The following is a 144,179-nucleotide window of genomic DNA, read 5'->3' as shown; positions in this document are numbered from 1 at the left end:
GCATGTGTGTGGGCACCAGAATGAGAAGCTGAATGCAGCCAGAGGTAATTGTTTGAAATGTAAGGGCTTGAGTGCTCAGAAATCTTTTTGGTGACATTAGTGAACTGCACACAGCTCACTGCTTTTTTCTAACCAGCCAATCTGATGTTCTGTGAGGCCAAAAAGAAGACAGAGATCCTCAACGTGGCAAATCTACAGCATCTCTGTTTTGCAGCCCTTGTTTGTAGTTTAGGCTGACGAGCTGCGTGTCACTGTGTGCAGCTTTGATGTTGATGTTGTTTCAGCCAAGTAATGTGTTTCCATAAAGGAGCTCCCCAACTGCAGTGATGATTCCCATGAAGCACATCGCAGCGTTAATCAAAAATGGAAATTGTTGCAGTCACAAATTTTGTGCTAATCAGGGAGCTGCTTTGAAAACTTCATTATTTCCATTTTTTTTTGCATGTAACGTCTTGATGAAAAACCTTTGTCAAAAATCACACACAACATAATGAATAAGCACAGCAGTTACAGCTTTGATATTGATGAAGGCACATCAGGGGAAATGTTCTCTTTGGCATCCCAATAAAACAATAATGGAATTCAAAATGTTATTATTACATAAACACATATAACAATATACAAAACAACTTATTTTACCTTACCGTGCTGTCCGACCACCAAAGCCACCGACTTTAACCACCACTGTCGAAAAATGGCTCAGCAGACGTGTTCGGATGATGGGATTAAAACCTGCAACATGGCTGCCTTAACAGCATTGTAAAGAAAAAACTTTAAAAAGAACTGAACATTATGCAGATGTTAATAGTTTTTTAGCTAGATAGTTAGCTATCTGTTAGCTAACAATCACTGTCTGAACATTACCTCTCTGGCTGTTGTGTATTTTAGACCTTTTGTTGTACAATTTACTTTTCCTTTACTTGAGAGGAATTGAATGTTTTGCAGGAGACGTCCTTGCTTTGCTCCTGATGGAGCGGGCTGGTAAACACAACAGTCGTCACACAGAAAGGTTAAGACAGTCTGACGAGCTTAACTGTACAGACACTTAATGCCACTCTCAACACAGAGTCAGGTGTAACCGGGTCAGAGCAGGGAACGCTGCTAATGAGTGTCACATTCACTTTGCTGGTGTCTCATTCTCTCTCTTACATCGTGAAACCACATCAGCTCTCTTCACAGCAGCGCTGACGTAACCTCGCCTCATTAAAACAGGGAATCTGTAAAACACACTGCACAATCACACAGAAAATGGCATTTTGTATTATTATTATGGCTCCTATTTTCTTCCAAGCATTATGGCTGGTTCAGTATCCATTCGTTCCACCCTGATTGTTCATGTAAAATACTTACTGGTTGTTATGGCTGCAGTTTTGGTAACCAGGTGGCTGATAATTAGCATTTGAATAAGCAGCTTTGATAAAGGAATTTCTTTTTGTATGTTGGTGAATCAAAACTGTCTTTACAGCAAACATGTGAAATAAGGAATCTACGGTCCAGTTTGAGTGCCTTTTCAGTTTGGCAGGAAAAGTGAAGGTAAAAGGAAATTATTTGACCCTTGTTCACATAGTGTGTTGCACTGTGTGCCCTTATAAACTGACAGCAATTAAATTACAGTTGATGCATTTAACACTGAAACACAACAGCCTCAAAAACGTTTTAGCTCCTGCTGCTTTGCTGTCATCTGTGTTTTCAGAAGAAAAAGCTCTGATACGCCCCTCACACGCTGCCTGCCCAGCACCAAACAGCAGACAAACATAGCGACTTGCTGGTGAATGCGTGCCAGATGATTTTCTCCGGAGTTGGTGGAGACCAAACCAGAGCAGAGAGGAGAGTTAATATTGGAATTGCTTTGTGTCGGCTGGATGTGTGATAATGTGTCATAATGTGTTCTACTGCCCGAAAGTGGCCAAACAAATCAATTAATGCAGATATCCAATAGTAAAAGGTAATATCTGCTCGACCACCCAACTACGCGCGGGTTAAATATTGGTTTTTAGTGTTTTTTGTTTTTGTAGTACTAGAACATAGAGTACTCAATGTTTTTTATTTCTTACTATATGTTGTATTTAATTTCCTTGTGTGTCTGTTTATAATGGCAACATTACGCGGCGCGTGGCCATGGCGTTCCTGGCTAACCAGTGGCCATCCGAGTCTGTGTCTGACTGAAACGCTGGCTGCGCTCTCCATCTTTAACAGATCAAAATAGTTCTCAAACCTTTATTGCTCAGCGGGAGAGTCTGTGCTCCTTCAGTCCATCAGTGTTGTTCTTCTGTTGAAAGACAGCCCAGTAAAAAGACTATTATCAGTTAATGAACACTCTACTGACAGTTTCTGACCCCCCTTCCCCCCCATTATTAAAATGAACTTTGGCCAAAACAATCCCACCTCTGGGCACTTCCATAACTTCCACAATATTCAGGTATTGTGGAAGTGCCCAGAGGTTGGAGCACTGCTGCCACAACCAGTCAGTGTAAGTGGAATAATGGAGTTAATGTTTTAAATTAACAAGCAAACTCCTTATTTAAAGAGTCCAGCTTCTTATTATCTGCTTACAGCATCACTTCAGTGTTTACAGGATGACCTCAGGACCGGAGATAGAGTGAGTGCATTAGCGTGAGGGGAGCCAGGGACCGACTCCGGACTCAGAGTCTGCAGCGGTGATTCTTCAGCAGGACCCAGAATGGCACTTAGAATGGGCATCAATGGGTCTTCTTATAACAAAAGTAGTTTTTGTAATGAGCTCCATTCCCAGGGACCCACCACGGGCTGAAAATCCCTGCTCTCCTGTGAGACTGGACTCAAAATGCAAAAGTTTCAGGAGCTAATTAGCAGCTCACAAAAAAACAGTTCAGGGAAGTCCAGGGGTCCGTAAGGGGTTTCCCCTGGTGCTTAGCTAATGGCGGGGTGGTTTAAAATCACTATTATTTTTTCTGCTTAAACAAAGAATGAAGGAAAGAGTTATTGTCCTGAGCGCTGGCAAGTCGTGTCCTGCTCAAGGGCAGTTAAACGAGACTGAAGCTTCCTGAGTCTCCAGGCCTTGTGGTTAAATCTACAGTAACACCATCTCTCAGCCATCTTTATCATTTCTGTAACTTCAGGGATGTTGAATCATAATCAAAAGATATGCATTTATATTAACAGTTTTTACATTTACAACATTTCGAGGGCTTTTTCCGTAAAGTGTAACTATAGAATCAACTTTGATTTGATTCATTTCTGTTCACACAGCTTTAGCACCGACAGTCTGACTGCATTGCAGACATGCATTGCATCTGCGATGGTAGTTCCCACGTCGGTCCATCCATTTACAAATAAATGTAAATAATTGATTGTACGAGTGGAGAAAATCCTTTTGTAGTTTTCAGTCTGCTCACTACAGCACATTGTGTAACTGGATCATGATCTCTTCAGGTTGGTATCCACTGACCCATTTTATTTGCCCGTGACTCATGCCTGGGTACCACAACAGTCACTGAGGCCCTCTGCTCCAGCCCCCTCCTCCCCCTCCTCTGATCCCACCCCCCTCTCATTTCCCACATTCCTCCGAGGTGACGTCTCCTGCTGTTGTGTAACATCCATCGGCCCGTGGAGAGGCCAGCGCACTGCGCGGTCCTGACAGGTAACTCCCTGGACAGCCATTTGCCTCCGCTGGCAAACATTAATCCCACGCTCTGCTCGTAAAAAAAAAAATAGCTCCTCGGTATGGAAGCCATTACACTTAGAGGGGCCTGGAAGAGAGAAGGAGTGAAAAACTATAATAGACGGAAATAAGAGACTTGCAGTGATACTCCACCAGAAATCTCTTTTTCGAGTGTCAAGAAGTCACCTCGTGTCGACATTAAAATGTCTTAAAAGGTGTGTAGTTTGCTCTTTTTGAGGATAATGGCAGCTATGGTCAGTCGGTGTGTTTCGAACCCACTGGGACAAAGCCATTATTTGAAGATGGAATGTATAACCTCAGCCTTGTTGTGGGAGAGTGATAGAGTGATAGAAATGATGTTTGTGCTACTACTGAGATGTCAAGTCAAGCCAAGCTTTATTTATAAAGCACACGTCATACACAAGCAACATGATGTGCTTTACATAAACTAACAAAACAAGTACAAGTACAGAATGCAAGAATATAAATATGCATATCAACAGAAGTAAGAATGCTCACCCACACAAGACCTTAGACATAGACTGTAGTGAAAAATAAGTGTTCAGTGCGGGAGCCTCTCTCAGGTTCTCAAGCAGGGTTATAGATGGACCATAGATCTAATGAGCATGTCTTTTATATACCAGGTATATAATACAACATAGTTATATAAGAGGTGCAAGGCCATTCAGAGCTATGAATACAAGTAGCAAAACCTTAAATTGGGTTCTAGCTTTAACGGGGAGCCAACGCAGAGATCTAAGAACACGTATAACGTGTTCAGGCTCTTTAGTTCTGGTGAGAACGTGTGCAGCCACATTTTGAATTAACCATTGTCGCTGGTGAATAGATCATTACAGTAGTGCTCTTGCGTCCCTGTGTGATACACAATGTGATACACGCTGCTGCTGCCGGTACACATGGTAATTAGAAACAGAAGCTATAGTCAATGAAACACAGTAATGAATCTTAGGACCCGACCTTACACCTGGTGCAAAGTGGCGCGCGGCTTCCAACAGACGCCATTGTTGTTTTCACGCCTGGCGCCCACATTGTGTAAGTAGCACATGTACTTGCGGACATCTGTGCGTCCATGGGCGTGTCGGTCTTCAGATGAGGTGTGTACAGGCACATTGCTATCTTGATGCAGCAGAAAGTGAGAGCGCTACAAACAAAACATGTTTTATTGTTTGAATTATTAATACAGAGAAAACCTGAGACCTGAGCCCCGGACAGCCTCGGTGCAGTTTAACCAACGCTTGTTACACGCAGCAGCTCTCCTCCTCCTCCTCCTCCTCCTCCTCAGTTAGCCCCTTTGCGCCTTACATTCCGCCCAGATTATGTGCCGTTTAACTAGCAAAAGGGGAGTAGGACACGCCCTAAATGCACATGCGCCATTGGTTAAATAGGACCCATAAGCTTTTAGATCAAATTTGAAATCAATCAAATCAAAGAACTGCTCAGACTTAAACTGTTTTCAGCTCAGATGTATAACACCTGAGGCACCCAGAGCGCAAAAGCAGTGCACAAAACCCTTAAACTCATTGGAATCAAATCGACAAATCGCTGCTAACGAGACGTCCTGGATGATTGCTGCCTATGTTCTGTAGGAGGGATGTAAACCACACTGCAAAAACACAACACGAAAGAAAGAAAAAAGAGACAACATTTCCTCGGCTCACAGTCCACAGCCTATTTTCAGAGCGCTCGTCATTGCCGTGTGCACTTGTGCTCCTGTTGCCTTAAGGCATGCTGAGTATCTGAATGTTTTTCTGAGCCACAAGGGCAGTCACAGTGGCGGTGTTAAGCCAGCTCGCACACACAACAGGGATGAGAGAGTCTTAAATTATTCAAGAGTAGATAAAACCCAGACCTGGTAACTTTTCAGTCTGAAAGAAGAGGCTTCTCAGTCGGCGGAGTCCCCTGGGCCCAACGACACGAACCTCTTCACATTCTGACCATCGAGGCCGAGTTTCCCGTCGGAGAGAACATCGCTGGTCCTGAGTGAGAAGACACGAGAACGCCTCCGAACAGGCAAGGACAGACACACCGAGAGGAAGGCAGGGGTTTTACTACAGCAGGTCTGCGATGGAAGCCAGCCTGCAGGATTTGACTGAGTTTAGCATCAAACCGAATTGTTCTACAATTTAAAAAATCGTTTGGTTCTGCTCTCTCAAAATCAGGAAGATTATGACAGTGTAGACTGATGCATCTGAATTTCATCTGTGTTTGTTTTTATTCTGTATGTTTATTTATTTGCAGAGGAAAACAAGCTGTCATTTATATATTTAGTCATGCATACATGCATATCAGAGAGGTCTGACATACAGAATCTTGTATCTCCTCCACTGCTGAGGAGCAGCAGACTATGTTGGGTCATTTTGCCTTAAAAAGCCCAAAAATAAACTCAGTGTCCCTTGATGCTATAAATGCTGCTCGTTGTCAGGAAAGATTTGCTTTGGGAGCATATTTCCCTGAAGGGCGGAGAAGTGGAGGTTCCTCGTGTGGTATTTTGGAACTGAAGAACAGCCAGTAGATGTATTCATATGATCCAGATTTGGCTACTCTGAGATAGATGTCCACTGCAGTGTGTGTGTGTATATATATATATATATATATATATATATATATATATATATATAGCCCTGATGGCCCTGATGTCCTCACTTGTGGTCGTGTGGAGAGCAAGATGTTTTTCAGATAAAGCGAGATAAGATAAGATCCCAGTGTGACAATGGGCCGAGAACTGATTGATTTTGGTGATTGAGTCCGAACTACAGTTCGAGAGTGATTCCAATGAATACTGTCATAATGACAGAGCACGTGGCTGTGGGGGCAAACCTACAGAGCACTGAAGGAAAACATTTAGAGGTATATTTGAGCGTGGCAGCAGAGTGTGGAGGTGTAATTGCTGCCCTTCATGCTACACACAGTCTTTACCGGGACATTTGATTGAAACAGATTGATGCCAGAGGTCAACGTCAGCACCTGCGGCGCCGCAGGGACACAGCAACTAATAAACATCACTCCAGCATTGTCTCTTTTCTCAGCACCTCCACTTGCAGGTTCTTCATTAGCTCTTGGCAGCGCTGTGGCAGTCTGAGCCTCACATGCACCACTTTTTTTTCTGCTAACATGCCAGTTTCAATGAATAGTAATGAGCATTGTTGTTGTCGCTCTGTTTGCTGATGACCTTCTCAGTCTCTCCTGGAAGAGTCAGCATAAATGAATTACGTCAGTACATGCGGGCCATCAGCGCTTTTAATGCATGCTTAATAGGCCTCTGTTCGACATCTCCCGCTGCCGTCTGTCATGCCCGTTACAACATGGCCGTGGTGGCTGATATACATTATACATACATTAAGGAGATAAGTGCCGTTTGCTGAATGCACACAGTGAGACACTCTAAACAAACGCTCAATGTGACCCTGTTCGTATGCTCGTCAGTAACAACACATCTCTGAACCATCCAACTGGGAGAAGGAGCTTGTGGTTTATGCAGGATCAGAACTTAAACTAAAAGTGGCCCTTTGTGCATCCCTGTTTGAGTTTCCAGCACATCTGAACGGTGGATCTCATCGCATTTTGTTTTGTTCTTTGTAACTTACAGCTCTGCGTTCTGTTCCATCTGATGTTTGAAAGGAGACTGAAAACTCCATGAAGGAGAAACACCTGTTTGCATAATAGCAACGGTCCACTGAGTGTTTTCAGTCTTTTGTTCAGCCTGAAAATCAGATGATGGAAATAACTTCCCCTGGAGCAGGATCGCTGACGCTTTGTATTAACTTCCTTGTCATATGAATTGTTTATGATGGTCTTACCTATTCTGTCATTGTTAAACATTAACTAAGCTTTTTTACTTTATTTTGCCACTTAATTGAGGTAAAAAAACATTATTATTAATGCATTAGCAGTTGACTTCTCCATCTAAAGCGATAACAATGTCTTATTAAGGTTAATAAGCTAACTGGAGGAAGTCCACACTAAATTACTATTATTTTGCTTGAGATTCATCCGCTGTTTGAACAGACAGCTGATCATCTGAAAACTGATCACTTAGGACACACACATTATTTTTAGCTGTAAAATTAAAGACGAGACACTGAAGCACAACAATGTCAACACTTCTCAGGGACAGGCCATCAAAATGATTAAAAGGGAAAATCACATGCAATCCAGTCAACGTGACAACGAGCACAGTCGCTGGCGGTGCCTGATAACAAGCACCAGAAGATGTGTCGCTGTTTTTATTTCATTATATCTCACTGTAAGAGATCACTAAATGTCGTGCTTACTTGGAGAGAATTTTCACTTTCAGAAGTGACAGCAAACAACCACCAGACGTTTCTCTTTTTCAACCCACAACTCAGAAATGAATAAAGGTGTTCGATCCAGTTTTGATGCTTTGACCCAGTGCTGCTGCTTCACAGGCCGCTTAACATAATTATGCCTGTAATCACACAGTACAATGTCAATTTGTTATTCTATACAAGGAAAATGAAAACACTATCCATATGACACATTTCAGTGGGCTGGCATGTTGTATCTTGTGGTCACTTATATCATTTACAGCCAATTTAATCTTCATAATGAAACATATTTGGGAGCATCAACTGGATTTGGAAATGTTAATGGAGGAAAACAGTCATGCCAAGACTGTATTAAAACCCAGAGTGTCAAAGGTGAACAGGGAAACTCTTACAAGCAAACAAACCCACAGAGAGCAGCTCTAAAGCTCGACTTTTAGTTCATTTTGGTTTATTTAATGTTCAGTTCAGTCCGAGCGCTCTCAAAAAGACCCCCAAAAACTCCCACTGTATGAACGGGCAAGTGTGTGCTAACACGCTAGGTAGCTTTCTAAGGCAGGGCTGTGCGTCTGCCAGCTTGTTGTGGAGGATTAATGCAGCCATTGTGAAAGTCTCAGACTGAAAATGACAATAGAACAGTGGTAAAACTCGCTCAATCCTCAGTGTTCTCTCCAATGTATTTACCTCCGTAGTGTTTCACCAGAGGTAGTGGTGGGGGTGAAGGTTGGGGGGGTCGTGTGTTGCACATTTATCATAGAAGAAAAAAACTTCAAGGCTCTGTGAAAGAGGAGCCGTCCTCTGGGAATTCAGGAGGAAATGGCAACATGCAGCAGGCAGAGAGCTGGTTTTCAGGGAAACTCTAGCGCGTCCCAGTTGTATTCTACTGTACTAATTCTAGCTGTGTTTTGTTTATGTACTATGTTCACATTTGTGACAAAGTTAGGTATGCTTAACTTAGACTAAAATCACTCAGAGTTTGGTGTTAAAGCCCTTTCCCTATCTGTCATGCTGTGTAATTGGGTTGTTTTCTGCCCAGTTTCGTGAGTCGCCTCCCACAAATCTATGGTGGCCTAAGTGGGACACTAGTTGAATTCACCTTGGAAAATTACACAGGTAACACACTTAGAGGTACACTGCACCATTTTCTGCCTGTCAGTTTACTTTCACTGGTGTTGTGGGAACTTTTACTGGCATTAAGGGCTCCATTCCTGTGACAGCGCTACCATAGTTTGGTACTGACTGACTGGGAATGCCTGCATGTTCCATAGGTGGGAGGAGAGGTGCAAACAGGTGGGGGTTTCAGTCATGTGAAGCAGTGCAAAGAAAGTTGTTTTGGTGGAAACTGGGTCAGACTTTGCACTGAGAATAATGTTTCTGTTTCTGGAACAAAGTGGCTCTGTGGCCTCTTTGGTGATTTAGCCAACAAGAGAAAACTAAATACTTGGACTAAATGTGCAGATATGGAATAATGAAATAAAGCTTCACACTGTCAATAAACTTAAATACAATTATTTTAATAAATCACTCTCCAAACAGTATATGCCTTTAAATCAGCATTATAATTGAGAGTTTAATGTGATTATAGCTGTGTATTTATAGCATCTGTTATCCACAGATATGAAATACTGTATCAGAAACCTTCAGTTCATTCAATATCTGCAGCCATCTGAAAGCAGCTGGACAGATTATGTCGATAGATCTGCAGTCTCGGCAGAGTGCAGTGCCATTACGTCCATGTTTAACACTGCTTGTAAATGACACCAGGAGGCTACGAGTAAAACACACACCTCAACACACATCAGACCAGAATAATAACTCCCTTTCTGCTTATTTACTTGTTTTCACTTTGCAGCGTTCATTTTAGATTTAGTTTTATGCTTTTTTCCACTTTGTAAATGTGTTTAGTAAAGTCTCACATAAGTACAGTATGTTTTTTGTGTAACATGCAGACATTAGTGTTGCATTGTGTGTGTGTTGTATGGCTGTATATGTGCATCAGTGTGTATGTATACGGGCTCGAACCTCTGTGAGTCACTAATGACTGGGTTTGTTTGTTGGCTTTCAGTGGCTTTGCATACGGACGCAGTCTGAACAGAGACATTTTACAGCTGACATGCTTTGTTTAGCATTCTCTTTGGACACCCGCAGCGCTGATGGATGCTTGTTTGACAAACAGCGCGTGCTAATTGCAACCTGACAAATACAAAAACAAACCACAGACAAAAAGTTCAAACAGTCTACGGAGAGTCGCATATATCATCGGCTGCGTGTAACAAACGGTGGGTGGTCGAGGAAGGAGCATCCTGAACAGATAGGTTGTGTTTTTACAGCAGTGATGGATGGAGCGCACACATCGCCAGAACAAAACTGAATCAATGAATAACAACTAAAACTGGTCCCTGTGCGTCCTGAAGGCTGCTCTTTAAACATTATTAGGTTGAATAAATAGCTGCTGAATTTGAACCAAAGCCTTTAGTTCAGTCAGACCCCGAACTGCAGTGCATAAACACTGAACTGTAAACAGCTTAAAACTTAAAACCACAACCAGACCTGGGTGAAATTCAAAGAATATTGACAAAGTTTCAAGGAGTGCACCTTCTGTTCCCAGAGGTATCATAAAGTCTCAAATAAAAGCTGGTATTCAAATAAAAAGGGGATGAAAAAACATCATTCTGACAGTATTAGTCAGTTCTCCAACATAGTCATATCATATGAGTTGCCAGTGTTTCTATAACGATTCTGACTCACTGATGAATTAATTCTGATCATGACTTCATGTGTTCTTGTTGCTGAGCTGCTGCTGCTGCTGCTGGAAGTCAACACTCCCTGAAGAGGTTTCACAATAAAAACCTTTTAATGGAAAACAGATGAGGGAAGCTTTCAGTTTTTGGCAATAATACCAAAAAGCAAATTAACATGATGCGTACGTGGAATAGAAAAGATCAGAAAGTAGCCCAGTTTGGCACCGTCTAATCCGCTGTGTGAGACGCCGGATGCTTCCCTTATTTTGTGCTGCTTGTCTAAAAATATGCTTTACAATGCCCGTCGTGTTACGTAGTGATTTTATCACTTTTAAAGCATTTAATGGCCTTGTTCCAAATTATATCAAGTACTTATTGACTCCCTATGTGTCTGTGCGTTTCCTTCGGTGGGATTCGGCTCTGTTTCTTTGACATTTGACACTTTTTATTGAACTTTATTGAATCCCCTGGTGTTTTATGATCCCTGTGTTGTTGTTTTTTTATCTGCCAGTTTTATTTTTTGTTCAAGCACTTTGTAACCTTGTTAAAAAACGTGCTATAAATAAATAATACGTTTATTAGTATATTATTAGTATGGAAAGTGGGCACCATGTTGTTCCAGCTCAGCTGGATCCGAATCACTGAGGCTTTGAAAATGTGAGTGTTGGTTCTTTTTCTAAATGAAATGCAGAGTTGTTTCTCACAAGTCATGAAAAACAGGAAATGAACACAAAACACGAGGGTTTAGGGGTGTAATGAGATGGACGTTTACATCTGATCACCAGACAAATCCATTAACGATCAGGTTTCTAAACAAACTGCTTGTGTTTACGCGCCCTGGTTCTCTGTGTGAATCTAAACAAAGCAAAAACTCCATTTCAGTTCAGGTTGAATTAAATAAACTGTGATCACATGTGTATTCTGTGAGCTGGAGATCATCCAAAGTGTTTGATAAACGGACTCATCTTCTTGCTCACATGTTTTCACACACCGTCGCGTGGTGGCTCTGGAGGAGCTCGCCTTTACATTTTTAGGGACTGAAATCAAAATGTGAAATTCACTGAAAGGGAACAGAACCGTCAACTTCTCCGGTCACAAAGTCACTGCTGTGAGCTTTAAGCTGCTGCTTCCTCACACTTTATTTGTTCAAAATGTTTCAAACTGGCATACAGCGCGCTGAAGGAAAAGATCAATGCAGCTTAATAACTCATGAAAACGCTGCAGCAGGAAATTGCTCTTCCTCTTGTGTCCTTGGCCGCCGGCTGTTCCTCGCTTTTTTAAGACAATGAGATTTCTCAATCAGGCCATCCAGAGCTGATTATTAATCCGGCTGCATGATGTGAGTCAGCAGAAGCTTATATGAACACGTTTCACCACTTATCTCCTCTCGTCACCTCTGCTTTCCTTCTCCCTCCCATCGTCCCTCTACTTTTTTATCTTTCTAACACTCTGTGTTTGTTAATCCTGTCCACTCCTCTGTCCTCCTGCTCTCGTCTCTCCAACCCTGGATAATTAAAGCCATGTCTGCATGGCTAGACACGACTGGACATAAGTATTAAAAGTATGTTTTTTTTAATAATTTGGGCAAACCAACTTTAATACAAACACATCGTGTATATGTCCGGTCCCTGGTGCCTCTCAGTCTTTGCTCGTGGCCTTCCGGTTCTCCCTCCAGAGCTTTTCCACTGTCTTCCAACTTTACAAAGAAGTTTAATGTCATCTGCTTTGATATGTCACATCCCAACAACTATGTTGGTGCTTCCTTTGAAGACCATCGTACTTAACTAAAACTTATCCAAACGTAAATATCGCATACAAAATTAAAGTTAGCTAACACGCCAACTAGCTAGCTTGCCGGATTCATGCAAGACTGAGAGACCCTCTCTCTTTTCAGTAGGGGTGTCAGTAAACTGTGGCAGTAAAGTCTTCACAGCAACTGTGTTAACAGAAACGTGGTCATTTTTTCATGACGTTGGAGGCTGGAGGAACAAGGTAACGCCAAGCTCCCTCTTCTCCAGAACGTTCTTCCTCGTTAAGAGAGTTATTTAGTTAGTTCAGTGAATATTTTCTGTGGCCAGTTTTGTGTTTACCTGAACAAAGAAAAGAAATATAAAGTTTTTTTGAAGTGAGAAATTGCTCGTGTGGTGTGTTAAACAATGGCGCCGCCCCAGTGGTAGAATCCAAAAGGACACTGTGGGTGACCACCCCCCTGTAAATGATCCCTTCAGTGACATTTTAACAAGGAGGACTGTAGATAATCACTTTCCTTGGGATGTATCAGATTCAGCACCTTGCTCAAGGACACTTCAGCAGCACTTTGACACTGGGATCTCGGTTTCCCTCACAGACAGTGGTGGTTTTAGAGAATCTCATTAGTGAAATGCATATGAATGGGGCAGAATCTGGCAGGCGAACAGGACGGTAGGTCCAGCAGAGCATCGATACGCACTCAGAGCTCATAATGTTGATTGGCTGACTTCTGCCATCCACACTGTTACTGTTACATTGTTAATGTGATAGGCTTCTCTGTAATTTGTTAGCACGTCTGAAACTGCCAATTAGTGGGAACCATGTTAATGCACCCCCCAACCCCGACCTTCATCCCCCTCCCCCATCAGTGGAGCTGCCCGCAGGACTGACTTCCTCTCGTTACATGAGCGACCGTCAGCTTCTCCAATATCCTCCGCTTGGTTGATTTATGGCTCTGCTTCTCTTAAAGTGACACTCAGCACAGAGATTTCACTCCCTCTCTCAGCTCAGGAAGTTCAGCCCCTCAAGCTCATTTACATCAAGCTGACAGCTCATTATTTTAGCTTTTGTTTTTCAAATTCGTCTGTATTTCATTTGAATATTTAAAAATGTCAGAATCAGACATGAAAAGAAACTTTTGCACGCTTCTCCCCGTATTTCTCCTCACTTTCAACGACTGTACGCATACATCCTCGCCACAAGAGGGCCCTGTTTACTGCGAACTGCACCACCATCGTCAGATAACATCTTTGTGGGCCGGTAGCCACCGCTGGACGGTACTGGCTGGAGAATCACTGGTCTGCAGTCTCACATGCCTTCTGGAGATCCAACATGACACAGAACCTGCTGCTTCAGCCTCATTCCTGATTCCCTCAGTGGAGTCGGTGCTTAGTGACACTTAAACAATTTACCGTGCACATATTTCAATTATCTCCTGCTTAATCTTCAACTTAATGTCAGCTGATTTCTTCATTTGTTCGTGTTAGTGAAGTCGCAGAAGGTTGAAACTGAATGACTTTATATTCACTGGTAACGTATGCCATTGGTTTTACAATCTCTGCTTGAACTACAGCATGATTCAACTTTTGTATGGTTATGTTTGGTAGTCACAGCGTTGGTTCAGATTAGCGAGAGATTGTGGTTTTGAAAAACTTTGGTCTTCTATTCTAAGTCTAAGCCCGACAGCACGAAGTCTGGTCTTCAGGGTCAAAGTCTCTACATTCACCATCCGCCCCAACGATGGCGTAAATAAACGAAGCATTTCCTTCAATCAAAAATGTAATCGTGGCAGAAATGACATTATTAATTATTTCTTCCAAAAAAAGTAGTATATTAATGTGTTGTCAACTGACAGTTCTGCTGCTTTCAGCGCTTATTCATCAACTCCCAAACAAGACATGAGAATTAACATTTTAAGACATTTAATCCGTTTACAGGCCACTAATATATATATATTTTGGCTGCAACATTTAATCCTGACACTTTGGAGGAAATCATAGGAAGGTCAACACCTGTGATCAACAGCTGCTGACCCACTGGATCCTCAACAACAGCCCTATTCTGTCTCATTTAAATTCCAAGTGACCAACCTGCAGTTGTAAGTAAGCTGCAAGTAATTTTCCCCCCGATAGCGGATTTAAGAACGTTTCATTTTGTTTAGTTGATTGCCTTAAAATATTGTAAATGATAAGTGAAATGACAAAAGAGACCGAAGTAAGACATGCCAAACAAACAACGAGACTCCACAAACAAAGACAAACTACAGAAAGAAGTAAAACAGAAGCAGCAGCAGCAACAAATCAAGATGATAAAAACTCCACTGAGTTTGACAATAGAACATAAATATGATGGGAGAAGCCATAAAGCAACAAGAAGATACAGTAAAAAGTGACAAGAGAAATAACAATGTTTTTCTCAGTGGCTGTTTGAGCTTGTTTTCCTTCAGCGCGCTCTTGTTGATTAGATTTATTGTGGTTACGGGCCGCTGACAGCAGAGTGGGACGGGACGAGCAGTAAAGGATTATTACCCTGTAATGAAATCACATCACAGGTTCTGGTGACTTATCCGCCCACCTCGGACTGAAGGAAACCACTCAGGTTCAGTGTGGAGGATCAAAGGAGGATGAAGCAAAATAGATTTGCTAAATGTTTCTTACTGTTCTACTTGGAAAATGAAAAGTTGTATGAGAAAGCAATTTTCAACAGCACAGTTGAAACTAAAGCCTAAGAGGACACAGTGGGTCCTTACAAACGTTTGAAAGGTGGTTCATGCTGTAAAAGCAATATTTCATTTATTATCTCACAGATTTCTGGAAGAACAAGTGGAGCAGGATAGAAATCAATATATTCTAATCAATATCAGGTAAGGTGAGGAGGTTAAAGGCGAAGTATACTTTGTAAATGCAGTGATGGCGGCTTTGCAGCCATGTCGCCAGCACTTTGTTGATACTTCTTCTTTCGCCGCTGTTTGAAACGTCCTCTCCGACTCTGGTGTGATCCTTCAAGCAGATCTTTGACCCTACAGCCAAAACTAGAAGTAGAAGTACTGCGTTAATGCTGTAATAATGTCATTAATCACAATATCACACACTCACACACATAACAAGGGTCACTTTCAGGGGAGTGATTACACTAAGATATACTGCTGGGGGGGGGGGGGGGGGGGGGGGGTAATCTAAAGCCCCAGAGTGGACACAGTAACCACAAAAGGTCCTCTCAGGTTGCTCATAACATACATTTGAACCTGTTTATTACTGCAGAGTAGGAGGCAGTTATAGTTGTTGACAAATACATTAATATATCTGCTTACAGCTGCACTTTATCGTGTTATAAAGCATTTATTAGATATTTATATACTGCTTATGATAAACAGGAAGTGCTACCTGGCTGTAATAGGAGTTAAAAAACAAAAGAAAGCAGGTGCATGTTGACGTCCTTGATCCCGGACACTTCATTGAAGAATAAAAAGCTTTACTTACATGCATGCCGTCATCAGTGGAAACAATATGGCCGCCCTGTCTCTCAACAGAGGACCCTGAGCTTCTTTATGGAAAATCATTTCATCATTTCCATTTTACAGAAGCCGTTAATTCTAACGGCAGATCTGGAGTCAGAGGTAGTTGGAAGGTCATCGATCCGAGTCCTTTAATATTTGGTGTCTCCTGATTGTTGATTGAATATGTATTACGAGTAAACATCTTGTGCTTATTTAGACCAAACTGGCTGTTTGTAGCATGTTCATTGAGGGTTTACAGTCTGACCACAGGGGAGATGTAGTGATAATCTCTCCATTCTCCCTCTACAAGCTTTAATAAATCTGACCACTTCCTTCACTGATGAGTTGAACGTTACTCTGTCCAGATTTCCATAACAAGTACTGCTGAGTACTCATTGGTCGTAACGTCAACATGTTGCTGTGATCCCATCACGAGATGGTCTCTAGTTTATTGATTCATTTATTTTAACTGCTCTTTCTCATCTTGTTGGAACCGACACCGGAGTTCACCCCTCCCGCCTTCACTCTGATACACAACAGGGTTCAGGTCTCTGTAAGCATCAGAACTGAAGACAGGAAATGTTTCCACGGCAGCAGCAGCAGCAGCAGCAGCATGTGAGCTGATGCAGTCGGGTTTGTTTGTGGCGCTGATTAATAATTACATGCATGAGTAGCTTTTCCCTGGTTTCTGTCATTACTGAAAACATGCAACTGCTTCATATTCTCAGTGTGTGTGTGTGTGTGTGTGTGTGTGAGGAAGAGAAAGACAGAGATCCATGCTATCTGTCTTTGAGCGAGAGTTTTAATTACAGCTGCTAATTGAGCTGTTAAGCCAACCTCTGTCTTGATTACACATCTTCTAACTGCTCTCTGGGCAGCAGCTCTCACGCTGCAGGTGTGTGTGTGTGTGTGTGTGTGTGTGTGTGTGTGCCAGCATGTGCTTTAAAGACTCAGGTAATACTTATTTGTCCAGGCCAGGACAAATGTTATTTAATATATCTATTCCTGACAGTGTCACTGACAGGCCGTGGCAGAGCCGGAGGACCGTCACGGCACAGAGTCAGTCCCTTGGCACAAGCATTATGTCTCATACATTTTACAAACAGACATTTGTATCTTTAGTTTATGCAGTTTTATTGATTTGTACTGAAATATGTGGTATTTTTCAGCTCTGAAGTTTATTTATTGATTATTATTACAGAGTGTCGTATTGGAGGCTCCATGACGCCTTTTTGTGGGTGTCTGCTAAGATAAAACAACAAAACACCCAATGCAGAACGGTCAGTGTTAGTGCCACCGTCACCACATCTGGAGCGGGCCGTGTGCAGCCTGGTGTCCATGGCTTTTAATGATATAAAATCATACAGATGGAGTGAAAGACACAAATTCAACGTTCTGCTTTCACCGAGTGCGGCTGATAAAGAAGCTGCTGCAGACGTTCTGCAGTCCGGGACAAGATGCAAATATTCAATGAGAGAAAATAATAGTTTAAGCACTTGTGTGTCCTGCTTTAGAATTTAATCTGGCGCTGTAAGGAGCGTTGGCTGCTGGGAGAAGATGATGTTATGTGTCTATTTGTAATTATTGTGAACAGCAGGGAAGGTGTAAGAGGAGAATAAATATGGAGGCTGGAGCGCGATCACCCTGCGAGCTGGAATAGAATTATGTTTGATTGTGTCTACGCGGTGATTTTTTTAAACAAACTCAGAGACACTTCAGCCGGTGTGTAACTCACAGTGTAATTGTAACCCCCCCCCCCCCCCCCCGGGCAGCTCCACCCTCCAGCAGCACTGCGCAGGGTCTTTGCCAGACAGAAGATCAGATCTGTGGATCTTCTGTGATCCAGGTGATCTGGTGTCTGAGAGGAAGCAGCAGTTCTCGTCATCAGTTGTGTGATCGCACACTCAGATTCATGAGGTTCACTCCCTCCCTCCCCTTCTCACCCCTCCTCACTCTCTCATTCTCTCTTCACTTAATCCACCCCTCACCCCTCCCTCCCTCTTCCATTCACTTATTCCCTCCATCACTCATTCATACATATTCCATCCCTCCTTTAGTCACTCACTCACTTTATGCCACCTTCCCCCCTCATCCCTTCGCTGTCCCTCCCTCACTAATGCATTTTTCACCCCCCTCCTTCCTACCTTCTCACCCTCACTCAGTCACACATACTCCATCCCTCTCCTCCCTCCCTCCCCCATCACCCCATAACCCCCACTCATTCATTCACTCACTAATTAATAATCTTGTCCCTGCTCCTCTCTGGTGCATCATCCATCCATCCACCTGATCTCAGCAGCAGATTGTCTACCCCCCCCCCCCCCCCCCCAGTCTCTGTCCACACTGTTCCAGAATATTCTAACACAAACATGGCCGTCTGTATCAGAGCCCCTCCGGAGCTCCACGACGGCGGCTGATAAACATTCAAACAGCTCGTCCTCGTCTGTCAGTCCGAGCGCTCGACATCGGCAAAACAACTTTTCTAAATTCGACATAATCTCTCCCTAATATTCTGCCTCAATCTTCAGGGTGTCAGGAGGCGACACAGGGAAACAAATCATGGCGTGAAGGGTGTTTTCTTTCTTTCGTTCTCTGTTATTTTTTTTCTCCCCCGAGCGATCTAATGTTTGTGTGAACTCAATTAATGCTGGGTGGATAGTTCAGCTGTCAGTTTGAGGCACTGACAACACACTCGGCGTTCACACACACGCAGACAGATGAAGACACACACACAGTGACGCGAGTGCACGCTCACGTGTTCACGCGTACGTGCACACCGTCAGGGACGAAGCAGCTGCGCTCAAAGACTCCAGGTGGGACAGCAAACACTGTCCGTTCATTTACAACTGAGACATTAATTAAAGGTAGCAACTGATTCAAAAAGGCAGTTGTATAGTTTTGTGCTGTTGTTAGCCAGCTAGCCATGTTAGCTTCCACAGCTATTTCCTGTCCCGCCTGCTTTTTGCCTCAGCATGGGAGTCAAATCGAAGGTGAAATCTGAGGCCTAAAGATGACTATGGCTTATATCTAACAAGTATGTTAAAGGAATCAATTGTACTGTGCAGAGTCGACCCGACTAATATTAGAATTTGGCCGAATTTCAGCCAAAACTTTCGTTTTACATGCAAGTTGAGGGAGGTGACAACACGTGATTAATCACCTGAACGCAGTTGAAGCAGTTTCAGTATGAATAATGAATAAATAATTAAATAAAAGTGAGTCAGAAGCCTTTTCTTCTACTGTGCAACAAGACGACGAGAGCTTTAACATGAAGAAGAAACGGCTATAAGATTTAAAGAGGCGGCACTTTGAACCAACATACAGTAGATTTCACATCAATAAACCAAGATGGAGACGTCACAGATCTGTCAGCTCTTCTTGAAAGAAAACAACTGCCATTCAGATAAGAAAAAAGGGTCTTTTAAGAGATGTCTAACAAAAGGTGGACGGAGAAATCTTCTCTTTTCAATGAAAATTGCTCCATTAAACTGGCTTCATGTTCTTGTTCTCGGCTGAAGCACTTTTGCCTTATTTTCAAAGAATCAGGTGTCCACATGTACTCTGGCCACTCGCTGTAAGTAAGAATCAATCTTCTGTGAATGGTTGTGTTAACTAAAACCCAACAATGCACAATGACTGAAAGAGAAACTGACGTTACGAGCAACACTTGATTGTTTGTCTTAGTTCATCATTTTCAGATAGTTGTGTGAAAAACATCTAAATATCAAGATATAATACCTATCAAACAATATTACAGGGCAGAAACATTTGGCAGAAACAAGTGTTTTTCTAAGTATCCTCTTCAATCTGAGCTGGCAGCATAATGAAATCTGCATCAAGTGAATAAAAGCGGAGAGATCCATTTGTATTGTTGCTGAGTGTTCAGAGGGAGCTTTGTTTCGACCTTGCAGAAAACCGATGATGAATGTTTCACTCTCCTGATGCTTTATTGTCTGACAGTCTAATAGCACAGTGTAAGGGTGTTTTATAAGCACATTAAATGTCTTTTTTTTCCTCCCACAACTCTCCGAACTGATACAGCTTGTGTTGGCAAAGCTCATTGATGATGAGTGTGATCTACAGACTTTACCTCTTTCTCTCTGTCCGTCACTGATGCTGGAAACACTTTCTTATTTTCCTGCATCAAATGATCAAGACAGTCCTGTCTGGAAAAATGAAGCAAAGCAGGAAGTAGCGTGACATTCTTAAACTCCTTTCACACATGCAGCGCATCCCTGGAAGTTTCAGGAACATTTCCTGCATGGGCTCATGTGTGAACTGGAGCGGGAGTCCATATTCAGGGAAATCTGTTCCGCTAATTTCCACCTCAAGACCTCGTAACATTTCAGGGAAAATGCCGGTACGGCTGTGTTGTGAATGAAAGCAGCAACATTGCAGGGAGCGAACCAACGGCAAGACTCCGCTGATGACGTTTGAATCCACGACTTTACAGCTCCTCACTCGCCATGTCCCGCCAAGAGACGTCCTCCGCCGCATACATGTACATCCAGCCTTGCCCCATCTTCTTCTTCCTCTGTTAAGTTTTACGGTTGGCAGGTTGGCAAACACAAGTGTAGCATTACCGCCTTCTGCTGGACCGTCCCTTGGCCCATCTATGCCATGGATGGACAACAGAACGAAATGAGGTCTCCCACAGCCGGCTTTGGTTGCAACAAGCTCCAGAAAATACTCAAACAAAGTCATTTAGCTTACTGATGGTTAGCAAGCTACGCCACAGAGGTAGTAAATCACTCGTGGCCAACATCACAGAGGCGTCTGCAGTCCTACCTGGAGGCCCACTTCAGCATTACAGACCGGCCTACTGCAGGACAGGATGCAGCAGACTGGTAACAGTTTGGGGCACACCATCATGATTGAAGGGGCCCCGCAGAGGGCGCTCATACTACACACAACACACCCGTCCTGATGGGAAAATAATATAATACATAATAAACAAGACTAAAGACAAGAATAAAATATACATAGTGGTCCTCACATATATTAGCTTAATGGTAAAATATAGCAGTGACTAATAAATTACATTTACAGTAATAATGGTAATAAATGGCAGAATCATTAACTACACTGAGTTCCAGATGACGAGGACTTCTGTCTGTCTGACAGCTGAAGCTTCTTCTCCTGTTGTGGATGAATGAAGTGCATCACTGTTTAGCACCAGCAGAATATGAACGCAGTTTCCTCTTCATAGTTTTTTATTTTATTTTATTCTTCCTTCATTCATTTGCTCTTTTGTTTCCTCTCCTTTCTCTTCTTTCCTTTTTTATTTTCTTAATTTCTCCATTTTTACTTTCTCATTCTGCAGCGACAGACGCCCGTTGACCAGCCTGTGAAAAGTCTCATGTGGGGCTTCTTTAAATGCTGATGGTATCTTGGAGGGTTTGTTCTTGACCTGTACTTCCCTACACGTGACACCTTTCTACCAATAACAGGTCTCCAAGACCAGTGTGTAGGATTCAGTGAGGTGACAGATTGCAACAACCCCCCCCCCTTTCCAACCTACGGTGGCCTTCAAGTGCATTCGCGGCACCAACCTTCGGCTACAGCCAGGCTAGCTGCTTCCCCCTCATTATGCTAAGCTAAGCTAACAAGCAGGCAGTTACTAGTGGGCCAGACTCTCATTTATTTGGTTTTATCTTTTTAATTGTAATTAATTACAAGTTTTAATTCAACTTGAGCACACACTGTTGTGTTCACTGTCAGTCTTCATGGACACATTTGTTATGAGGCAAAGCGATGTGTGTTACAAGCTGCATTTCATCATCTGATTTCATTTTGTTTCCTAGAGACACGTTTTAATGCCAGATATAAATGTATGCCCTCTGAGTCGCATCTGCACACAGTGTTGATATGAGACGCATGTTAATGTCAGTCGATATTAAAAGGCTCCTTTGTCTCCTTCTGTTTACATCCCAACAAGGCAGAAGGCCTTGGTGGATACCATCAGTCTCATGGCCCCCCGCGGTCTCACATTCTCACCCTCACACTCTCACCCACTCGTTTTCTCTCCCTTTATATCTTTTTTCCCTATTTACAGCCCAACAGAGCAGCGAAGCTTCCTGAATCTCAGCCTATAATTAAAAAGTTTACAGTCCTCATTCAGTCTGGACTCTTCCCTCTGAAGACTGGTCATGGTTACATTTAAAAAAAACAAATTAGTTTCATGTTGGCGTAAATATTTCCTGTTTAAGTTTTTGTGTTGGATTATACTCATGGTTGCATTGTGTAAGGACCCTGAGTCTGCTGTGTATTCATGGGAAAGAGGAGCGCTGAGTGACTCGGATAACAATTTCCAGATATAGTTCTCAGATATTATTTGGTATAACTGCAAAGAAGGATAACTCCAAGGATCTGAGAACGCTGAACTACAAACAAATGATAGCAAGCTACTATCAAAAAAAGTAATCTCAAAACAGTTTCAGGACATAATCATTCTGAATATATTAGTATGAAACGATAAGGTGATATTAATGAATGTATCTGTGTGTGTGTGTGTGCATCCTTATTCCTCTGTTGCACTGGGTGACATGTTCCTTCATTACCATGAACACACACACTGCGGTTTATTCACCATCCACTTTCAGAAATGTAATTATATATTTGCTGGCCGTTGTGAAGATTTAAGTCTTCAGCAGGAAGCAGTGGGCACAGATTGACTATCACACTGTTGGTTTTGCTCATTTCATGGGATTTGTTGACAGTAAGAAAAGTATAGAATCACCATCCATGAACTCATTTTTGTCATTTTGTAATGCATCAAATAATAAAAACAGTTTTAGTGAGTCCATTGATATTGTCTGGACAGTGAGGAAGAGCACAAGATGATCAAGAGGAACAATTCACAACAACCACATTTCTGTCATTATCTTCTCCCATGTGACCAACAGCTTTCATTACGTTCATACAGCCAAACTCAGAACACATTGCTAATTAGCCCTGCACAGCTCTATTGATCCTTTCTCCCAAAATATCACAGTCCGGCTGTTTAAAAGGCATAAAACGACCATTAAAATAGTTTGAACAGCTTGTGCAGCCTAATCCAACTGCAGTGTAATTCTAAAATTGCAGCTTTCTCTCTTGTAATGGACGTGGAGATGTGAGTTTTAAGAGGAGGACTCACTCCTGTACGCCAGCTTTCAATCACCGAACAGCTAATTAGTCCACAGCTTGAACAGCACACCTCCTGCTGTTTAGAGCCTCTTTTCATTAAAGGCTCTCTGTCATGTCAACAAAGTTTAGAGAGTCAAGGCCTGGAAGTGCTCAGGTGATGCCTCCAGCTGAAGGTGGAACAAAATGAACAGTTTGATTTGATACAGATGTTTAAATTGGATGCAACCAAAACTAGGAGCTGAAAGAGATGAAAAATCTCTTCTCAGTAATTCAACAACAACAATGTGTCGGGCCTATACTTCGGTTTGTCATCATCCTTGTCAAAGTACCCCCGAGCAAACTGCTCCAGAATCAGCAGGCTTTGACCTCTCTGAAAGAATGTATGCATGGAGGCACTGTAATCAGAAATTCACGGAGATTCAGGACAAAGACGTCCTTCACAGTTCATAAAGAGGCTGTGAATGAAACATTAGTTGCAACAAGGCCCTTTTAATAGACGTTCGCTCTCTTCACATGGCTTCGTTGTTATTTAGTCATGCATGAATGTGACTATTGTTCCCTTGTGACAATCCAGCTCCTGTGTTACCACTGAAGGTGATTCATGTGATTCCTCCCGCTGCACTCCGTGTGAGAGACAAAGGAAATAGTTTCTGATCAGAGCCGGCGAGTACACAGCCTGAAGCAGAAGAAAGAAAATGTAGAAAACACCGACATCACATAAAGCTCTGTGTCAGCACAAACTAAAATGACTGACCTCAATGGTTTAAAAAAACAGGGGGGGGGGACTTGTAGTTTTCTATTGGATCAATTAGGTTATTATTACTATTATTTTTTGCTAATTTGGCTCACGAAGTATGAATCTCTTACTGTGTGGTGAAATAGTACAACATGGATGAGTGCTTGCTTGGTGGAAGATAATGACAATAAAACGTTTGTGGAGACATTTCATCTACAACTTTTGGAAACACTAACCATGCTAGATCCTGGCTTTCAAAACACTGAAATAATAAATAATAAAATACTGGCCAACAGCACGAGCCAGCTGTCATCTGTGACTGTGTGTAATTACAGTTTTCTCTGGAAACAGTAAATGTAAGATGATCAAAGTTTGCTGTGTGTGTGTTTTCAGTAAAAGACAGGAAGGAACTACAAAGTGTAAAAACTTTGTCACTGTGTCAGATGGAAGATTATCTCTTTTTTAAATAAGTTTATTGATACAGTTTAGATTGCAACTCAGTTCATAAATACAAACTGTATACAGAAAGTATAATAAATTTAAGAGAGTTTACCGACATAGCGTTATCATCATCGCATTATTACAATGTGTTCCATATCCATTTGTTTGCATAGAATGTGTGAGGATCCCGTTTGCGTACATCATGGTACAAAGAAAAAAATATATATAACATCTTCACAAAAATGACAAATTAAATTCTCAATCTCACAAATCTCAAGCAAACACTGAGTTTTCCCACACTTTTAAAATCTGCAACCAGCGACGGTGTCAAGGATCCACAACTGGTACCTTTATGTTTAATAAGCGACAGAGTTCAGTAGAAAAACACGGCCCTCCTGCGACACAGCTCGCTGTATTTACACTTGGTTGGTTGATTCATGTGGAAAACATGACAGAGTGACATCAGAAGCGACAGATTCGTTTGTTTCAGAGTCCTTCTTCTGCTTTTTGTGCTCCACTGAAATGACACCATTCATTTTCAAAAGGTCACATGACATGTTTCTGTGAAGCCAAAAAAAAAAAGAAAAGAGGAAAGATTATCACACCTGAATCACACAACACTGCAAATATATTAGTTAGCATTTGTTTTAGCCGCCGCGGAGTACAGGATGTGCATGATTTACCATTGTTTGTCTTCACAGCTCTGTGTGCACATTCATGTGCAGGTAAACCCCGCCCACCTGGTACACCTGGCAGGTAAACACACGTCATTCAGAAGTATCTCTAACTACCATTGATCCAGTACGCACTGGGCAAAACACACACACACACACACACACGGTTCAATAACTCAAACACAAAATATATTTCTTTAGGTTTCACTGCAGAAGAAACTGAAATCCAAAATCTTACGAAAACATGGCACTCAACATCCTGTGATGCATCTCAGCAACCAGCAAGGAAAAGCAAAGCAAATGGGTAAATAAAACTTAAATGGACAACACGTCCGTCTACCCGACAAAAGCTGAAGCTCAGAGTGGAACCAGACCTCAGGACAGCGGCTGCAAGTTCTGCAACACCTGAACTCTAAATTAGCCTGCGTCTCTCTTTTCGGTTTAACGGTTGCTTGTAACATAAAACCAGAAAACTGAGAAAGGCCTGTTCCTGTTCGGCGTGGATAAAACATGCAACAGTTGAGCAGATTCAAGCAGAACCACCAGCTGACTTATAGTTGTGTTAGAGACCAGTAAAATATTTAAACCAGCTTCAAATAATTGGTGATATTAATATTTAATCACAGGTAAAATCACTTCTCTGTGGGAACTTCCACAACAAACAGCAAAGAAACCAGATCCAACAACAAGCCACATTCCTATAAACGCATGTTTAACATTTTCCATATTCATAGTTCAAGTAAAGCTTTTTGCATTACACAGACTTCACTTCAGACTTCATGCAGCCCTTTAGGTAACATTCTTTAACAAAACGATAAACCCTTTTTCTTCCTCTCTTTTCAACTGAGGCATGACACCCAGACCCAGTCAATAACTCACTCTCAGCTTTATGGGCTTCTTATTCCCATAATCCAACAGAAGACTCATCTCTAAGAAAGTGGCTCTTTGTATGAAGAAGCAGAAGAAGAAGAAGCTGAAACGTTAGCCATCAGTGTCATCAGTTTGAGCTGTTGAGTGATAAAAACTAGTGGAGACCCTGATAGCTGAGGGTCAAGTTGGCATATCGAATGCGTGACTGATGGGGAAGCCGCTAATCCTGCTAACTTTCATCCTTTGATAGTTATTGTTATGATAAAGAAATTGAAGGGAAAGGCTTTTAATGAGGAGCATTTAAACTTGTTTCGTCACACTGATGCAGATGATATCAGTTGTTTTAAAATATCTTCAGTCTTGACACACCGAGATGATATATTTTTTACAGCGTATCCGTAGCTTGAGGTTAGCCGGCTAATGAGCCAACCCATCGAGGCCCGTTTTGCAGACCTCCAGCGGCTCAGAAACACAGATCAAACACAGCCTGGCCTCGCCATCAGAGGCTGAAGAAAGCGAGGAGCACGGCTTAATCCGGGGTGGCACCGGTTCACTCGGCCGATAACACGGCAAACAAGAGAGGAGGCGTGACCCTCACTGAACTCTGCCAGGGCTCAGCGCGAGGGTCGGGTGAAAACCACCAAATTAAAGAACGCTGAAGGAAATGTTTACTGAGGGAATGTGGCCAGTGCTGCTCAACAGTAGCTTTAAACAGACTCTTCTGTTTAACAGATCGAATATTTGGCTTTTAGTAACAGGACGGTTTCTGGAACAGCTGTTCCAGAAAGGAGGCAAAAAGGCCTGGACTTAAACAACATTTTGTTATTCTTAAAGAAATCAAACAGACAGTTCGGACTATTTTCTCCGGAATAAAAAGCCTCATTAACGCCTGACATGAAGCTCCAGGGCGTGTTTTTTAAACCAGTCTCTTTTCATTCAGTGGTTTTTATTTCCACGTCAGCTGCTTTTACGCACAGGGACCTAGAAACTCTCTGGAAACCAATTTCACACATATGATTACTCATGTGCCATCAGAGCGATGACTGTGAAGATGAGGAAGGACGTCAGCGAGATGTGGAAACAGCGTGAGATAAAACACAGCGGACTGCTGTTTTATGACATTTTGGGAAGATTAAATCCAGTTAAAATATAACGGGATGCATTAATTTTTAATATTTTCGTCTTGTCTAACAGCTTTTTATCAAAAGTCACCAAACAACCAAACTGACCCAGAAATATAAGTCATCCAGTCTGGTTTGTAAACTGTCACATATTTATTTCACAATGTATAAAATGTTTTTGGATGATGTTTAATGAAGAAAAAGAAAATCTCTTACACAGTGCATCCATTTTGTATATCTTCAAGTTCAAGACACCAAAAATCAAATGTAACTTTGGAATTATTTAGACTTTTAAACTTTTTTTCCCCATTAACTTCACACGGACAAATACCAAATCATCTTTAGTTGTCTAAAGCTGTCAAATTTAAATATAGAGCCTTTAAAATACTGGAATCAGCCGAATGAAATATGTAAATCAAGTGGTGGTTTTCTATTGTAAAATAAAAAATATATATATGTTATTGTAAACTCACTTATAACTCTGCTAATAATCTGCTTCTAATTGCCAGAAACCAGCTTCTGAACCTCTGAGAACTTAAAAAACTATATTTAGGCTTTCTTATTGTTGGCATCCAGCACTGCAGAGCGACAGGAGAGAAACTAGAGAAGGGAAACGTAATAAACACTAACCATCGGCCTACTGTTCCACTTATCATTCACTGACATCCTAACTAGATCTGTTCCACTAGCTTATGTTGCTCATTTTGATTTTTCAGGGTTCAGGGTTAGGGGCTCAGCGTTTCTGAAAATCTGACAAGTTCCCGGACAGTGAAACTTGAGTACTGCATCATTTTAACAAACGTCACGAAAAAACGAGCAGCCGAGAGGGAAAAATACCGCCATCATCCTCATAGTTGTAATGAGAAGTCAGAGGAAATCTTGACAGCTACGATATATTCCAACTGGTGAGCCACCACCTGCAGTTCAATGTACAGAAAAATATAATGCTAGTTCATCCAATGAGTAAAAAGAAGCTGGGGAGTCTCACACATTTGGAGTGGAGTGAATGCAGAATTAGACTTTGGCACGTTGTCTGTTGACTGCTAACAACGTGTCAATAACATTCTCAGTGCTCATATGTCATGAAGAAGTCTGCAGTGGAAAGGTTTCTTGTTTAGATCCAAAGACTACTGCAATCAATTTGAACAACGCCTTTTATTTTGGCATCTTTGAAAACTACTCCATGAACGGCAGTTTCAGACTGAAGAATGAAGAAAAATGTAAATATTCAGGATGGACGTTAACTCCAGTGTGAAGCCAGAAAAGGAAGAACAGAGCACTCAGCGTGAACACACAGGGCTGCGTTACAGAACGTGATCCGCTCTGAATTATAAATCAGTCAGCAACATGATCCGCCGGCTGCTGCCTGATCAGTCGGATCACCTCTAGATTCCTTTGACTCCAAATTTAGTGCTTTATGCACTTTAAGAGATGAATGGATCTGATCGAATTTTGCATAATAGTGTTAATGCATTACATTGATGTCTAACTTGTTACTCTGGAATCAATGAAAATGTCCTTTATTTCTTTGTCAAAGCTTAGTCGGATTGATAATATTGTCTATGATCTAATGATATTGATGTAATAATTTGTTGCCTGTGTTATTGATCCACTCACTGCAGCTCCTGTTTAACCCTCTGTGTCATTTCCTTCTCTGCCTTTTTTTTCCTTTTCACTTTTGGTTTCTGTGTTTGTTTCTCTGAGAATCATTCAACACGTTCTGTGGAGCAGAAGAACAAAACAAAAGCTCACTCATAGTAGCACAAATTTTACACACAGCACACTTGGAGAGAATGCAAAGACCTCGGGCCCAACAGAACAACAACAACAACAACAACAAAAAAAAAAAAGAAAGCAGGTCTGTGTTTGTGTGAAACATCTGAGCTCAGCAGGAGAGACGAGAACAGGAGGGAGAAGGCGTAAAATCAAAACCAGCTTGTTCTCCACAGGCGAACATCGTATACATTGCTGTACAAGCTAAGTCAATGAATATCCTTTAACATTTTTTTTGCCCTTTTAGTATAAAAACACATATTGATGTACATTATAAAAAAGGTTTTCCTTTTTGCAAAAGAGCAGTGTATCTCTTCCGTCGGCGTGTAACGTCTGATGCGCACCGACGTGGTTATGTATACATTATTTACATATACAACCATATAAAAATCTGTATTTCTCTTGTGTACATGTATTCAAAAAACAAATACATCAGATAGGTTCAATTTTGTTGAGAAATATTTCTGAAAGTCCTTTAATATACAGCGACAGAGAAGCTGAGAGACAGCAAGACGGTTGGTACACCTGACTCTTGAAAAAGATGTGACACTTCAACAACATAGGATATAAATAAATTCTGCGCGTTATGAGTGTGTTCAGGAGTTATCACAAGCCACTACAGGCCAAAAGGTCTAGTTTCTTCTGGGTGTTACTATGCAAGATCTTTAGGTATTTACACACCAACTTATTACATCTTAAAAGGTCAGAATCTGGTGCCTGAAGACGTAAAAAAACAGGAAAAGAAAGGAGAGGACTTGCCAAACTACAAAGATGCTTTTAATACCTCAAGTCACCAGATTTGAACAAGTCATAAAGATCTCGTGTGGTAACATGTTGGAGAAACTAGATATTTTTGCTGAAGTAGTTATAAGCAGTGGAAATCAGACCCATCTGTGCCGTAATCTGTGTTAAACTCCACAGGATCGCATGTTTGTCTCTTCAGACACTAACGGAGACACATACACGTCTTCACACTGAATATTTGATCATGAAAAACAAAGAGCGTCATCCCTAACGAGGGAAGCTAAAGCGGTAAACAGAAGAAGAAAAACGGCCGATCCTTTTGCAGAGTCAGGTGTCGACAGCAGGGAGAGCGACAGTCAGATGTGGCTGAAGGTCTTTGCATTCACACACAGGGAGGGGGAGAGATTTGTGGGTGGGATGAAACTGAACTGAAATCAGAGATCATGTTACTCGTTGATGCCAAAGAAAGTCTGTGTGATGTGCTTCTTCTTGCCACAAGTGCATCGACATAAGGCACAGGCACAGTTCCCCTCTTTCAACAGAGTGGCTCGCATTAGTTTGTTTTTTAGTCCTTTTTTTAAAAATGTCCCAGTGCAAGAAACAAGTAGGGCGACCACCGCTGAGGTTCGAGCAGCTCACGTTGGACATTTATGACATATGTTCTGTTTTGTGTAATTAAAAAGTTATGAGTTATAACAGGATGTTGAGTTGTTTTGATCATTTTCCTCATTGTCAGGGCAGCAGGAGGGTGACGCTGTTTTGGCAGGAAGAGACATGGACGGAATTTAAGCAGGCGAAACACTGACAATTAAAACAGCTTTCCATTCAGTTTCAAATCAAAGGATTACATCAAATGAGAAAAAAAAATCTAATCAAGAAAACAGAAAGACCGTCTCACAGAGCAGTGGTGGAGGTTTGTGTCGCAGCACTTGTGCCATGTTCACATCATATCACAGGAAGCGTAAGACATGGGCGACATCTCCGTGGCAACATGGAGGAATCAGGTGCTTAACGTGTTCAAACATCAGCTCGTTGTTGTTAACACTACTTTTTCTCAGTTTCTTGAATGTGATGGGACGTGAACATGGCCTGACGCACTTTGGACAGATTGTAACAAAGATCAAATGTCCTGATTAGTTGTCGGCTGATAAACAACTTCAAGTGTTTTTCACAAACCCAAATGTGTTTGATGTCATAAAGGCACACTAACAGCACTTCACGCATATACACATATGTAGCTCATGCACATCTGGATCTGGTATGTGTTTTGACTGAAAAGGCTGTTCATTATATGTCATGGATGTATTAAGAGAGCTGGACTCGGTGCTGCAAGTCAGCCTCACTGCCAATTTGCCCCAGTGGCCACCCGTGGTACTGTAACCAATAAAATCCCCTTTGGCCCAGAAAGCACTTTCCCCATCGGCCACCAGTCTGTAAAACTTTTAACAGGACACCTCAGTCAGTTATTACTCTGTGTAATGACTTTCAATCCATGAATGTGTTAGAAAAGCTCTTTAAACGTGAGTGATGCGAACGCTAGAAAACTTTATTTTTGTGTGCTGGCCGAGCAATCTTCATTGAAGTGAATGGGTGCCATTTTGGAGTCCGGTATCCAGTTCTTATAATACATCCATGCCAAGTCCTCCTGTTCATTATATCATCTTATATCCTGATACAGTTCATATAAAGCCATGGTAGTCGTGATTAAGTGCTTATAGCATGCGTATGGGGCTTTAAAATAAAGTAGAAATCCTTTCATTATCTCAGCTGCATTGGAGAAGAAAAAAGAGGAGATGAAGGATAAAGAAGAACAGGTGAGGAGGTGAGGGGGGGTGGTGGTGGTGGGGGGGGGGGGCTGTTGCCGTGGGTGATCACCCTAGTGATTCTGGTACTGAAATGCTCTTGAGGGAGAAAGGGAACAGATCAGTGTCCCTTCTGGTAAATCTCTGGAGAGTTTCTACCAGGAGGCTCCTACGAGCACAGACTGTTTGTGTGTGCGCCGTGTTAAAATATGTGTATGTGTGAATGTCTGTGAGCTAGTGTGTGCGTCTGTATGTGTGTACGCTATCAATAAATAGCAGTGTCATGATGACTGTTAGGGTCAGAGTGATATATTACCAATACTGTCCAGTCAGTGTCCTATATTCCCAATATGATGGAGATGACGGTTCCTCTCTGACCTCAGTTGTATTAAAAATTGTTAAAACCTGCAATGCAACACATCTTTCTTTTTTCCTTTATTCATGTAATTCAGTTTAACTCCTGCTGTACTGTATGTATAAAGACAGAGATGTGTATTACATTTTAATGTCCCATGATGCTCTAAATGCTGTTTTCAGAGGCTTTTCCACTCTGAAACGTATAAAATTAAGGGAGAAAATATTTTTTTAGCATTGAAATATTGGCACAAAATATCAGCTGTCAGTTCAAAATTTTCGGTTGAGCCTAAATATCAGTCTGAGTGTTGAGTGTGATTGTAAAGTGGGTACATCAGCGTGTCTGTATAGGTACAGTATCTATGATTGTTTATATTTCCATCAGCTCTGACAGTCTCTGTATGTAGTTTCTGTGTTTGCTGTGAATCAGTCCTAGAGGCAGGCGATATGTGTACTGTCTTTCTTTCAGGATATCTGTGTATTTATATGTACGTGTGTGCATCAGTCCTAGAGGCAGACATTGTTGCTGATCTGGCAGGTGGATCCGGTGCCGGCCTGGGACAGGAAAAGCCTCCCGTTGGGGCAAACGCAAACCTCGTAGACAGTCTGCCTGGTCCCAGAGGACGAGGAGCTGGTGGAGGCCTTCCCTTCAGGCAGCCGCATCAGGCGAATCCTCCGGGCATCCAGAGAGATCTGGAGAGGAGGGAGAGAAAAGTGGTGAGATTGGAAAAAGGGGGAAAACATAATGAGCAGAGGACAAACAAAAAGAGGAGGGAGAAACAGATGGCGAAGAAGAAGTTGAACATGAGGAAAATCCAGTTTGAGGTTGTTAAAGTCCTGTCCTCATTGTCAGTTGTCAGTGTTTCTATTGGTGACGAGCAAGTAAGTTACAATATACAACTGCAGATCAAGGCGTCTGGACTGAGGCCAGCTGGACGGGCTCTTCATGTCGAGGGTCAGGACGCGTAACATCTGAAAACCAGCTACAGCTGAACTCATCTTCAATCTCCCCAAAATCACCCATGTCGCTCCTCAACAAACGTCTACATCTGCATGTCCTGCCTGTCTAACTGTTCACATCCCAACCCCACATGCTGTTCATGTTTGACCTGCATATAGTCATGATCCTCGCTCTTCATTCAGACCACTAGAGTCGCTCCTCTTCTCCCTTTATAGGCTAAAAACTTTCATCTTCACCTCAGCTAACCTCGCCTGAATCATGTGTCTCTTCTCATCTCTTCTCACTCTAATTGCTCTCAAAGCAAATCTCTTCACCCGCTCTCCTTAGCTTAGCTTTTATTTTTCTTCCAAGGACTTCTACCTCACAGGATTGGACTTGCACAAATAGTGTCTGTGGCTCTTAACACCTCGGCACTCCACATTGTCGGTTGCGTAGAATGTTAAGTGGTCTAGATATTGAAAGTCACACTCAACAGCAGCATCTATCCAATTTCTCTGACGTCAGATCTTGTGTATTTTCAATTTCCTCCCTCCATACATGCAGCTGTTTAGACATTCAGTGCACAGTGACAATAGAAATGTGAGTGAAGTGAATGGTAAAGGTCATGTGTCACAATGTAAACACTAATACATGGCAGAGTCATATCCATGGTAAAAAAAATCACCCAGAATGCATCTGGTAGCCTACAGGATAGTGAAGCAATTGTCACCTAAAGGTCATCAGTTTGAATCCCTGAAGAAGGAGACAGATACAGGTGAAAGGTCTCTCAAAGCCAGAATATATTGCACAAACATAGTTTTCACTAAGAGATTTCTGTTAGGACACTCACACAGCAGAAAGCAGCTGCGTGCGGTCAGATATGTTCCAGGCCAATCAGGAAATTACGCCTTCTCCATTTCCTCAAGAGCTCTACAAAGGCAATCTGCTGCCTCCGGCCTTTATCAGAAGTCTTGCTTGTTGCATAGCTGTGCACAAACACACATAGTGAGGGCAGAGGACTGGCCAATCAACAAATGACGCCTCCTGAATTTCATCCAGAACACTTACAAACAGTATAGGATTAAAAAAGTTAGAAAGGTTCAAAATAAAGCACAATACTGCAACTGCATGGCTAATTTCTCATTCCAAGTTGATTCAGGAACAGATTTTGTTGGATAAGTCCAACTTTCTCTACATTTCTCAACATTTTCATGAGCGTGCTTGAGAAGTGACCAAAGATTCTGTAATTCAATTCAATTCCTAATGTTTTACCTGCTGTTGGATCATCACATGGCTTGTCTACCCCTGTCCACACAGTTATGTGTAACCTGAAATGAGCTCTGCAGCGCCCCCACGTGTTTGATAATGTCATGGTGATGCTCTGTCATCAACAATAAGGCCAATCATTGTCCTATTTGTTAATCTGTTGATTTCTGCACAAAGTCTGACAGTGTTACTTCAATACGGTGAGAAGTTATACACCTTTTTGTGATTAGCCACGCCTCTTTCGGCCAGGTGATTTGTTATGTGCTGACCGAAATAGCTCCGAGTGACAGAAATGATATTGATACATGAAATCTTTTGTTGACAAAGTGGCAGAGCAGGTTAAAACTAAAAATCCTGTCCGGCTAAAAACTGAGCAAAACAACAAAGAACAAAAAAGTTAACTCTCAGCTGACTCCCGGGTCTTTCCTCTGGTCTCCTGAGGAATAAAAAGAGAGCAAAATTCCTTCTGCCTCGCCGCTACAAACACACCTATCTGCACACAGCCAGTCATCCACTCATTTTACTCCCTTCAACCCAACATCGATTGGAACAAACTGCCTTTCTCCCTCTGCACGGACACAAACCACTGCTGCATGAATTCCATCTCTCTGCCCTCTCCTCCCCTTGTCCCCTCCTCCCTCCCGGCCTCCTGGGGCTTGTGCAGGGCTGGTGTTTCACTGGCCGAGGGAAGGAGAAGCTCTCCAGCCATAGAAAGGTAAAGGAGCCATCACCAGGCGCCTCTGGGAGGCATCGCAATCAAATGACCCGGAACACTTTTAAAGCAGTCTCGGCTGACTTCCTCAGACAGCTGCTATTGTACAAATCGTTCACCACGAGGGGCAAGCGGTGTGAAACACTACGAGAACCCTGTGGCTGGATGATCTTCATGTGTGTGTAAAGCTGAGAGTGTGATTGTGCGTTAGCGAAGGACAAAAGTACATGTAGATTAAGCAAGTTGCTGCTGCTTCAAGAAGCTCAGAAAATGCTTTTGATGGTTGACTGTAAACTACAATGTTGGTGCTGCAAAGGGTAAAACAACAACAAAAATCACTGGGATTTTATGCCTCACTGCTGCACTAGAAATTCTGTTTCATTCTTTACCTCGTTAATTGATGACCTTTCAGTGCACAACCAATGACATGACAGCTGTCCATGATGTAACCCGAAAGCGTCCTGCGAAAAAATTCTAAATCTTCTTTGTTTAACTCGGAAGAGAACGAGGTTTTACGCTTTCTCTTGGTGTTTTTCTCCAAAGGAATATAATTGCTAGCGTTAAACTGAATACTGACAAAGTCTTTGCCAGGATGTGGTCACCACTAGCTGGCAGAGCAAGCCAGATTATTAGCCTGGGTGACGTTACTCTTTAGGAGGCCGTGCATGGGTAATGGAGTGTCAGTTATGTGACTGTGAGTGGCTTCAGGAATCCACAGTGTATCACTGTCCACACAAGTGTGTGAGTCTATTTCCGTGTCTGCCTGTGTGGTTTGTGGGTGTCTAATGGCCAAAGCCGCTCTGTAATTGCGGTGGTGGTGCCAAGGGGGTCCTGAGGAGAGGTGCGTATAAGACAAAGGTTTGACAAATGGACATTTGCAACACTAATGGAGTGTGAGAATGTGAGTCTAATTATATGAAATGACCATCATGACTTCCACAGCCTCATCTTCGACCCCACATCCATGAAAACTGCAAGATGTGTTGTGGGAGGGGCTTCCGAATGCTCCTGTGGTCACTCTTAACTGGGCCAAACTGAATCCAAGGGCACTTCCCTGAAACAGTCTCTCTCTCCTCATCCATCTCATATCGGCAGCCTGTCTTAATGTATGAAACTGTTTTTGTGGGAAACTTTTAAACACTTTCTTCTCACTAATCCTCCTTCGCTGATTTTAACAGATCTGACATGACATGACTGGTGCAACCTAAGGTGGGAAATCCTTTTATCAGCGCAGCCGACCGTGATGAATGCGAGGAATGATGTGCGTAACGAATCAGGGGATGGTTGGAGGAATATAGGAGCAGGGAGGAAAGGATGAAAGAAGGAAAGAAGCAGTATGAGGATGAGGAGTGAATGAGTGAACAGGGGAAAAAAAGGATGGTAAATAAGCAAAGACGGAAAGAGGACAGAGGAAGGAGGAGGAGGAAAGAAATGGACAGGAAACTGGAAAGGATGGAAAAGAGAAAGCATGTGAAAGACTCAAAGAGAATAACAATCTGTTCTCAATTTCCCTGCTTTTCTGTGAGACTCTAACAGATTAACTCTAACAGAACTGGTGGACGGCCAGTATGTGGGAAATTGCCACCAGCCAATAAGCTAAACGCTGGTCCATGTTGGCCGAGGGAGCTAACTATTGTTTGGATTCTTGTTTGCTAAAAATAAGTTTAGACGGGAGAAATATTGAATTGAGATGGAGCCCCATCAGCCAGTATGGCCGGAGGACAAGAAAAGTTATTTTCTCAACCTGCCAGTAGAGTGGGAGGGTTTCTCTTTGTGCAGAAAGTCCGTCTGAAGTAACAGGAGTGCCTCGAACAAAGATAATCCTTCTGAAAGTAAATCTTCTGCACAAATCAAGGTGTTTTTGCTTCACTGTGCATCACCACCAAGGCTTTGAAAACAATGTAGGCTATATTTTAATTTTAAAACCAGTGATGTTAACTACCCATTATTTATAAATGGCTGTGGCAAGACAGAGCTTTTACACAGCAGACATTTTGACTTGTCACAGCAGTAAAAGCACAGGTGATGTCGTCATGAAGTCATGGCAGTGTGGCAGCGAGCCAGCATGTACAATAACAAGAGCCTGAAACTGAAGCAGCTAAATGGAATAAAGCCATCATTAACTTTATCATTTTACACCTGCGCTTTTACTACATCTCAAAACGTCTTCCCCGAAAAAAGCCCATTAGTGATGAGCTTCAGTGACAGACTAAGTGTCACATTTTTTAAAGGATAAGTGACTTTTATTTTGGAGTGAACAAAATTTTGGAGTTTGTTACAAAATAAGATAAGCACAATTTCAAAAAAAGTCACATCTATCTTCACATAATTGTTGACGAGATGTAACTACAGATACCTTGAGTTCTTGTTTCACTTAATTTTTTATCATTTAGAGATTCTGACTGATTATATTTTTCTGGCAGTTTTGAAACCTTCTCTTTCAAGGCTAATTCTATTTATTCTGGACATCACTACAACAAGGTCCAATACTGCAAGAAACACAATCAGTCAGGCTGTAAGCAAGCCAGCAGTTTATCCAGATTATCTAAACCACTTTACTTGGATGTGAGTGCTCCCAAAAAGTCGCTTTGGATAATGCGTCAGCTAAATAAATGTAATTTAATGTCATTGATGATTTGGTGCAGCATTTATCCTTCAAACAGACAAAAAGTTCCTTTGTGCTGTTGGTTGACACACCTCTCCGTCTTTGGACTCCAGTCGCAGCTCGTTCCTGCAGATGGCCTGGATGTCTCCGGCCTCAGCCAGGATCTGGATGCCTTTAGGAGCCTCCATCAGTAGGGAGCGAGTGGGAGACTCCAGCCTGGGAACAGACAGAACAGCTCATAGAATTTGCTCTCTTACTCCCGCAAACATTATTTATACAGCAAATTCTAAAAAACAAAAGATAAGAAACAAGATAAGAAAGAAGTTTAAGCTGTGAATACACCCTCAGTTTGTTTTCTTTGTTATGATCCGCAGTTGACTTTGTCCCCTTTTTTTAAATTTGATTTGTGCCTAACAGCCTAATTAGAATCTAACAAGGTCTTGTAAACAAAAGTCACGATTCTGATGCAGCCTGTTTATTAGACTGTTTTAGCAATCTGTCATCCTGACACTGTGCAAAACATTTACTTTTATTTTCATCCCTTTCAACAATAACAAAATAAATTAGGAACTTCTATCTAAAATCTGTCCAGATGAAAAATAGTCCTTTGGTTAACTCTGGCACATTTACAACAATATTTTTTAATTTCATCTGTTCCATCACTGATGTGTTCAGGAGAGATGTCTTCAATTAATCACCTTGCTCGTGAAACCAGTGGTGACCAGGAGAAGGCTAGCTGACAACCAAGAATAATGTGGTGACAACCGAGAGACAGTGGACAGCTCGGAAAGATGGCAACCAGGGCGGGGAGGGTTGGCAGCCCAAACCGCAAGGAAGAGACCCAAAGCAAGCTGCAGAGATCCACGAGATCCAGGAACTAGTCCCTCAAGAAGCAGTACAGTCCCTCCTTGGCTGAGATGCGAACCATCCTGAGGAAGACATTAATGACCCTCTGCAGAACTGAATACGGCATAGAAGTCACCAAAAGGAAAGAGCCAGGGAGCGTTTATCATAGCCAACACCTTCGGCTTCACCAAACAACTGCTGGGGCAGAAGCGAAGCAGAAGCTTAGCTTGTTTGCCAACAGCAGCTCAGTTCAGGCAACCTGTCAGGAACTGGCTGGGACTGGTGGACCGCTCAGGGCTTCTTGGAAAGTTTAAGGTCTGGATCTACAAGTATGGTCTCCTGTCAAGGATACTCGGGCCGTAGCTTGTCTACGAAGTTCCCATCGCCATCATAAAGAGTTTGGAGAGGAAGTTCCCCCAGGAAGTGGCTGGGGTTATCCAGGAGCCTCAGCAGCATCACCTTCTACGGGAACAACACCAAGCTCCAGTTACCCCTGAAGTCCCTGGAAGAGGAGTTTAAGGTGACTTGGGCCAGAGAGTCACCCAGTGAAGAGCTAGTCTGGGAACGTTCTCTACTCCCTACTAAGATAAGGCAAAGGGGAAGGAGAGGCGCAGGCTGTTCCAGTAGGAAGTGAGGACAACGGTGGAGGATGAGAGGTCCAGAAGAGTGGTTGGCTTGAGACAGCAGGGGGCTTTGACAAGTTGGGAACAGGCCATGGTCCAGAAAGTCACATGGACCGATATTTAGCAAGAAGATCCGCAGCGCATCAAGTTCCTGGGCTGAGCAGTGTATGACGTCCTGCCTACCCCATCAAACATCTTCAGCTGGGGCAAAGTGGAGTCTCCAGACTGCCTGCAATACCCAGGCAGAGGGAAGTTGGAGCACATCCTGAGCTGCTGTCCAAAGGCTCTAGGGTGGGGCTGGTACACCTGGCACCAGCTGCTGAGTTGCCATTTACTTATGCGCTGGTTTCTCCTGTTTGGCTTTAACCCAGGGAGTGAGGTTTAGGAAATGTCTTTTTGCTTGTTTCATGCGGGTTAGTCAGAATTATTTCACTTTAATTCCAATTCAGTGTTCAGACTTTGGTTTCCAGACCAGGGGAGGGAATGACATTTCAACTTTTACGTTGCGCTCCTACCGGCCTAGATGGGGACATAACATCCAAAAAAGTCAAATTGGACCTCATAAAGACATACAAGCCCCCCCACACACACACGTCAAGGACCACCAACATGAATGGAGTAAATTGAGTGGATCTGGCATTTGAACACTACAGCCCACCTGCATACTGTGGCTGCCTACAAATTTCTGCATGAGGATTAAAAATCAGCCCACTCCTCTTCACATCTTGACAAAAGCAGTCAGAGCCACGAGCCGATCTTTACAGGAAGCAGCAAAGGTGTCAAAACGCTTCAGTAGATTCAGGCCTGCAGAGGAGGTCTCTGTAGACTTCCTGTCTTTCTGTCACCACGGCGGTTGTGGATAAAATACGTGATATTTTCTCCACAGGGAAGGTTTTCACTGTATTCAGGAGGAGCAGCCTTTAAAACGTCTGTTTATAAGCAAGCACACAAACATACATGGCATCCATCGTCACTAAGTATGTATATGTACTATATACGTGTCATATCTTCATTTGGAGTATTCTGCTGTTCTGTTTGGTTTATTTATTGCAACAGGGATTCTCAGTCACGAGCTAGAAAGTTGAAATAAGAAATGATCAGTGGAGGCATCTCGGTACAGTTGTCTGTTACTTCATGTTTGTTGGTGACATGGATTGGTTACTGAACAGGTCTACCGGTCGAGAGACCCCCATGTCAGAGCCTCTGTATGACATGACTGTTATTGGAAAGTCAAAGAGTTGAGTCACAGTTTGTTTTTGGAGTTGGTGGGGTTCTGGGAGTATTCACCATAAATTCAGGTAATCCTCATCAGTTTTAATCATTTCAGTTTAATGAGGTTATTTCACACTTATATTCACAATATTCAGTGATATATATTTGTGGTTTATTCTTATGGATGTGCTGCCTGGGTGGTACAAAGCACAGGAGGAAAGAAATGGCAGCTGAAAGCTGATGAACATGACAAAGACAAAAAAACCTCCAAGGATTAGAGTGAACAAAGTTTCCAAATTAAAACTTCAATTTCCTTTACATGACCCGCTGCTCTCTGCCCACAGAGGGTTAAGTCTTAACACATATTAATTACTTACAGTGTCTGTAATGTGGTGATTAATTAAATACATATAATCTAATGCCTCATCATTGTAGTTGTTTGATGTTCATGTTTCATAAGACAATTTAAGACAAGTGCTCAGTTAAATTGGATTAATTTGCAACAGTCGGGTTTTTTTAAGGATCTCGCCTTCTCGGCTCCAAACATATCAGACTCATCAATCACTGTATGAACGTATTTCTGTCTGTTTTTGTGTCTGTGGTGTTTCCTACATCAACAGTACTGACACAGTCTGTTAGTATTCCCGCTAACCGATGTCACCAGAGGGCAAACAAAAACAACCGAAACAATTTAAAACTGTTGTATCTGGACATTAAGTGAACATGGATGAGACTTTAATCTTGTGCTTTGTAAAACGAGAGAGTAAAAATTGATCCCATGGAGGACGTGGTGAGAATACTGAAAGGCTTCAGAGCTTAAAAAAAGCTCTGAATCTGATGGACATAAAACTCTCCAATTCTGGCTTTGAGTGGAAGTGGATGGTGGAGTGTGGTGGTGGTTCCAACATCAGAGAAGTTGGACTCTGCCCGACCCTCCTTATCAACTATGGTGTCAGTCTGGGGCCATGAAGGTCTCACAGGTAATCTTTGGAAATACTTGAAGGAGTGAGCAACGTGATCCAGATGCCCGCTTGGTCACACAGATTTAAATTAAAATTTTTGCTGCAAACTCTATTAATGTCAATAGAATTTGTATTGCCAAAAAAAAAAGCACAATTATGTATTTTAAGGGTGACTTTCTGGAGCCCAGAATCCTGTCGGAGTGGGACGGGACCGTGCAACACTGAGAGTCTCTTAGATCAGGAATCTACATTGAAATCTTGCTTTGCTGACGTATAATATAACCACATCCAGAGGCTCGATAGGTTGAAGTTCCTGACTCTGCACGCCTACAAAGACACACTGGATGAAGAGGAACAAGTTTCTCCAACACTGAAAATAACTCAGAGGTATTGAGTGTCTGTGGATGGGAAGTAAAAAAAAAAACAACTCCTCCATTACTCCTTACAAAGGCCTCCCTCCTCTCTCATCCTCCCTCTTTCTCCCAGGTTGCTCCTCAGGGAGTCAGGCAATGAAATATTTCTCTCCCAGGGTTATATTCTTATTCATTTCCTCTTCACCAACACTGTCAAGTGAAACTTTGTCTCATGTTATTTTTCCTTTTCCTTCACTCTTATTTCTGTCTCTTTCTAATACAAACAGTTTTTCATAAAAATCTACATTTAACTAAGAAATGTATATCGCGTATAAAGCTTTATTTGTACAAAACAAATGTTAAAGTCAAGAATGGTTGACAATAAAGCAATCTCACCCGTTACTGACAAGCTGATGTTGTCATATATTTACATATTTCAACTTCCTGTTTTAATATTACTTGTTCTACGGTCTATTTTCTCTCTTTATTTATTTCCCCACAGCAATCAATAGAGTTTCCTCTGGTTCTCTTTCTTGTTTTCTATTCCACTTTTGTACATCCTCTTATCCTTTCTCTCTCCTTTCAGATCTGCCACAGAGATCAAAGGTTAATAACTTTTCACGCTTCCTCCTCATATCGCCCGCCTTCAGATAACAACGGAAACGACTGGCGGTTTTTGACATGACAGAAATTATAAACTTGCACAGTCTGAAGGCTGTCGGCAGCTTTCCTACTCTCCCTTTGCTCTACATGTGACTTGTCCTTGGTGACGATGCCCTCTTCAAATGATCTGCCACTGTTTCTTGTACGGTGTGAACACAGTGATCAGAACAGTTTGGTGTGATAAATATATAAGCTATGGTGAGTTGAAATGGGCTGCGGTTGTGTCACGCAGCGAATCATAGGTTAAATGGCAATCTCGGCCAATACGAGTGCAGCTGATTGCTTCGCAGGGCTCTGTGGAACAGACCATCCTCTCCATTACTGAGATCAGTGCAAGCTGATGGTGTGGAGGACAACGAGGGTAGAGGGGAGGAAAAGGAAAGGCTGGACAATTAGAGAGGACAGAAAGGGAAAAGGAGAGTAAGAAGATGAAAAGAAGGGGCATGGATATAGTTTAATTTGTGACCTATTTACTCGGCTTTCTGTTTTATTTCTTGATGCTCAGAGGTGCTAATGGTGCAGGAGTCCTGATCTCCTTTGTGTTTCTCATTATGACTTGTTGGTTTTCTGGGCCTGAATTTCGGCTTTTGTTGTTGCAGTATTGTCTTTGGTTAACTGCTTATATGGGCCTCTGTACTTAAATGTTAAGATAAATCAAATAAAAAAGGTTGAACAGAGAGACTAAAGTGAAGCTTTAAGGTCAGGGATTAATATGGAAGAAGCAACGTGAGCGCAATAAAACCAAAAGAAGGGCACCACGTGAGGAGAATAAAAGAGGAACGAAGGGCAGAAGGAAGAAAGAAAGAAGATCAGAGGGTGGCTTGTAAAGGGTGGAGGAGAAGCAAGAGCAGAGGGAGGATGAAGAGGGAGGATGAGAGGAGAGCAGGTAAGGTGAGAGAGGAGAGGAGGAGGAAACAAGGGGAGTAAAGGATGAAGAGGATCTGACGTCTACACAGACCACAGTGTAATGCTCACACATCTTCTCTGCATCACGGTCCCGTGACGCTGAAGCGCTAAAGAAACAGCTGCTTCAAGTTTGCTCAATTGTCATTTGAACATCTACAGCTCGATGATCGGCTGATGAAGCTTGTGCGATTTGCTCAAAAGCTCCATTTTTGTGGTTGTGACTTTTTCTTGCCTTTGACATTTAAACATATCACTTGCCTGTTTTGCTTCATTTTTAGTTTACTTCTTGTTTTAAATCAAAAAGTAAAAGAGACTGTTTCACATTTATTCTCTCAGTCAAAGCAATGAACAGATAGAAAATGTATTAATCACTGTAACAAAACAACATTAGTCCACAACCTTTGAGTTCAGTTCAGTCGTTTTGGACTATTGTTCTGTTTAATTACCGGCTTGCTTCACAGGGAACATTCACATTGATAAACATCACTGTAGATGTGCCAGAGCTGGCCCAAAGTTTTATTGTTCTTCTTTAGTTAGAGAGAATATTAAACACTACTATTACTAATAATAGTAATAATAACAATATGTTATAAACATGTAGAGCAATTTAAAAAAAGAACTGCAGGATCAAAACAGTTTCTATCTAACTGTCTCAGTCTGATTCTGTATTCTGTACTGAACTTAGCAACCTGCTGTGCGTTTTCGTCTGTCAGCGCACTTTCAATGTTCCCATGTAGAGTGAAGATTACAGAGCACTAAAAAGTGTCCACACAGGAAGAGCCGTGGGACAAACTCCCCCAGATTGAGTTTCTGTGACTCTAATGTAAGTCTATCTAAGTTTTCCTGATGTGAAAACTTCCAGCTTCTCAGCTCTTGCAGGAAGTGAGCCACTCGGCATCTGCTTTCACCTTAAGAGAAACACATTCACTTTCCTTCTTATTGCTTCATATTTATTACTGTTATCTGTCCTCTGAATTGGTCAGGACATAAATGAAGGTGCACTATCAAATTCACCCACGCTGCCATTTTACTTTCACAAAGGCGTTCGTCTGATGCAAGGACACATCCTCTTGACAAGGCGTTACCACGCAGACGGATGTGACGGCTACGGTTTCGATAAAAAACTGACAGCTCTAGGTGGGATGTGTGTGTTTGTGTTGCGGGTTAATACGATATCCCGGAATAGGGTTTGAATCCTCGATTGCTACCTGCCAAGGGGTTGGGAGAGATTAGAGTAAGATTAGATTTTAGCCATGCTCCAGCGAGCTCGCTCCCCTTTTCTGACATAATTGGATAGTTTGTGCCATATTTCATTCTCAATTGGCTTGTTGTCACCAAAGATGCATAAACACGGGGGGGAAAGGAAAGGAAAAAACACATCGCCGTAGACTCTGGCTGTCAAATTATAAGGACAATCACATGATGGGGGGCTTTGGGAGCGTCGCTCAGAAACGATCTGTGCACCACTGACGGGACTTTCTTTCTCTTTTTTTTATTATTTGAAATGATGATTTTGAAAGGAAAGCAGCAGTGATTGATGGATCACAGTTCATCTCGGCGCACACACCACTGAAATACTGTTATTAGATATTTGTCATCAAAGTCCTTCTCTATCTGACCCCTAATTCCCGTCACGCTCGTCCCTGCAGCATTTTCTCTGTCACATAAAGCTCTTTTTCTTTCTTAGTATTGTCTCTCTTTCGTCTCTTTTTTTATACTCTTTCCTCTCTAACAACAATGAGCTTTTCTTTCATTTTTTGTCCTTTTTCTTATTTTCTTTAGATTTTCTTATTTTCACTTCACAGGCTTTCTACCACTTTGCCTTTCTGCTTCTCTTTCAATTCAGATCAAAGAATGTCAGCGTGCTCTGTAGATAAAAAGACCAGTCACAAAACAGTCACTGCAACAATCGAACACTTTTCTAAAAAAACATTTATGTCTGGTTTCTGCTTGAAATTCGACTGAAGGCGTTGCTGGTTTTTAGGACAAATCGTAATGACTGCTGGTGTTTCAGTGTTTTGGTAGGTTGCAACTTGAGTTGGTGGCTCCAGATCTATGTAATTAAGTTACCTATAGCTCAATATGTTTTGTAATGTTCCTTTTTTTAAAATCAATGTATAAAGAAGAACGTTGATATTGAATGGCACAATGAATATTTACATTAAAAATCATGAAAATCAGGACAGTAGTTGTTTTGATATGTATCTCAGTGTGACCCAAAGTGAACAAAAAGGTGTTTTCTTCTTCCCTTCTCCTTCACTGTCACACAGCGCTCTAACTCTCTCCTTCCCCCTTTTTTCTTGTTCTTTGTCTCATTTTTTGTCCTGTTATCAACCCCCCCCCCCCCCCCCACTCTCTCTCTCTCTCTCTGCTCTGATTGACGGTCATCACATCTGACAGCACAGGTGGGAGATGATAAACAAGACATTTACACCAAAGAGACATCCTCGGCTGTCCACACACACACACACACACACACACACACACACACACACACACACACAGTCAGCCAGAGTTAAATTTGACTGATGCCTGTCAGAGAGCTCATAACTTGTGACACCTGTCCGCCTTAAAGTGACAGTCCGCCCAAAACCTTTTGATTATCAAACTGTGATTTGTTCCCTCGTGGCAAACGGAGACTGTGGTCTGAATTATTTTGGCCAGTTTGGGGCAGAAGAACTGAACATTTAGCTGACAGACACACAGCCCTGATTTATTACCACCTTAGAAGTTGACATGTGACAGTTTTTACACATCTAGCAGATACAGAGCAACGTTATCATCACATCGGTGTTGTGTGTGTCCGCCTGATGAAGTCCAATATTCACCCTCCTTTCGGGGGTTTGGTCTCCACCAGCTCCTGACATAAATATCCGTCTATGTAGCTGCTAGATTTTCCCCTTTCTTCACCAGCTAGTCTCTAACTGGGCAGGTAGTGTATCGTGGGATTATCAGAGCTTGACTGCTAAAAACCTGAAAACAAGGTTCAACAAGGAGTCCTGAGAGTGAACCGTGCAGTAAATGTACCGTACAAACCAAAAGAATGAGCCGCAGGAGGCAAAGCTCTGTATAATCCTCTGTGGATTCATCACTGTGAGTAACCACTTTCACTCAACTTGTTGTTATGAAGAATATTACATAATGCAGCTTTGACCACTGTAATTAGGGTCAGTAGGGTCCAAACAGTCATTGCTTCACCAACATATGAACACATATGGATGAAAGATTCGGATTCTGGCTCGGACAGACAGGAGTACTGATTACTCATGGAAACCTACTCTTTCCACCTCTTTCTACATCTAAACACTGCCTCGCCTGCTTTTCATCTTCGTTTCTCCCCAGTTAATTGCAAAGAGGCAAGATCTTTTGTTGTGGAAGTATTGTGACCTCAGCTATTACAATTTGCACAATTTAAAAAAATACATAAAAAGTCAACGTTGAAATGAGCTCATAGTTGCTAAATCCACTAATGCTGGATTTTTGACTTTTCTTTGGGCAAAATTATAGTAAGAAAAAGAGCTAATAAATGCATATGAAGAATCAAACTGGGCCATTAGCGAAGCATTGATGATTCACCAATTAGCCATGCATCATAAACTAAAATATTGGCAGAAAAATCAAAATGTGGTGTTTCTGTGATGATTAGTCTGCACTGTGTATCATTTGGCAGGTTTGAGTGTGTGTGAATCCTATTTTAGAAATAGATTATTTCTATAAACAGATTAAAAAATGAACAGGCTAACAGAATGGGTATTTAATTGGCTGCTAACTGGGAATCAATCAAAGGAAAGGAAAAATATATTTTCCATTTTGCTGCAATATTCTTTGCTGCAGTCAATAACATGTTTTCATTGTCTGAACTGTGACATCTTCTTTCTCTCCTCCCTCACCATCCCAAACACACTATTTTCTTTCCTTCTATTTTGCCAGCGTAAAACCTCAGAGGACAAATGCTGAGTCAATATCCTCCAATACCCGTTTGACAGGGTCAGTTATGTATATATACTACACACATAATACATTATGTTACTACCTGGTCATTATAGATATATAGAGATATTCTGTTTATTATATATTGCAGTATATTACAGAACACATTTGCGAAGTTTAAACCAGAGAATCTGAGACAGTTACATGATTAATTGATAATCAAATTGTTGAATTGTTTCTGTCGATGGACTAATCGTCCTCTGATCACACATGAACAGGAGCGAGTAAAGTAGAAGTGTTTGCTTGTGAGTGATTTGCTTCAGCAGAAGTTTTGGTTTGAAGTCACGTTTGTGTTTTTGTGTGAGCGTTTTATTGATTTGTGTAGATGCAGGATAACTTTCTCACGGTATATAATCATTTCCTGCACATGTCCGTGTATCTGCCGTGTGCTGCGATAGAAACAGACTCACCTCAGCTCTTTGAACGGCTCGGCCCTGACATGCGGCGTCTCCACTGATTTGCTGAACACGGCTCCTTCGGCCCCTGAAATCATAGAACACGACATCAGACAGGAGTTCACCGTCAATTGAAACCACAAACCCCTCCCGTCCGATCAATGGACATAATCTCTGGGACTCAGCCGATCTATATGACTACAGTCAGCGCACACGATGGCTCGCCTCGCCTCACTGATAACATGGACTCACACACGCTTGATAGGGAAGAGTACATTTAATGCTGCTGCTACAGCAGCTCGGAGCAGCATCAGGAGTTCATTTTTACTTATTGATCAACATTACAAGCGTCCTTTCAGCCAACTAACTGCTAACTTTGATGTTAACATGCTAACGTGCTAAAATGTCAAGTCAAAGCCAACTTTATTTATAAAACCCAGAATTCGGTGTTTACAATATGTACAACCGACGACATGGAGGGACGGGCAATATGTCTACAGAGCAGCAGCAGAATCACAAACCAAGAAACCAAGAACTACTACGTAGCCATGTTACAAAGTACTCTGAATACAAGAACAGAATTGCAGTATATAACAAAGTACTACGAAGCTATTCGCAGAATAATAATGCGCTCGATATGCCGTTGTCTCGTCAACGCTGCTGAAAAGCAACAATTTTATCACGATTGCTTCTCGGGTTCTGTTCCTTCTTCTTCTGTCTGTGCAGCTCAGTTAGTGACATGGGTCAAATGAGACGGTGCACTGGGACGCAGTCTCAGAAGTGTATGAAGCGAAGACTAATGGAAATGTTAGATGCTAATCATTAGCTTGTTAACATCTAATGGTTACCAGCATTTGCACACGTTTCCCACCATTAAGTAAATATGGTGGAATAGTAAAGTTGTGAAGGATGAAAATGGAAACTCTCCAAACAATCTTACTTCATGGGGTGTCGTAAGCATTGCAGGGCCGCCAGTGTGGCTACTAATGTTTAGTCCTGTTGGATTATTAACAATAGTAGAAAGAAATGTTTCAGATCTCCTGCAGTATGACTTACACTCCATTGCTTGTTTGTTTACGAGCAAAAAAAACAAAGTAAATCCGATTGACTGTAGTGCCAATACAGCAGCTCAGCTCGAGTAAACCGAAGCATTCAGGTACATCAAATCAACAAAGCATCAGGTGCAGATCAATGGCCATGACTGAGTGTGTTTCAAGGCGTTTTGAGGCACCGCTGAGAATCCAAACACCACAAATTTAAGCTTTCACTAGTCAGTTAGATGGAGAACAAAAAGTTCCAATCTTGTCAAATTAATTTGCTGGCATTTAGCCCCAATTCTGAGTGTGTGTGTGTGTGTGTGTGTGTGTGTGTGTGTGTGTGTGTGTGTGTGCACTGTCAAAAAACCTGATTATAACAGGAGATACAATTGATTTTCCAGTGACGGTGGAGTTTGATTGTTGAGCCTTCCATGTCGTTCAGAAAAATTCAAATAATATCATATATTTGATATAATATTTGATAATATTTATAATATTTTATGACTGAATAGTACAGTAATACAGTTTTATATGAACGCTCAGCATTAAAATGACCCAATTCAGACCCAGTTTATTAAGTGTACAGCAACACTAAATGTCGCTGAATTACCTGGTAAAATTGGTGCTATTTGTTCTATTACCACATCAAAGACGTGATGAGTCACCTGTCAACCAATCACTGAGGACGCATTCAAAAACATGATGTCATCCATAGCAACGGGGAGTTATGAGTTTGTCCACGTCCTTATTAAGAGTTGCTCTCGCCAGCTTTGTGAAAGGAGGAAACTCTTCTTCTTTCCTGTCGCCGAATGTTTAGCACCATTTAGGAGGACTCCTAGCGGTACGATAAGATCCTCCGCGAAGTAATAAAAGGGAAAGAAATATTGAACGTCGTTATATATATCATATACTGTATTAAGTTATTTTAGTCACTTTAATAGTGCAACTGAATGGAGCAGCTTTCTTTTATTCATTCATTTATGTTGAAGCCACCTGGACAGATTCACTTGTGACAAGTATATTTCTCTTAAACAGGCATGTAACGGTTGAGTTTCCCTTATGCCCTGAGATATTTACAACACACTCGCTCCTCCAGGGAGCTCTGCATAACACAGCTCAACCTGTCAAAAAGTCAGGAAAGTGAAATATCTTTATGCAAAGTGGAGCTTCGGCTCGCCCATGTGGGATAGATAACTCTCCTGTTGATGACTGCTACAGGTGGAGCCACTTCTGTTCTGTTCTGTTTTTTTTTTGCTTGTAGTGAAACGTATACTTTCTGGTTATTCCTTAAAAATACACATCAACAACTACTAAGGAAAACAAGCTCTGGTATGGAATACTGAGTGATTTCACTAGTATTGCAACCAGTAGTTGCTATTGGGAAATAAGCAACAACTGTGCTATATTGTGCTGTCTTTTTCTGAATCAGAATTTTAAAGATTCATTTCTCAGATTTTCTGAGAAGCAAAACATACCTGATGGCTTATAAAAAAGGAAAAAACAACTCTATTTCCAGGGGCTCGTGAACGCTCTGGTGACATTTAAATACCTAATGTTCGGTCACTTAGAGCCCGAATACAGAGAGGGGAGATGGAAAGTGAAGAGGAAGCCTCGGTGCATGTCACTACCTCTCTCCTGCAGTAAAGTGAGTGAAGATAAAACACAAGCCTCACGTTAGAAATCCCAGCTCTCAGTCGGAATAAAAAGAACAAAACGCTCTTTGCTTTGCTTCTGGCTGTCACTCTGCCTTAACTCGCTTGTTTAAAAGGATAAAACGCTTTATTTTATTCATTCCACCTTTTTTTGTCACACATATAGAGAGTTCCAACACGGTGATGTATTCACCGCACTCAGCGGTGTATAGAAAATGTATATATACCGTATATTTCAAATGGTGCTGGAGTTTAAATCTGTATTGGCCCATATGCCGACCAAGAACTAACAACAAAGGGCAGTAGAGAAATGCCAAATTTATGTTCGAGATCATAAAGCAACGGGGATCCCATTACATAGTTTGTAAAGTTTATGTTTCAAATCTAAAATATCACTCAGTTTGCATCTTGTTCAAATGAATATTGGCTATCAGATTTCTGAAACTATCCAGTATCGGTCAGGCTCTAGTTGTGCGTATGAGGATGAAGAGTTTGAAGATGAGACGCTTACTCACAGATTATTGACATGGTGACACTGCAGATGTTTGTATTCAGCAGTGTGACGACACCATTCATGTGCACCTCCGTGAATGAGACTTGAATCTATCAGATTTTCTGATTACAGGCTCCACATGAACACTGAGCAGACAGCAGCGATACGTCACAGCGCTGACATGTTCATGGGCTGGGGGGGGTCAGGAGAGATAATAAATGATGCCATTAAAGATTAATGTGTCTGAGTGAGCAGCTGTGTGTCCACATGTGTATGAAAGTGTGTGTATCAGTGTGTGTTTGTGTTTATAGTCAGACCAGAGGCAGATGTCATCAGTCGTGGCCTGAAGTGTCTCAGAGGTGATGAAATACAGAGACACACGAGGCACAGAAGAAACTCCCTCCAGGAATCACCTCAGTGATTGGTGACGGTCGTGGACTAAACATGAGCAACAATGACCGGAAACCAAAATCCTGCTTTTATCTTTGTGCATTTCGGTGCATCCCAAATGTTTCTGAACGTGACTCTATACAGTGGTTGCATTTCTACAAGCCTCCGACCCCACATCCTTTCTGTCTACAACAATGGTAGCAGGCTGGTAGAAGTCAAAGAGGTGGGATACTCCATTATAGAACATGTCATTTATACATGTATCCTGCGTTAGCAATTAAAATCTGAGAGCTGTGGTGAGAATGTAAAAATCTAGCTGCTTCATTCATGTTTAAATATCACTGGTTCATTAGCCAGCTGACTAACACACATCCATGTGTGTGTTTGTTAAAGGGGGATTCATTTCTCCCTCACACAGCCTTTCACTGCAAATTGAACTCTGTTTGACATAAATGGTCAGTCCCTTGATGTGTGACAGCTGCTGTTGATATGAAGCTAAAAGTGGGAAATTAAATCTACAAGCACGGTTTGGATTCAGCCTGCCTGCACGATGCCTGTTATACATAGCTCTACAGTGTTGTACTGGATTTAAATACATGCAGTCATACACACATGCATGAATATTAATGTCACGTTCTTCCCATGCACTTAACATGTGCAGTCACACAGCTCGCTGTAACTCACTAACGAACTTGCTGAATGTATATTGTTCGAATGCATGGACATGATAAAAACAGGAAGCACCAATAGACAAAGTCCTGCTGGATGGATGGATTACCCACCGGTGCATCCAATTTAATCCACAGGTGTAAATGATGACTGTTCAGCATGATGACAACCACATGGGACCTGTAACGTTTCAGTCAAAGTCAACAGCTGGGTAAAAAGCTCGACGAATCTGTGATGCTGTTCGGATGTCTGACCGTGAAATTATGACCGCTGACTGGACGTCTAACTGCATGAAACCCCCTCTCATCTTGTCAGAGAAAATCCCACTCTCAAGCTGTTAGATAAAACCGATTTGTGATGTTCGCTGTGTTCCGTAGTGGTTTTGTAATGAAGTGTTGTAATTTACTACCATGGTGTACCCACTCTCCCTCAATAAACCTCCACCACCTCCACTGCAACTGGTGATTTCCTACATTTCCCAGAATGACCTCTGAGAGAACAAGGTTGTTGTCTTAGACACATAAATAGAGCTCTTAGGCAGGTTTACTGTGCCCAGTCATTAAAATAACAATAAAATATCACATTATTTTAATGGTTGGTACATCTACTGTGCATCTTGTATGAATGGTCAATATGAGATACCCTTTCGTTGGACACCAGACTGATTCCTTCAATGTTTGCGATGGATGAAAATCAACATCATCAACATGGCAAGGAAATAAAAACACTGCAACAAAATGACACGGTCGTATTCTTTAACAATATTAACTACATGTTTGATTCATGTGTTAAAATTGAAAAGTCAGTCAGTCAGAGTGTTGAGTGAATTTTCCCTCTGGGAATAAAGCCTCACTTTCTGTGCTGTATTTTGACTGGAAATCAGTCCTCCAGCCTAAATAATAGACAGACATGACGTGTTATTACGCACTGAGCCGCTCAGACTAAATAGATTTAATGTTTGTAAAGATCAGACATACCGATAGAAAATGGTTGGATGAAAATTAGAGAGACAGCTATTAACTATTCTTAGATGTTTTCCACTAGTGAGGCAAAACAATGTAAAATTTGTCCTGAGGGGGGGGAAGCAAGAGAAAATGCAATGTTGTTTCTGAAATCAAAAGGATTTTTCCTCCGTATGGTGGCCATTTCAGGACATCTCAGGCTCAGCTCTTCATCGGCTCAACTTTGCCTGTAGACGAGGCCGAGTGGCCTTTTAATGGGCCCGAAAAGGCCAGTGAATACAAATAGGTCTTTAGTTTAGATTTAAAAACAAAGATGGAAGTGCTACGTGGAATATCCCGTGGCAACGGGTTCCACAATTGTTGAGCAGCGACTGCAGTAAAAATGTGCATGTTAACTGAGAAGGCATACAGTTACATTTGTAAGTTTTGAGCTGTTGGCTGCTCTAGATGACACATCAGGGGGATCATTGAAATGATTAGAATTCATCCTCTGGGGACCAAGAATGTCTGTAGAAAACTTTTTTCAGCACAGCAGCACAGAACTGCACACTCTGCGTCACAGTCATCACGACAGCTCTGTAAACTCCGGGAGGTAAGTACATAACATCCTGAAGACAGAGAGACCTGCCCCCCCGAACCGTGCAGGACCAGGAATTTAAGATTCACCCATTTAATATTTTTCTCTCTCTGCCCTCTATTATCTTTCACCCTCATTCCATCATTTGCTCGCTCTCATTTTCTCTGCTGCAGACTATATAATATTCTTCTCTTTTAGTATTTCAGTCAGACTGGAGGTGTAGCCAGCAGCCCTCTCTAATAAATAGCCAGCACTCCCTGCTGGGAAGCGTTGCCCTTTCTCCTCTGAATGATATAAGGAAATCAACAGCTTTTATTAAGGGGGGCAATTCTCCACCTCAACAGTAAGTTTAGGCTGTCAAATAGTGTCTGCAGCCAGTGGATCAGAGAAAGTAAAAATAGAGAATAGAGATCAAAGTGAGTCCCGAATATAGAAGAAAGAGGGAGAAGAAAGAAAGAAAATGTGAGAGAGCAGACAAGAAAAAGAGAAGAAGGAGAAGAAAGAGAAGCTAACTATGGCAGCCTGGTGACAGATGGATCTCTCTTGCTCAACTCAAGTTCCACTCGTCACATACAGTATGCAGCCGGCGGATTACAGCCCGCTAGGAAAGACGTGACAAGCCACCGACAATTCCTCCCAAACTGCAGGTGAATATAAATCATTTACCCTGGGTCATATCACTCCACAACTTCTGCTCTTTCTTTTTTTTTTTTTCGGCTTAAATATGCTGACAGAGCACAGAGACACTGCCGCCGGAGTGACAGGCGAGCCCGACAGTGATTGGCGAGAAAGCAAGAGACATTTTAACAATGCCGGTGTGGCATCGGCGACAGCAGATACACAGCAGCCGCCCACAATGACAACTGCAACATCCATCCCTGCCTGCACCGAGGGAGCAGCTGCCATCCAATGCAGAGTAACACAAACACAACAGTATATGTGCATCTTTGGACTCACTGCTAGTGGTTCGGATGATTACAGAGCAGATTTGGAATAACAGGTAAACTTGTTCCTTGTTGGAGATAAAACACGGGAGAGGGATTTTCTTTTTTTACAGCTGACAGCTTGCAGCGGGACGCAGGCTCGCCTGGTCATCATTAGGCTGGCATGTGACCACTCAGGGACAAAGATGATTAAAGTGACTGCATGAGGAGATCATCTGATCATCTCTCTGCCCCCCCCACAAGAAAGAAAGAAGAGAGGGATGTACGAGCTCCATAATGTTCTTCACAATGCAGCCATTTAGATTTTTTTCTCCCACGTGTCACAGAGCCAACACCTCTTCAAATTAGCTTCAAATCAAGAAGTAGCATTAAGTTACTTTTTTCATTTCCACTACGTTGACGTCAGATACTGAGGCCAACACACAGACTATAGCAGACTTGTACTTCCAGTACAAATCTACAATAAGTCAATATAAAAATGTTCATTTGAAGATGCTAGTGGCTCCGGGGGGGGGGAGTGAATTCATGGTGCCCACAGGGGGAATTAATAATAACTTTTCATTTAGCTGCATCATTAGGTCAACATTTCATTTTGTCCAATAACCGAAAAACTATTGACATCAGCCTCAGCTGTAATTTGTATTATGTACTAATTAGCAGATGTTCACGTGCTAACATGCCAAACGATTTAAAAACTACGAACCTTACCTTACCATTATCATCCAACTAAAATCACATGATGGGATGTCTTTTCATAGTTCCTCTCAGGTCTCAGTGGCAGTAACGTCAGTTGTAATGCAGAAAGGGAAATAAAAATGATCCCTGCTCTCACAGGACAAACATTCAAAAAGACAAACTGGTGCGCAGCAGTCCAGAAAGTAACATGACTGCATGCAGTGTGAACGCAGCAGTGGGGACGGAGACAGCTAGAGTGAGACAGGCAGACAGACAGATGGACATTGCTGAGCACACAGTGGGTAATGTCCTTCACTCTTCAGCAGAGATTGTAAAAGATAAGTTAAGAGCCTGAACCTTGATGTCCGCCTGTCTGTCTGTAAGTGTTTGAAGCCTGCAGCCGGCGGGGCGGCAGTAATGAAGTCCCGAGCCTCTAATTGGAAAGAATGATAGCGAGCAGGACGTTTGATATTCCTCTGCAAATAGGCCTGCCGGGGGTGTCGACTCGGAGAGTGTTGGGCCGAGCTGATTAGTATGGCAGGGTGTGTCTGTGTGTGTGTGTGTGTGTGTGTGTGTGTGTGTTTTAAGTTCATTTCAGTTCATTAATTTGCACTTTATGCATCTTGAAAGTAACATATACACTAAACCGTTTCTGAATGCTCGAAGCAAACATATGTGATGAGTCTGTTTCAATAGAAACCAACGTTGTCCCTTTTCATCCATCCTGCTTTACTACAATAGACAGAAGTAGAATCTGGGTGTTATAACACATTAAACCAATGAATGAAGAGCAGAATTTACAAGTGATTCTCCTGACAGTGGACACTATATAGCCAAACGTATGTGGACACCTCTGTCGCTTTTGTTCTGAGGATGTTTTTCATGGTTTGTGCTCCAAAGAAGGGAAATGTTGTTACAGCAGAGCAGATTAATGCCCATAGTTTTGGAATTACATGTTCAACTATATGGTTGTCATGTTTGGGTGTTTTAGTCCACATACTTTTGACCACATGGTGAATCTTTGTTGAGTGAGAATCCAGTGAGAAGTTATCTATTTCTCTTTTTCACTGAGACTGAAGAAGTTTACATTCATTCACCACACAGTGATGTGGGAATAAGACGGTATAGGAACAGTCCAAAGTTAATTCTGGCTCTCGGTAAATAAGAATAAGTAATGTCTCTGCATAAACATACTGTGTCTCATTTGTGTCTCTTAAACCAAGACAGGACAGAGGAATGTAATTTTCTGGCACTGTTGTCCAAACCAAGTTAAGCAGCAGCGTGCGTCAACATCTATTTAAGGCTGAATGTGGACATCGGGCTCATGCATGTGCAAACAAAGTGATGACTAAGATTTTAAAATAGACCCAAGCAGGGACAGAAACAAGACTGTGTGGGCATATGTATGCAGAGTTTTTAAGTCTTTGTTTATGCGTCAGTGATTTCATCAAATTGCATGAAACTGTCACACTATCATAGCAAACCTGTGCTCCATGGAAGGCAGTAGTTGACACTGAAATGGTGCAATGAAAGGTGTGTGTAGATCTCAGGGCCAACGTTTCCACCTCGTGTCATAATGAAGTATTATAATTGGTATGCACTTTACATCACTGCTGACTAACGCAAACTGAACTCATAATGAATCCATCCACAGTGAACATTCAGTGACCTGTATTTTTGTGTTTATTTTATGTTGAAATGAAGTAAAAGCCAGAAGCAGCCTGAAAGAAAGGAAATACAGATCTAGATATCCCACGATCGCCTCTCGTCTGAAAGGTTCCTGTGCTCCTGACTGACTGGCCGGGAGTCCCTCTGTAGGGTGGACAGGGATCAGTCAGAATCCACGAAGCCTTTAGGATGAAACCTCTTCAAGGATCTACGGCAAGTCTGGTTGCTTTTGAGTAAGCACTACCAGATAGATCTAAAACCAATCGTACATGGTTCAGTTTGAAAGCGAATGCGAAGGTGTGAACTGAAGTCTCTCAGTATGACTCCATTGGTGGGAAACTTGCACCTCCTGTAATGTTGATGGCAGAAGACACATTGTCTTATAACCTGATATAATAAAAGCTCAATGCAGCTATGTTGAATTAGAGACTGATTCAGACAGATTCTAATGTGTCCGTTTCTCCGAGCCACATACATAATGAGGATCTATGTCAGTAAGGGGTCTGTAGAAGTGGCAGGGGTATCAGGGTCTTGCCTCTGTGATAGAGGCAGGGTACACTGAAATGATCTGTGCCTGGATGTACATTTGAGAAGCAAATAGAAAGCTCAAGTCTTGCCCGAACAGTTTAGTCTGCACACGAGGACGAGGCCAGCTAATCAAACTGTTTTTAGCACGTTATGCAGAAACGTAAGGCGAACAAAGAGCCCACTCCAACAACCAGCCTTATTAAAGTTATTAAAGCCTTAAGGTCTCTGAATGCTTCAAAGGAACTAGTTTGTGTGCCATGCTGTCCTACCAAGGCTGGAGTGTTTATAGCTGTTTTGAAGAGAGGCAGAGAAGTTCAAATCCTGCCTACATCTCCATGCACCTACAGTCACTGAATGAAGCTGACGTCATTGTCAGATGCAGCCCCCCACTTCCACCGACAGAAAGGGGGTTTAAGGCGCTGTTGGATCTGACAAGCACTTCACAAACTGAGACCTATAGACCCTCTAGACCGGAATGTTCCTGGATGGAAAAACCAAGACGGATTTCAAATCTAGCCCATATAAACGTGAATGTAAGTGCGTTAAATTGATTCTGGGTTTCATCAAGTGGAAATGGGACGACTGCGTGGTGACCGACGAGCCAGTGTGACCTTTCTTTCATCTTTCATCTGTGATTTTCCACACGTGCTTGTTCGATCGCACGGCCTCGCAGGTCACACATCAGACAGACGGCTGTATTCATGAAGTTATTTTCAAAGCCGTTAATGGTCACAGAAGGAGGAGGGAACCCGTCTGACCGTTACACCGTTTCCTTTCATGTGCTTCTTAACTGCGGTGTAATCAGTCCTCATCTGCTGCTCAGTCGATGAGGAGCCTGCAGACTCCGATCGATACGGCCCACCTGCATTTACACACCGCTCGCCGCCTGCATGCTCGCTCTTTATCACTCTGTTCTTCATCTTTCCACTCATCATCTTCCTCTCCCTCTATTTGCCTCGTAAACCTGTACAAACAGACCTCATGAGCGATCGATAAAACCCATCCCGGGGTTTTATTTTGACTTCCTCCTGCCAAAATATTACACCTCCTCCTCTGAAATTATTTCATCAGTGGGTCTCCAAAATGTGACCTCTTCTTCTTCCTTCCTTCCCTCCTTCCTCTTTCTTCTGCTACTGTCTCATCTTTTTTCTCTCCTTTAACCCTCCTTTCCTCTTTCTTTCCATAATTCCTTTCCTACCCCCCCCCCCACCTTCTTAACCCTTGAGTTTTTCCTCCCTCCGTCATCTCACATACAATAACTCCATCGACTCTTTATACGCTCCTCCCTTTCCTTCCCTCTTTGCCTCCCTCCATTCAGTTTCCCCCCTCTTCATGTTTCTGCCTGTTCCCTTTCTACTTCTCTCTCCAATACCACTAACTCATCGCTCTATTCTCTTCCTCCACAGCGCCCCCCCCCTCCCTCAATTCATTCTTCTTCCCTGGTTTTCTTTCCTACTTGCCTCCCTTGTTTTCATCTTCTACCCTCCAGTTTTTTTTTCCTATCGACTTCCCTTTTCTCCTCCTGTCATCTTTCTGTATTCCTTCCCTACCTCTCTCTCCCAAACCACCTTGTTACTCTGCTGTTCTTACCTTCCACTTCTCTTTCCTCACCCCCTCTCTCAATGTTCTCCTCACTCTCTCATATCCATTTCTTCTTCCTTGCCTTCCTCATTTTCCTCCTCCACTCTTCCATTTACATTTGCTCTACATCCATCCACCACCACATTTTCACCCCCTCTTATTCCCTCCCTCCCTTTATTTTTTACGCCTCGCTCCTTTCCTCCATTTCTTGCTTTGGCACCTCCCTCCCTCTCCCCTCCATGTTCCCTTTTCTTCTTCATTTCATCTTTCTCTTGGTCCTCTTTCCTCCCTCTCTCCCTTCCCTTCCTTGTTCCTCAGTTTCTTTCCACTGCCTCATTTGTCTTTCTCAGATTCCTTCCCTCTCTCTGCGTTTGCTCTTGCCCCCCCCCCCCTTTTTGTCGTCCATGGTCGAGATCAATCAGGAACTTATGAAGCATGCAGCAGGATAAATCAGTGGTGTTTGCAGGCCTCATGAAGATTCGCTTAATGGTATTTCATGTCGGCGGGCGAGTGGTACTGATAAGGAACAGCATTATCGGAGAGCAAGAGAGTGAAAGAGAGAAAACTGGGGTGAGGAGGAGGAGGAGAGGAAAACGGGGGCGGAGAGAGAAATGTGGAGAATAAAGAAAAACGCCCCAAGTGAGGAGAGTAAATAAAACAAAGTAAAATTGGAGAAGAAAGATTAACAGTCTCATAAACCCCATAAGATAGCATTCATACTCGAATTTCAGGCCATCTGCCACTGAGAAGTTATTTTGTTTATCCAGACCAGAGCTATTGGTGGCAAGGAATTATGGGTATTATGGAGAAAATAGGGTATTATAACGACGTGCAGAGATATTGCAGAGCCGGGGGGGGGGGGGGGGGGGGGGGTGCTGCCTAGCTTTTACACAAGACGAACCTTTCCCAGAGGTTATTGTGCACATGTATGTTCAGTGAGCTACTGCCAAGGTGAAGTACCACACTGACACACTGACACAGACAGTGAAATACTGAGTGTACTACTGCTGTTGGATGGAGTCATTACTTGCTTACAAGGTCTTGGGGCATAAATGGCAGTAAAATTAAAAATGGAGGAGGAGAAGGGTGTTGATGACAACGTTTTCACATCAGTAGATTTAGATTCTCCATTGATTGATGTCGCTGCTGTCCCCCATAGCTCCATTTCATCAGAAAACATGCAGCCTGAAGCAGAAGAAACTCTGGACACATGTACTGCCAATCATGCGTGCTGTGTCAGTATTGTGTTGTATTTATTCATATGAAATACTTTTTTTTTTACATCACTATGAAAAAGTAATATTACTATATATTATATAAAATTGTAATAATATCGTGTGAAAAGTATTTATTCACACAGTAATTATTGAGTGAAATACATATAACTGAAATACACTTAAAAACATACATATACACACACACAGATGTACTGTATATGTATATATATTATGTTCTGTGTATATATGATACTATAAAGAGATAATATTACACAGAGTACGGTCTAGACCTGCTCTATATGAAAAATGCCCTGAGGTGACTTCTGTTACGATTTGCCACTATTGAATATTACTGTGTGTGATATACAGTAATCTATAATATTCTATAATATACTGTAGTTGACAGCTGTTTCGTGGTTGTTTCAGCCCAGAGAGGCTCCGTATAGAGACTGGGAGTTTCTCTCCGGACTGTCAGTCAGGTGATGAGGCCGCCGAGCTGCTGGAGGAGGCGACGGCAGCAGTTTAAACCGTTGTGGAGCCTCTGATGTATTTTTCTATTAGGTCTATAACCCAACCAACCATCTGTTCCAAAACCCTTCCTCTGGGAGACCATACTGGGCCATTAAGACCACAACTACCCACCACCTTAAAAGCCTCTTCACAAGAGCTGTCAGCCCTCCCTACCAACACACACACACACACACACACACACACACATATGAACAGTAAAGACACACACATATATCTGCCCAAAGGCAAACTTTGCTCCACAAACTCTCTGGACTCCTCGTCCCCACTGTCACTGAACGTGATCTCACTGCTGTTACAGTAAATCCCAGTTCTTCCACCAAGTGCTGTCAGAACAAACTGAAGCTGCACTGGTTATCACAGTTACTGGTGATTTACTTGCTAATAATAAAACTAGCTCGCTAAATGACTAACTTGTTTTGAACTCACTCGCGGGTATATTTTCATGAAGACAAAGCAACATATATGGAGGAGATACCGTTTACAAAATCAAATATATGAAAGAAAATCTTACTTAAAAGTTGACTGATCCAGTGTCTGTTTTATACAAGAGTCCCATAACAGGAGTTACTGGTGCTTTATGTACTTTGTGATCATGATGTGTCACTTTTTCTGAAAGCTGTGTTTCTCTCCCCGGAACTAAACACGCCATTTAAATTAAGATTGTGTCTGAACACTTGGAGTGTGTCAGAGCAATTCAACACCGTCCAAAGTTAATTGTCTAACAAGATGAAAGATTGCAAGCTAACTGCAAATGTCAGGCAGCATGCTACTTTATAATTAACAGGAATAGTAAGTTTGAAACTCATTAATGAATATGTTCAACAATCTAAACCACAAACTGTGTCTGCAGAAGAGAACAGCGTCACATCACAGTGGGAAGCCATCTTGATCTCACAGGAAATCTGTGCTTATTATAAAATCACATTTTTTGTACTTTCTCTGTACACATAAATCTGGTATCCATGTGGAGTTTCAGTATTTCTTTACAGTGACTGCTGCTGAAATGATTAGTTGGTTAGTGGAAGAATTGAGTAATAGATGGATAACAACATGTTACACTCATAAATGTCAAAAATTCTTTAGTTCCAGCTTCTCAAATGTAAAAGTGTGTGGCTTTTCTTTGATCAACATATTTGTAAATTGAATATCTTTGGGATTCGTAACTGTAACTGTTAGTTGCAGCCTTTTTTAATTGAAGACAATCTGATTTTTTAGTATATATTGAACACTGGTGTCATGTGACCAACAACAGTGAACCACCTGCTGTTTCAGATTGATGATGTACAGAAAGTTAAAGGAACAACTTCGAACTTCAGTGAGTCACGTAATAATTTAGAAATGGTACAAATGTTCCTTCCATTAATGATATTTTCTTTCAGCAGACACTTTGTGACGCAGTGGGAGAATAAGAGCAATTGAAACCATTTCCTTCCATGTGAAACACGTTTTCCTGTTGTTAGTCGTCCTTCATTAAAGACAATGACTGCTATTAGCACACAAGACAGATTTAAGCGCAAAATGTCACCTCGTCCTCTGAAATAAGGAGCTTCCTGCAAGTCGCTGCTGAAAATGCTGCAGGTGGCCTAGTGCAGGGAAATTGGTGCCATCCGTCTGGCAGCGGAGCATCTCCATCCATTCACCTACAAAATTACATAAACTTGTTTGTGAGGAAGCCACAAGAGCCACTGAAAGTAAGTAGCTTCCGGTCCTGCTTTCTATTTTCAGTTCTCCCTCACTTCAGTTCCTCGACCTTCTGCTCTCTCCCTTTCCTCCTCCTCCACCTTCTCCCTTATTTCCTCCGTCTCTTCTTCGACTCTTACATAGCTCTCTTAAATCTCAAATGCGCTCTTCTTTTTAGCCCCTCTTTACCTCCTTTTACCTTATTTTCTCCCTCGATCTTTATTTTTCCATCTCACTTTGCCTCCACTTCTGTTCTTTCTTTTTGTCTTTGTAGTAATTTCTTCAAAATAACTCTGGTGATTAAACCCAGGCAGGAGGAGAAAGAGGAGGAGGAGGATGAAGGTGCGTGTTGGACTTGATGTACAGCCGATGAGGGTCAGGGGCTGGACTGGGCCTGGGGGGCCTCGGGCTTTAGTCTCACAACAGGACATTGATATTGCACATTATCATGAAATATATTTAGCTCTCCTCCATCTCATTACAGCAGGTCAAAGAGAGCTGGAGGAGGATCAGGGCAGAACTGAGCACAACGAGCCACTGGACACATTTAACAAGAGGGGGGACGAGGAGCCTGCGGGGCTAATGGACGATTAAAACCCGTCTTTCTTAAGAGAGCTCAGCTTCAGTCAAAAATGTCTCATTTCTAAATGAGGACAGTGTGTTTTTGAACAGGTGAGATGTGTTTTGAATGATTTTCTGAAGTTACAACTTGTGGCTAATAGCCCGGCGGCTACAGGACTGTCAAGGCCGATACTGATATCGATATTTAATAAATGACAATATATCTGATAGTAATTTATATTGATTGTTAGATTGTTGATTGAGACAGTAAACATCTTTGTCTGGAGAAAGACAGTGATGAGTGGTGGCATGAAGAAGGGTTCAACTGAGAGAGAGAGAGAGGAGAAGCTAGCATGCTGCATGTGTGTGTGTGTGTGTGTGTGTGTGTTTGATGTCACAGTGTGAGATAACATCATCCTCGGCTTCCAGACCATCTATCACTGCAGCAGCAGGCTGAGAACAGGCAGCTGCAGGATCCACCCGAGACCAAACGGCTGCTTTCTGTGCTGGATGCTGATGGACTCGGGGGACGTTCATGTGCCGCTGTGTGCTGCTTTGAATTAGGGCTGTGACTAATCATTATTTTCATTATCAATTCATGGATTGATTGATAGTTTAGTGTTGATTCCACCCCCCCGAACACCCAATTTTTTATTTTGCTGTCTTTTTGTCTTCCCATCTTTATTTTTCATTAAATATGTTTTTACTTTTAATTTTTCCATTAATTAATTTATATATAAGCCTGTATGTACTGTATATACGCCTCTGTGTACTGCATATAAGCCTATGTGTACTGTATATAAGCCTATATGTACTGTATATAAGCCTGTATGTACTGTATATAAGCCTATATGTACTGTATATAAGCCTGTATGTACTCTATATAAGCCTATGTGTACTGTATATAAGCCTATGTGTACTGTATATAAGCCTGTATGTACTGTATATAAGCCTGTATGTACTCTATATAAGCCTATGTGTACTGTATATAAGCCTATGTGTACTCTATATAAGCCTATATGTACTGTATATAAGCCTGTATGTACTCTATATAAGCCTATATGTACTGTATATAAGCCTATGTGTACTCTATATAAGCCTATATGTACTGTATATAAGCCTATATGTACTGTATATAAGCCTATGCGTACTCTATATAAGCCTATATGTACTGTATATAAGCCTATGTGTACTCTATATAAGCCTATATGTACTGTATATAAGCCTATGTGTACTCTATATGAGCCTATATGTACTCTATATGTACTGTATATAAGCCTATATGTACTGTATATAAGCCTATGTGTACTCTATATAAGCCTATGTGTACTCTATATAAGCCTATATGTACTGTATATAAGCCTATGTGTACTGTATATAAGCCTATGTGTACTCTATATAAGCCTATGTGTACTGTATATAAGCCTGTATGTACTGTATATAAGCCTATGTGTACTGTATATAAGCCTATGTGTACTCTATATAAGCCTATGTGTACTGTATATAAGCCTATGTGTACTCTATACAAGCCTATGTGTACTGTATACAAGCCTATATGTACTGTATATAAGCCTATGTGTACTCTATATGAGCCTATATGTACTCTATATGTACTGTATATAAGCCTATATGTACTGTATATAAGCCTATGTGTACTCTATATAAGCCTATATGTACTGTATATAAGCCTATGTGTACTGTATATAAGCCTATGTGTACTGTATATAAGCCTATGTGTACTCTATATAAGCCTATATGTACTGTATATAAGCCTATGTGTACTCTATATAAGCCTATGTGTACTGTATATAAGCCTATGTGTACTGTATATAAGCCTATGTGTACTCTATATAAGCCTATGTGTACTCTATATGAGCCTATGTGTACTCTATATGTACTGTATATAAGCCTATGTGTACTGTATATAAGCCTATGTGTACTGTATATAAGCCTATGTGTACTCTATATAAGCCTATATGTACTGTATATAAGCCTATGTGTACTCTATATAAGCCTATGTGTACTGTATATAAGCCTATGTGTACTGTATATAAGCCTATGTGTACTCTATATAAGCCTATGTGTACTCTATATGAGCCTATGTGTACTCTATATGTACTGTATATAAGCCTATGTGTACTGTATATAAGCCTATGTGTACTGTATATAAGCCTATATGTACTCTATATAAGCCTGTATGTACTGTATATAAGCCTATGTGTACTGTATATAAGCCTATGTGTACTCTATATAAGCCTATGTGTACTGTATATAAGCCTATGTGTACTGTATATAAGCCTATGTGTACTCTATATAAGCCTATGTGTACTGTATATAAGCCTATGTGTACTGTATATAAGCCTATGTGTACTCTATATAAGCCTATGTGTACTCTATATAAGCCTATGTACTCTATATAAGCCTATGTGTACTGTATATAAGCCTATGTGTACTGTATATAAGCGTATATGTACTCTATATAAGCCTATGTGTACTGTATATAAGCCTATGTGTACTCTTTATAAGCCTATGTGTACTCTATATAAGCCTATGTGTACTCTTTATAAGCCTATGTGTACTGTATATAAGCCTATGTGTACTGTATATAAGCCTATATGTACTGTATATACGCCTATGTGTACTCTTTATAAGCCTATGTGTACTCTATATAAGCCTATGTGTACTCTTTATAAGCCTATATGTACTGTATATAAGCCTGTATGTACTGTATATAAGCCTGTATGTACTGTATATAAGCCTATATGTACTGTATATAAGCCTATGAGTACTACTGTATATAAGCCTATGTGTACTGTATATAAGCCTGTATGTACTGTATATAAGCCTGTATGTACTGTATATAAGCCTATGTGTACTGTATATAAGCCTGTTTTCCTGTGGATATCGATTGCCATCAGGAGCATCTGTTCAGTGTCACATTGCTGTCAGATCCAAGAAGCGCTGTCTCCTTTTTTATTGAATGTCTTTTAATGACGTGGCTCTTTAAGACCTAACGAATCAAAGTCTGATAACACAAGGAATCATTTTGGGGTGTTTGCGACGCCGACTTAAATATATTCATCGTTTTACAGCCTTTCCTTTTGCTATAAATACATAAACACATGACCTGCATCACAGAACCACTACAAAGTTGCCTCCCAGCCCAGTGTTGTTCCTGGGAGGTTTGGTTTCAGCCTTAAATCTCTGCAAGTAGAGTAAAAGATGAATTCAGGACACGATGGACTCAACTTGTCCACTTAATTTTCTCCTGTCAAAGTCATGGTATTACTTCAGTCAGTCACGTGTTTATTGTCTTTTTTAATTGTAGTGAATGAATGAGTGAATACAGTATACAGCACCTTGATGTAGCATACTGAATGTAGAGACAGATGAACACCTAGCGTGTCTCTGAAAACTTGGCCTGTCTCCTGTGTGGATTTTCCTTCATTTACTCGTGGTGAAATCCTCAATGCGTATCCCTCCCATTCAATCAGTGCCTGTTATAATGATAATGAGAGAGCCATATGGCAGACACAAACACAAATGAGGGCAGCGCTCGGGCAAATGACAAGCAGCAGATTATTTACACAACAAAAAATAAATATCCACCCGAACAATTAGAACAGGACGTGTAGTGGGACGACTCATGTTTGACGTGTTCATGTTTGCCTTCCTGTGTGCGCATTAATTAGCATCTGTGCAGCTGTTCAAGCAAAAGTGAAACAAGTGGAGGTGTAGGAAAGAAATGTGAGGGCCTCAATCAGAGTTTCTCAACCTCAGAGTCAATGTGAAGTCACTTGATATGATTTAATCTTCACGGACTAACGTCTTCGTAGATACTGTATGTATCCAACCATCAAGCTTTTGCACATGAAGAAAAAATACTGAAATATTGAAAAGTTTGAGTTTTATACTCATTTATTCAGGTTTTTCCCTTCATTTAATATATAATACCCCCCTCCCCCCAGCCCCCAGATATCTATAGTCTTAAAAACTCAACAGGAATGGTATCACAGTCCACCCTTGTTGTTTTCCCACCTTCCTCTTTACCACATGAACAGATCTTAGACGACTGTGAAAGTCACCTTAGAATAAATTCAGCCATCAGTGATGAAAGAATGGCATCATGGCTGTCGGTTATGCTTCCATGCTAGATGTTATGACTACATTAGCACTAACTGCACTCGCCTTCTCTCTCACACAGATGGCCCATTACGTGTTGGGGGATAAAGACAGAGAGCACATTACACTCCTCTACTGCCTATAGGACGCGGACTGCCTGTCACTGACATATAACTGCCTTTGGAAAACAAACAATGCCAGCCGTGATCTTTGCAAACGGCTTTGCCAAGGCTCTCGAACTTGCCTTGTTCGTCGGGGACGGTGCCAGCTGCAGACGCCCGGAGCAGAGGGGAGGAGAGCGCGCCTTACAATCTAATCTGGCTTCATGACCGCTGGTGCCTGGATTTATGTCAGCCATGAAACGGGGCTGCGGGAGACGTCCCCAAACCCCGAAGCCAGCGAGGAGTGAGTGACACAAAACCTACGACTGAACATGCAGGAAGGAGCGCTTTCTCTTTTTACGTTTCTAAAGCTCATCACGGTGCTGCAGGTGTTCTCTCTTGATTGGGGTCCGTTCACCTGGGCCAAATTTTGGTTCAGGTCTTATTATCCTGGGATCTATTCAGGTTGGATCCGGCCTTGCTGGGGTCTACTTCATATGGGGTCTCTCTTTTTTTTTTAAAAACGGTGGGAAACAGAGTAGACAAGTGAGAGGAACTGTGGGTTACTGATGTTGCTGTGAAGAAGAAATCAGAGCTGTAACAAGGTCATGACTGACTATAAACTGACCTAGAATCAGAAAGTGAAGTAAGTTAAACTCCTGAATGTCTCCTCAGGTTTGTGTAATCTTTAGCACGGTTAAATGCTGGTCTTTGTCGTTCGATTCGAATGGCCTCCTTAGTGAAAGCTCTGAACTCTGGAGGAGCTCAGCTGACATCTTAAATATGCTTGGCAGACTTTTGAGATTATTTGGTAATATTTACTATCAAGGTCAAGAGTGAACGCTGCCGTCACGGCACGTCTTCAGTAATCAGGTGACGTGCTGAAGGACACCAGGACCAGCTGCTTTTATTCTTATTTTCTGAATGTTGCTGTTACACCGTTGACTTTCACACAAAACAAAGTAAACACGCTTCAACGTCACATGGATTATTACTGCGTTTTACAAGTGTCCCCTCTTTGCCGCTCATTTTATAGCAGATGAGCGGTTGTATTACACAAACAAACACACACACACACAGGTCAGTAGCAGCTGCAGTCACTGGGGTTTAACGGATTCTTCATCATCTCCTTAACGTGGTCAGTTGACAGGAATCCAATGGCCGCTCGCACACCAGCACATTCCCCATTCACTCCAGATAAAACCATGAAATGTAGGCTGCCTCTGTCTCGCCTTGAATAAATTCTCCGCCGTGACGTCCCCCTACGCAGTACCTCTGAAGTGTCTTTTATGGTCTTATTACGGCTTAACGGTGTCCACTCTGAGGGAAGGAGAGCTGGAAATAAAAGTCTGAGACTGAAGCTGTCGGGGTGGATAATACATGACTGAGCCTGCTCGAGGTTTGACGGAACATAAAGGTGAAGATCATCCAGGTAGTTTCATGTGAAGATGGCCGAGGTCTACCACGGACCAGTATGTTTAATTTTGTGTTGCACTAAAACTCAAACAGGCCTCCAGACACTGCAGTCCTTCTGTAATATGAACATGTTGCCATAGATACCATATAACGCTGTCATCATTGGTACTGCCAGTTAGTAGAGCTAAAAATAGGTCTTTAATGCAATTGAAAATCATAAAAAAAAAACAATTTGATCAGTCTTGACACAGGAGAGGGTTTTATTGCATAAAGTTCTAAAAATATGTCCCTGCAGTGACTGAAGTTTGAAACTTGCAGCCTCAGAGCTGCCACTCACAACTTGTTATGGATCCCCAAGTCATAAGAAACCTTTCTTCGCATTGAAAATCAAATATTAGAGAGATGTTTTACAGGGCCTCCTAGAGCAGTTATAATGCAAATCACAAGCCATCCCGATGATTACAAGTTCATTTTACAGTAATATTTATATTCATAGCTCTATTCTATTGAATGGACACTTATGGACGTGCAAGAACTCACTTATATTGTCACTGATTGACAATATGTTGTTTTTTTTTTCACTTAAGCAAACAATAAAACAGAAATGAAGTCTTCTGTTTTTTTTCATTTTTATGAGAAAAGAATCCAAACCACGTTGAAAAAGCAAAAGTCCCCCTGATTGTCTGCAGTTTAAGGCTGCTGTGAACAGTAATTTCCCATAATTGACGAGGGATTTTGTGATTAGTTTGGCTCCGAACAAGTTGAATGTTTTTTTGCTTGCTCTTAAATGAGCGTTAGCTGATTCTGTTGCATTATGACTTCAACTGGACATTGTGTTTGGAAACAGCCAACGAGCGCATCAGACAACTGGTCAAATCAGAGATGTGGGAAGCGATTCAGAGGTCTGGGACCAGGCCAGCATTTTTATAGCTGCTGCAGAAAATGCTTCAGCATATTAGTGTCCTCCAAACAGGACATTGTGTTAGTGCTCTGATTACATTTGGCTGTCTTTTGTAAAACTTAGCTATGCTTCCACACACACGCATACATAAACTGCAATGAATACCCATGTGCATATAAAGATGAGATCTGTGCCATCCCTATTCACAGCCATGGGTGATTAAAAGTTTTGAAATTCAGCTAAGGAGGTGTCATTGCTAACAACTGAATAATTATCCCACATGTCCCAGCGGCCCAGGGAATAGAAAACCGTGAGCTGAGGCTCCCATGTAGGCCTGCAAATCCTGCCTCCTTTGTCAAGATCTGCAGGTTCTAATCTCAAGTGTGGCCATTACCATGACATGAGCCATCAGCAAACTACAGCATGGCACAGCTGTATCCTAACTGAATACTTTTTTGGTACAGACAAACACATGTATTGTTAATTGACAAAGCACTTTGTAGGAAAAAACACGCTTATGTTTCTCAAAGTAAGGTATTTAATTTTTGTATCGTATAACTAACTCAGGTAGCCTATTGGAACTATAGTAACTAAAAAATGACCAAAGCCTAGTTAGGAGCTGCACACAGCCTGGGAGGATTGCTCCTGGAAGGCAAAAATAAGGGCACTTTCCTCAGGAGGCTCAATTGCCTCGATTTAACTTCCTGGGTTCAAAATTGTCCTGCGATCTCTGCAGCATGTTATCACTCTCTGTGTTTGTCCCGTCTTTCCTGTCTGTCTTCACTGAAAAATGGTCCAGCACATAAGAAAAGAAATGCATTAAAAGTCCTCACAGGCAGTTCTGAGGAAAGGCACTCTCCTAAGGGCAAACATTTCAACAAAGGCATCGTAACATCCGAGGCGACCCTGAAGTCAAAAGGCTGATGCAAGGTTAGCTTCAGGCTACTGAGGGTCCACAGGGCGAAGACAGACACAGAATAATACCAGCTCCCTCCGAGCCTCTGGGAGGAAAACATCAAAACACAAACAGACTTCCCTCATTACAAAACAACCGAGGAAGGGCGGGTCAGACCTCCCGGAGCGAGCGTGCAGAGGGCGGCTGATCTCTGAGCCCTTTGCGGCCGTGACCCTGTGATCAAGAGTCCGTCTGGTGGATGTGTGGAAGAGTTTTACTCACAGCGGCTCAAGGTCGGCGCTTTCAGTAATGACGGAGCTAAATCAGAGTCTGAAAGAAAGCTGAGGTCAAAGGTGCAGTTAAAATAATCCCAGAACCCCAACAGAGCCAGAGTTTTGTTTGTTCGGAGATTCCAATTAACTTCCTGAAGGTTCCCTGTCTGGATGGATGTTTTTATGATGTCTCTTTTTTTCTTGTTAGATTGAGCTTTTGCAGGTTATGACCCCAATGATCGTGCAAATTTAGGTTCTGGGCTCCATCAATGAAACCTACACACCAATGAGGGGAGCTAAAAATGATTTTCCCTCACAGTTCACAAATTTGACCTGAGAGCTTATTATTATTGCACCCAGTTTTCTTACTGGTTTAAGATGAGTCTGTGAAGTACAGAGTGAACAAGGCGGTAAAAAGGTGAAAATCTATTCAAACTATGTTTTCCTTTTCATAGTGAGAAACTAGTGAAGAGGATGCTGGGTGTTAGACATCTCGGCTTTCAGCATCTCAAATACTGGATCATCGCTATCATCAGAAAATCAGTTCAGGTCAAAGTGAAATCAACAACAAACAACACATACATAAATCATTCTGTTTAAAATCCAATTTGTTTTCCTGGATTTCTCCTGCCTCTGTAAGTTAACATGTAGTGTTTTAGTTTTAAGTTTTTGAATTTTATTTGTGATTTCTAAGTTAAAATCAATGGACAAAGCCCAATACTACATGGCTCTGCCCTGTAGACATAAACTACACCAGTTTCTGCCAGGTGGACTTCATGAACTGGCAAAAGATAATATACTTTTTAACACAACTTGGGACGAAGTGCAATCCATGGTTCTCTTAAGTCGACATGGCGTTCAGTGCTGTGGTGTTTGTAAAGTGTAGTCAGAGGGAAAAAGCACAGTAAGGACTTTACCTCCACTTAAAGAATAGAAATAGTATAACATGAAATATTGTTCACAATGACAAATTGAAAAGGTTTTTTTTGTGGCATTTTCTGTGCGAATTGAATAAATATGTCATTTTGAATGAGAAGAAAAGTTATCATCATGACTCCCTGCTGTTTGGTGCTTTCTTGTGAGTAACGAGGTCAGAGCCGAGAGGCCAAACAGCAGCGCAGAACATGTTCTACAATCACATAATACTCTCATGAACTGCTAAGAATGATAGCTGAAACTACAAACAGCTGACAGAGTGAGAACTTCATTTGTGCCTGTAATCCCATGTTAAATAGACCTTCTGAGTTTATAACCTTCGATTAAATGAAGCGTTCGGTCAGCTACGCAAACATACAACGTTCTTTGCAGTCGCAGGTCTTCTGCAGTTGGTTTTACAACAGAAGCAAAGTGATTCTGCACAGAAGAGGTCAAAGTTCAGCTAAAAATATGAAAAGTGAGTTCAACCAGCGGTTCTCTGCACTTTGAAAGAGTTTATAAAATCACAGCACTTAAAAAATGTATTTTTACCCTTTTAGAGTCCTTGAGTTAATATTAAATGTTTCTTAAAATTCTCCTTTTCAGTTTGTTGAGCGTTACATTATACAAAGAGGCTGTTAAAGTTTGGCATCATCTCGTCCATCTGCCACCTGAAACTCTGACTCTGGTCCCACTTCCAGCAGATCATCCTCAGACCGGACACTGACGGACCAGAGTGGGAGATGCAGATGTTGCCGCAGCCCCACATTTCACTGCATGTTAGCTGAACTGCTGCTGTGACTTGGCAGGATGTCCTGGACTTTAGAGGGTGGGTGGGTGGGGGTGGGGGGGGGGGGGGGGGGGACTCGAGTTTTCATTGAATTTTGTTTCAATCTAGAAGTTAAAAGAAAGTCTGTCTAAACACACTCCAAAACCACTGGATCCTACACTTCCCATAATGCACCTTGACAGTATTTTAGTTAGACCTGATAAACACACCATGGCTTTCTGTCACTACGACATCATCAGGGTTATTTTTAGACTTAACGAAACTCCTCCAGAGCCACAGACAACTCAACTTCTCCAGCGTTTCCACAGGCTGAACTAGAAGAAGGTGAAGCTTTTATTTCTCCTCATTTATTTGATGACCGTGACTCATAATGTGATTAAGAGTGGACTGTACCTTTAAAAACCTTCATTTCCACCTGATGAGAAATATACAGGGGGAAAATGTTTTTCCTTTTTTGGTGTTTTAATTTTAATTCTTCTTTTAAGTATTTTTCCAGCCACCACAGCCTCCTAATCTCATAGTAAGGAGTTGTAGTAGACATAGATTATGTGCTTTGAATGCCTGCCTGTGGGGATTTACATGTCTAGTCGAGCAAGATCAAATACATTTCATAATAACAGGAATGGTTTCTTATTGATCTGCATCTCTCCAAGCTAACACTAGGAACACTTCAGAAAAAACGTCGGTCCTTTAAACTTTACAAAACACTTGAAATGTCGCCTTTGAGTTGTTAACAGCACGAAGCTTCGATGTTTTTCTCTAAATTTGTTTTCTGTGAATTATTTTGATGACTTGATGTGTCACATCCTGTAGCTAAATGCGTTTTGAGGTTGTAAATGTGGCCAAATCTAATCGTGGATTTATCACTGATCACGGTTTCCACCAAAGAGCTGCCTGACTCTGATCTTAGACTTCCAGAGAGGATGAAGTCTCTGCAGCAAGAAGCTGCATATTTGAAAGTAGACAAGAAAGAAAAATGAAACTCTTTTTCTCTCACAATGCTTTCCTGTAATCATTCAGCCATCCTTGATTTGCCTCTGCAGAATATGAAAAGGCCGAGTACCATAATGTGGAGTGGTAATTACTCAGTGAGTGCATCAAAGCAGACCGGCTGCTGATAACTCGTCTCGCACGGAGGAAGGAGGCGATGAAGACTCTCTTCCAATTACCTTCCTCTCCCCTCACCTTTCTTTCACTCTTGTCTCACTTCTTCCCCCTGAAGTATGTTCTGTACTATTATCAGGTGCCAAATTTGTTTTGAATGAGCCCGAACTTTAGAGTGTCAAAGGGACATAATTGAGGGTAATGAAAGGAGTTTAATTATTATTAATCAATTAAATACGGAAAGGGAAAAAATCATCAGCAGGTAATGTAATAATTGGATCATTTTTGAAAATACAAGTCCTCATTATGATGCAGGCCATGTGAGGTGTCGCTGCATGTGGGGGTGAAACATTCTGGAAACACACAAAACAATAAGAGGTGGAAAATGATGTGCTGAGAAACAGAGAAGGATTACACGAGCTTACACCCACGAGAGCGTTCCAGTGTGTGTCTTTTGATGTGTGAACACATTTACCTTCAACTTTGACAACCCGGTTTAATTCCCAACTCAGGCCAATTAGTTTCTCTCCTAAAGGTTTGTAATTACACTCAGTGTTTCAGCCCGTCAGACAGCACCAGTCTGGAAAACCTCCCTGTTGGGGAGAGTCATCCGTGGCTTTGAATTACATTCAAATACAACTCATTTGCACCGGCTAATACGTTTTGGAGGAAACATAATGTTCATATGGAACGTTAGCACGTGCACATCTGGCAACCACAGAATGATTTGCATGTATTTTGGTTGTATTTAAGCAACTCAGAGCAGCTGTTCAAGGTTACGGAAAGATGGTGGTCTTGGTTAAATAATGAAAACATCAGTGTTGACAAAGTCAGGTCTAAAGTGTACGAGTCATGAGCTTAGTACACCAGATCGACCACCCAGACCTCCGCCCCACAACAACAAAAAGTTGTACTTATGTTTCTTCAAAACGTATTACCTGATACAAATGATGTGAAAGTAATGGGAGGGGGTTAGGGTGGTGTAGAAAGAGAAGGGAAAAGTAAATGTGTGGAGGTCAGGGTGCTACAGGACATGATGTCATGTAAGAGACCAGTTACAGACTTGCTATGTGACCATAAACACAGTTGTTTCCTTACCTTAACCAAGTGTTTTAGTGTTCTAACCCTAACGGTGCCTCAACGCCGTCTATTTGCTCTCCAGTATTGACTGTCTGAGGTGGCGACAGGGCAGCATAAATGCTACAAAGACAAACAGCGAACTGTTTATCAAATCATTACAGTTTCTGCGTCATTCAGTTCTCTGACAGCAGAAACAAACTGCAGATCAGCAGCGGCGCTGTGTGATTGGCTTTGCTAACATTCAAAATGAGCCGTCAAGAAAAGCTGAAATATTTCTGCTACGCAGCAACTCGACCGCTCAACTTTGTCTGAGCAGGCTTATGTCACCACTTCTCGAGAGATAAAAACGTGCCAGTGAGTAAAATGTTTACTGTGAATGTCAAAACAGACAGGAAGTGTTGGCTTGTCACTTTTCGCCACATTATTTTAGACATGTTTTAGTTCCCACGCAGCCCAGGGACTAACCACATCAGTCCAGTTATGTTCCCTGAAAAGCTTCTGTGTTGTTTCGGTCACCGCCTGCCTTCCTCCTGCTGCTTCTCTCTGAAACAGAGATGCTAACATGACTCTGATCCTGAGTACCAAGGTGACTCCTGCATTTCTCCCTCTGGGCTGTAAAAGTTTAAATACCTCTGGCCTTGTCCACTCTCTGCTGTAAGCTGTATACTGTATTTATTGGTACAGTTGGCTGCTCTGCACTTTCCTCCTGAGCTCCGAGGGGGGAAACAGCATGAACACATCGCATGAGTGAGCAGTGCTTATTTTGGAAGTGGATTTTGATTTGAGGCGGGTCTGAGCGAGTGCAGCAGGAAAACATGTTGCGGGAATATCAGCTGACCCAGTGACTTACAGACCTGCTACAGAACCAGGCTGCTGCGCTTCAGGTTTTTATTCAACTCACGTCGATGGGACTTGACAGACGCATAAAGTGGGAATCTTTGGACACCATTCCTCATAAAAGATTTCATTTTTAAACAAAATCACCTCAGCTTCAGAATGGACATTTTTTACTTATTACTTTGACTATTCTCTTGAACACGCCAGAAGTTTCTTAATTTGTTTTATTAAAATCAGCTGGAGAGTCGCTTTAGTTATATTATCCATCACAGTGAGAATATGAGTCTTTGTTTTTGCCAAAATGATGCTGCCAGGAAATGCAGTTGTGATTACAGATGAATATAAAAAGGTGAATTATTATTATTGCATTACTTACAATAATAATTAAACTCTGATGTCAAACAGCAAGTTTAATGGCACCTCGGGGTCCTGATACCTACAGAGAAACATCTTTAATATTATTATCTAAGGCTTATTCTGATAAACAAGGAGGAGCTGTTGCTTTCCAGTCTTTAGGAATCATTTTTAGCTAATATCATGCTTATGAGCAATGTTGTTTAAAAACTCGACTAACTGAGCGTGAGACTTCTGTGATTATCTGTGTGTGTGTTTGTCTCCCATGTAACAAACCTATCTGCTGCCAAAGCGGCCTGAAACAAACCATATAAAGGATTTGAAGAAGGATTTGACCCAACCTGTCATCAGATCCCGTTTGTGTTCTCATTTACTGTCTGTCTGCCGGGAGCCAGTCAGCATCTGTGACTGGACTGTAAATAGCTGCAGAGGCCATAATGACGCCAATGATAGCAGTATCATGGATTTCCAATGACCTCGGTTGGGCCAATTAAAGTTATATGCAGGGTATAATTATGTATTTTATTGGTAGAGAAGGAAGGATGGGCTTGGTAATGACATGTGGCAGCTTTATAAGCCTCCACAGTCCCTTCATACGTCAGAGGGACGAGAGAACAGACTGGATCACACGCACAAATAAACACCCACTGTAAGTGTGTGCACAAGTGTAGTGAAACACATGCTCAAAACTTTTTTATTGCCAAGTCCATGTACTTACACAACAAACTATGTCGGTCAGTGTCTTCCACAACGACCCCAACAGACTTCATCTGAGGTGTGAAAGTTTAGTTTAGGATGGTGGTTATGATTAAAAGACACCATGATAGATAATGTTGGTAGGAGACAGAATGCAAACTTCCATCTCCAATGTCAACAACACGTTCCCGACCTCCTCGCTGAGAGGTTTCCTGGAGCTACAGCAACATGCTATTTCAGTTGTCTGGAAAACGTAAAGAAAGAGGACAAAGCTGTCTGGTGAGGACAGTCTTAAACTGCCTTCACACAGAAATACATTCATTTTAGTTTATCATCGACATTATAATGTTCATTTCAAACATCCAATGTATTTGAATGAATGAAGCCTCTGCTACTCCTCTACTTGTCTACATTTAAGGTAGATGTTTAAGTGCTTGAACCTAAAATGAATGTACGCTTTATGAAAGACGCACAAACCAGCTACTTCCTAATTCCTAGGACAGTGCTCAGTTAATGCATACTGTATCTAGACCTGGGTACCAAACCTCAATACTACAAAGACCGCCACTCAGTGCTTGGGAAGATTCTTCAACTTTTAGAAGTATCCTTTGATCAAACGCTTGCTTGCACTAAATGACCTGAGATTTAGATGAGTTTGAGAAGTTCGGCTTGTTTTGTTAGAGAATGTTAAATTGAAGACCTACAGCAGCTATTTAAAGATGTGAATATGTATGGAGGTTCAAAGACACATGCAGAAACATAATAATGGAAAAAACATCAAGACATGGATACACACCCAGGTGCCACACATAGAAAGTTTGAGTTCAACAGAAGCCTTTTGGGAACTGAGGGGGCCGTCTCTGTCTGCTGAGGCAGCGGTTGCCAAGGTGTTTGATTAGCCTCGTAGCCCTGAGCGGCCTCATCAAACGGCCGTGGAGATAAATGGAGTAATTGGCAAATCACTGGCGCTCTCTCCCTCTGTGTTTCTGCTCCGACTCTCTCCCTACACCTGCTCCCAGTGGCTTCTTCGTGTTGTCACCACAACTGACTGAAGTGCTTTGAAAGACTGAATTCAATACTGATCTTTTTTTCTCCCTTTGTCTTTCTGGTTCTGTCGTGTCTGTCTCCAGCGGGCACAACCTGTATGCATGATCAGTATGATTGGCTCTTGGATTGCATTGATTAAAAGATGAGTTTGTCGTACTGGTACAGTATGTCTTAAAATGTACCCCAGTTTTAAAATGTGGGATGTTTCGTTCAGACTGCAGGGCTGCACAAGACTCCCTCACCTCTATTATTGTTTAAATTTGTCTTCTGCTTTTCTTCGTCTGCTCAGACTCGCTGACGTCCAAGAAATCTTCTGAAACACTAAATCAAAAACGCCCACAAGAGCAGCTTGTTGTGTTTACTGACGGCAGGATTTGTGGATATCAAAGTTTGATACTGAGTTGAAATAGGCAGCAACAGGTGAATATTTGAATCATTTTGACTTTGAAATAAATACTACCTCAATAACAACTCCCTTCTGTTAAACAACTCACAGCACTACCTGTCTTCACTCGTCCCTCCTCGCCCCCCCCTCCTCCATCACCACCCTCCATCTGTGTCCGCCTCCGTTAAGAGGAGCACTTCGCTGAGGTGCGCGACAGTAATGAACTCTGACTCAGTGATGCAGGAAAGGATGTAAATGAATGTCGAGGAGGATGAAGAGTAATTGTTCACATACAGGGCTCTGAAAGGTGTGTCAGAGAGAGCGAGTGAGAGAGAGACACCGAGATAGAGCACCCATGGGAGCTCTTAAGTGGAAATGTGCGGCCCATTCGAGAGGGAGACACTTCAAATATCAGTTTATCTATTAATGAGATTGAATGGATGGATTGATGAACGGGTGGGCGGATGGATGAGTGATGGTGAATGATTGCAGATGGAGGTATAGTGGTGAATGATGTTAGAGAGGAAACAGGAACAGGAGAAAGAAAAGACGTCTTTAAGTCGGATGGAGGGAAGGAAGAGAGGGAGGGAATGAAAATTATGTGAGAAAAAAAAATTAAAAAGGAGATAAACTCTGAATCAAAGACACAACTTCTGAAAAATGTGTGTGTGTGTGTGTGTGTTGTCTGGTGCTTTTTGATACCTTAATTATGCTCACTGCAAGTTATTTTTGCTCCCTCCCAATTATCCTGCTGTACGAGTGAGTGAAACTAAATATAAGAAACGAGCCATGATTAAATCTGCCCTTGTGCAGCATGGTCAGCTGGTTTCTTTAAACCTAATTAATACAGAGAGTATTATTTTTTAAGCCTTCTGTGTGATTTCTCATGATCGGAAGCCCCCCCTCTCTCAGTATGACTTTCTTATGCTAGCTCAGTTCTCTTACTGCAGCCATATTTACTAACACTGGTTTTACTGGCCGAATTCCAGCAAATATTTATATGATCAATAAACGCAGAAACGACAAAATGTTCCAGAACTCAGAACCTGTCAGAGAGCGTTATTATAACCATAAAGTTACCATCAAGAGAATCGACACCCGTCCAACAACAGTCAACACTGGTTGAAAAGATAATACCGTCATATTTAGTGAAAGACTTTGTGCTTTTTGTTCATTTAATTGAGTAAAACTGATTACATGATTACCTTACTCATGACGAAAGGAATGGAACACAATATGAACAACAAATGTTCTTGTATACGGTGCAACACCTACCAACAAATGGGGCAATTATTTCAGTGCTTAGCACACCTACCGAGCTCACCTTTCAACACCATGGACGCCATGAACGCAGAAAGTCAGGTACTTTACAAAGGAGGGAGTTCGCCTCCTGGAGCTCTTTAGAAAAGACGAAAAGACCGACTTCAGCATGACAACTAACCGTTAGCATACGTAGCCTTTGACGCTTGTCTATGATTCATAGACTAGCAACAGCCTTGACAACGACACTTTAACTGGTCGACACACATACAGACAACTGTTATGTGTTTAACCTCTATGTAAGTGTTGGAAACAAGTATAATGTTGTAATTATTATTTCAGTTGTGGTGAAAAGAGGGACAATTTGCTCGTGGATGTTGAAAACCAGGACACTTTAGTGTTTTACATTCATGGAAGACTTTGCAGTGAATCTGCAGGAGGATCTTCACTGTTGCCACCTTCATTGTCTGCTGATGCTTTGTTCACGCTTGCATTCATGTTTTTGTAGTGAACTCATTTTGCCTCCACTATCCTCAGTTACGCCCCTCTGCTCTCACAGGAAATCATCTGTCACTGAGAGGCCGACTGGCCGCTGCAGTCGGAACAGCTCTGTCACTTCTTATCTCCCGTCATACACACAAAACTCATTTGTCTAAGGACTACATGCCCCCCCCCCCCACCACTCTCTTCACAAAGCTGTAATTTTCTATCTACAAAAAAAAAGCTTAAAAAACCTTCCTCATCCTCCTCTTCCTAGTATTCATCTTACTCCTCTCATACACGAGTACTACCAGCACATATCTGAAGTGACAATTTTCAGTTGGTTTAATGAACAAATAATTCAATTAGAATTAAAATCCTTGATGCCAATATTAAAACAAAGCCACGACCAGTCACAGCAACAAATATCTGTGTGCACAAACATGACGTCCTCCACCAACATCAGTGGATCCTGACAACCGGTCAGCCTCCCTACATCAGCTGGTCACTCACCCATCACTCGGAGCCTCTCGGCGCCCACCACCACCTCCTGTTCGTCGGCGGAGAAGAGGAGCTTCCCAGAGGTGGATTTGACTTCAAACATCTTCCCTCGTGCTTTAAATCCACTGGATCCTAAACCAGACACACAGAGAGGAGACATCAAAGAGGAGCTGCAGCTGATTTCTTACTGAATTACCTCAGTGTAGGTAGACATCAATATTTCAACATTTAAAATGCATCCAGTGGAAGACGATCAAGCTGTCCTGCAGGACTGCTGAATATTAAACAATCGCATGTTCAGATGTATGAAGGCTGAAAACCAAAACACTGAGCTGAAAGATGCTAAAACGCTGCAGAGGATAGGTGATAATCCTCTGCAGGTTCATCACTACACACATTACACATAGACATCTGAAACATTGTTAACATCAAAATATTCACGGCTGGTTTAAAGCAAGATGTGCAAACATCAACACCAGTTTCATTGACATTTCATATCTTGAAACTTTAGACATCAATGATCAAAGTCCGATGGCATCCAACACTTCAGAATCTACAAAATTAACAAAAATAATGAAAGGAATCGAATAAAGAAGCAAAAAAATGTTGAGAGAGTATATCACCTGTTCACAAACACAAAGACACTTTTCACTGAAAGTCTGCAGGGAAATACTCAAGACTCAAGCTGCCAAAACGGTGACTGGTGTCACGACAAACAAGAAATAGGAAATATAGAGAACTCCCTCCAACTCAAATTGCTTTGTCTCATGTGGTGGCAGAAAGCACTCGGCGTCGGGGGTGACTGATTGACACGTGCGCAATTGATTCTGTCAGTCTCCATCTGGGATGTGAAGTTCCTCCCCGTACACGAACGCCGCTTAGTCATCCAGGAGAAACATCCAAGCAGACTTCGTCTTCCTCCTCTTCAGACCCAGAAGGGAAATGTCAGCGCACTTTTTAACGTGAGAGACACTTCCTGTGCATGTTTACACAAAGTGATTTCCATTCACAGAAGACTGCCAACTCTATTAGAGTGTGACAGGCGGAGAATGGGCGAATGTAAAGAAGAAAGTGCATAACAGAGTTATGGTGGAGCGACTGAGGCCTCTGCTGGCACCGTTAAGGGGAACAGTGGAAGAATTTATGATGTACTAATGTTTAATCCTGGAAATGAGGCAATGACTCCTGGCAGTTAGAGCACTGGTTCCTAACCTGAGAGTCTGGACTCCCAAAAGGGTCCCAAGATAAATCTAAAATTGCAAAATGATTCAAATGATGGGAAATAACGTATCTGGTTTTCTTTGGATAGTTTTACCTCGTCAGGCCTCAAATGACTCAATCTGTAAGGGGAAAATCCTGATCAATGATCCCAATAACGTAGCCTCATCATACATGTTCCAAGAAGAAATGAAGCATATGAAATGGGAAAGGTGGACTTGTTTTGTGGGATAAAAGAATCTCTTTTCTGACGAGTGGAACATATAAAATTCTACATGTCGTGCATCTGTTGCAGCTGATGTCGTCAGTGTTGTCAGGTTTGATGTTTTTGAAAAATGAAAACACATATCATATCAAAAGACAACATCAATAAACTACATGAAAGCGGTTTGATTCTCCTGCTGCGTCTCACCTGTTACAAGTTGTGTGAGCAGCTGGTTGTTGCTGTTGACGATGTTGACCGACACGTTTCTGGACGACTGCAGGAACAGCGGGCGACCCTGCAGAGACACGGACAAGGTTATTTATTTGGTTTGTGGTGCAATGGTTATGAAACTATTGTTTTTTTATGAACAAGTATTCATAGCATAGAAAAAAGGGAAAAATCACCAGTTGAAGACAAAACATTTTTTGTGGGAAACATGTTCATGGTGAGGAAAGAATTTGTTTTTTGAACCATCAAGGTTGACTGTTGCAGGACGGGAGTCCTCGTCTCTTATGTCTCTTATGTCAAAGTCACATTTGGATGGTTGCCAGTGACCCAACTTCCTCCAGACGACATTTTGAGTAGGTCACCCTTCGTCTGACTACTTTTTACATTACATTTTTAGATTACATTGATTACTGTAACGACCGCTTAAAACATTTTCTGACAAACGACCAGTGCTGTGGTTTTTTAGGACAGGAGTGCCCTTATGATCCCGAATGTCCTCACTCTCAAGCTGTAAACTTAGTCTGGCCCTCACAAAGAAGTATAAGACCATAGACTATTTTAATTGTATTTGTATGTCCTCTATGGGGACAGCATGTCCTCTATGGGGACAGCATGGAAGTATATTGAAGGTGCACACTGAGGTATTGTGACATTGTGTTAGTATGAAGCACAAAAATAAAAATGACATCCTTTTAATGTTAATCAACTTTTAAGCATTATACTATAACTATACAACACATGCTGTGGGGTTCTAGGGACGGCACTGTCGGTCAGTGGGTCCACCACTTTGGTCCAGATTGACCTCTGGAAATACTTGATAGGTTGCCATGAATTCTTTTCATGATCCCAAGAGGATCTTGAAACTACTGGATGGGATTAGCATGAAGTTTGGTTCAGAAATTCATCCCTTTAGGATGCATTATAACGTGGTTGTTAAATTTCCTTTATGGACTTTATGGCCGAACACCCGCTTAACTAATGACGTTCCCATTAACCTCAGCAGTAGTTTGTGTTTGGTGTTAATCGCAAATGTTTGCATGTAAACACACTGAACTAAGACAGTGACCATGGTCAACATTATTCCTGCTTAACATCAGCATGTTCGCATTTAGCTCAAAGCGCTGTTGTTCCTAAAGCACGGCCTCACAGAGCTGTTGACTTAGTTCATCCTGTCACCTGCTGGCTTCCGTCAGCTGGGACGGTGTAATACTAAAAAAGTACAGGAGCACACAAATGTAAAACTTCACACTCAAACACACACCCCATAGCCGTCCGAGTGCAGAGACTTCAGCCTCCTGCTCCGTTTGATAACTTCCATTTCCCAGAGTGCCCTGCACCTCTGTAATGCTGATCACGTCGGACACTCTGGTCTTTCTGTGCCCGACTAATCTTCATGCCTCAGTCAACTTCTTAATTAGAGATAACGGCCTGACCATTGTGCTGCGCTTGCAGCCGAGGAGGGGATATGCCTTGTGTGTATATTACTGATAACATTATGGCTCTTGCTAAACTTATTGAAGTTCACACAGTAAATACAGCAAATGTATGATATGCAAGCAAGAAGTTATTACAACAACAATGAGGTGTGAACTGAATGTAAAACTAACAAGAAGATGGAGAATAGTCTATACATAGACGGCGTCGCAGCGCTGATTACATTAACATTAACTGTGGAGTCATTTGAGCATGTCAGGTTTGACAAGCGCACTCCGTCTTTCAAGGCTGAGGTGTGTTTGTGAGTAAACTAGTTTGACTTTTGCCAAGGTGCTTTGGTAGCAAGGTCATACAATACAATACAAAACAATAAAAAGCATTCAAAACATTCCCCCAGTTACTTATATACCACGTCCAATATATGCTTGCCATTGTCAAAATCATTGAATTAAGGTGCCTGCAAAAGGTAGGGTGGCTCTCGATCACAGTTCCCAAATATTCAAAATGACAGACAATTACAGTATAATCTAGTGGTTGTTAAATGTTGATGGGTAAGAGAAGCTTTATAGTTTTACCTACACTTATGTCAAGCACACTGTCTCACACCAGTGCACAAACACACAGAGCCCAGCTTCTATACGTGCCCTTGAGGATCCAACTAACTTCCTACAAGTACAGTGAGGCAGTTTTCTGACAAACTGTACATGAACACCAGAAAGTGCAACTGTACAGGGATTGAAAAGCTGCCCAAACACAAAGGACGGAATAAAACAGAAGGACTGACCATGTGATCAGACCGAGGCTCTGCAATAACAGCTGGAGGCAGTGAGCGCTAACGAGTTAGCAGTGACTCCTGAGCACTCACTGATGCGCTGCTCCTTTCAAATGAACTTTGTTTATATGACTCTGAAAATATCACTGCAAAAATGTTCAAGTCCTTTTTGTTTAACTTATTTTAAGAAAATAAGACTTAATAATAATCGGTTTCCATACACTTATAACAGCGATCGCACAGGTTCATTGCATGTGTCACTGGACGAGCTGCATGACAGACTGTGAGTCCATGTTTACATTGTTGCACTACAATATATAATATAAATTATATAAAGAGAGATAATGAATAACAAGCTCTGGCCATAAGGTTGGAGCTGTTTCTAACTTCTACGTGTACTTCGGCCGATGAACGAGACCTAGAAGCACCTTTTTGGATTCACGACCAAAGTTTTTACCTGCAACAGCCAAAGATGGCACAATGTGTAGGGGCCTTTAGTTCAAAGCAGGTCCTCAGTGTGCAGAGGAGTCACTGTTCACTCGTTGGATCTTATTACCTGCAGCTAGGCTGACATCAATAAAAGATGGAGAACATGAAAAATACGTCTAATCAGTCAACAAAGAACAGGAGGCAGAAATGGGCAGCTTCACGAGGACCAGTGTTAACCCGTTCATCCATTCATTCAAGCAGAGGTTCTACTCCGACCTTCCTCTCCTCCTCTTCACGAGGATAGGCCCTGCCAGGAAACCTACTTTTATATACTGCTTCTTTGCAACAGTAACATTGTGAGAGAAACTTAATACCATCTGGATTACATTTTGTGCCCATTATGAACGCATCTGCCAAAATGTTCACAAAAACTTATCTGCAGAACGTTCACTGACAACGTTCCTAATTTGTATTCCTACAGTTGAATTGAAGCGAAGAAGAGGACATATTTACTTTTAACCAAAATCTTCTTTGGTATTAAAGTCCCTGTCCACCATGTCTCTGCAGCCTTCAGTGGAAAACACTTTGCCAGTGAACATAATCCAGGCAGCAAATACGCTTCCATCAAAATGTAATTATAATTAGTAATAAGTAATTAATAGTATATAAACAGCATTGCTATGAGACAGGATCATTCATTTTCTCATTTTGACCATTATCTCTCTCTTATCAGTCACTGCCCACATTTCATGGCAATCCCTGTAATTCATAATCCATACGCAGAGCTAGCAGCCTGGTGACGAACACAGTGAAAAATGGGACAGTCTATGTTGTGCTAATGAGCTCAGGTAATGTATAATATGTTGTTTTTCTTCACAGCACCAGGCTTGAGCTTCAAAACCACACCCACACAGTACAGTGTGCTGTGTTTGATAGCAGCCAGCTCATCGTTGCATCTTTCTGCAACTGTCTCTTGAAATGCCCCAGAGAGGCTCCTGCAGGAGTCCTTCGGGGCTGTTTGTGTACAGTACATGTGTTTAGTTCGTTGTTGTGTGGTGCCTTTGATCCACTCCACCTCCTTCTTCTCCTCGTTACTAATGCAACAGACAATATTACTCCCAGCAGGATGCCTCTCACACAGAGAGGAATAAGCAGAGTGAAAAAAGAGAGGAGATAGACGAAAGTCTAGGAGAGAGACATATGGATTGGAGTTTGTTATAGAAATATTTACTGGACGCTCCAAAGGCTGCAAAACACTCACTGGTTGAATTAAACCTCAGTAAGAAGACCAAAGGACCAATTTTCAGGAGCAATGCTTTGGCTCTTTCAGAAATTGAACCTGGTCTTATCAAAATAAATCCACAGTTTAGTGCCCAGGCTCACTTCCTTGAAGAGTGCACAGGTGTCAAGATGCAGGTTGTGAGTAGTGATGGATGCTTAGTTGACAATTAATTAATTTCATTTATCATTTGCTGCTACCGGATTCTCAGATGTGAGGATTTTGTTGATTTTGTTCATCATCACTGTAAATTGGGTCGTTGACCGCAGGTCAGACACAGTTTTATGGCATCGCGTCATCCAAAACGAAAATAATCATTACTTGCAGCAACTTCATGGATTATATGTGGCATCATTAAGTGAGCAAACGTCAAAGTGTGAGGCATTTTTTAAAACCTGCATTAACTGATTTTTGGTGCCACCTGGGAGGCAGCAGGAACAAGCTGTGAACACTGACATATCATCTTTTAAGTTAATATGGCAAACCTGTTAGCGTACCTGCTTATTGACAAGCAGATATAAAGCGCAACATTAGCTTTCGTTTGGATTTATGTTTCTGGCAACTTGATGAATGTTCAATATTCTAAAGGGGAATTATTTGGCTCTTTAGCGGCTAAATGCTTCACTGCATTCACCAGCAAATGGGTAACATTGTTAATATGGAAATATTGATAAGAGCAGCATGATCTGTATCAGTCTTATAAGCTAATCTATAATACTGGATTGTTATGGTCACTTCCTGAATCTGGTCACAAAGTCTCAATTCACTTGAAGTGAACGAAGCCAAACTCAGAGAAAGACTGAGGGCTAAAGATCAAAGGACACGAGACAGAAGAGGCGTGGAGAGAAGACTAAATGGGAAAGGCCGTGCAGGAAGTATTGGGCAATACAATGAGACCAGAGTGCAATAATATTAACAGAGGAATAACTGCAACCCACAGCAGGGGTCTTCCTTGGTTTCATCTGTCTGTCTCCTCTCCTGGACTGACCAATTGTCTTCTCCCATCACCTCCTCCTTGGTATTACTATTCCTCTCACCCCCTCTGCTGAAGCTACCAGCCATCTATCCTCCCCTCTGAGCTCTCTTCTGTTTATTTCTCCCTCCGCTCGAGTGTCTCCCCTCTTACCTCCTATTTGCCCTTTCATTTTTCTTTTCTGTGTCTCTTTTCATATTCATCTCCATTCTACTGTCTATCCAATTTTCTCCAATATGATCTGGCAAATAATTCGATTTTACAAAGGAAATCCTCTGCACTCTCAGTACTGGTCTGACACCAACATGTGTTTATAGTTTATGATCAAAGATGGCTACAACAGCTCCCAGCTAAATATCCTAGCTCTATCAGTCTGTATTTATTGTTATGAATATGTTGATGATGTCATACACTGGCCTGCATCAGCAAAGCCTTTCTAACCGAAGAGCCAAACGAGTGATCCAGAGATCTGCAGTAGGTACTTCTTGTACCGATTGGTGAAATCGGGACTTAATATGCCATAATGTCACAATGTGAACATGTTGTGCTTGTTTGAGTCGGTGGTGAACTTGGCCGCCTCCTGCGTGTCGCTGCCTGTCAAAATATGCTCGCTGGCTTCCCGTCTCTCTCATTCTAATTCAGTCCTCCTCCATCTGTCTCCTAATTTCCGTCTCTATTAGTAGTACTTCTTCTTCTTCTCTCTCATTCCTCATCTCCATCTCCATCCTTACTCTGCTGTCTTTTGCTATCCGACTCCCTTACGCTCCTCTCTGCTCTCCCATCTCCATCGCTCATCCTCCTTCTCAGCTTGCATAAGGTTCTAGACAGCAGAGATAAAGCGCGCTGCTCTCTTGCATTATCAAGCTATCCGTCCACTACCTGCACACAGCTATTATTACTGCCAGAGCAGAAGAGACAGAGGGAGAGCGTGCCTATACCTTTATCGTGCCATCTCTCGGCTTGGATACTCCTCGTAGTTGTTATAAAGACAGCAGGAGGCACATCAGAATGTTAATTTTGTAAACAGAAGGTACCAGGGGACCTCTGAAAGACTTGTGTTTGAATCGCTAAACGCCAAAGATTTCCTGCAAGCAAACTGATGCAGTAGCTGTGGCTCTGTGCAGCACGCTGGAGAAAGCATGTTGCTGACACTGCCAGGGTTGTTGCATGTGTTTTTTCCCCCACCAGCACCACCTGGTCTGACAGGTGCACTGATGAGGCCATATGGTGCTCGTCGTGATGTCGTGTCTGATCCTAACATGACATGGAATTACATGACAAGTCTTACTATGACACCACGTGACACATGTTGTCTGGTTATGACGTGAAATGACAAAACATCTTTTTATGACACAACACGTCACAACACCGCAATCCTGATTTGTCCTGACGTGACATGAAATGTCTTGTTGTGACATCACACAATATGTTTCGGCCTTGCTATGATGTGGTGGCATGATATGTCATGTTATGACACGACAATAACGTGACATTTCTTGCTGTGGCATGACATGATTTATCTTGTAAATGTGAAAATACCAGAATAATTCCAGGCAGTCTGCAGGTAGAAATCTCTGTATCTAACTGATGAAGCTGAACAAAAACCCTCCTCAGCTAACAGTCACATAGCCAGGGTTGATTCCAAAGATCCTGCCTTTGCTCCTGATTTACTGGTCACTGTACATTCGAGCCTTATGGTCACCATCTTTGGGTAACGACCATGGGAACAGTGACTTTTACTGGCAGGGTGTCAGACTTTGGGACAAGATGTGGCGTACTGTTCCTTCATTCTAAAGGAATCGCCTCCCTGTGGAGGTTTTCTGAGATGAGACACAATGTCAGACCAACAGCACATCCTATCTGACCTGGGAACACTTTAGGATCCCCCAGGAGGAGTGGATGACTCGGCTGAGTCCGCTGACACTACAACCAGACCCAAATGTGTAGCAGGAAATGGATGGATGGTTTTCAGCTACCCATGTGAGAACATGCAGTGTTCCCTCCACAGAATCTGTGCTAGGGTGGTCTGGAAAGCGTCGGCAAACAGAATTTAAGCTTTGTTAGAGAAACATTTAGACACTTAATGAAATCAATACAAGTTGTGAAAGCAGGTGGAGTGGAAGCACTTGTAGTTTGATGCTTCCAGTATGAGTCCCAACAGGATTGTCTCGCATGCTTTCTGTATTGTGTAAGATGTAAGCTTCAGGACTCGAGTTCACACTGTCACAGTCATTAGACATTTATCTCTTCACACCATTGCACCCTCTCACCTCATACTGAGGGTTGTCATTCACCCAGTGTCACACTACTCTATGTTGTGCAGCTATGGCTAATCACTACATGAGCATTTTTTTCCTAGCAAGTAATTTACATTTTTGCATTAATTTGGGAAACGCTATATGGCACTAACTCACTGCTAAAGTAATGATTGCTTATGCTAATTCTGATTATTGCTCAAACTGTGAGCTAGGTATCCTGGCTCTGTACAACTCAAGGACATGCTGTTTATTCTCAAAGGTGTTAGCATCATTAGCATTGCTAGCGTAGTCTTTGCACAGACACCAAACACCAACACGATGAAAACACAAGGATATAAGAGTGTCTCTCTGTGAGTGACTTACTGGTTTGGACTGGATTTCTTTGGCATAGAGGGGTTGGAGGAACTCGGAGTTCCCTTCCAGTTTCAGGCCCTTCTCTGTTATTCTGAGGTTGCCCATGCCGTCCTGTGAGGAGCAAAGACACAGTCACATTTAGTTCATATTCTCATGTTTTTATATATACATATACATAAACAGAACCCCGGCTCGTACTACTTCTTACTATCAAATACAAGAAAAGTTTAAAGATTGAACAATGCACTGTACATTCAGTGTATCACGGCCATGAATGCTAACTGAGAGCTCAGAAGTATTCTATCTATGTTTTTAGAGCAAGTACACATCAACCGGTCACATACGTATCCATCCCCAACCATATTCAGTTAACAAATCACTGATGATTTGCGTCTTTCTTTGTGCCGAAACACGATCATCATGACAATACCAAAACAGTCTTGTATGATCCACAAAGTTTTTCCTAAATGCTAGATATTTGTGATGAAATATGAGTTCTCGTTCTTGTTTTTTCAGGAGCTTTTCACCTCTTTTCATGGACTTCATCAGTGAAGAGAACCTGCTTAAGTGTCACCACGTGACCTTAGTATGGAGACTTTGTTCATGCGACAACAGGTGGTCATATATGTGACTACTGTTTCTGCTCAGAGAAGGTCTTCAGTGGTGACCAATGACCTCCTTGATCAAATGCAACCACCCGTTGTCACGTGAGCAAAGTTTCATACTTGCTTAAAAAAGCTAATAAGATAACCTTGAGTGTGTTTCCAAGAGCAAGAATGGACCTCAAATCAGTCACAGCTGAGTAAAGGATGACCAGAAATGTCACAGAAATGTAAGATTGAAGTTATGTGTTTTATTAATGTTTCATAATGTTCTGTTTGTGCGTCATCAACATCAAGGATGAGTCACGTCAGCGCTCGTGGACAAGCCAAGGCTCTTCACAGTGGTCTCTTCCCGTATTTCATGCCAATATGGTGCCGAGCCATCAGCATGGATTGCTGGCTGTACTCAACACCTGCCATTTTATTTGTGACAACAAACATATGTTGTTTATCTGTTTCAGATGCCTGTGTGGGGAAAGATTTGACTTAATATCACACGTGCCTGATGGTGTGAGGAAAGATGGACACTCACTGGATTTCCAGGTACAAACTCTGAACACTGTACAAAGACCATATTAGCCTCATTAAACTGTCTCCCTAGTTGATCAGCTGCCCTAATCTCTTTTAATCTGTTTTTAATGCAGTGATAGTGGTGGATACTTGACTTCAGCATTAGTATTACAAACTGATCTATTGGCAAACATGGCGTACACATTGCATACATAAACAGAACCCCGGCTCGTACTACTTCTTACTATCAAATACAAGAAAAGCTTAAAGATTGAACAATGCACTGTACATTCAGTGTATCACGGCCATGAATGCTAACTGAGAGCTCAGAAGTATTCTATCGTGCTAATCATGTGAGCAATATTTCTATATAAGAGGATTATTAAGTTTAGTCTAAATTGAAACAAAATCACAATAATAAATAAACACTGGGATACTGGGACGTGAAGTGTACATAATGATTTAATGTGCAGCTTTACAAAACGTCATATCATCCAGTTATAAAGACATTCATTCACCTGACTGACCTAAATTTAGACCCTTTATGGTAAAAACAACTCAATTACAAGAAATGTAATAAGCAAAGAGTCAAAACTGCGTCCTTCACTTATTTCATCTGCATATTTTGTTCTTAGTCTTGTCTACTTTTTCAGACAGGGACTCAAAGGATAAATGTAGTTTCTCTGAAAGCCAAGCTCACTTCAACACGGCAAACCACTAAATGCTTATGCATGCTGTATTTGGTAAATTAAGTGCAGTACTTTAAGGTGGCAGCTGGAATAGAATATTATTCCAAAAAACTGGGTAAATAAATTAGCGTAGCGGCAACCCAGAGGCTACAAAAGTGCGTTTGTTCATCAGCAGCAAAGAGCAAACCAGACATGCTTCCACTCACCAAACACAGTGAAGGTATCTCAAAGTAAGGCCTTGTCTTTTATGTACATTTTTTTTGCCCTTTCCCCCAAAAAATCTTATAAAAGCAAGAGAATGCAGTGCAGCAACTTGCCAGTCAGTCAGAGGTATTGCAGCAGTGTTACAGATGCTTCCAGTCTGTCTCAGTCTGTAGCAGAACAGCAACAGACCAAAGTATATTAACCAGCGATGATAAGAGGAGATTTGGTGAGAGGAGTCTGGCTCAGTGGCTGCTTTGATTCAAACACGACTAGCAAGGCTGACCCTTCACTTTCCATCCAGTCATTATATAAATTATATGAAATCACCAGCTGGATCGTTTCAAAGATAAGAGACGTCAGAGTGATAGAAGAGTAAGGAACAGAGAGACAAAGAGCCAGCTATCTGCCCATGTGATCTTCTCCTGCAAAGACTTTTTTTTGTTTTCCCGCCGTCTTTTGATCCCTCAGGTTCTGACGAGCAAATGGAGATCAAGACCTCTTGAAATCCCAAAGTAACTGAGGACTGTTTTCAAGCCTCCTCCATGTAATCCTTCCCCCCACTGTGTAGAACATATTAAAATTCTGGCACTGTTGTGGCAACAGGGGGTTGAGTCCTGGACGTGTTGTGATTGTGAATTATCCCCAGGTGGAAATCAGCAGGCCTGTCAGAGGAGGCCGGCAGACATTATTTAAACTCAATTTCCAACACTTTGATGACGAAAATCAACTGTAAGAAAGGAGACATATATTTTCCCTACTTGGAGGTTCTCGACAGAATATTCCTTAATACAGGCCCTCACAGATATATTCATTTCTATCAGACACAGATTCACGTGGACCCTCAACAGAGATCCTGCAACACTGTCGTCTGAGCCAGACAACGCCAGTGTAACGCTGCCCCACTGTGTGATTTGATAGCATGCCAGTGGAGCAAAAGAGGAGCGGAGCAACAATGGCCCCCCATTCCGTGTTCGTACGTTTTATCCTTAACGGCGAGGCGGGATAGTGGCGCAACATTCCCGCCTTGACCAGGCTGCATAAAAGGGGCTAGTGTTTCCTCCCGCTGGCTACTTCACATCTTGGTCTTGATAATCACTGAGGATGCATAATAGCTGAATGCTGTGCTTCAGTCTGTATCTCTGCCTCTCCATTTCACACACTTTTTTTTCTCTGTGGAGATAAGTCGTGAGACACACTTACAAAGAACTGAATTTCAGAAATTCAACTCATGCGGACGCTTGAAATATGCTCCTAAATTGACAGCAGTAGGCTACTAGTATTATAATAGACTAATAAGACTGCATTGAGGGAGACAGAGCAGCAGCCACAATGGGTGCCATTGTGGTAAAAAGAAAAAAAGGTATAATAAGGCTGATATCTGGGTACAAACCACAGAGATTCAGGTAGAAGCTGCAAGAGTCCTGAGAGACTCCAGCACAGACAGACAGGAGGAGACAGCTGAGCTCACAGCCCAGCCACCCAGTCACATGCAGCAGTGACAGTATAACAACAAAATGTCACCCGTTTCATGTTATTTGTCTTCATGTTTTTGGGACTCTTTGCAATGTAATGAAAGGTAAAGAGAAATCCAGTGAAGTCTAAAGGAGAATACAACTACTGTCAAATCACTGAAAATCTGCAAATAGACTTGACTCAAAACACTGAGCACAGCTGCACTGTTTGCAGTTTCTTTTCTGGTCAAAAATCTTTTCTTTCTTTTTCTTCTCTGCAGTGAGCAGCGTGCTGCAGCCGGCACGGCGAGGAGAGGCGAGGCGAGGCGAGGCGAGCAGCCATGAATAATTCAGGACCGCTCTTACCAGGACAGAGGCCTCTGAACACTCAGGTGTGCCTCCCAACCTCTCTTCTACCCTCTCCTGTCCTCCTCTCCTCTACCTCCTTTCCATCTTCTTCACCCGCTGCCTTTCATCTTCTTAAAATCCTCAACCTTGTCCGGCCCTCTTGCTGATCATCCTATTTGTCTCTCTTTCGGTCTTTCTCTTCAGTTCAACTGGAAGGTGTTTCAATTCAGAACGCATGAAATTCAAAATAACTTGCTGTCAGAGCAAAATGACAAATCACAGATTATGATGTGATTCAGACGATAATACGACTCACTGACTGAGACAAAACACGCAGATTTTAATCCACGAGTGGCAGGGTCCGCTGCTGTTTAGTCAAATAAGCTAATGTAGCTGGGGGAGCACATCTCAGACTCCAGGACCATCAGCACCGGTTTCCCCTGTCTCTCCCTGACTTAACCCCCCCCCCCTCTCTCAACAATGACTAAATTGATCTGCACTCAAACCAGAATTGCCTCCACTGCCACCACTCCGTTAGCTTGATAGTTATAGAGAATTTATTGTGTTTGTGTGTGTGCGTCTTGGACTGATTGTGTATGCAGTGTGTGTGTGTGTGTGTGTGTGTGTGTGTGTGTGTGTGTGTGTGTGACTAGCTGCTCTGTTTACCTGGTTGTTTGTGGGTGTATGAGTGCAGGAGAAAACGCCTGTCTTGTAAATAACATTTGTGCCTTCAGTTCCCTCTGTTATTCTCCAGATTTATTTGGCCCAGCTGCGAGGAGGGGTGGGGGTTGGGGGGGGCGGTGAGGAGCAGCAGCAAATATAAGGACTGATGTAACACTGGATCTTTGACTGCTCGGTTCATATCTGTCCTCTATCTGCATCCATCCCTGTTTCTTTATCTACACCACCTCTCTCTGCCTGTCCTCTCCCTCCAACTCCTTTTCTGAAGTCGACATCTTCAGAGAGCCGGGAGTCGCTGCTGTCAATAATGCAGAGCTCTCGGCCCATTATTGAGCGTCTGCATCGATATGCATCAAGCCACCACCCGAGGCTAAAGCAAATATAGACGTCTTGAGCTCTGGGGGAAATATTACAGGGAGGCAGACTTTTTGCATACTACACAGCTAATCACGCGTCTGCATGTTTAAAGGTTAAATCTATGTTTGGGTACTCCTACACAGTACAAGTTATTCTGGGATCAAGTGTTAAGTGTTTGGACAGTTACCTGCAACTACTAGAAAAGTAACACAAGCTGCAAGACATGCACACAATAAAGAGTGTTGCCAAAGGCTGTTTCAGTGTTAAAGTGTTATTTCTGTTATTTTCTCTTATAGCTTGAGGAGGACAAACAAACACAAGTAAACAATATTGGGAGACACTACAAACTTTTATACAATAATGATGTGGTTATGTTTAGGTATTAGCTTTGAGTTATGTTTAGGGTTTGATGTTGTTAAGATCAGGATGAAAACGACCTGACTTTCACATTCATCTCATAGGTTTCTCCCAGAGAAAGCTGTGGTGATTGAGAATGAAAAGAAAGAACAAATCGTTTTCTCAATGATTTCAACATCTTGCTCCTAAAGTAAAACAGACAACGCAGCAGTGATAATGCCATCAAATATGCCTACTGATAAAAGCAATAATGATCCTCTCAGGTGGAAACATTTTCCTGGTTGCAAGAAATAAAGAACTTGTATGCTAGCCTCCATATTATGGTTTTGGAAATGTTAACTGAATGTAATAAATGTCCTCACATGGCCACAGATCTTATCGACAGCTAATAGCTGCCTACAATAGCCTAATCGCCCAATGATCATAGTTAATTAAATCTCATCAGACATATCTGCCAAAACAGAAAGGTCCAAAAAAGTTATAAATAGGCTAAGCAACTTGCAGCGATGTTGACAAGACGATAGTCTACAGGCTGACGGAGCAGCGAAGAATGCTTGGATCTGCCGGTCGGTCGCTTCCAGAGCGCACACTGAAACGCCAAAGCCACTGAGCGCAGTTTCCATTGCAGTCTGCGGTCGCCTGTAGTCGTCTTGACAGTGCAAAATAAACGCTCATACGTAGCAGTGAAGGCATCGAAGGGCACATGTCACTGAGGATTTTAGGCACAACACTTTCGATGTGCTGAAACGAACCTTATAGATCTTCAGCTTTGTGGCCTCTCCATCCATTTCTGTATAATCTGAAAGATGCTATATTCACGTAACTCCACATTCACATTCTGCACATAGTGGCTTCATTGAATTGATTGTGGGGCCCTGAAGGCTGCAAAGACACACCGGTTGAGTCCTACCAGTTCAGGTGCCTTTTAGCCTGCGATTCTTGGCTGCATTTGCAGGAGCCTTTGAAATGGGACTTCAGACAATCTCACCCCTGAACTGGGACTCAGCAAGAGACAAAACAAAGGCTTGAGTACACAGTAAAAATAGTAAAATTCCCCCATATCTGAACTATAGGTTGTCTCTGTCTCCACAGGCTGCTGCTGTGCCACATCCTACAGCCTTCATTATTGGGGGATTCAATTTGTACTTCCCTGGCATCGAGTCAGATCCCATGACAACGGTACAATCAGAAAATACGAATTGTAAATAATGTAGCATTGCGGATTACCAGATTTAAATTACAGCCTGTGTAGATCTTACCCTGCAGGCGGCTTAAACACTTCTCCTCCAGCACATGTCAGCAAATAATGAGAGTGGCTCAGAGGTAAAACCCAGCCGTGTGTTTGCCACAAGACAACACAGGACAACAGAGGTGAAGCTGTTCTCTCCTTTATTCTCTCATTTACCAGCAAAAGCGTTTGAAGTGTTAATGAATACATGAAAGGGCGCTCTGGCCACCTGCGAGCCCTTTGCCAAAAAGCACTCGGGGAGTGAAATGAAGCACCATCGAGCTGCAACAATGCGTCTCCTGCAATCCATTCCATCTCCAATCCTGCAACACTGAGCGCTCTTTCAATCAGCCTCCGTTGGTCCGGTGTGGCTGCCAGGTGCCAACATGGCCAAACTCCAAACTAATACATTTTTCAATTGATCTGTTTGATAACAACAGAAAAAATGTTCCCTTCTGTGCTACAGTCTGAGCGAAGCAGCACCTGGAGCAGCAGCTCTTTCTCTCATTCCACAGGTGAGAGCTGCAACGTCATGTTGCAACACCCTGCGATGGCTATCAGTGGAATTGGCTTTGAGATTGCTCTCTACAGCGAACCCCCGCTCCTCTGATTGAAGCCCTCAACGCAGCACCACATCATCCATCAATGGGATGGCAATGCAGATGGGGGTGGGGGGGGGGGGGGGGTTGTGGAGGAGAGAGAGCCCGGGAATGAAAGATGAAAGAAAGGAGAGCAGGAGGGGGTATTGATAAAGTCAGGGAGAGATAAGACTGGGTAAAACAGATAGATAAACACTGAGAGCAAGATAAGGGTAAAGAGAAAATGAGACCGATGATGTTTCGGAGTGTAAATGAGGCGAAACACGAAGACTGCAAGTGGAGTCAAGGGGGGGGGGGGGGGGGGGGATAAGTGTGAGAGACTGAGAAAGAAAGGGGGACAGGTAGTGAGAGGAAGCTCATGTCCAACACTAATGTGGATGAAAAGCCATCTTTTTCCCTCTGTTTGGGTATCACATCCACTTTAAGCCACCGCTTTCAAAATCTAAGCTGTTCGAAAAAGCTCTCCAAGGTATAATTTTGAAAAGGCGTGCTTCGCTTTGCAGTGTGAACGGAGGGAACAGAGCTTTTTAAAGCACTTTGGTGTGAGCGTCTAGAAAGCTTTCGTAACCACAGACAAAGTACTTTTGTTTAGCAGCAATTCCACGCAGCCAACTGTCTCTCGCCCCCAGCTGTCTCCGTGAAATATCAATTTGAATTTATGATATAGTCCAGGAGCTGTCACTGACACATTTTGTGTTGTTAGACAGCTGCATGAGCATGAAACTTTACGTTCTGTATGTTTTTTAATTAATGTTATTACCCTTACAAAAAAGGCACGAGGGATTCATGTTTTATCATTTCACCTGAATATATATGTGCTGTGCCCGTGGCTGCCACATCAGTGTCACAGGGCGACAGACTTCCTATTAGCTTCATCTTCATCTGGGACGGACGGCGAGGCCTTCGGAGGCCGATGGCAGCGCAGCATCAAGGTCTTCACACCGGCAGTGATTGACGTGTGAATACACAAGCCTGCAGGCTCGGTGTGCTGCAGAGGAGACGCAGCGAGGAGGGTGGATTGTACTGGAGTCACAAACACCCCAGGTTGGCTGCACTATATAGTTTTTAATGTTGGTGGTCTGAAAAATAGCTGCAGGGTAACCAATAGCAGGGCAACACACAGTCTCTGATTGTGTGAATGACTCCACACTGCAGATATCTAACTACTCAGACTCCAGTGCTAGTGTTATTTAATGTATATGTGTGTTTCTTTATGCATTGCAGAACAGGAATACATTTTATCAATTGAAGAATATGCTGTAGTGTTTTCAGTTTTCAGTACAAATCACCTGTTGTTGTTTTTGTTTTATTCTTGTGCAGCAATCTGCCTGATAATAACTTGAAAATGCTTGAAACTGATTCATCTGTATTGGGAAAGTTGAACTGTGCATCTGCACTGATGTGCTGTCTGTTAGAGAGTTTCAGGGCTCAACAATGACAACAACAATTATTTTTGCACTGCAGTAAACATTGTTCGAGTTCAGGTTTCTCTGAATGGAGCGCTCAGTTAGTGCTGTTTAGCAGACATTTTGGATTTCACGGTGTGTCTTTAACACTTCATGACTTCACTCCTTCTTGGACTACGTTTGAGTCTAAATCTGAGTCCTCAAACTCAACAAACTTGAGCAGCACAGCATCCTCACTTTGTTACACTTTTCACCTTCAAACATTGAGGGGACATTTAGTCCCTGTAGAGACAGACGTACAGTACCCAACACACACACACACACACACACACACACACACACACACACACACACACACACACACACACTCACACACACACACACACACACACACACACACACTCACACACTGTTATGAATAAACTGTGACAGTAGTCAAAGTGGTGCAATTATCTCCTGATTATTAAGTAATTACTGTTACTAATTGGAGGCGGTTATTGTTTTTTATGGTTCTTAGAGCAGCTTTGTGATGAAGTTTCATCAGAGACAGAAAAGAGGATCGGTCACTGTCACCGCCACGTCTGTCCTCAGCTGCATTCAGCTTAATGTGCGTGCTGCTGCAGTTCTGATAAACTGCTGCTACGACAAACTCAAGTCCTCAATAAATGCACTATAAAGGACTTTACAGGTGAAAGTAAATATTAGCAAGTGCACTTCAAAAGCTAAAGTTCTTGTGGTAAATTATGTTTTTATTGATGCATTAACATGTTGTGTTATACTGCTTCAATGATTTACTGTCTGAGCTTCACTAATGTGCCATATTTTCAGCAAAGAGCTGCAGATGTCAGACAAATGTCGTGGGGTGAACACATAAACTGTATATAAAGACGACATGACAGCCCCCCAAAACTGAAGCCAAAACACCAGCGGATGAGTCATGGGCCAAATAAAAAAATCCAAGTACACTTCAAATACATTTTCCCCAAAGATGGTTTCTGTCATGTTACGTAGTTCTTATCACACTGATGTTTGTTCTTTTATTTGATGCTGGAAAAAGGGTGCGTGACGTCATGATTGACAGCTGAGATTGACTGTGGTGTGCTCGCGATTGGGTTGGGAGGGTGTGTGGGCGGGACTTTGACAACACGGCTCCACCCCCCCAATCACCAGTGGGAGGAGTCGTCGGCATGGATCCTTGTAATGTTACGCACAGAAGCTCCCAGTTTAACAAAGTGTGGAGGTATTCACACAATGACAGAAACACAGAGCCTGACCTCCCTGAAGTACAAAGTGCTCTCCCTTTGGTCTACATCTCCTGCCCACTCCGTTCCCCTTTTCTTTCTATGGAAGAAACAGTTTAAATGAGGTCTTTGTGCTGCGCCCGAAGCACCACGAGCCATCGAAGAGGTCTTCAATAAAAATCCTGCCCTCTCTGCACCGTGAAGAAATTTACGACACACACACTTTCATTGAATCTCAGGGTTGCTCAGGTTGAATGGCCTTGTCTTCAAGGCACGAGCCCGACGCCTGGAAGGTCTCATGCAGATGGTAGAAGGGACTGGGACAGATAGACAGAGACAGAGACAAGAGCTGCACAGCTTCCTCTGGTCAGAAGCAAATCTCCCACATTGTCTCTTTGGTTATCAAAGGGTTGTACATTGTGTGTATTGAGTGTACGATGGAGGATGGATCACTGCTGTAGAGGTGACCGTCTGACCACACAAAATCTCCTGAGACAATTTCTTCATGGTGCACGACACATTCTGCATTCAGCTTTTAGCTTCACTCAGTGCCAACACTCCTCAAGGTGCCATTTATAGTTTTATGCAACCTCCAGGGGTCAAGTGAAAAAATGCAACTAAAGTTCGGCCAGCGTGGGCTGAGGAGTGGGCTGGCTGTTGCTTTTATCATCAACAACAGGATGTTCATCACCATTGTGTCTGTTCACACGATGATCTTGTTCTGTGTTTTGGCCGAGCAGAAATCAATTCAGGAATCATTCATTTTAGAGCTGCAGTTAAAGCCCCTTTAAGGCCAAGTTGTGTAAAAGTATTGATTTGGAAATCTGTGCAAACAGATTGTTACTTCTGCTACACATAACTGAAGCAAACTTGGCTTTGTGTTTCAAAGTTCGAGTTGAATTAGTTTATTTGTGTTTAATCAAAGTGAGAGCTGAGGCCTCTTAATAATTATGAAACATACCATGTGTGTTATTGAATTAACTGTAAATGCTGTGTGTGTTAGATTAAAGCTACCATGCAGTGCATATTATCTTAACTGGACATACTGCACAGCAGAGACATACTGTATGTCCAAGTTCTTCTTACTATCTGTACTTTAGTAACACATTTAGGCTGAAGGTCAGCTAAACTCCTGAACCGTAACGTGTGCAGACAGAAGTGTGTCTTCGACATTATGAATTAAACTATTAAAATGAGATGCAGTGGGGTACACACACCGCTTCATGACAATAATCACTGTTTAAGATGTGTGACGCATGTATTCATGATATGTTTTACCACAGAAGACACACAGACCAGCACATAGTCTTCCTCACACTCCAACAACCGATAAGCGCTTTAATTGATCTGCTTCCTCTAATCTCCCCTCAGTCTGGACGGGCTGAAGTTGGCTTCAGATACGGAGGGATCAGAAGTACAGTGAGTGTGAAGGTTTGAAGAGGAAACTAGAATGTTTTATTGGGGTGAAGCTGCAGAGGATCACAAAGTGACAAGACCAAGCTGTCAGAAAACACACACGTTTGTTTGTTATTGATTAACAGGCATGAAAAAATAGTCGATTTTATTATGTACTGTATATCATTGAGAGGTTTCCAGGGATCATTGCCAAGTCCAGAATAACCTTAAAAAGTCTGGCTTAAAAAGTCTGGGATTAACATATAATGACAAATGAACTTCTGTTACAAAGACAACCGGATCACTTCCTGTCTTCCTCAGAGCCGCGCAACTTCCAACAACACAGGACGCTCCGCATTTGTTTCCACATTTTCGTGAAGAAACAATCACCAACACTTTGTAACTACAGCAGGCAGCCTGGGTCCTGTCCAAAGCAAGAAACAACCGTAAGAATCCCAATTTCCATGTAGAAACCCGTGTCTCAGTGCTGTGATAAAGGCAGAGAAACACACCCGGCAGTATTAATACGAAGGCAGGTTTTGTTGCTCACTGTAGGAACAATGCAAACTGCATGTCGGTTTGGAACCCTCTCAGGTCCCGGAGGTCTCTCTATCGAGTGAATTCACTCTTGTTTTACCTTGTTTTTTATCACTCCCCCTCTTCGCCTTATTTGCCTCCTGCTACACGTGGACAGCTACCGAGGAAAACAAAAGCGCTATCCTCTTTCTGTTTTCGTTGGACAGGTCGATGCTCTCCATTTGTGCTATAAGAGCCTTCATTTTCCCGGGAGATCGTCTGTATCCGCTCACAGACAGAAGTGCATGATGTAAGCGAGGCTTATAGGGAACCAGACTACATGTTGACGGTGCCATTACATTGTGCCGTTGTGCAATCAACACTTACTTCTTTAAGATAAGTTAAAGCAAAAAAATGATATATTGCCATTTTAATTGCCAAACATTTTCCATCTTTCTTCTCTGCCCTCTCTTTCTGTTTCCCTGCCTTTTTGATTTTAGAGTAACATCCTAAGGTCCTGAGATTATGTTGCTGCGTTTAATCGCCAGCTGCTTCCGTTTGGAGGATGCACTACTTGTAGCTTCACTGACCTAACATGATCTGATCTGATTTTAGTTTGTGTGTATGTCCCTTTGCTACCAAAAGAATTACTCTCTCTGGCACAAATCAAGATGAACCTTATAAAGATATTATAAATAAGAGTGCGATTCATTAGCAGCAAAGACGTCAGGCCCTTTTTGGACATGAAGTGTCTGGATAAACTCATCCTCATGGTGCGTCCTTCCACTGTGAATATGTCCACCTGTGTGAATGTGAAGAACAGCTGAAAGAGGAAAGTGTATGTCCTTGTGTTTTAGACAAAAACAAACCAGCCAGTGCCCACTGTGCTAAACGTGGCCAGGAGAGCGGAGCTCGCTAGTTAAAGCCTCTCTGGATGAATAAAGGTTAATAGGGAAAAGAAGAAGTAGATGAACGACTTGGTGATGCTTTATTCAGGCCTGTCGTCTTGTATTTATCCTCCTGCAGGGATTCGGAGAAGGAGATGGCCATTTTCTTAAGCTATTATTCACATCTGAGGGAGCCAATAGAGGTGAAAGTGGAGAAATATCCAATCTGTCCACCTGTTTAGGTATTCATATATTTATATCTGTTGTCCCTATGGACTGCATTGCCATGTGGCAGTGCAGTAAGGAATTTATTTTCAAATGGGCCAAGTGCCAAGGAGGTAAGTCAATTTCCCTCCCTTTATTCCTTCCTTCATGATTTTCCCTTTTAGTGTTTTTTTTTCATATGTCTGAAATGTGTAGGCTATGCATGAGAAATATTCTTGGCAGCTACTTTCCCTTCGGTTTTGTCCGCTGGGTTGTGTGGTGAATTGTATGTGAACTCTTTCAATGTTATCTCCCTCAAATCCCCCATCTGAAAAAAAAGTCGAGCGTGTGTGGCTGGAAGTTGTCAGCTTTATCTGCCACCCCTGCCTTCTGATCTCTACCGTATGGGACTTTACTGAATGAAGGGAAGTCATGCATAAACACAGCAGACACAGAGAGATGCCCTCACACACACACACACACACACACACACACACACACAGAAAGTCAAAAATGTGAGCAAAGCAAAAGCAAGCGCGCCCTCGAAATGATCAAAACACATCAACACAAACACACATCCATCCATTCTCTGAGAAAAAATCCTCAAGCTCTGTAAATAAGAATTGAATACACGAACTTTAATATTTGAATCACTATATTAGTTTATGTTTCGGTAAAGCTCACAGTTTTTAATGTTCACTGAAAGCAGTTGGTTTAATGTCACCTCATGTCCAAATGTCATTGTGTGTCCCGCTGCAAGAAGACATTGATTACTTTAGTTTACAGTAAATGGGGTCATCTACGTAAAGTGGGGAAATCACAGCTCAAGATTCACAGATTTATTTTAAGAATGAAAACAAATGAATGAGGCCTGTGCTTCGGTTGAGATTAGGAGAGGCTGAGATCAGTTTAAGGTTTGGGGTGTGAGGCATGTGGGTTGGGTTTCCGCGGTGGGATCAACGAGATCGCTTGTATCATTTTATGGGGGACAATAGAGAGACAGGGAGTGAAAGACACAGCGTCAAAGGCCGCAGACGGCTGCATGTCTCTCAGAAAGAGACAAAGAGATTCAGAGAGTTTCACAGCATGATGGGCTGTTTCTGCAGAGGAAGAAATATATGGACCTGCTTTCATCTAAAATATATATTTGCCTCAACCTGAGCCCTCACATGTTTTGTCGTAGACTCAGAGACTTGAGTTCTTTCTGACGAGACCTCCTGGTATGTGGAGCACAAAAACCACGCAGTCCTCCCCGCTAGGCTGGACATAATAGCAGCCCGATCAGTCGATGCTAATATTGATCTGCACAGTAGGTCTAAGACTGACGGTTTATGCATGGAACAAGATCTCAACACTGACAGGAGCACAAAACAGGCAGACAGAAGTTCCTCGCTGCCAACTGGACAACAGAAAAGTTCCTCAAATGTCCAAGTTTGCTCGACGTCAGAGGCTGCAAAAGAATAAAGTACTTTTTGCTTTGTTTGATCCTTGTTAATTCTGAGTTGTTTGCACATTTTTCAGATGTTTTTAAAAAAAAAATTGTAACAAGCAGAACTAAATGAAACACAGCAGTGGAACAATCCTCCCATTAAGAGTAAACTCAGAGCTTTGTAGTCCTCTGGGAGTCCAACAGCACTTCAAAGAAACTCCGACCTTCCCTCTTCCTGTGCTCTTCTTCTGCTGTTCTTTATACCTCTTTAAGTCTATTTAGACTCACTTACTGACTCCTATTGTATAATCTCTTGCTCTTCGGCGCCTACTAGCTCTCTCCTTTCCTCTTTGTCCTTTCCCTTCTGTCCTTTTGGCCTCTACCTCTAACTCGATCCTCGTCTTCTGCACTTTCACACTCGTCTCTTTCATCTTTTTGTGGTGTTAATCAATTAGATGCTAGATTTATTTTGTCCATCAGTCAGGTTCCCTGAAGTCAGAGAGGTTGTTGTGTAGCAGGACGCTCAAGTATCACCAAATCCTTTTTGAAGTGCTGTGGAGTAAGACTTTTGAGCCTTACTCATCAACAAACTACAAAATGTGCTGTGTTAAGCTTATTTCTTGAATTACAGCCTTCAAAAGAGGAAGGCTGATGTAACCCAGACCATTACCTGGGAAGCATAACACCAAACAAGAAGAGAATCCCTGTGAAACTGAGATAGCTTTTGAAGTGCAACAACACAGAGGAGACAAAGTCAGTCATGTCTCTGGAGTTTAGGACGATGACTTCGATGCATCTCAGCAAATGGATGCTCTTCCACTTGGTGTAGCTTCACAGCATATTACATTTATTTCTCTGACACTTTTTTGTGTAGTAAATGTCATTTTTAAAATCATATTTTCAAAGTTTTGTATTATTCATCTTAAGAAAAAAGCCTTACATTTCTAAAGCACTGTGAAGGATAACTAATTCATACCATTTGTACCATCAGTTAGTCAAGAAAATCAAGTCTGCAAAATGCCACAAAAATTTATTCAAGCAAGCAAAACATTGCATGTGCTGTATATATGTGGTTACATATCTGGTTGACTGAGAGAGCAGGAAGTTACTCCATATTCGCTTGGTTATTTGGTCACACGTCATTATGTTATGAGCGGGGGTAAAGGACCTTGCTCAAGGGTATGTCAGCAGTAGTTATTATGGTAAGGGAGTGCTGGTGTTTCAGTCTGTTTGACTTTCAGGTCACAATCATTTCATCTCTAACATTAGCCACCTGATGCCTCATTAACAGAGCTTTTGTGTTTGTATGTGTGTGTTTAGTGAGCGATCAAACACCAGCATTACCTCATGAAGACCGAACTACAACAAAGACTGTATTTATCTGCTTGTGAAGCAGAACTTACTTTGAGTTTGTTTCTTTCATCACGACACTGTCAATATCAGACTCAGTATTGTTCACAGCGCAGCAGAGACAGTGTGACGGATGGATCATTACTGTAGTTACGTTTAAAATGCTCGACAAAGTCTGATACCTTCTCAGATCTTGAACTTGTCTTGAACCCGTTCCAACTTTGTTCTAAAAATGTCTGCAGTCAGCCGCTCGACTCTGACCAGGAGGTAGACCAAACCCGCTTACAAAGACTCCTACTCAAACAAAGTAACGTGGACTCATCTGTCACAAACAGAACAAGTTATAACTCTCCCTTTTGAAAAACAAGAAAGTGGAAAGAAGAGAAAGCTGCTGGCATTCAAGTGAACAAACTTCTCGAAAGGAATTCAAATTTGTGTTGGCAGCTGTTACAGTTGCCAGTGACTTCAGAATCAATACTGAATCCAGTACACTTGCTGGTCTGGTTCTGTTAGACCTGAGTACAACATTGGTTCTATTCTCCTGGAAAAACCACATTGAATTTGTCTGCCTTAGGTCTTTTGGAGCGAGTAGACAATTCTTCTACTTCTGTGATTGTGAGTGTTCTACAGTATTGTAAAACTATATGGTACAAGTGTTTGTCCACTACTTTAAAGTCAGAACTGCTCCACTAAATGACAATAAGCTCAAAGATTGCACTCTATGTATCAGCCTACCATAATAACAGATTATGGCTGGCATGTCTCTGACCTCCACCATGTCCTGAACAGTGAATACAGGGTTCCACGACTGAAGAAAGTTAGAAGCTAAAATTCAATATGGAGCTTAATCTGAGAACAAATGTACGTTGAAGGGCCTGGAATATTGTCTTCTGTGATCGTAATGTTATGTTAAATGTATGTATCTTGGTTTTTTGTCTTCAATTTGTCTTTTAAGTGATTCTGCAAATGGAGCTGCTGTCATGCAAAAAAAATAAATCAGACTCAGAATAATCTACAAGTGTTCAATTTCAGGACTAACTGATTAATCTGGAAAATGTCAAAATATGTCCTTCGCAGGTTCCCAGAGCCCAAAGGGAATCAGTTTCTAGTAACAGACAAAAACTGCACATCAGATTGGAAAAGCTGTAATCTGTGTATGTTTGGATTTTCTGTTTGATGAATAACTGAAAACATTAGTGAGAGCGCTCGAACTGGCACATTCGATTTCTAGAACTACTGAAACTCATCATTCAGTGGCGCCATTTTGTAATGAATGAAAGTGTCGGGCAAAATAGAAAAGTGCAGCTGACGTGTGAGGTACAATATGTGGTCTCGTTCAATCGGAAACTTGCCCGGTTTCTGCCTCCCTGATTCGCTCCCCAGTGGTTCAAGTCTTTCCTGACTGGACCTGGTTTTTATGGTGGCTGAAGTAATCACACTTCCAGGAAAAACTACATTTAAATGCAGTGTGCCAGAAGGCTGGATTCCTTCGCCTGCCCTTTTTAATCTTTATATGCTCTGTTTTGGGCAGGTTTGAGTTAGCATGTGCCAGAGGGCAAACTGTCTGCAGGTTTTCACTCCAACCAATCACATCAGCAGGTGATTTCACTGACGAGTCCCTCCCGTCTGTTTGACGGCGTGCTAATCAGTGATGGAGTCATTTGTTGGAGTGAAATCCTGCAAACTCTCAGTCTTACACAGCACATGATTGTCCATACGGATCCTCTTCTCAGGACACAAGAGCAGATTGATTTCTGGTGATGACACCCAAGAGTAGCATTTTTCTTTCCACCTGATGAGTTGGATTCAAAGAGCACCTTGATGAGCTGCACTGAGTAAATCAACTGTGGAAGGCACAAAAGTTCCTACAATCAAACAACCAGTAGTCTTTGGATACTTTACCACTACAAGCAGAAAGAGCTGTTGTAACAACTAAAACAGGCAGCCTTCCAGTTTTCATTTAGTCATTTGTCTTTCAAAGACAGTGAGAGCCAGAATGGTTTAAAACACTTCCACAGCAAACACAATGAAATATAACAAAGTCACTAAATGAGGCACACCAAGGGAAAGAAGATAGCCAGATCATGCATTAGCTATCAGAAGTTGATATTTTACAATGTTTCAGCCAGAAGCTTCTTCTTCTTCTTCGAGAGGAAAATGTTTTCTGCATGTTAGCAGCATGTCAGCATGTTCCACGCTTGCTGTAACTATGAAGCCAAGAAGCCCATTTTGTGTATTGACAGAATGAGGATCCAGTTTACTAAAGTCCACCTAACTACAACTGATGCAGCTTAACACAACAGCCCTGCAATAAAATCTACCTTCATGAAGGTTCCAGCTGTTTGGAACAACGAGGGTACAGTAGATGCCTCCACACAAGGAACCAATCACCACACAGTCAGTCTGTTGACCAATACTGGTCACATGGAGGATACAGAACTGACCCCAAACTTTGGTGACCACTGAGGATCCAACACAGCTGGTGTGTTCACTGCTGCTGAATGCCAACATGAAGAAGGTGTTCACTTTGGAGTTGGTTTAACAACAAATACAGGAGGGGGGGGGGGTGGCATATTTGCTGCCTTCAGCTTTTGAAGGGATCTGATAATGTCACTGGCCAATTACAATGAATAAGGAAGACATATTTCCATATTTTAGGTATTGGGGATACGTGACCCCTGTTTGCTGCAGCATTTATGTGCCTGCTTTCAGCACATTTTACTGTTAATGAGTATGTACTGCGTTTTTTCTGTTGAATATGCCTGTAACAATTAAATTCGGGTAATAATGGTGTCCCTGGATTGCCTGTCTATTGTTTTTAAACGTAATGTGTAACGTAGGGGGTCTGTGTTATGACTTCATTATTGTGATTATATTTTGAAATTTATGTCTGTTGCAACTTCATCATCACATTTTGGGACCATTTTTTGTAACTTAAACGTTTTATACACAGTTAGAGTACAGTCACCCATCAGCCTAATTACAGTGATACACAGCAGCAGAAACTGTACAAATCTTCATTTAGTTTCTTTCAATCTGTCTTTCATTAAAACCCCAATTGTTCGTTCTTAGGCATTAAACAGCAGGACCAAAATTAAATATTTTCACAGCAACATTCAAATATCCCTCAGCCAGCGAGTTGCCAGACCCATTCTTTGTAACTTCCGTATGTTGCTGTGTTTTTATCTCTTCATGTTTTGTAATTATGCATTTTGTTGGACGCCTTGCAGCAAGCTAATTTTCCCATTAGGGACTATAAAATCTTGAAGTTGAGCTTTATTAGTCATCCCCTGAGCGCTGAATTCATGAAGTTAGCAGACTCTGCCTCAAATGTAATTAGTGTCTTCGACTGTAACTCCATTTCACACTTTCAAAATGCGATGCATGCCTATTGTCCCGCTCTCATTATTCTTTTCATTTTGCTCAAATGAATTGCATGTGAACTGTGAAAACAGCCTGCCGACGGTCGTGGGTCGACTTTTTTCTCTCTCTCTGTCTCCCTCGTGGCTCTTTCTTCCATCTCCTTCTCTGTTGACCTTTCAGTAAAGGCTGCTGGAGGTACTGAGGTTTAATTGTCCCCAATGAGAGCCAGTAACTCCAATCTCATCAACAGCATGGGATTTAATGCCGCCAGCAGCCAATTCTGCATTCTGTCGGCTAGTGGCGAGAATGGGCTGTTTGGATGCAGCTTGGGACTAATTCATGGGGGAAGAAGCTGGACCTGAATGAGGAAAACCGTTGGAGGGTTGACCCTGACTGGCAATCTATTTTTAATGTGGTTCACTTAAATTTGTTCTCACAGCCAAAATTCCACTTTCTTACCACGTGGATCTTTAATGTTGTTGTTTTGGCCGTCATTGACATGAGTTATGATAATAATTTTCAACAGCGTCATTGTGGAGACCCAGGGATGCATTAGAGTTGACCTCATTAAAACGTTCTCAGCTACTTTTTTTGATATAATTATTTAGATTTTAATATCTGAAATCCAAAGTCCAGATATTCAATTTACAAACGAAGTGAAAGAAGCAGCTGTTTCTTGTATTTGAGAATGGTTGACACTTTTGACGATAAATGAGGATAAATTGTTGTATTTTTGTTCAATGTTGTCGAAACTCACAAATTTGGAAGTTGAACAAAGACGAACAAACACAACATTGCATCAGTCAAAGATGAACCGGGACGAATTTCTGCAATAGAAAGACAATTATAAACTGCAATTTTGACAATTCAGCTGGAATAAACTGGTGACTCACAGAAAACATGATTTTGTGTTTTAGGTATAGGTGTTTTTCAAGTTACACGCAGGTATGAATAAAGTAAAACATTACTCAGAGGTTCTGTCATGAAGGCAGGTGAAGGAAAAGATTTAACAGATACGAAGTTTGGAAGCCTAATTTGAGAGTCACTCATCTTTCTTCTTTAACCCAGATTCAGGATCAGTCAGAGGGTTCATGCCTGAGGACAACACATAACGGGGGCCACATAAAGCCAATAATAAAGTAGTATCATAAATACCACAAGTCGGTAATATCATAGTAATTCTATTGTCTGGCGACCAGCGAAGAAATGCTAAAATGGGGATGTAGTTCTTTCTTTTTCTCTGTAGTCAAAAACAGTCATCATCATCATCACCAGCTGCCTCTCCTCCTCCTCCTCCTCCTCCCTCTTCTTTATCTTCTCTTTGTTTGACTTCTCTCTACCCACCCCCTTTTTCCATGAGTGAAACCCCTGAAAAAGCTTATCAATGTTGCTGGGAGAAAGGCAGGCTGCAATCAGAGGGAAAATTACGGCTCTTTCTCCTGTCACTCTCACCAGCAACCCGCAGCAGAACCAGGCATGTTTATCTACCGAGAGTCTATCTGCAAAAGGAAAACGGTCTCATATTGTAGCGTGTTCTTTTTTTTCCCCCTCACACAAAAATAGATGTATAATTGCGCAGGTTTTCATTAGAGAAAGGATTGGACTCGAAAGAGTTGAAGAATTCAAAGCCCTACATTTTTGAAAAATGCTGCCTCCTGAAAGTCTTCAGTCAATACCTAAATAATGTGCATGATCTTTTCCTCAAAAATGACTTCAGATGGCTCACCACTTTAGCTGTCCATGAAATGATAAGGCGGCAGTGTATTTTCATCTAATTTTGGATTGAAACCCCCTTAACTTTACTTTGAGCTTCGGTCTGTGTTCTTTCTATTGTTTTAAGATTTTAAGTTAGTTCTCATATGTGAACGGGAAGTATACTGTTGTGTTTCCTCTTCACTCAAGCCTCCTCCAGGTGGCAGCCATGCAGCTTTGAAAAGCAAATTGAAGTCCATAATGAAGGATTTCTAGGTCATAATAGGCACGTGGGTGTTGCGGGGGTGAAGTTCCTGTCCTCTGCCATAGAGACCAGGAATTCGATTTCCTAAATCCACATGTGGATCAGAATCTATATCAAAATGCACGTAGAGATGGACAATCACTCGATACTTGTGCCTGATTCTTTTCGTTGCTGTAAGAGCAGAAGTACGTGATTGTGCAATATTAAGAAAATAAATGTTTCCACTACATTACGTTGAAATCATTAATTTTCTGTCAGCAGCACATCTCAAGAACAAACAGCTGAAACACATGGGAAACCAAGTGAGCCCTGAAGAGTTTGAAGAGGAGGTGGGAGACATGTTTGTATCCAAAATCACTCCATATTTAGTATGTACCCACACACGCATTTCATACATGCAAAAATTACACCTGCCAGTGATGATGACTCAAAACGATGATGATGCACAAGTCTCCGAACTAAACTACTGAGCGTTAACACTGACTGAGCGAGAGAGGCAGACATTTACACATTCTTTGTACAACCCCCCCCCGGGGATCAATAAAGTATTTCTGATTCTGATTTGAGACACAACTATGGAGTGAAGCAAAAAACAAAATAACACTAATAATTTGCTTCCAGGACACAAACAGTCGCACTCAGAGGTTAATAGAAAATGACACCATTTTAAGGGTGACTGAAGACTCTCCAGCTGCACTGCACCGGCCAGTCACTCTGAGTCATAGACCAGCACAACAAGCATCACAGCCGTGTGTGTGTGTGTGTGTGTGTGTCCCTGAGCCATAAATATAGGTGGCACTCCTCTCTCAGATTAGAGGAGGAGGTAAACATCTCAGCAGCTCTGAGGTCGTCTCCTGTCTTGACTGCTTATATTACGATCCATTTCAAAGCCTCTACTGTTACATCAGAGCGTGGGTCACCACATAAAGGTGGTTCAAGTCCTAGTTGCCTCCAAGAGCTGTTGCTGTGGGTCCATGTGGGCTCGTTCAAAGTCCAGTTCAGACGTTTGCTGTCATGGACTGTTTTAATGGCATACTGGGTCTGGGAAAGTAAGCCAACCAAGGGCAGCACATTTATACAGTGGGCCAAAAAGTAGGAATCAGACAGTATGTGAACTTTTGAATTACTTGTACTTGAATGCCAAGCATATTGTGAATGCCCAGGCCGAAATTACAACCTCACATATTCCGTTTTCCTCATTGAGTCTCAAAATGACAGCAGCTCCCAATTCAAATTCAGAGACATCACTATGACTTTGCCAAATTTCCTGCTGAAATCTGTATTCAGTAAACCAGAAAACATGAATAAACAACATCCGACAGTGAGCTTTTGGGGAGTTGGTGAGTGCTGATAGTTTGGCTGAAGAGGGGAAGGTCAAGCTCCCCCGCGGGGCCCGGAGAGGCAGAGCTGTTGGCACTGCGGGCCCCCGCTCTGGCCCCCACCTGGGACTCGGGGAGGTGGGGGCTCTTGGTTCAATGGTCCAATGTGGAGCTGCTGCAAACCTCCTCCTGCGGGCTTCAGCTCTGTCTCCCAGGAGCAGTGAGCCGTATCACGCAGTCACCAGAGTTCACCTCACTTCACTTTAAGTACAGGCTCCAGTAGGGATCCAGGTAGAGCAATGTTCAGTGTTTTTTATCCCTCCCTCCCCATCATTAATCTCTCCCTGGCAGCAGAGACCAGGCAGACTGTCCCTGGTAGTGTGCGTTATGTTAAAGTGCTCTGCAGTAACAAAGTAAACTCCCAACTCCAACTGCTCCATTATAAAGAGCTGTGAACATGTACTGTGTGTACAGCATGAAGGAAGTGAAGTACTGGAGAAGTCTGGAAAACCTTTTCAATCATATTATTGTCTTTTGCTACAACTGCCCTTGGGTAGGTCAACATTTGCTTAATTTTTCCTTTTTGTGATGAAATGAGTCTTATTTTCAAATATAGTCCATGTTTGTTAACAAAAATGCCTTTTTACCTTTCACTCGAGGAAGAGCTGCAGCAGTAGGAGAAAAAGAAAGAGATTGCAGCCCATCATAAACCCAGATGCGACTATACATTTGCTAATAAAAAGTGGAGAAAGAAATGGGAGGAAAATACAGAAAGGGCTGCTGATGAAGTTCCATAAAAATGTGATGCTGCAGAACGTTGCATTGCATAAGTGATATTTTTATGGTCTGTGTTTTGGACCATTTGGAAACAATAAACCTTACAGATTTTTGTCAAACTAACAGCAGTTACCAAAACTTTGGGATATTATATATCAACCACGTTTTGTTTTCCAAAGGAAGCTGATTGTGACTCCACCTCCCAAAAAACCAACAATCACCAGTGGAAGTAGCCCCGACCCCCTTTGTATTTTCTAATCCAGGTTTGGATAGAGGACAGATGAGTTCAGCTAATCAACTGGAACGCTGACACTCAAATGTTAACAGCACTGAAGTCTCACCATTACATCGACTCCCTCCTCCCTCCAGGCCGCTTCTCTGGCTGGAGAACAGGCGAGGTTCACTGGAGTGGAAGGACCCGGAAGGGAGGGCAGCCAATACATCACACCCCCCCCCTCCCCCTTTTTACTCATTAGCACACAGACTCTGGACCGCCATGTCCATGAGGTGCAGCCACTTTAATCTGTCTCAATCTGAGAGCCCTCGGCTGTCAGCGCTGCCACAACGAGCCTATTTAACATGATGGGAAGCTGGAAATGCAGCCGGATGAGCTGTAGATCTCTGGAGACAGAGGCAAGGAGTAACACACTCATATACACACACAATCATACACACCTGCACCTCTTTACTAACAGCCACAAACGCACAGATCATAGTCAGACTGACTTTATGACTGAAGCTGCAGATGTCATAAACGACCCTTCACTTCTTCCCCACTGCTGGGAACCTTCTGCAGACCTTCGAGAAGAGGACAGTGCAGGAAGATGGTCCATGTTTGAGTCTTCTATCATCATACTGTTGATTGTATGTGTTTGGCTGCTGCATTAGTTTGCTTAGAGGTTGTATTTTCTGGACAGAATCGGCCATCGCAGACCAGCGGCCCACCAGCTGCATTGACACTGTGTTTGACAGCTTAATAAAAATGGTGAACAGGGTGAAATAAGAATGGGAGCATTTTAACTCTTCATTCTAAATTAATGGGATGTCTATTAACTTTTAATGACTTTTCTGCCCTGAGCTCTCTTAGTTTCTGACCCTGACTATGATGCCAAACTACGGGCTCCCTTCTTACTGCTATTGCTTAAACCTCAAGATCTTCTCTTAATTTACTACCTAAAAGTTTAGCATCACACTCAGTCTGCCATATGTTGGAGCTGCTCTATGTGGAACTACCAGTGTCAAGGAATGTACGGTAATTAATCATTTCACAGAAAAATAGGATTTTAAGGATGTTTATCAAAGCAAAGAAATTGCAAAGTAGCGTCTTAAGCTGCACTATTATTGCAGTCTTAGTCAAACAATGCATGTAAACTACTGGAGTATATGACAAGTCAACATTTGAGACACGGATTCGTAAGAGCAGAATTCGAATTGCTATCCCAATCACATGCACTCTTGTTTCCCGCTGTTTTGGCACATTCTGGGCAAATGAGATCCCAAAAGGCTTCTTGCCAACCATTTTTGACTAGAAAGCTGCAACTGGACACATCCATCTGTGGAAGTTAGATTCAAAAATTCAAAGTCAAGGGTCAAAACAAACACACAAATAGAGACCATATTGCTCTTTGTATCCATTCAGTAGTTATAGTGCCACTGTCTCAGCTTTTATTTTGAAAGTAGAAGGAGGAACAGGATGACCCTCGCTTCCAGGTCTGATTGAACACATTAATCAGACAGCCAAAAGGGGGAGTTAGCAGCTTTGACAATTATGAGTGAGAGAATCCTTATTTCTCTCTCAAATGTAGTTATATAATTCCTGTTGTATGCTCAAACCATCTGTTATGCTCAGAAATCTGTAATCACTCGCACACATATTTAATCTGCCCTCAAAAATCAGCCACAAGTGCTCTTGTGTGTAAACATCTGTGTAAGGGTCAGGGTTCCACACACATATGTCACGTAAATGTGTTTATATGAGAAAAGAGGCAAATATTTAGCACTCGCATGGCCTGAATCAACCCTTTAACAAGAGCCACATTCGTACATATGAGCCTTTATGTGTGTTTGAGAACAAAGTGCATATACAGAGCAAGAGTCTGCGAACACAATTTGATCTCACAGAAGCAGCTGCGTCTACAACACATGCCTGGACATATTAGTGTATTTGTATGGGTGTTTATGTGCTCCTGTGTGTGCTGCGCACTACTCACAGTCACTGTATATCATCTGATAAGCTGTTGAACCATGCTAATGCAGGTTTTCAAACAGCCATTTGTAGAGCAGGGAACTCTCAAGTTGGACTTGACACACATTTTCATAACAGCTCAAAATACGAGTGAGAGCACGGCCCCGGATGGAGGAAATGCCACGCGGTAATATGTGTGAACACGTCTGTTTCTGGTCTAATAACCGGCAGCTGCATGAAGAGGATCTGATCATTTGACACACTGCTGCTCGGATTTCCACAAAAGTGATTCTGTTTGTGTTTGTGGTTATTTAAGACATGGACCAGGACAGGAAGCTGGAACCTTTCAGTGGTCTCACAGTATGCTACTTAAACTAGTAAATGAATGCTAAATACCAAAAGAGGGATCTTATTGGAAAAAGTTTTTAACACTGTGAAGGGTCTACAGCCAGACCCAAACCCAAAGCTAAATTCAGACTGGGTTCAGGTACATTTCCATGTGCATGCTGTGGCTTTCAGAACAAGACACTTGACATTGGGTTTAGGCTTCGGGAGTGGTGTGGGCTGCAAAGTGTTGTTGTTTTCTTACTATGGAGTACATTTCTGAACTGGGTCATGGCATACTGTATTAATGTTTGTTCCAGAAACCACTGGAACATTGTTCTCCCTCTGCTTAATTTGAAGGCGGCTTCCCTAAACCAAACTGCAAGGTTATTTAAACATGTAGATGTAGATGAGAGTGGTTGTTGATTGAGGCGGGAACAGAAGGCTTCAGCAGTCTGAATGAGAGGAGATAAAAACACTGGAAAATAGACGATATTCGATCTACAGCCAAAATTGTATTTCTGCTTGGCTGCAGAGGTCAGAGGGATTTAATGTTTTGCTGAAAGACATTTAAGCCGGGTGGATGTGTGCCAATGTGAATTCACATTAATATTTAAAAACTTATGAAATCCAAGAGCATGGACACATACTGCAGATTTGTACACTTTTCACATACGCATTTATACACTGAGATTTCTGTAAGATTTAAGAGCTACACAGGTCAAACTCAGTTCAAGGGCCTTTTATGGCACACACATATTTTTAAACACACTGTACACAAGTAGACTCACGACCCACACACACACAAACACCGTTATCCATGATGTCAACTGCTTGTCCATATTCATTATTCACACTCGTCTCTGTAATTGCAGTTGGTGTAAATATTTCATCTCTTCATACCTCTTAACTCCTCCACCTTCCTCCACCTCCTACTTGCTCCAACTCCTTCAGTTTAGCTGCTTAATTCCGGACTTAACAAAACATCCCATAGCCATCTTTGTTGAACCTTGACATGTTCATCTTTGCACCAAGGAAGGTCACACTGTAGACGCCAGAAATCTGGAATTCATTCCTTTGCTGGGAATTCACAGCAGACGTGAGACGAGACAGGAACACAAACTGAGAGACTGTGTGTGATTTCAACTGCTGGGTAGCGAAATTATGCTTCACCACGCATACTAGAGGGAAAAAAGACTGTCAGCGTAAAGTACGCCGACTTTCTGAGCTGATATAGATTGTTATATTTGATGAAATGGAAGGCTATAGTTGTACACAGTTTTTCTCTTCTTAAATGTGTTTAGCTTCTGGTAGTGCAAATAATTGTGACTTTGTGTGATAATGACTTTTTTTTAGCAAACAAAAGTCTGTAGCCATGCCAGCAGCTCTGTGTGGCTGTACGTAGAGTGCCACAAGGGGAAGGAGGCGTGTCATTTCTTGGTTTGCTTCGACTTTCGATTTCTTCCCTTTCAAACTTATCTACCACATTTCTTATTCTATAATCTGCAGGCAGACACATTAAAAACATTATAACACTCCGAGTGCAGCGTTCTGTCAGAACATACAGCTCAGCATCTGAGAAACTGCTCTCTGATTTATGTAGATCTCATATTAAAGCCCCGCTGTGAAGCAGACCTCATGTATTATTCACAGCAATGGCCATGTGTGTGTTTTTGTATGTATGTGCTATATAAATGTGTGCGTCGTGCTCTGCTGCATCTGTATCTGACTCATCACAGGCACAGTGGATTACTAAGCACAGAGAGAGAGAGCGACAGTGTCGAGCAGATGGGGTAAGACAGGCGGGGACAGTAAGAAATAGTAAAACTGAAACGAGACAGAAGAAAAAAAGACAGACTCAGCGAGAGCTCATCTCAGAGGGTTCTGGAAAGACAGCAGTACAGCGGACGTGGAATAATTTGATCATGAACATCTTTATTATTGTTCACATACTTTAACCTAATAATCCATGCTGCTTTTATAGAAGTAAATGCCTATTTTGCTCTTTTATTGCTCATTAATTGACTGACTGACTGCACCCCCAGTTCATAAAAGCTCAAACACCTGGGGCTAGGTGGAGAAAAGATGCATAAGGACCAAAAACATGCTTAGGCCAGAGTGTGGTGAGAATGTGCTCACTGCACACATACTTCAGACCGCTGCACACATGGTTTTCTACGAGGCCAGTTTCACTCACTGTGTATATGATCAAAGGCACGTTTATAAACTTAATTTTGATTGATAACTTTTATGCTTTTTTATGCTTTTCTTTACATTGGAAGCAAAATTTTACTTCCCTGTTCATGTTGTTTCATTTCATCCTTTATTATGAAGCACTTTGTTTCAATATTAACGCTATGAATTACATAATTGATTATCTTTTTGATGTTTGCAGATGATAAAACAAATTTGTAAGCATATTTCTTTCTTTGTGAAGTCATGGACCAACACGAAGTTGCATGCATCTGGCCCCTGGTGGAGCTGATCAGGCAAAAAAAGAGTGCCAGCTACAGAAACTAAAAGGTCTTCAACATAAACTGAAAAGAAGAAGACATTGCTGACCAAGTGTGATCTGTGGGAAGTGTAGTGTTAAAACAACCCAGCAGTGATAACTGAGCAGCAAAAATGGAGACAACATACGTAGATAAACGCACAAACAAATCTATTCTGTGATCCTCAGTTAAAATGGTTCATATCTCAGATCCAAGCATTTGTTTAGCTTTCTTTGATGTACAGTAGCGGTAGCGTGGTGTAGCTCAGAGGAGGGTGACAGTTTCAGTGTCAAGGTTTTATCCTTCAGTTCTGGTTCACTTAGACTAAATGCACCCCAGATGGGGAGAACAAAGGTGTTTGTTTTGTTTTTTACAAGACAGAGAAAAACAGCAAAGGAGGTGGAAAGGAAGACGGAATGCAGCTGGAAACTGAAGCTGGAAATTGAAGATAAGTAAATGAATTAAAAGGTGATCATTAAAGTGGCAACCAGAGTATAATGCCAGTTCCTTTACTGCACTGGATTGAGGTCCACATGTCCCTGCAGTGTGTGTCACTATGAGCGCCACAAATAATTTGTCATGTTGATACCAAACCCCAAAATCCACAGGCAACATGATGTACTTTTCCCTTTAGAACAGCAGCTGAGGATGTGCTCTAGCTCTCTTCAGGCACGGGGGGGGGGGGGGGGGCTAAATGGTGAAGCCACCTTCGCAACAACAACGTGCTTTCCTTCAACACTCAGCAGCGAGATCGTTCTGAACTGGTCGATGTCCTTTGACTCCTCTTCCTTTTGAAGAAGAGTCACCCCTTCTGCAATCCTCCACTGATCCTCCACTCCTTGCCCCTCCTCCAGATCACCTTCATGTTCCTCCAAAGCCTATGTAGTAGCCTCAGGCAGTTGTTATATACCTTGTAGGGTACGCAACTTGGTCCTGGGCTGAGCTCGATCTTGCCTTCTTGACCACCTACTGAATCTCCTTCCAGCTAGGCTCCTTCTCGTAGAGGGCCAGAGTTGATGCTGATGGATTGATCAAGGCCTTGCAATGGCCCAGATCTTGTTCCCTGGATGCATCACTCTTGGGCATCTGTGATCTGTAGCTTGCTGTGGGTTCTTCTTCTCAGAAGATGCAGGGTGGGCTGCCAACCATAACCACCCCTGCCATCTCTCCAAGCTGTCACTTTTCTGTTCATCAGTGATGTTACTATCCCCCTACAAAGTTTGTATTTCTCACTATGTGGTGTGTCTCAACTACAGAGCTACAAAAACCAACCTGCAAGCACTTGACCTCATTACCAGCAAAGTGTAATGTGCCGCTGCGAAAATGGAAACAAGCTTTCACACATGAATCCCAATGGCAAGCAGGTCATACTCTAACATGACACGAGTCATAAATGGATCATGAAGGAAAAAAATACATGTACCAAATGTATTTCTGTGTGATGTGTAAATGTGATCTTCTGATAGGAGCATTAAAGATAGAGATTTAATATTTAATGTTCAATGAAATACCTCAGAAAATCAGCTTGGCAGCTCAAACATTCATAGTAGAAGGGCTCATGTCTCTGACCTTCATGCTGGTTGAACTAATCCCTCCCTTGAAAACAGGACTTACATGACTACCACTTCATGCCGCTACAGTCATTTTGTATTGCTTTCCATGACAACTCCAACTGATCAGCGCAACCACACATGTAAAAGGGCAAAAGTTGACTTACTATGGTGAAGTTCATGACCTTGAGGATCCAGATAGTTAGTGCCAAGTTGATCAGGATCAGGATCATCAGCAGCAGGACGAAGAAGTAAAGGCAGCGTTTCCTCCAGCCGTATATTCCCACTTTGTATACTTGTGGTTTCTCTGAACTCTGGACATTGTTCCTATGAGTGCACTGTTCTTGGGTCATCTGAGAGGAGACAGAGAGAAAAAGGAAGCAATGATTATGGCTGCGGGCAACATCTTTACCTCGGCGTTACTTACTGATACAAAGACTCAGTCAGACTCTAACCTTCACTCAATCTTTGTCTTTCTGGCACGTTTGCAACCTGGTTTGCACTGACTACGTTACTAATACAGCTCTCATTGTGCATTTGTGTGGGACTCAACACAGGGGCTATTGTTTCATCTGATATGTTGCATGGAGTGCTGCAGGGCATTTGCATAAAGTTATATGTGCCACTTGTCGGCAGCAGAACAAGCTGTAAACACAACATTGACATATTGTCATCTTCTAAAGTCTAACGTTAGCAAAGTTGCCTATTTACACATCCAGTAGACACAGCAGCATTGTCATTCTTTTAGAGTCATGTTGAATGTAAGTCTAATGTTCATTCCTCTTTTAGCTCCTATTTGGTCTTCAACATCTCCACTTAGGAGTAGCAACAGCAACAATTTACAGTGTCTCTTTTTCTCGTCAGGTTATGTATTCAGCCATTAATGCAACCCATCGGGCATCCGTGGTGGAGCCCCCCATGATTGCTTGGAGATTTGTGATACAGCTGCACAGACTGTGTGGAAAATTACATTAAGATAAGAGGTGGGGCACGTCTGAACATTAGAACAAATAACATGCCATAAACATTCCCCTCACATACTCCACTCCAACACTGACCAGCCACTCTGTTCGGGCAGGATGAAAGACAGTTTAGTTAGCAATCGCATTGATTGATTGCCCCATAAGTGGTCTATAACTCCATTAAACCCCCTCTGCCCCATTGATGTGCTGATAGTGCCGATTAATGATGATTCTAATTGTCTGCCTGTGAAGACGACGAAGCATTGTTCACTTCAAGCGCCATAATAATGGCCTAATAACTCTGTGGAAAAATACAATTTACTGTCGGCCGTGCTTTGGAGTGCGCGCCTCAGACCACCAAAGCCAATCGTTTTTGACAACCACACACATTTCCCGCTAACTGAAACAAATGGCACAAGACAGGGCCCCGGTGAGAAAGTGCTGAAGGCTACAGAGGAGAATCCAAAGCACCAGTCAGCAAAAACAGGGAAATCTCATTGTGTACGGTCGGATTTTCATTTCTGTTTGATGGGAGATGCAGGGAGATGAAGAGGCATATCTTTGTGATGTCTAGGCTGATAGAAAAGAGGGAACAGTGCTGTGAGAGGGAGCAAAGCTAAAAAAGGCATACAAATTGAGACTGTTCTAACCAACCTCAACCCTGCCAGTGCTTCTTCCTGAGATAACTTTTAACTAGACAAAAAAAACACCTAAAGCTCATTAGGGTCCCCTAGGGTCTGCAATGTTCATTACGCCCTGCTGTATAAAAGTCTTAGACCAAACCAATAGTGACTTTGCTAGTGCCTCATCAGTTTTAGTGGTAGAAATATAAAGGCTTTGTGGTTTTTTAGCTGTTTTCCAACCAGCGAAACAGTCGTCAGTGAGAACAACACCTATTTTTATCTCTGAAAAAATTGAAGATGAGGAGTCCATTGGGTCATTAAAATCGACAAAATCAATCAGTGTCCCCGTTTTGGAGGCAGAGAGACAATGTGCTCAGAAGAAATCTTGACAATGCCAGTTAACTTCTGAGCTACCTCGTGTGCATTTTGGCGTTGGTTGTGCTTAAGGAAAGCTGATAGAGTGTCCATAATGAAAAGGATCTGGGGAGCATGAACATACAGAGGTTTATATTTCAACAGTAAAAGTGAACATTTGGGCCAGACGGTGTCAATAGAAGAAATGTCATGGGGGTAAACAAAAACATGGGGATCTTTACTCTGTGGACTTGACAGAAAACCACTTCTTTCTGAAATGCCTTGTAGGGGATTGTCATGTTGGTCAGGGGGAGAATGTAATACTGTAACACCAACCCTCCTTTGGGGGTGGTCCACCTAAATCAAACACTTGGATGAATTTGGACATCACATTTTCAAGGGTTTATATGACATTGCTGGACTGTCGTAGTGCTTTGAAGGCTACTGTAGATTAACGACAGGATGTTTTGGGAGACATTTTCATAGTAGCAGTCTAAAAAAGTTCTACATTGAGCGAAGGTCAACCTCGATGAAAGTCAGGGGGTCGCTGAAGTCATGGGGAATTATCCTCTGTGGACCATGAATATCTATTCCCAATTTGATGGCAATAGCTGTGGAGATCATCTCAAACTGGTTCAAAGTAAGGAAAAGCATCTTCCCTATTAAAACAAATTCTGGACTAAATTCAACATGCTGTTTTGTAATCACTCGTCCCCCAGGTGTATCAAGGGTTGATCTCACAGTTCAGACTTATTCAAATACAAACATGAATACAACGACGAACAGCTGTCAAAGTAACCCAGCCCGTTTGGGTTACTTTCTGCAAAATCCTCATAGAGAGCTGCAGCCTGTGAGTGGGGATTAATAACAGGCCTGATGTTGCATCACGCTTTCTCTTCTGTTTCCACTGCACCTGCCACAGCACAGACCTTCCAAATATGGCTGTGAGTCATGGCAGAAACGCCGCGTTCACCCGGGAACAAACTGCTGTCCTGTCCAATCACCATTTCCTTCAGGATCCAGTTCAGCTGACAGGGCTGCTCCGACATTTGTTTACACCGAGAAGTATGATTACAAAAAAAAACACACACGACTTACAAAGACTGACTGTTTTCCATTTCCGGTCTCTAGATTCGTTTTTTGGTTTTTTTTCTTGTCTGGTGTGACAGGCTCAGATAACTGGCCCTGAAACTGATATGAAACTAAAACTTCAAAATGAAGCAGATCATGTCAGGAAAATTTGGTAAGCCTATGGTAGCGAGAAAAAAAGCAAATGTCATGCAACATTAAAGTTTGACTTTTGAGTTTTGGAGAACAGCACTGACTAAATCCTTAAAATGTGAAAAGGAATGTGAGGTTATATATACAACTTTCTAATTCCCCGTCAAATCCTCAAATGAATGTGTTGAAATTGGGTTGTATTTCGTTTTTTGTAATTCTAATTTCTTTCTAATATACTCACTGACAGCCTTGGAGAGGGGACAGAACAGCTGAATAGTCACGATCTGCCTTTTTTTCTGTTCACTAGAACTTAATTACTGTAAATTTGCAACAGCTCTAGTTACACATTTTATGGCAGCAGTGCTGGTATTCTAATAGAGGGACAGAAGTCAGCATGCCACACAAATGAACTGCAATACGTACAGCGGTTTTTGTTCAGAAATAATGTTAGTGTGCAATTAAAATGTAATTTATTTAAATAGAGTTAAAGTGCTTTTGTGTAGCACTCATAAAATGTGTTTTACAAAAATTTAATGAAGTGGACTGACAAAATGTCCTTGAAGAGGTAAGAAGGAAAAAGAACAAAGCGAAACGTAGAATAACACCGAATCCTGCAGAAGCTGCCAAGCATCTCCAGGTGTTGTGGAGGCGACAGCATCAGCAGCTTGGCAGGAGAGCAACAGTCACAGTGACACCAGCATCAGTGTGTGTGCGCTCACGCATTCATGTGTAAACGTGTTACTTCTCAGGTAAGCCTTTACACGATCTACACACTGTGTACTGAGAGTTTATCTTTTGCAGTAGACACAGTTTGCTAATACTGTATTGTGGTTTGAGCCCTGGTCATCCATTTTCTAAATCTGATCTAGACTAACTAATCTAAAATAACAAATTGATAATTGTTCTCAAAGTTTTATCAATGCCCTTATTGCTTGATTGGTTTCTTATTTGCACACACAGACTGTATTATATTGTGGATCTACTTCCCTCACAGAGTGTAGAAAGTATGCACTGCCATAATGAAATATAACTGACTCTCCCTCCATGCACAAAGAGTACTGATAGCTTTCAAATAAGCTCTTAGGCTACCGGCTGGCTGAGAAAAGAAAATGGTGCTTGGTTACAAGCTAAATAATGGCCACTCTCATAAGAGTGGAGGTGTGTGTTAAAAAAGCAGAGTTGAAGAGCTAGAGAGGAAGAAAATAAGTGGCAAATTGGAGGCAAATCAAATCATCGGCCTTTGAGTCTTTTTCCCTCCACTGCTGCTGTCCAACGGTGCCTCTCGTTCAGCCAACTATTCATTCAGAGAGCCCGAAGAAAACCCAACGGTCCAAAAACAAAGTCTGTCTCTGATTAGAGAGAGAGAAATGAGGTTTTACAAAATGTTATTGGTTGTTCCTGCTGCCAAATAGCCAGGCAGCTCCCCATTAGGACTTTTATGGACAACATGTGGATCGGTACCAGGACCCGATGGCTGCTGCCAATGGATCCGCCATTACTGGATCTCAGACGCCTCCAGATATATACATAAAATGGCCGATAGCCAGAGGCAGTTTATTGGCCGTTTAAATGTGTGGAGAAATGTGATCGGCCGACTGAAAAACATTTCACTGACTGTTAGTTTATAGTGACTGAACATAAACTGAGGCAGAAGCCACGACATGCTAAGAGTCATGACTGTCTCTGCCTTTAAGGATGTTAGTTGGAATGTTTTTCTCTTTATTGTTTTTGCATGTGTTCGTTTTCTTTCATGTATTGTGCACCTGCCTTGGCCATTAACCAGGACTGAAGAGATCCAGCAGCTACTGTCCTCCATTGCTCCCCTCCACTCCCCCCTTGCTATTAACTGTCCTGTTCCTTCGTCTCGAGAGCCCCTAGAGCAATTCTCCTTTATTGTATGGTTGAAGCACCAGAACCTCACTACAAGTTTTATTTCTTTTCCTTTTATAACCCTCACCAACAATAACAACAACAACAACAACAACAACAGAGAGCAGCAGTGAAGCAGTGCAGGCCAGTGGAGGCAAAGAGCAAAAGAAATGTGATGAAACTCTCATGAAAACAGCCTCCTCACCAAACCAACTACATGTTGTTTATCTAAACATCAACCCGTTCAGAAGAGTTATCAAGGACAGATCACATTTCTCATAAAATATGCACAGAAATATATTAGTTAGCGTTTACAGAATATACCCAATGTATTCAACTGATGTTTTTATGCTTCTTCTACAGCTACTACTTATAATAATGATCTTTGTTTACAAAGTGCTCCACAGATACAGAAACAGATGGGGGACAAAGACTTACATACTCACAAAAGCAATATGATTCATATAAAGTTCCTAAGAATACATTACACATATTAAGAAATATTATAAGCCTTCAAGGCCTCTTCAAAGATAGCTGGTGGCAGACTTTCACCTCCAGATTCAAACAGTCCAACAATGACCACAGTCGATACAAACCATGCGTGTCTTCTTTTGTATGGCTGTTTGTAATGCATCTGGAAGGCACTGACAAATGATGTCGTCCTGCTGACGGGGACGCCACATCAGAAAACACCAATACTGTATGTTTCGCTTTGGGAGGCGATGAGAAACGACCTGTTAAGAATACATTTGAAGGCCTGTTGCCTTTCATATGCAAAACGTAGAGTTCAGATATTTGGACTGCATTTACATAGCATGTTTATCGGTCAAAAAACAAAACAAAAGGGACAGAAGGAGCTTGGGATCTAACCGCCGAGCCCACTACCACCTGCGATTTGGGGACTTTTTTATTTAGCCTCTGTTACATGTAAGATTAGGATGACTTGCTATGACTTGTAAATTTCCCTGCTGTGGGATTAATAAAGTCTAAGTCTAAGTCTAAGTCTAAGGATATCTCTGCCAGACCTTAAACGATAATTCTGGTTTAATAAAACTTGGATCTGATGTTTGGAGTTTTGGTTGTACTTCAGATCTATAAGAAAAACATTGTACACAAGTTATTTCTGGTAGTTTTGCTAAAAAGAAGTCAGGTAGGGCAAGAAACAGTCCGGAGATCAGAGTGTAAACAAGCTCTCATGTTATTTGCAAGAGATAAGTTGTCCGTAAATATCCATCACAGTGTACAGTTCCTGCTGCAGCTTTGACCTACCACATACTTCCTGTAGTTGTGGGCTCTCACAGTTTCCCTGTGCAATGGGGGGTTATTACTACCAACATTTCAGGTGGGCTAACCTTTGGTTTTATCTCGAGAAAGTCTGAGTAAACTGTTGGCTTGTTTACAACCTATCTGATCACCTGACTGCTCCTATTTCTTCTGACTTCATCGTATCGGCGTTGCCTCGTTCCCAGATCTCAGGAATTCATTTTGATTTGAAGAACATTACCAGAACATTACCAAAATAAGAGCCAAGTTGTAATAAACCTGACTTATCGTTTGATGTTTGTGCACCAGGGTCACTCTGATAAATGCTTGTGTATTTATCGCACTTGGTAAATAAAGTAGATTTTTTACCCTTATTCTGAGTACACCAGCAGCTCTGCCTTTTGTCCCACTTTGTTGCCCCTCATTAACACTGAGGCCACATTTTCAGCAGCCTTTTATTGTCGTGTGCTGCAGCTGCTTACTGGCCCATTACAGATGAGACAAGTGTGGTTAATACTTACAGATAGTGAAAAGGTCACAGAATAACAGTAAACAATTTAATGAGAGGTCCAACCTGTTCAGGATCTGACAAAGCTCATTTTCCGTGATTAAACAGAAAAGAGACAAGAATAAGAAAACAACCAATTTCACTGGTTAATTCCGTCGTACAGGCGTGAAGCCAGGCCCGGGGCCAAGCTTGACTGGAGGGCATAATGAATACTTAAACAGCTGAGTAACTTTGGGCTCTTCCTTTTTAATCGTTGTAAATGTAGAAAAGGTTTTTTCTCCTCCTCTCTGCTTTGTAAGTGGCTTTAGCATGCTTGTCAACAGCATTGTTGAACACATGATAAGGATAGTTTGGCAAAGCCTGTGCTTGTAGGCCCCACGTGACAGATACAATACTGAACAATGAGGAGAGAAAACCCACCTCTGTCTCGGTATGTGCTGGTAACACTTTTTTAATATTAAAAACGGTTTTATAACACACTTTGCAGGTCACTCCAGGAGTCAGCGGTGGCGAGAGCCTGGAGGTTAAAGAAGCTGCCGTGTCACTTTGAGTCCCGGTTTTTCAGGAAGGGAATGGGGAGTGAATAATTTGCTCTCTTGGTCTCTAAAATGAAAGTCTTTTTCAGCTTCTGGACACTTCTGGTTTATTTCCACAGTGAGTTCTGTGGATTATTCCAAGCAACTGAACACTGATTTTGAAAAAAACATGTTCCCCCTTATTTTTCAATGCAGAAATCTCCATTGATTCTCAACAAAGATCTACCTTTTTTGCTGCTAAGCCTGTGAACCCTGAGGCGATACTTCACAAGCATAATTAACTTTTAATCTTTTATGTCACTGGAGCAAACAGGCTCCCTGTTAGCATGACTTTATTATCCACTAATAGGTTTAATCGTAGACTGGATTTAAAGCACATAGAACCGCGGAGGACGCCGTCACAGCAGAATCAAAAAAACCTGAAGACGTCACTTTCAACAGGAGAGAGAGAAGCATCAGCAGAGGAAGAGGAGAGGCTCAGAGAAGTAGGAGTGACGCTGCCGAGCTCAGAGTCTGGATCGACACCCAACGGTGATTAAGATGTGTTGGACTTCAACCAGGCAGAGCAGAAAACCCTCCATAGCTTACTCAGACAGGCAGAGGTGGGCAAGAGAAAGAGAGTTCAGGGAGAAGGAGGGTGGGGGGGCGAGGCGAGGAATGTGGGGAAGAAACAGGAAGTGTTCAGACGCCGGCAGAATTTGGACACAGAAGCAGATAATCGGGAGGTAAAGACAGGGAAGCACTTCCTCTTTGCAGCATAAAGAGGCTCCGGGGATCGACTTCCACTGCTTTGATGGCCTGCAGCGTGCTTGCTCATAGTTTGAAAACCTCACAAGTCCTAAAATCTACCATTTCTCCCTGGATGTCCAAGTTACAGCCTGTCTCTGTTGCTCTGTTGGCAGTAAGAGAGCAGAGATGGAGAACTTTAAAAAGAAAATCTACACATCTAAATTGTAAACATCCGTGAAGGAGGAAATTCCTTTTCTAATGAAAACAAGTGAGGGAGAGAAGTTTTTGTAAAATGTGTGCAGTGTGTAACTAAAGTTTAGATAGAAGACCACTCACTGCTTACTTAGCTAGACAGTTATTATTGTCCTTTTGGAGATTTATCCTTATCCTCCATACATTGTGACACACAAGTCAATTTCATTTTAGGTAGTATGTTAAGAGGTTTTTGTTTTTGCAAGACTTAGAGAAAAAGCATGGCGGCTAAGACAGACAGACATCTGTATGCTCAGTTATGGGACATAGAAATTATGAAAATTATCCCAAGACACTACTTGGGTCTCCTTCTTCACAGTTTAATGAAAATATAGCTTGTAAAGAAGCGATGGAGACTTTAAAATGCGTGGGTTAAAGAAAAATGAAAAGGGCCAAATGTTTGTGTTTGTGTGAGAGAGAGATGTAGAGAGTCCTCTTCGATCAGAGGCAGCACAGTGACAGGTCAGCCTGTGCTGCTCGCCTTTAACCCAGGACAGAGACAGTGATGCGAAATTGCCTGTCTCTCTCCTTCGTCTCTCTCTCCCTCTCTTTATCTCCCTCCCTCTCCCCCTGACTGTGAGAGGCTAACGTCTTAATCATAATTGTGTCATGAGCCATAAACACTCATACGCTTGGCTGTGGAGGCAGCCTCAGGGAAAGTAATGGTGCTGAATAATAACAACAATAACTTTATTTGCAGAGGACTTCTGCAGGAACTTTTGAACAAACACTACAATTACAGAGATTATACAGATTTTCTTACATTTCTTGGAACCAACAGTGATAAAACTTCCTCAACAAAGAGAGTGTAATCTGACTATTTTAGTTTTAGTCTTTTTTCTACACATCTTTCGGTTTACTGTCACAGAGAAGAGCCTTACATGTTGTAAGATAAATTCATGAGCGCTGCTCTTAATGGAAAGACTGTAAAACATGTAAGACTGGTTTCAGTAGTTCAGAGAGTTGGTGTCAGAAATATTTCAGTGAAGAAGTTTCTACTTTTGAGACAAGAAAAACTGAAAAAGTGATGTAGCTCATTGCAGTCACTCCAGAGGATCTCAGGACAGACAGTGAGTCAGAGAGACACTGGACAGATGAAGTCCAAGACGTGCCTGCTGAACTAATGCTGCACCTTTAATGCATCCCAGTGAACTGTTGAGTAAAAGAAAGCCACAGTCCAAAGCAGTTTCATTCCCTTTCCAGCCTGTGGAAACAATACGGGATGCAACAGTTCGACAACAAGCTCAAGATAGTTATTCATGTGTTATACCAGTACAAGGTAACAGATGAATTACTCTACACATCTTTTATATTTTACCTTAAAGCCTGGCTCACCACTCTTGGTGGTCAACTGATGAACACTGATATCCGAAAACTAACAGTGAGCTACAGAAAATCGATTCAGGTGACAAACAATCGAACATGGACACGGTGAAAAGGAGAATAGAAAGTTCTTGCATTCAAAGGTTGCTGTTCAGCAGTCGCCTCCGCAGCACCACTACAATGTCAAGTCAACTCAATTTGATTTATATAAACCAAAATAAAATAAAAAGTCTCAGAGGACACGTCTATCTGTAGAGCCTTGATTCAAACGAAGACAAACTTTACAAAAACAAAGAAACCTCTTCCAGGACAGACAGACAGACAGACAGACAGACAGACAGACATGCAATGGCAAAACAAAATGACAGAAATATTAAGTAAATATTTATGTAATGAGTTTCAGGTAGATCTCATAGTATTTCATAGTACGTCATACTGAAAAACAGTGAAACTAATGGCTGCCTGAGAGGTAAGAAATGTTTGCTCAACTGCTTTTACTGGTTTTATAGTGTCAATCTGGGACAGATCGGCACTTAATTAGCATTTTATAATATTGACTAAGGTTTTAAATGCCCTCCTTATGTCTGTGATGGTATTTAGTGACTGTTTGTGTGGTTTAGCGGTAGTTTAGGATTGTGTAATTTCATTTTGAAATTTCTGTGTTTGATGTGTGGCATCCTTAGAGGGGGGGCATATTCGTCTCATTCTCATTGGATAATTGATAAAGATTCATTAGTAAAACAACCTGATGTAGGCACTGTGCTGAATGACTCTTCCAGTACGTCAGCTGGTGTTTCAGAGTTATTTTTCATATTTATGTAGAGTGCTAGCACGGTACTGTAACGTGACTGAAACTACCTTCTGATGCAGATATACGGTGAGGGAAAGTTGCTCTGTGCTGTTGGCACAAAGAAAAAGAATCCTCTCCAGTAGAGAAGTGGTTGCTTCAGTGCCTCTGTCTCAGTCATTTCTCAGTGTTTCCCTGGTATTACACAGGGATTGACGGTGATCCAGAAAATATCAGACACCTTCTACTGACTTAGCTTCCCGTCCGTTAGCAGGATCCCTCTGCCTATTGGACGAGTCTGTGGGGGATTTTTCAGAGGAAGCTTGTGGATTTTCTGTGGCTCAACCAGATGGCACACAACTTCTCTTTCCAAAAAGTAAATAAATATTAATCTCACGGCCAAAAGCAGCTTCCTGAAAACAGATCCTTGGAAGCACGTCTGTGGCATTTGCTGTGGGCTTCGACATTTCTTTTAAGCTCTGCAGGGGTCTCTCTCAACCAATAACAATCTTTCTGGCTTTAAATTAGGGCTATGTGTATCCATAATCCCTCAGTGAGGAACATTTTTGCAAATTACACAATTTTATCATTATTGTTAGAAGTATTAAAGTCTAAAAGAGCGTAACTACACTATCATTATTCAAACAAATTCAGGCTGTACCCATTAAAAACATATAAATATTAATAATCTTAATACTACTTTCAGATATCTGTCCAATTATGACTGATCAGCTGTGTGAAGTGGGTCCAGACTCCCCAGGGCCCCCAAAAATCCTCGGTTTATCACTAAATATCAACTAAAGCAGGTGTTATCAGCAGTTTTGTACAGGGGTCCTGTGGCAGAATGTATTTTTAAAATTATTTGAGTTGATATTGTGCTCACATGGTGCTAATTCCTAAATAAAGTTGAGCTAACTAACTGACACAGAAAAAAACTAGGACAAGGTAGTTTTAGTTCAGCAATCTGGATCTGTATATAATGCAGCTGCCATGTTATTATACACAGTAAAGGCTGCAACATGCTGCCGTCACAGACATTCGCATAGCTGTATGAACTTAAACATGAACATATTTTTCTTTTCTGTTTCAGACCCACCTCCCAACAAGAAGTTTGACCAACCAACAAATCACTTATCTCTGCCAAGAATCACTGAAACATTTACGTGTATCTTCTCAAGACTAAATGTACTTTCAGATAGCGAGCTGCCACCAAAGGACGCTGGATTTCTACTTGATGAATGGGTGGATGGCAGCACGGCGTCTACTGACTACGACCTGTAGCAAACACTGCAGGTTGCTGCCACCCACCTGCTCTAGTCTCATCACGTAGCCCCAAAGAGATATAGCAAGTTTAGCTAACTACGATCACATTATCTGGCACTAACTAACCATCAGGAAAAAAGAAAAATGACTCTGATGAAAGAACTGACCTGAGAAGTGCCTGAAACTGATTTATGTGCCTCCATTTGGCACACTATAACGTCCTCTACATATAATTTATATACTATCGAATGATTTCAGAACCAGTGTAACTTCCCATCCAGCAGAGAACGCAGAGAAAAGGTCAACACTATGAGATCATACACCGCTGATGGAATCTGAAATGGTTTCTGCATTCAGATGGCGTGCTAACAGAGTGAGGCTTGTATCATTACCTCCATTCATCAACAGAAAGAAGAGTCTGAGGTGAAACCTGCAAAGTATCAACTAATATCAACTTTCCCTGTGACTGCTGCATGAAAGCACATTTCATTTATTTTTCAAGAGCACTCTTTTTGAAGAGCACTTTTATGCAAAGTGCTTCGGTGTGACATGAGTCCTTTGGTTTTTAGCACAAGTGGGCACAAATAAAGAACCCGTTGACCCTGCAGCGCTGCACGGAAACAGAAGGAGGGGGAATTCAGAACTTAATAAAGGGAACAAGGTTGCAGCAAAATAAAGGAAAGCAAAGATAAAATAAAGAACAATAAAAGAAAGAGTAAAGAACGAGGTGAAAGGAAGATGTCTTGAGTGGCGGGTCTGAATCACTGAAGAATCACCAGGCAGTAAGGTCGAGTCTTAGTTCAGGCTGAGTTTATTCACACGTGTGGACGGAGTCACGGTGCACAGCGTAGTGTCACAAAGAATCTGCAACTAGACAAAAGACTTCCTACAGCTTTTATAGTGGTGATTGTGCAGTAACCTGGACTGAGTGCAGGTGTGTATCCTGGAATACTTATATGCATCTGTGTATTTCTGTGACTTAACCCCCCCACCCCCACCCAGGCCCTGTGTTAGGTAAAATATCAGTCAGTACAGTTTTGCACAAACACAATGCCTTAAATGAAACCCCCAATCTGATAACTAACAGCTGTTGTGGAGTTGATTTTCCTGTAAACCTTCAGAGCCTTGGAGTCCCAGACATATCTGACCATACTGGCTTCTCTGATCAGTTCTTCTTAACTACTGTTGCTACGCCAAGACTGCAAGAATATTAAGAGGGCAGCCTCACTCACACAGAGATCAGAAGAGAGAGTATCCAGAGAATCTAAAAGTTAACATGGAAAGAGTAAAATAATGCAAAACACAAAACGTATTAAATGTGATTAATTCAGGTCAACGTACAAAAACCACCGATCACCAGGTTTGGACAAGTTAACAACCCAAAAGGAAAAATAGTATAACCTTGCATAAAAGAAGCACTCAGTTTGAGTCTTTGACTTGAAGGGCTTCAAAGGAATAGTGGAGGGGTAAGACGGGTCCTTCTGGGTCTTAGGATGTCTTAAGATGATGGTGAGATACTGGAGTTTTTGTTGTCTGGAGATTTTGCCTCCCAGGGTGACGGTTGTCTGAAGTTTCAGTTTATTTTGAACTGTTAGATGAAACCAGGTTGAAGGTCATGACATTTTTGACATGGGATTGGTGAGCAAGTGTGAGGATTTGTCTGCTTACTTTGAAGCTCTAGAGTGGAAATGTGTTTTGAGAAAAATCCACACTGGTTGAGCGGGAGAGGCTTTAGTCCATCTCAACACCCAGAGACAGGAAAAGTGTTACCCGTTCTACTTCCTGTCCTGTAATCGCTCACACAGGGACACCACAGCCTTTGTTTCTATGGCATTTAATATAAGGTAGCTTTCCTAAAAGGGAGAGTATACGTTCTTTTTCAGCATACTTGGGAGTGAAGGTACTTTGCGTTTATGAGTTTAAATAAAGTTTGAGCCATTATTCAGTTATGTATTTCAGTATAACATTAAATGCTGAGCTTTGGGGACGCAGTAACAGGGCTACAGGGATATTATCCGACCTTCACACAGGTTGTAAACAAATCCCCAGTTAGCTAGATTAGCTAAACCACTATTTGGAAGTGCAATAGAAAGTGAGTGCACCACCAAAGTGTTGGTTATGAATAGTCATTGCGCAAAAGATCTGTGGCATGCACTGTAGGTCAAGGTTGAACCAGGAAGTTGGTCTGAAAAAGTCAAACACCTTGGAACAGAGCTGGGCTGTGCAGCTCTTTTGAAACCCGAAAGCAAAGCAAACGCCCAATAATATATGTTTATGTGAGTAGTGTAACACTGCTACGGCCACAAAGGTCTGCTGGTTGGCAGGCTGTTTCTTTTAACCCTGATCATGATCATTCCCATCCTAGAAATAACCCCACAGATGTCCTCTAACCTTAATGAATCATTAAACAAAGCTGTTTTATGACAGTGTATCACACTACAGTGATTTGTAGTGATTTTGAAAGGCACAGGCAGATCAGAAAAATGCTTCCCATTTTACAAACCTACTCTAGGGATTCTGTGTCAAACAGGCCGTGTCATCAGCACGTTGTCTAGTTTACAGACAAACAGAGTGGTGATAAGATGCAACTCATGTCACTACATGTTTATTTGGAGCTCAAAATAGGTCAAAATCCATAATATCAATTGTAATTTCATTTCGGACCACCCTCTTTGCATTCATTTCCTCTGTCACAAGTCACAAGCTGACTGATGGGGGTTTTGGATTATCTGCACTTCAAACATGGTTTCCGGTAAACATCTGTGATATTTACTGCACACTGCGCTCATCCACAGCACAATCATTATAGGTGCTCGGCTGCAGTTGTCCATCTTCTCTGATGCACACTGAACAGTCATTGGTATGCACAGCACTGCGTTGTTTGGGAGTCTGGGACTATTTAGAACAACAATTTTTATGGTAAGTGCCAATCGGTCATGCTGTACTCTCTCAGGGACGTGATGGAGTTTAAAAAAAAAGAGAACAACACAAGTATACAGAGAGAGAAACAGAGAAATGAGAGACAGAAGTGGAAGAGACAGAGAGAGATAAACTGAGAGAACGAGAAAGAGGGAGAGGCTGAAAAACCTCAGCAGAACAAAAGAGGACGGAGGGGAGAGGAGAGGGCGAGTGAGCATGGGAGGAGAAACCAAGGGACAAAATCAAAGAGACAGAGATGGAGGTGGAGGAGAGAAAGAGATATCTGTGTGTTCCAGAGAAAAGTGGAGAAACAAAGAGACCATAACCGTGAAGTTGAAATCGACAGTCAAAGGTTTTTTAAAGTCTGTCTTAATACAACAGTCACATGTGTACGCTGAAAGACGTCACTCAGCGCTGCAATCACTTGTCCAAACCAGCACTTAGTTAAAGTATAGTTAGCTAGTTATAGTATAGTATATGAACGTCACACCTGAACTCAACATTAACCGCAACCCCGATCTGTCCCTCACCTTAACCCTGCCGTAGTTGTAGTTGTTTTAAAAACACTGATTTTTAACATAATCCGGGCTTTTGCCCAAACGTCCCCTCACAAAATCCTCATAAAAATGCAATGCCAATGCAAGCTCAGCTGAAGGTGATGTGAGGCTCCAGCAGTCTGAGTAGAACAAATCAAGTTTGTTTATTTGTTAAAACATTCCCCTTTCTTGTTCTGCCTGGTAGCATTTCCTCGCTGAGATACGTCCTTGTATTTGCATGCAGGTTTGTTGCTGGGAAACAACATATTAGTTGAAATACCCACATGTCCCACAGCTTCAGCAGAACTTATGAATGCAGTTTTGGAGAGAACAAGGACTGTGGATTTTTTCACCCATTTCTCATGCTAGGAAAGGATGTAGCGTCATGGCCACTGTGAACAGGAGGAATGATTGCAGAGACCAACAACTTAACATACTCTGTTTAAAACCTGCAGGTATCAACAGATCATCAGAAGTACTCTGAAAAACTGTAACTGCTGGGCCACTGAGACCCTCCCTCATATCACCTGTCTGAAAGGACAAACAACTCCCCAAACAACACTTGTCTGCTCCTAATTGGTACTAAAATATGACACCTAATCCCTAATCATGCTAAACTGTGGCTGCAATCAGCCTCAACGTCGGGTCAACAGCAAGTTAAAGTCAAAATGCCTCACATGTTTACTTCAGTCAGTGATTTCTAAAAAGCCAGACACGACAGGGAGAGTCCCTGTTTATTCTGTCGACAGGAAGGACGACGGGAAAGGGAGATGTCACATGAGGTGGACGCAAACTGGACACTTTTAACTCCCAGAGTGAGAAGCATGCTGAGAGGCAGCTGGGAAATGATCCACGTGGGAACATACAGTTACATCAGCCAGCCATGTTAGCAGCAGTGAGTCTGTACTAACCTATCTTAGTTTAGCATGTTAGCATGCTAACATTTGCTAATTAGCACTGAATATGAACTACAGCTGAGGATGATGGGAACGTTAGTGAATAGTTTTGCTGTACTGGACAAATTAAAGTTTTGACCTGATGAAGGTGCCAGATGTCAGGAAGATCAGTGAAGTAACATGAATGTCTGTACCAAATTATTTGGCAGTCCATCCAAGTGTTGATGAAATATTTTACTCTAAACCTCAAATGTTAATCTCGTGGTGGTGCTAGAGGAACTTTTCAAGAAGAAGGAGATAAGTGAGGCAGGAGAGCAGTTCCCAAATGTTGAATTCACCATCAATTAGCAGACTGAAACCGGCACAACAAGCCCATTTAAACACACATTCATCTGGGTGTCAGCAACCAATAAGATCGTTTCAGCAAGTCTTATTTGTCTTGTAAATAACAATTTTCTCGGGAGAGTGAAAACAAGTAGACGAGAGGTTGTTTACGAACAAATCTTCCCTGCTTTAACATACTGTTGTCCTCAATTTTGATGACTGGAGAGGCTGATGGAGCAACTTTTAGAGAGATTTTAGGAGTAGTTTGTTTTGGTTAATACATGATTTTAGTGTTTCAAATTTGAGGTTGCAATCACAGAACTCACACTGTGAACAATCAGCAAGGTAATAATAATAATATCTAATAATAAACTTTATTTCTACAGCGCCTTTCAAAACTAGGAGTTACAAGGGTGACTGATTGAGAGCGATGTCAGGGACGGTCTTTTGATTGGATGAATGTTGTTGACCAGAGGAAGCGGCATTGGGACTGGGTGTGACCAATCTGCCCGAGCGCCGGGGAGGAAGGTGCACAACTGATCCCGGTGCAGCCGCACTGGTTTGGCACAGAGCACCTGGTCATCTGATAAAAACGGATATTTCTCAGACTCTCTCAACTAAAAAACTTTTAGTTTCCAACTTTCAGTATCGATTCATTGCAGTTTGTGTTACTTTTGGAGGCATGCTGTACGTTTACCACCAGACACTCTGATCGACCAGTGGAGTATAATTATATCTGTCTCAGTTTGACCTCGGTCAGCTGTAATGATGTGAAAGACAGCAGGCTCTGTAAGGCCGTCACAGTAAATAAGAACTCTCCCTCTTAATTGACCTGCCTGATGGCTGGATCACACTTCAAATAAATAAAATAAATAAATACCAAGACAACTGTGATGGATGGACCCCCGACTGCTCATTAAACAGTAAACAAACACTCAGAGGGAATCAGGCAAACACACAGATATGGCAGATATAATGTCAGCATCTCTGTACCTGTTGTTCTTTTAAAAATCGCTCTGCTTTCGAGGGTTTAGGTGCTATTTACCCCGCAGCAAAATGGCCACAAACAGCGAGGGTGGGGTCATAATTTCCATGGAAATTACTTTGCAGCCCCATGCCAAGCGGATGTAGGAAGAGGTTGGCTCGGCGCAGCTCGATTCCAGATCCAAAGTCTAATCCTCAAATTATCACTCACTCAGCAAATCCCCCTCTGCTCTCCTGCCTCACTTATCTCCTTCTTTTCACCTCCTCTTCTCAGACTCATCTGCCTCTGCCCCCCCCCCCCACCCCCCCGCAGCTCTATCTATCCATCTGCCTGCTGGAGGGTGGAGAAAATAACAGAAACACTGCATGAAAGAAGACTTTATCTGTAAAATAAATCCCCACAGTTGTTTCACTGAATGCCATTATGATTTAAACCAGTCACCTCCAATGAAGAATATATAGTTTTAAAACAGACAAAAAATGCAAACTTTTCTAATGGGGTGAAAGAAAGAGTCTTTCTCGACTGTGATGATGTACAACAAAAAAGTGAAACTGCTGAAGTGAAGAACTGCGATTGTCACTAGGAGGGACACTAAAAGTCACCCTGTGGACTCTGTAGCGTGGCTCTGAACTGTTTTCATGTTGTGTTGTTTGCATCATATGTTCAACCAGCATGAGCATGAACGTGTCCCCACGGGCATGGGGAGGAGCTGTAACAATTCGTGGCAGTAATGTGCTATAAAATAAAGAGATAGAAGACAGCACACAGTTTTAAAATACTGAACACAAAGGCTCTGAAGATGTTTTAAAGGTGGGAAAGGCATTTAGAGCCAGGCTAGCTGTTTCCAGTCTGTGTGCTAAGCTAAGCTATGTAGCTGCTAACGGTAGCTTGATATTTACCATACAAACATGAGAGTAGTATCAATCTCATCTTACTAATCCTATTTCACAAGATGTCAAATGTTTTCCTTTAAAGCTGCATTAACTGATCTTGGCGGTGTAAACCATGAAAAACATCCACTACAACATATTACCCCATGAAGTTGTTATGACTAACACATTAGCAATCGATTTACCCAATTACACATTCATCAGTTGCAATAATCTCCTTTTAGCTCTGGTTTGGTCTCCACCAACTCCTGAGAAAATATCTAGCTGCTAAATGTTTCGCTTTCTTCACCAGCTTCTCACAAACTAAGCCTGTCTACTGTTTATTTCTGAATTCTGACAGTGAACCAGACATAAAATCTAAATAATGAGCTAAAAGAGGCTAAAAAGCTCAGTGATGATCACTGCAAGCATGTTCAATTACATTCACTGCTATTATGAAATATTGATTAGTGGAGCTGTAACAATGAAACTAAACTGAAACAAAAATCTACTGGGTGCCTTTAAGGCTAACAGCACCACTTGCTAACATCTCTTGTTAAGGATGCTTCTGTTGCTAAACACCACTCAAGTATCACAAAGTTGAATCAACACCTCACTTCACTGCTGGTCTCTGAGGCGACACTGCCATTTAGAAACTGTGTTTGTCCGATGTCTACAAGCAAAGATGTTTCACTTAGTGCTCTGCAATTCTCACTAGCTCAAAAATGAAAGGTCTGATGAGTCATTCTTCACTATTTTCCAGACTCTGGTTGGTTTAATGGTTGCAGAAAGCTGAAGTAAGAGCACAGTCCACAAGGCACGTCGCCAGCTGTTAAATATAGTGCTGTGTATGGGCAGCCATATTGCTTAAAAGCTGTTCTGAAGATGAACGGTGTCCTTGATCAGAGTCACATGGGGTCTGTTTCACAGTCAGAGGTACTGTGTATACCTCTGGGGACAGGTGTGGTATAGTTTGGCTTTATGTTTGTAGAAGCAAACAGTAAAAGTTAATAATTTCTAATCCACTCCAACACCAATACTCAAAGTCGGAGCAACGAGAAACTGAAGCTGTGCACTTAACAAAGTGGACTAACCCTAACCCTAATTGACAAGGAGTGTGTGTTCACAGTGAATATGAAGGGTTTCATTAGCAGTATACGTGTAGCTTGAGGTGGAATAAAAAAGGAGCCAGCAGCCTGCAGAAGAACACCAGAAGCATTTAGAGGTACAAATTGTGCACAAAAATAGAATAATAATCTGTCTCTAATACCATTTATGGATCTTTCCAGCAGGTTTCTGACTGAACTAAACCCAATATTGTACCTCAGACAGCAGCTGCATGGTTTTGCATTTGAACAGAAATCCATCTGGTCCTGTGAACTGGTGAGTGCTGATCTAATTCAAGCACTCCATATGCATGAAAACTGCAGTAATGTTCTGTAAGGGAAAAGGTTTTGTTGGAACATTTGGACATGTGGACTGGTGGTGAAAGTAAATGATGGGTTAGCTCTACGGCAGCTCTACACTGACTGAGGGGTGAAACACTAACGTTGTGCAGCGCTCTCAGCCACTGAGGTACATCCACAATAGGCAACACAGCCAACTGAAGTTTGCTGCATAAAAGTCTCAATTTGTGATCGTAAGCATATTGCTTGGGTTGTGTTGTCAATAGTTCCAGTGTGGATACTAAAAATGCACAGAATGATTCCTTTATTATAACTCATTCACCAACTGTTGTAATCTTTTCCTGTGCTGCTTTTTTTTCATAGAATTAAAAAAGTTTTATAGTGACGATAATGATTTTGAAGAAAACACTAATAACCAGAGTCGACAGGTTTCTGTATCCCTCCTCTTCAGGAAAATCTCATCGCAGAGCTGCTGGTTCGATTCTAAATGTTGATCAGATGAGAAAAGGGCTGATCTTTTGAAGTGTGGCTCTAATGTGCCAAACTGCTGCTACAAAGATCTGTTGGAGAGGATAAAACCTCCAGACACTCTCTGTGTAGCGTCTGTGCTGAAGTGTTCACCGTGTAGTTGGGTGGCTGGAAACACTTCAAGGGTTACAGAGTCGCAGGCAACCATCTGACATGAGCCAATGTTAAGAACCAACATGAAAGTAGCAACAAATGACGGTTCAAACGATGCCTGGAGTCGCCTGCATATTGTGGAAAATCAATGATAACATGTTTAAAGCTCTTTTTTTTCTCAGCCAGTCACATCATTGGTCTCATTTCCCTGAAACAGCTTGGCCAACCACAGTAGAGCTCGATAAATGGAAAGATGCTTCTCCAGGAAAACATTTTATTGTCAAGCTCACTCTGGCACTAGAGGAAACATCAAGGGATCACCAGAGTAAGTAGGATTCATCCCTCTGGGGACAATGAATGTCTGCCCTGAACTGGCAATCCATCCACTAGTTTTTGAGATATTCCAGACCAACTGACTGACACTGCCTTTTTCTCTTTTCTCTCTATTTGTGGATGTTTACTAAGTATGTAATCAAATCATTTTAAACCAATTGGCTCCGTTTAAAATAAACGTGTGTAGAACAAGGAGCTACAGACTACTTGGATGTGATCCACCATTCCAGGTTAAATGTTTAGGGTTTCACTCCTGCAGGCTTAATTTATCCGTGTATTTCAACAGCTAGCAAAAACACTGCTTGTTAACATGTTGATACTATATCTGTGTGAGTGTAGGTTTGACCGTCTGTCTTTGGGGAGACCGTTGGAAGCTACATGCAGGCGGGCAGTAAAAAGCCGAGACAGAGAGTCGGGTCGGGGGCTGGAAGGTCGGGCGGATATTTGGAGCTCTGACTCTGTTCCTAATATAACTGTGTGTGGAGCGACAGCTGCTGAGTGTCCTGAAGCAGGTGGGCTGTGTTACATGTCAGAGTGATAGTGGGGGGGGGGGGGGGACGGACAGAGGAGGTCTACTTCAGGCCCAACGGCTGCTGGCTGTCGGTTAGACACAGTAGTTGCTAATTTCCTTCATCGCGTCCTTTGTTTCGAATGAAAGAGAAGCAGAAATGAAACTTCTCTGATCCTTCGTCAGACTTGAAGCATGAAGCTGGGACTCACTGCTTCACCATCATTTATTATGGAAAAGTGTACAGTGTTCGATTAGGTGAATGTCACCAATGTGCTTCATAGACACACAGTAGTTCAGTGATCCCCAACACGTTTGGCTTGTGAGCCCTTAAAATGAAGAAAGGTCTACTTGGTACCAATTGTCCACAGCAGCATACATCTACGGGTTAAGTTAACAAAAAATGACTCCCCCCAAGGACTGATGTTGCAGGGTAAGATAATATTATGAAGCAATAGTAAATGACTTTGCTTTTGTAGACCCCATAAATGAGTAACTTCAGACAGTGCACAGATGTGTTTCACCCAAAGGATACCAGGAATGTCCAGCTTAGTCTGAACAGAGAGCCTGCTGGCTAAGACACAGTACGAAGTTCGGATTTGTAACTTTCATGTTGATGGCCATCCTCATTAAAAAGCGCTAATCTGTTGCATCTCAATAAGTGTAATCAAGCCAGACTTCTGTCTCATCACGCTCACGAAGGTCTGCGAGAAATCCCATCAAAATATTGGGATAATGAGACCTTTGCAGAACCTGAGGCAGCAATTTTGAGTGTGAAAAGTTTTCTGGAAAAGTCACCACTCATTGGTTTTCTGTCTGGATATAAACAAGTTCTCACTTGTGCAGTTTTAAAAAGTAATTGAACTGTAGATCATGTTTTTTAAGACATTAGAGCAGGAGGTGAGTGGGTGATCTGAGGTGCACAAAGCATGCTGATACGAATGGCCTCAACAGGTTTGTGCATGAGGAATGAAGCAGTGCATGAATCCGTATTTTGGCAAAAATGAAAAGGTTTGGATGATACTGATTAAATGGATGGACAGTGGATTGTGCTGCAGGAGTGAACTGCTCACTGCTGGTGTTTGTTGTGTATCCAAGCTGACCACAGCCATGATTCTGTGACAGTGCAAAACAATCGTTTAAAGACACAAACCTGCAGGAGATACAAACATTTAACCAGAGCTGTCAACGAAAGTCTGATGTGTGTCACAAAAACGAGGACTTGAGACTTAACTTAAACTTGACTACTGTGAGTCTAAAGACTTGACCTGACTTGAGACTTGAATGACTTTGCTTTCAAGTCAGGTCATTTCTGCAGGGAGCCAAGTCTCGAGTTTGGACCTGAGAAAATCCCAGAACAGTAAAACATAAATAAGACAACAACAGGCAGACGTTCCACAGCCACCCAGTTTACACAGAGACTGGAGCTAAACAAGACCTCCTCCCTCCAACACACACGCCCCTTCACCACAACTGACCCTGCAGAGGCCCAGAGCAGGCCCAGAGTCAGTGTTGAGGCATGTGCCTCCTCCTCCTCTACAGCTGTAATTGAAACCAAATGTGTTGCCAGGGTTGATATGGCGAGGTAGGGTGGCCAGCCCACCCACCCTTCTTCTCCCTCTCTGTACACAAATATTGTTGAAAAAGGGTGAGATTTAAAGCAAACAGCCTGAGAAATCACTTTTCTTGCAATTTCATTTCTAAAAGAAACTCCCAACTTCTTGGTTCACAACAAATAAATTAATTTAATTGCTTCAGTCTCGGGTGCTCTGCATTTGTAAAGTTGTTATAATGTTTGGTTTTGTTTTTTGAGCACAAAGTGGGAAAATAAAAAAAGATTTCCACCAAGAGAAACAAGCAAACTGCAAACTAACAAGGACGAAATGCAGATTTAACTTGGTGCACCTTTTGAAGGAGTAAAGCAGCAGCAGTCAAAGCTCGACCCACCTTCCTGGCCACCACGGCCACTTCAACAACCACACTTAATGAGCAGCCCAAGCAAGGCAGTGAACCAAACTTACCATGCTTCCTCTTCTTTCTCTCTTTTCCTTCCTCTTCCCCCTTTATCCTTGCTCCACTTCCCCTCTTTCCCTCCGTTCCGGGCTCCCGGTGAGCTCTGCTCAAAGTCGAGGTGTGTCAGGCAGATAAAGACGGGATTGAGTTGCTGCTAAGAAGCTGCATGAGGCCTTCACTGACCAACTTAAAGTCAGGCAGCCACCTCTCTCTTTCTCTGCCCTCCCTGCTGCCTTGGTCTCTTGTCAGCTTTTCCAATAACAAACTGCTCCCCGCCTCTTTTGGCAGAGTCCCTGAGCTGTGAGCTGTTTCCTGGACGCTTGGTGGACTCCCGCGACCCGGCTGTCTCCCTCTTTTCTATTTTTCTTTTTTTTTTTGAAGGCGGCTGCTCTGCTGTGGAGAGTCTTGTTGCTCCAGCCCTCTGTCTCTCTGAGTTGCAACCCTGCCTTCCAGCCAGATTTAGAATCAGAGACACATGTGGGCTTCTGGTTTGAAGTTTAAAGAGGCGGGACATGTCGGAGAGTGTTATGTTGTCATGACGACCCCTCCTTCTCCAGCAGTCTGAGCCCTGCCCCTGTGTTTTATGAGCAAGTATATGGGGGCGTGTTTGGATGTTTGTTTGTTTTCCACGTGTGAAGTACAATATATTACACAGAGTCATACACAAGACCTGCCGACTGGACCTCATGTTGGCTGCTGCCAACACTGTTCATGGCTGGAGGGAATAATGGCTGTGAATCTAATTACATATTTGATCCATCAATGTGAGTGGCAGATAATTCATTAATATGTATATATATGTATTATATTTCATCCTTTACTCCGTCTTATGTCCCATGGGTGGGAGGGTTGGGATGTAGGGGGAGGTTTAGGAGTTTAAGAGGTATTTTTGAGTGTATGTGTGCGTATGTTTGTTGATTGCCAAACAAAATTACCATTGAAAGAGACTAAACACCACTCAGATATATTTTGTCCTTTTGCAATCGTGCTTGACATTATGAGAACCTTGTTTGTATCTGATAAGACACTGACAAACAACCGGCTGTGTTTTGTTGTTTAGGTATGAGAACTGGTTGACTTCACTGCTTTAAGCGGACCCGACTTGCTCCCCCTCCAGCAGAAAACATGGACTTTCTAGATCATTTTAACAGTCGTACTCCTCCTTGTAGCCTACATTTCCACTCACTGCAGCCTTACTCGCTCTCTTCTAAATTTAAAGTAAGTCAAGTCTGAAATGTGCGTTTTTGTGATTAAAGTTCAAGTTCAAGTCTCAAGTCTACAGCTAAATGTTTATGTTGATCTTTGTTCAGCTTTGTTGTCCTTGTTTGTTTAACTGTATTTCAGTCAGAGTCCGATTCTTCATGTATTCACATACTTGGCCAATAAAGATATTTGTAATCGAGCATGCATGTGTGAGCGCGCTGCATGACAGTCAGCATGTGAGTTCAGGAGCGAGAGAACGAGAGCGAGAGATTTAGAGAATGCAAATTCCTCTCCTCCACTTTAATGTTCTGTGGCCTGACAGCGAGGGAGGAAAAAGCCTCACAAAGCTTCTCCTACAAAGCTCCACTTTCTTTTCTCTCCTCTCCCCTCTTGCCTCCTCTCTCCCCGTCCTCCCTCTCTTCACAGCCACACTGATCCCATTCTCTCTGCCTGCTTGTTTGTGGTGAGACTGATTTTGTAGGTTAGGGGAATACTTCATGCTTTGATGTTACATCCAGCAGTTTCACAGCACTGCGCCTCTGATAAGAAAGAGCAAGGTACTTTATTATTAAAGGAGGTTAAAACCATGAAAAAGGGGTAAGTTGTAGAAATGTCCACGCCCCAAATTCATCAACGTTTTTTAAGCCTGGTAATTTCAGCAATCCTGATTGTGAGTTTTTGTTTCACCCTTTAACTTCTATATAAGCCGCGATGAAAACACAGTCACTCTCTCACTGGCAGCACTGCCTCGAAAAAAAAAAAAGAAGTATAATAGCAATCATTGTCTAACAGGCGAGGCGAGTCCTGAATCTTAAGTGGGCAGACGGGACGAAGGCTGCAGACACCAGGGGAACCTCGCTGTTGTTCCCTGGGCTGAGGCTGGAGCTCCACTTGATGATGTATTAATCAATAAATAAAAGGGAAAATCCCTTCTGGTAAAGAGAGGAGGAACACAGCGAGGCTCATAATGAAGATGTAGTGTAGGCGAATACACAGGGGAGGCGAGGCGGAAGATCTCACACACAGACAGATTTTTAAACAAGACTTTAAGTGAAGATGGAGGAGATAGTTGGGGGGTGGCGTTATTGCACATGGCAGCTGGCATTTTTATTTTTCCTTTTCACAAAGTTGTGTAATTCTTAAAATAAATAAAATCATTTTCAAACTGAAATTGTGGCTGAGCAGGCAGTCACGTTAAGCCCATCAGACCTGTACTGTCTGGCAGATACGAACCTCGACACCCCTCATTGTACATTTCTACTGGGTCACTGCAGTCTGTGAAAATGTTTTCCTTTCTCATTACCCCTGCGGTGGGGGCGGTAATTCTAATGGTTATTCTAATGATTATCCCCTGGGTGATGCCCTGACTTTACCTCCAGCACCACCAGCAGGTTTATATTTATGGTTCAGAGTGAAATGTCTCAACAACTGTTGGATGGATTACTATGCAGTTTGGTGCAGACAGTCATGGTCTTTAAGCACTTCGTAGACTCTTAGTCTTGTTTACACTATTGGCTATCAGAGAAAACATATAAAAGTGTGTGTTTTAATCCCAGTTTGGTTTAACCAGGAAAGTGCCTTCCTGAGATTAAAGTCTCCTGGCCAAGATAGCAGAACACAGAACAGTCGCCCAGGTTTCTCCTGGATTTCTCTCCTCCTTCTCCCTTTATCAATCAAAGTCAGGTTGACAGCTGCCGTTTTCACCCAACCCCCCGCATCTTCAATCGTAGCCAAAAACCCCGTGCTTCATAGGCTCCGCCTTTTTGGTATTTCATTAATTCAATTCGATTTCTGGCTCCGAGAAACGTTTGAATGACAAATAAACCAATCTGTCAGTTTTTGTGTGTGAATCCATGTCTGTCTGTACGGATGAGAAAACAACCTCTCACCGTGTTCAATGTGTGTGTGTGTGTGTGTGTGTGTGTGTGTGTGTGACAT

The 144,179-nt window shown here is 42.1% G+C and overlaps 1 protein-coding gene across 1 annotated transcript; it reads right to left on the bottom strand.

Moving 5' to 3' along the window:
• Window positions 1-31,658: 31,658 nt before the first annotated feature.
• sgcd (sarcoglycan, delta (dystrophin-associated glycoprotein)) lies at window positions 31,659-141,126 on the bottom strand. Its single transcript, XM_070917356.1, has 8 exons — window positions 141,047-141,126; window positions 118,106-118,291; window positions 88,527-88,628; window positions 80,998-81,085; window positions 79,380-79,499; window positions 47,062-47,134; window positions 37,189-37,312; window positions 31,659-32,266 (listed from the first exon to the last, which is right to left on the bottom strand). Exons 1-8 carry the CDS (start codon window positions 141,047-141,049, stop codon window positions 32,081-32,083), a joined length of 882 nt encoding a protein of 293 aa, XP_070773457.1. The 5' UTR covers window positions 141,050-141,126; the 3' UTR covers window positions 31,659-32,080.
• Window positions 141,127-144,179: the final 3,053 nt, after the last annotated feature.

The sequence above is a fragment of the Enoplosus armatus genome, chromosome 13, assembly GCF_043641665.1.
Source record: "Enoplosus armatus isolate fEnoArm2 chromosome 13, fEnoArm2.hap1, whole genome shotgun sequence".
In the NCBI taxonomy this organism is placed as follows: Eukaryota; Metazoa; Chordata; class Actinopteri; order Centrarchiformes; family Enoplosidae; genus Enoplosus; species Enoplosus armatus.
Note: the sequence above shows the minus strand (reverse complement) of the source record. Positions and strands in the feature narration are given on the sequence as shown.

Coding starts and splice junctions, on each gene's coding strand:
- sgcd (XM_070917356.1), bottom strand. Junction 81,086..88,526: donor AAGAAATCCAGTCCAAACCA/GTAAGTCACTCA, acceptor GTGTCTCTGCAG/GGTCGCCCGCTGTTCCTGCA. Junction 79,500..80,997: donor GCTCACACAACTTGTAACAG/GTGAGACGCAGC, acceptor TGTCTGGTTTAG/GATCCAGTGGATTTAAAGCA.